This window comes from Microtus pennsylvanicus, chromosome 1 (genome assembly GCF_037038515.1).
Source record: "Microtus pennsylvanicus isolate mMicPen1 chromosome 1, mMicPen1.hap1, whole genome shotgun sequence".
Taxonomy (NCBI): Eukaryota; Metazoa; Chordata; class Mammalia; order Rodentia; family Cricetidae; genus Microtus; species Microtus pennsylvanicus.
This window is the reverse complement of record NC_134579.1, coordinates 186674769-186818947: the sequence shown is the minus strand read 5'-3', so window position 1 is coordinate 186818947 and position 144179 is coordinate 186674769.

The window sequence follows — 144179 nt, the reverse complement described above, 5'->3', positions numbered from 1 at the left end:
CCTGCTTCTTACCTTCTTCTCTCCCTTCCTTCCTATATTCTCTAGACTAGATTACCCAAACATGAGGGAAAACTTGCCTCCAATGTTGGCCTAAATATTCATATACTGCTCGTGAGGATTCAGTGTAGTTCTGACTTTGTAAAAGAAGCCTCGGGTACTCTTTAAAAACTGTTTATGCATTTGTGCTTTAATAGAGAAATAACCATTTTCAGAATTTATCCTGAAGGTATATATAAAACCTAAAAATTTATACAAGCATTATTTACTACATTATCTTTTCTAGAAGATATTGAAATGAGGTAAATGTCCCCATGTAGAAGATGGTTGAACACACTATTACATATCCACACAATAACTATGGAAAATTGTGATGCTATATAGGACAATTAGATCTCTACAAAGAGTGTGAAGTTGGAAGTGATTATGTAAGTATAATACTATTTGTAGGAGGAAAAACATTCAAATTTAAAAATGCACCAAAATAAAATAATAACACAAAACATAAGTTCATAAACTTTGGATACAAAGCTCTATGTTTTCAAATCGGATAGAGAGGAGGGAGTAAGGAACTAAGGAAGTCTTAAACCCTACTTAGTAACTAGTGGTTTGCCACAAGTGGCATAAAGGTGAGTTTTCTGATACTGTAATGCTTGTGTTGAAGCATAGAGCCATTGATTTTCTACCAGGGTTCACTTTATGGGGGTTGGGAGAGAAAAAGATGTTCTTGAGGAAGGAGAGGATCAGAATAATAAGGACATACTACCAAAATATTTCCCCACATATGTCTCGTTAATTCAAAGGAAGCAAATGATGACTTTCCAGAGATAAACTGACAGACACTCCCTTAATAAAAAGACTTCAAAGCCAACATCATCAATCCCAGCGCACACTGACATTCACATCCCTTATGATACAAAACGCTCTGGAAAGCATGCGGCATCATTTCTTTGACATGTCTGCCAAAAATGTGTAATCTGTGTCTGCTCATCAAGAGACATTGGACATCCGTGGACATGCTCAAGTTGAAGGACACTTTATAAGACTACTGCCCATATGATCCAAAAACATTATAATTGTGGAACACAGAGACTGAGAAACTACTCTGGATCAAAGGAAATGAAAGCGACATAATTAAATGCAATTTCGTTCTTATGCGATCCTGGATTGGGGGAAATTGGAGAATTTAAATGTTCGCTTGTGCTACATAACAAAATTACTGTTAAATTTCCTGTTGTTTGTAGATAAACTAACTGTACTATTATAAGATGAAGCATTGTTCTGGTTCAGAAACTCTGCATACGAAATGTCTATCTAAAAAAGGTCATCCGTAATAAAGTGGTTCTAGAACTATTAATAAAATATGTATGTCTATATTCATAGAGGTACGTACTAGCACACACATATGTAGAGAAAATGTGCTTTTTAAAAGATATAGGAGAAAAGGCTAACAGTAGTTGGATGGGTTTTTTAAGTGTAGGCCATAGGAATCTAAGTGCCACGTGGAATCATACCTGGGATCAGAACTTTTCATTTATGGTTGATTGGAACCTAGGACTAATGAGGCCATTCCAGTAGAACTCGCTACAAATCTCTCAGGTGGAGACTGCTGAGGATGGTGGCTCCCAGTGTCTCGTTAGACTATCTTGAAACAAGACTATCTGAGATTCATTCTAGGGGCATCTGCTGGCCACTGGGCACTGCTGGCTGTAGCATGTTGCTGAAGCTTTTCATAGGCACAGCTGGGCACACTCCAAGAAGCATGCTCGGGGGAAACTCTCTAGACTGCTGGAGCCTGCCAAGTTGCCACATCAGATGCAGGAAGTCATAACCTTAGTTTTTTTTTTAAAAGATTTATTTATTTATTTAGTTATTTTATTTATTACATATACAGTGTTCTGCTTGCATGTATGGTTGCAAGCCAGAAGAGGGCACCAGATCTCATTACAGATGGTTGTGAGCCACCACGTGGTTGCTGGGAATTGAACTCAGGACCTCTAGAAGAGCAGTCAGTGCTCTTAACCTCTGAGCCATCTCTCCAGCCCCAACCTTGGTTTTTTTTTTTTTTAAATCACAATGCTATGTCACCAGCTCTATTGCGATAGCTTTCTACTGTACTAGTGGGGAAAAGTAATGGGCCCAGATTCATGTTCGTGAGGCTGTCAAAGAGGACCCATTTGAAGTTAATGACAATAAATATGCTGGTATAGGTTAAACATAAAAAGCTTCAGGTGTGTGCAAACTACCATTGGGAAATAATTCTATGGAAGGAGATAATCTCAGTAGTCTCTAGTGGCTAGGTAGCTGAAATGATGAATACCATAATAGGAGAAACTGACACCATGAATCCTTAGGTCATATCCTCCCCAAAACTGATGCCTGGGAGAGAATCCATGAATGGCGTACCTTCAATCATGTGTCTACCATTGGGTTGGGATATTATGATTCGTGACTACATAATGACTCTGAAATGGTGTGGGATTCCCCTCTGTAAGCTCTGTTACGGGAGGTCCTCCCACTCCTCCAGCCTATCACCGCTGAGATACCAGCCCATTGGGGCGTGGTCTCTCTGCCTTTAAAAAAGCGGCCACTTCCCTCTCCTCTCTCTCTTCACTTCCTGCTCTGCTGGTGACTAGACTTCCTTCCTGGTTACGCAGAGGGCTGACAGTGATCTGTAAGTTTTTTCCCCTTTAAATAAATACCACCCTATTAATCATAATTCCAAACTGGTGTGGCATTGTTTATGACTTACGCCTTCAATGCTCTGAATATGTTTTATTACAATTTTGTTAATAAAGAAGCTTCTTTGTTCTATGGCAGGGCAGGATAGGGCTAGGTGGGAAAACAAAACTAAATGCAAGGAAAAAGAAGGCAGAGTCAGGTAGATGCCATGTAACTGCTGACGAGGAAGGATGCTAGAACCTTACTGGTAAGCCACAACCTTATACACAATTACTAGAAATGGGTTACTTTAAGATGTAAGAACTAGCTAGGCATACACCTGAACCATTGGACAAACAGTGTTGTAATTACTCTAGTTTCTGTGTGATAATTCATGTCTGGGCAGCTAGGAAATGAAATCGCAGTCTTTGGTTACAGTGAGAATGGGCGCAGGACTGTGTCTTTCCACCATTTCCCCTAGGCGAAGGTGCATTTATGAGACAGTGCCATAGGTCATTGGCAGAGAAAGTCAAATGGTAAGTTTTGAGGCTAGCATATGGTATATGAGTCCAATCTGGAATGCATACTTTCAAGTGGCATAAAATCTATTAATCATTTCTTAATTTAAATGGTTGAAAAATAGCCTTCAGCAAAGCCTTATTGAAACTTGGGTCTGCTTCTTAATCACTGTCCATAGTGATATGCAACCATGTTACTGTAACAGAGTTATAGCTATGATAAAACCTAAATCCTCAAAGGTTGAGGGGTTTATAATTGAGCATTTTATAGAAAACATCCATAGTCTTCTCCCCATAGTTAAGAGTCTTTCTTCTCAAAGTGTTGCGTAGACTATCAGGCCAAACTCTGGGCCACACTTCACAGCTACTAAGGATGTACTTCTACATGGTCACCAGGGGACTCAAGCTCATGTGAAGGATACGGATTCTCAGGCAGGCCGATTAACCCTTATGGACTACAGTATGTGTGAGTCACTGTGCGCTGTTGTCACAGTGTTTTGGTCCCTTCTATTGTCAAAGGTCATAGATGCACTAAAGCTCTCTTAGATTTAAAAGAAAAAAAACAAGCTTTTTTTCACAAAAAAATAGTATAAAAAAAGGAATGAATGAAGGAAAGAAAGAAGGAAGGAAGGAAGAAAGGAAGAAAGCAGGAATGACATCTATAAGCAGATCCGAGGGTACTTTTCTCCAGATTGCACAAACTTGAGTCATCCATTATCTAAGTGTAGTGTGAGAAACAATGCCTTTGATCAGGGGATGATTTTCTATTTTTCCTTCTATTTTTCTTTTATCAGATATAGACTTTTTCATACAATATATTCTGATTATGGTTTCCCATCCCCTAACTCCTCCAAAATTTTCTCCACTTCCCCTCCTACCTGGATCCACACTTTTTCTGTATTGCCTTAGAAAATCAACAGGCATCCAATTAATGAAAAATTAAATCAAATAAGATGAAACAAATTGGAATAGGACAAAACAAACAAAAGGAACAAGTCAAAGAAAAATCACAAGGTGTATATAGATATAGAGACATACATGTTTGCACATACATGTTTAAAACACAAAATTGGAGGCCATAATATATATACTCAAAGGACCCATAAGGTAAAAATTAAAAAGAAAAGAAAAGGAAAAAGCTCTGATAAAAACATTATGTGATGATCAGGTGGTGGTGGCACACGCCTTTAATCCCAGCACTCGGGAGGCAAAGGCAGGCGGATCTCTGTGAGTTCGAGGCCAGTGGTAAAAAACAATGACATCATAAAATTTGGAGGTAAATGGATGGAACTAGAAAAAAAATCATACTGAGTAAGGTAACTCACAGAACTCATTCAAGTGCTCGGCTGTGGATCTCTACATCTACTTCTATCAGATACTGGATGAAGGTTCTATGATAACAATTAGGGTAGTCACCAGTCTGATTACAGGAAAAGGCCAGTTCAGGCACCCTCTCCACTATTGCTAGGAGTCTTACCTGGGGTCATCTTTGTGGATTCCTGGAAGTTTCCCTGGCACCAGGTTTCTCTCTAGCCCTATAATGGTCCCCTTTATCAAGATATCTCTTCCATGGCTCTCCCTCTCCGTCCCTTCCCCAACTTAACCATGTTGATCCTTCATATTCCCATTCCCATTTCCTCCCCTCTATTCTTCCACACCCACAGTTTACCCAGGAGATCTCATATATTTTCCCTTCCCAGGGCAATCCATATATCTCTCTTAGGCTCCTTCTTGTTTTTTAACTTTTATGAGACTGTGGATTGCAGCCTGGATATCCTTTGCTTCACATCTAATATCCATTTATGAATAATTACATACTGTGTTAGTCTTCCTGTGTCTGAGTTACCTTACTCAGTATGATTTTCTTCTAGTTCCATCCATTTACCTCCAAATTTCATGATGTCATTGTTTTTTACCACTGAGTAATATTTCATTGTGAAAATGAACCATACCTTCTTTATCCATTCTTCAGTTGAGTGGCATCTAGGTTATTTTCAGGTTCTGTTTATTAGTACAATGCTGTTACGAACATAGTTGAGCAAGTGTCCTTGTGGCATGATTGAGCATCCTTTTGGTATATGACCAAGAGTGGTATAGCTGGGTCTTGAGGTAAATGGATTTCCAGTTTTCTGAAAGCCATACTGGTTTCCAAAGTGATTGTACAAGTTTGTACTCCAACTAGAAATGGAGGAGTGTCCCCTTACTCCACATCCTCTCCAACAAAGGCTGTCATTAGAGTTTTTTTTATCTTAGTCACTCTGACAGGTATATGATGGTATCTGAATCATTTTGATTTGCATTTCCCTGATGGCTAAGGATATTGAACAACTCTTTAAGTGTTTCTCAGCCATTTGAGATTCTCGGTTGAGAATTCTCTGTTTAAATCTGTAGCCCATTTTTATTGGGATTATTTGGTATATTGATGTCTAGCTTCTTGAGTTCTTTATATATTTTGAAGAACAGCCCTCTGTAAAATGTGGGGTTGGTAAAGATCTTTTCTCACTCTGTAGGCTATCATTTTGTCTTATTTACCATATCCTTCACCTTACAGAAGCCTTTCAGTTTCAAGAGAATTCATTTATTAATTGTCGATCTCAGTGTCTGTGCTACTGGTGCTATAATCAGGAAGTAGTCTCCTGTGCCAATGCATTTAAGGCTATTCCCCACTTTCTCTTCTATCAGGTTGAGTGTAACTGGATTTATGTTGGGGTCTTTCATCCACTTAGACTTGAGTTTTGTGCAGGGTGATAGATATGGGTCTATTTGCATTTTTTACATGTCACCATCTAGTTATGCCAGCACCATTTGTTGAAGATGCTTTCTTTTTTCCATTGTATATTTTTGGCTGTAATTTTTGTCAAAGATCAAGTATTTATAGGTGTGTGGATTTATGTCAGGGTCTTTGATTCAAGTCCATTGATCCACCTGACTGTTTTACGCCAGTACCAAACTGTTTTTATTACTATAGCTCTATAATAGAGCTTGAAGTCAGGGATTGTGATACCTCTGGAAATTCCTTTATTGTACAGGATTATTTTAGCTATCCTGGGTTTTTTGTTTTCCCATGTGACATTGAATGTTGTTCTTTTCAGGTCTGTGAAGAATTGTGTTGGTAATGTGATGAGTATTTTATTTAATTTGTAGGTTGATTTCGGTAAGACTGCCTTTTTTTTTTTTGGATTTTTCGAGACAGGGTTTCTCTGTAGCTTTTGGTTCCTGTCCTGGCACTAGCTCATGTAGACCAGGCTGGCCTCGAACTCACAGAGATCCACCTGCCTCTGCCTCCCCAGTGCTGGGATTAAAGGCATGCGCCACCACAGCCCGGCTAAGACTGCCATTTTTGCTATGTTAATCCTACCTATCCAAGTGCATGGGAGATCTTTCCATTTTCTGGTGCATTCTTCAATTTCTTTCTTCAAAAATTTAAAGTTCTTGTCATACAGATTGTTCACTTGTTCAGTTAGTGTTACCCCCACAATATTTTATATTATTTATGACTATTATAAAGGGTGTTGTTTCTCTGTTTTCTTTCTCAGCCCATTTATTATTTGTATATAGAAGGGCTACTAATTTTTTTGAGTTAATCTTATATCCTGCTACATTACTGAAGGTGTTTATCAGCTGTAGGATTTCCTGGTAGAATTTATAGGGTCACTTCTATATACTACCATATCATCTGCAAAGAGTCAAAGTATGACTTCTTCTTTTTCAGTTTGTATCCCCTTGATCTCTTTTCATTTTCTTATTGCTCTAGCTAGAACTTTGCATACATACTGAGTAGATATGGAGACAGTAGACAGCCTTGTTTTGCTCCTGATTTTGGTGGAATTGCTTGAGCTTGTCTCAATTTCATTTGATACTGGTTGTTGGCTAGCTGTTCATTATGCTTTCATTATGTTTAGGTATGTTTCTTGTATCCCTGATCTCTACAAGGCCTTTATCATGAAGAGGTGTTGGATTTTGTCAAAGGCTTATTCAACATCTAATGAAGTGATCATGTGTTTTATTTTTTCTTTCAGTTTGTTTATATGATGAACTGCATTGACAGAAGTTCATATGTTACTTTAGCAGAACAATAGATTTGGGTTTCCCCTAATTCCCAAGCCTATCTAGTCTCAGATTCTTGGTCACCCAAGCAGTGTTGGGTATGGTTCCAACTCGTGGAGTGGGCCTTAAATCCAATCAGATATTGGTTAGTTACTCCCACAAGCTTTGTGCCACTATTGCATCAGCATATATCGCAGGCAGATTACCATTGCAGATTGAAGGATTTATAGCTGGGTTGTTGTTTACCTTTCTCCTTTGGGAGCATTCAGAGTAACTTCCAGTATCAGAAACACTAGTTTTTAGGGTGTTTGTAGGCACCAGCTCAACTTTTGTGTGTTCAATAAGTTGGGTAGGTACTGTTTTCAGTAATAGTTTACTATCAGTTTGTGGAAAGCAACCAACACCTTTGCAATAGCTTGGGTTGATTGGGGGTTCCCATGTGATCCCTTTGGCCAATAAATCAATTGGATATAACCTATTTCTGGTATTGAAAGCTTTGTTTGGTGTCTAGAAATATTGCATACCCATCACCTTTATATGAAAATATTTTTGAAAGGTTCTCCTGTATTGTGTTTCCATTCTGCATATCAAATGGCCCTTAGTTTTAGATATTCCTCCCTATATTTTTTCTCACCTTCTGCTTCCATGTCCAATCTCCTTCCCATTTGATCCTCCCATTCCAGCTTTCCAACCTCCTGCCAATCCATAACTGTCTATTCTCTTTCCTTTCCTAATGAGACCAATCCTTCTCCACTAGTCTCTTACTCTCGACCTAACCTCTATGGTTATATGGATTATAATCTATTTATCAATGGCTTAACAGCTAATATCCACATATAAGCTCATACATGCCATATTTGTCTCTCTGGGTCTTGTTTACCTCACTCAGAATAATATTTTTCTGGCTCCAACCATTTACTTGTGAATTTCATGATTTTATTTTTAAAAACTGACTAATAATATTAATGTACCACATTTTCTTTATTCATTTATCCACTGGCCGATATCAATGCTCTTTTGAATTTCAGGCTAGTATGAAAGAGGCAGCAATGAAGATGGTTGAGCAAGTGTCTCTGTAGTAGAATAAAGCATTCCTTGGATATATGCCCACGAGTGGTATAGCTAGTTCTCGATGTAGATTGATTCCCAGTTTACTGAGGAATTGCCACAGCCACACCGATTTTCATAGTGGTTATACAAGTTTGCACACCCACCAGCAATGGATGAGTGTTCCCCTTGCTCCACACCCTCACCAGCATGAGCTGTCATTTGTTTTATTGATCTTGGCCATTGTAACTAGTATAAGATGAAATCTCAAAGTAGTTTTGACTTTCATCTCCCTGATGACTAAGGATATTGAACATTTATTTAAGCACATCTCAGTCATTTTTGTTTCCTCTTTTGAGAACCAAGTACTTGAATTTTCAATTGAGATGCTTGTTTTCTTGTTGTCCACTTTTCTGTTTGTTTGTTTGTTTTGTTGGTTTTTCTAGACAAGGTTTCTCTATGTAGCTTGAAACTTGCTCTTATAGAGCAGGCTGGCCTTGAACTCACAGAGAAGCCACCTATCTTTGCCTCGGAGTACTGGTATTAAAAGTGTGCACCGCCACCACCCGGCTCCATGTCCAGATTTTTTGAGTTCCTTATTTACTTTGGATATCTCCCATCTATTGGATGTGTGGTTGATAAAAATCTTTTTCCATTCCTAGCCTGCTACTTTGTCCAAATGATGGTGTCCTTTGACATATAAGAGCTTTCCAGTTTCATGTGGTCCCATTTATTAATTGTTAATCTTATTGTCTGTGCTAAAGGTGTTCTAATCAGGAAGTATTTTCCTGTGCCAATGAATTTAAAACTATTTTCCACTTTCTCTTCTATTAGATTCACTGTACTTCTTTTTGTTGAGGTCTTTGACATATTTGGAGTTGAATTTTGTGCACAGTGATAAATATGGATGTTTGCCTTCTACATGCAGAGGGTATGCTTAGTATCATTTGTTGAAGTTGTTACTGTCTTTTTATTACTTCTTTATCACAAATAAGGTGTCCATAGGTGTGTAGATTTATTTCTGGGTTTTCAGTTCTATTCTACTGACCAGTGTATCTGTTTTTTAGCCAATATCATGCTGTTTTATTACTATAACTCTGTATGGATCTGGGATGGTGACACCTCCAGCAGTTCTTTTATTATTAAGGATTGTTTGTGTTATCCTGGGTTTTTGTGTTTCCATTTAAAGCTGAAAAAATCCTTCCAATTTCTGTAATAAATTATGTTGGAATTTTTAATGAGATTGCATTGACTCTGTAGATTGTTTTTGATAAGATGGCCATTTTCACTATATTAATCCTACTGATCCATGAGCATAAGAAATCTCTCTTCTATCAGGTTCAATGTGTTCGCACTGATATTGAGGTCTTTAATCCATTTGGACTTGAGTTTTGTGCATGGTGATATATATGGGTCTATTTTCATTCTTCTACAGGCTGACATCCAGTTATGCCAGCAAGAGAAAGTGGGAAGTACCCTACAACAGATGGGCACAGGAGATCGCTTCCTATGTATAACCCCAGCAGCACAGACATTAAGGGCAACATTGAATAAATGGGACTTACTAAAACTGAGAAGCTTCTGTAAAGCAAAGGACACTGTCACTAAGACAAAAAGGCAACCTACTGACTGGGAGAAGATCTTCACTAACCCCACAACAGACAAAGGTCTGATCTCCAAAATACATAGAGAACTCAGGAAACTAGACTTTAAAATGCTAATTAACCCAATTAAAAAATGGGGCACTGAACTGAACAGAGAATTCTCAACAGAAGAATTTCAAATGGCCAAAAGACACTTAAGGTCATGCTCAACCTCCTTAGCGATCAGGGAAATGCAAATCAAAACAACTTTGAGATATCATCTTACACCTGTCAGAATGGCTAAAATAAAAAACTCCAATGATAGCCTTTGCTGGAGAGGTTGTCGAGGAAGGGGTACCCTCATCCATTGCTGGTGGATCTTGTGCAACCACTTTGGAAATCAGTGTTTCGGTTTCTCAGGAAATTCGGGATCAACCTACCCCTGGACCCAGCAATACCACTCCTGGGAATATACCCAAGAGATGCCCTATCATATGACAAGAGCATTTGTTCAACTATGTTCATAGTAGTATTATTTGTAATAGCTAGAACCTGGAAACAACCTAGATGCCCTTCAATGGAAGAATAGATGAAGAAAGTGTGGAATATCTACACATTAGAGTACTACGCTGCGGTAAAAAACAATGACTTCTTGAATTTTGCATGCAAATGGATGGAAATAAAAAACACTATCCTGAGTGAGGTAACCCAGACCCAAAAAGATGAACATGGGATGTACTCACTCATAATTGGTTTCTAGCCATAAATAAGGGTCACGGAGTCTACAATTGGTGAACCTAAAGAAGCTAAGTAAGAAGGTGAACCCAAGGAAAAACATATAGTTATCCTCTTGGCTATGGGAAGTAGACAAAATTGCCGGGGAGAAAATTGGGATCTTGGGGGTGGGGTGGGATGGGGGTAAGGGGAGATGGGGAGAGAAAAGGGAGAAGGGGAGGATGGGGGGAAACTTGGGGAAAAAGGATGATTGGGATAAAAGAAGGTTGGATAGGGGAGCACGGAACCACAATTCTTAGTTAAGGGAGCCACCTTAGGGTTGGCAAGAGACTTGAACCTAGAGTGGCTCCCAGGAGCCCAAGGCGATGTCCCCAGTTAGTTCCTTGGGCAGCTGAGGATAAGGAACCTGAAATGACCCAATCCTATAGCAATACTGACGAATATCTTGCATATCACCATAGAACCTTCATCTGGTGATGGATGGAGATAGAGACAGAGACCCACACTGAAGCACTGGACTGAGCTCCCAAGGTCCCAATGAGGAGCAGAAGGAGGGAGAACATGAGCAAAGAAGTTGGGACCACGAGGGGTGCACCCACCCACTGAGACAGTGGGGCAGATCTATTGGGAGCTCACCAAGGCCAGCTGGACTGTGACTGAAAAAGCATGGGATAAAACCGAACTCTCTGAACAATGAAGGCTGATGAGACGCCAAGGACAATGGCAAGGGGTTTTGATCCTACTTCATGTTCTGGCTTTTTGGGAGCCTAGCCAGTTTGGATGTTCACCTTCCTAGATATGGACGGAGAGGGGGAGGACCTTGGACTTTCCACAGGGCAGGGAAGCCTGACTGCTCTTTGGACTGGAGAGGGAGGGGGAGAGGAGTGGGAGGAGGGGGAGAAGGTTAGGAGGAGGGGGAGGGAAATGGGAGGCTGGGAAGAGGTGGAAACTTGTTTTTTTCCTTTTCTCAATTAAAAAATAATTAAAAAAAAGAAATCTCTCCATCTTTTGATATCCTCAATTTCTACTTCAATGGCTTAAAGTTTGTGTCATTCAAGTCTTTTTTGTGTTTTGTTAGAGTTACCCCAAGTTATTTCTTGAGGCTACTGAGAAAAGTATAGTTTTCCTGATTTTTTTCTCAGTCCGATTATTTTATGTTTGTAGGAAAGTTGCTGATTTTTTATTTGTTAATTTTGTATCCTGCCACTATTGTGAGAGTGTTTTTATCAGCTGTAAACGTTTCCTGGAAAAATCTTTAGGGTCATATTCAATCATATCATCTGTAATTAAAGATACTTTGACTCTATCCCTTCCTATTTGTATCCCCTTCATCTCCTTCAGTTTTCTTATGCTCTAGTTAAGATTTCAACTGTTAAACTAAATAGGTATGGAGAGAGTGGACAACCTTGTCTTCTCATGATTTGAGTGAAAATGATTTGAGTTTCTCTCCATTTCTGTTGATGTTGGCTGTGGAATTGCTATAAATTGCCTGATTATTTTGAGGTATATCTCTTGTATCTCTAGTCTCTCCCAGAATTTTATCAAGAAGAGTGCTGATCTTTACCGAAGACCTTTTCTGCATCTGATGAGATGATTATTTGGTCTTTCTTTCTGTTTCTATGGTAGATAACATTTATTGATTTGTATATGTTCATGCATTCCTGCCACCTCTGGGTGAAGCCTACTTGATCAAGGTGGATGATCTTTTTGATGTTTTATTGGATTTGCTGTGTAAATATTTCATTGAGAATTTTTACTTCTATGTTCATAAGGGAAATTAGTCTGTAATTTTCTTTGTTGGGTCTTTTTGTGGTTTAGTGGTCAGGGTAACTGTGGTCTTGTATGATCAATATTCCTACTGTTTCTATTTTGTGGAATAATTTGATGAGTATTGGTGCTAATTGTTTGAAAATTTGGTAAAATTCTGTGCTAAAACACCTGGCTCTGCATTTTTGGTTATTGGGAGATTTTTCATTGGAGCTTCTATTTTACTGGAGCTTTTAGGTCTGTTGAAATTGTTTATCTGATCTTGATTTGACTTGGTTAATATTGAGAAAAGTATATCTTTTTTCAGACTCTCCAATTTTGTGGAGTGCAGGCTTTTGAAACTATGTCCTTATGGTTCTCTGAATTGCCTTGATGTCTGTTTTTATATGCCTGCCCCCTTTTTTGGGTTTTTCAAAACAGGGTTTCTCTGTAGCATTGGAGCCTGTCCTGGAACTAGCTCTGGTAGACCAAGCTGGTCTTGAACTCACAGAGATATGCCTGCCTCTGCCTCCCTAGTGCTGGGATTAAAGGTGTACACTACCACTGCCTGCTTTATATGTCCCTTTTGTCTCTAATTTATTAATTTGAACCTTCTCTCTCCACCTTTTAGTTACTTTGGCTAAGGACTTGTCAATCATTTTCTCAAAGGTTCACCTCTTTGTTTCTTTGATTACTTGTATTGTTTTTAAAATTTGTTCGTTTCTATTTAATAAATTTAGTCCTGTGTAGCAGGGAGAAGTGAGCTGCGTCCCGCTGCCTGACTGGCTTACACCTGCTTGTTGTCCCGGTCACCTGTCTAGCTTATCCCCAAAATAATCATACAGAAATCTGTATTAATTAAATCACTGCCTGGCCCATTAGCTCAGACTTCTTGCTAACTTTTATAACTTATATCAACCCATTACTAGCCCAATATTATTATCTGTGTTAGCCACATGGCTCAGTACCTTTCTCAGCAGGGCAGGTCACATGCTGCTTCTTCGGTGATCTGGGCAGGACTGCAGAGGGAGCTTCCTGCTTCACACAATACTCCTGTTCTCTTTGCTCCACCTCTACTTCCTGTCTGGTTTTCCCTTCTATACTTCCTGCCTGGCAAATCAACATTTATTTAAAACATGATTGACAGAATACAGACAATTCTCCCACACCAGTCCTGAGTTTGATTATTTCTTGATAATGTATCCTCCATTTGTACACATTGGTAGAGTGGGTCAAAGAAACCTGACACTAATAAAAATCCCAGGAATCCACAAGGATGATCCCAGTTAAGATCCTAAGCAATAGAGAAGAAGGTGCTCAAACTGGCCTGTCCCTGTAGTCAGATTTGTGAATATCTGAAATATCACCATAGAACCTTCATCCAGCAACTGATGGAAACAGAGGCAGAGACCTGCATTGGAGCACTGGACTGAGCTCCCAAAGTTCAGCTGAGGAGTCAGATGAGTGAGAATATGAGCAAAGAGATCAAGACCATGATGGGTTCACCCACTGAAACCGTCTACCTGAGCTAATGGGAGCTTACCAACTCCAGCTGGATAGGGAAGAAACAAGCATAGGACCAAACTAGTCCTTCTGAGTGTGGTTGACAGTTGCATGACTGGGGCAGACTGAGGGACCACTGGCAGTGGCACCAGTATTTGTCCCTACTGCATGTACTGGCTTTTTGGGAACCTATTCTCTTTGGATGGATACTTAGCTCAGCCTAGATATAGTAGGGAGGGCCTTGGACCTACCCCAAAGCAATGACTTTACCCTCTCTGTGGAGTGAATGGGGGGTGGGGTGGGAGTATAAGTGGAGGGAATGGGAGGAGGTGAGAACTTGGATTGGTATGTATAATGAAAAATATTGTTTTTTTATAAAATAAAATATAAATACTCCTTTGAGTATAACTTCTTTTTGTTCTCATGTTTTCAGGTGTGCTATTAAATTACTAATATGGGATTGCTCTGACTTTTTTATGTAGTGCTATGAACTTGCCTCTTAGAACTGTCTTCATTGTGTCTCATAAGTTTGGGTATGCTGTCTATTCCTTTTTATTCAATTCTAATAATCTTAAATATCTTTCTTAGTTTTTGTCTTGACTTATTTTTCATTCAATAGTGAGTTGTTCAATTTCCATGAGTTTTGTTTTTGTTTTTCAAGACAGGATTTCTTCTGTAAACATCTGTAAGATGAAGTTTGCTTTTTATGTTTGTTAACTCTTGTTTTTTAATTCATTCTGTCAGCTTGTGTTTTTTTCTTTTTGGGAACTGAGACCGATGATGTTGTGAGTTATCAATGAATAGTGTTTGTTGGTTTTCATTATTTTGTTGTTGCAGTGTGGTGTTTTTTCCCTCTATTTTGATATGCTCATTCAAGATTATTCCTTTTGTTGGGGGGTGGTGTTACTAAACTCTTAAGATTGTAGTTTTTCTTCTGGAAGTTTTTATAGGACTGGATTTGAAGATAGATACAGCTTAAATTTTATTTTATCATGGAATGTTTTTCTTTCTCTGTCTATTTTGATTGACAGTTTTGCTAGGTATAGTAGTCTGGGCTGGCATCTGTTGGTATTTCAGATTTTGTAGTTCCTAAAGCTTTCATTTTCAATGTTTTTTTAGTTTAGATTTTTTTCCTTCTGATTCTATTTGTACTTTCATGTCTTAAACAGGTTTCTTTATTTTGTTTTACTCTGTTTTCTTTTCACTAATAAATTTATTTACATCACCCTTAAGGACTGCTACCATATTCATAATAGCTGTTTTGAAGCCCTTGTTTCAACTATGTCACAATCCTTAGGGCCCACTAATGAAGCCATATTGGTTTGGCTGTTATTGATTGTGTATTTACACTGGCATCTAGGTATCTGGGATTGAGCTGATTGTACTTTTAGGTGCTGATATCTGATATTTGTTAGGTGGGCATTCCATACCTTGGTTTCTGTGATCTTCTGTGATTTTTTTTTAGGAGAGTATGAAAATTGTGGGTTGCCTGGAAGGCAATGTTTCTGAGATCCAGCCAGGTGTTTCCATTGGGGGCAGGTCCCTAGTTAAATGTGTTTCTAGGCATTAGTAGTTAACACTTGGGAATGGGGATGTCCTTAGGGAGGACGGAGGCAGGAGGGAATAAAGCAGGGTGTGCCACTAGGATCTACACAGAATCCTTTGAATGGGGACAGAGAGAAAAGGGGAGGCCAGTTGCAGCTGGTAAGAATGAGACTGGGCAGTGGAAATTGGAGGAGAGGAGGGAGAGTGAAGATTGCCTAACTTATTCCATGGTCAGTGTGTCCAGAGGGAGTGCCTGTGGGAGTTGGTGGCTGGGACAAAGGGGTGAGGTCCTGGACTAGTGATGGGAGCAGAGAGGAAGGGAAGGCTGTGGTAGACAATATGCTATAGAGTTAGGGATAGGACTGAGGATTAGAGTTGAAGGAAAGGAGAAGGAGTGAAAATTGCCTACCTGGTCCTATGGTCAGTGTGACTTTCTAATTTCTATTGAGGCACACGGTAGATGAGGAAGCAGCAACCCTGTCAGAGAATAGGAGCCATCTGCAACTTTGCCCAAACACAAGGGAGTTTTGTCCCATCCAGCTGCCTCCTCTCCACTGATGCACTCATCGTTGTTCTTGGTGATCTTAGTATTCGTATGGAGACCAATCATCCATTATGCCACCATATTGGACATTTTGATAAACATCTTACTGTTAAACCATTCTTCTGTTCTTCTTTATCACACACCAACTGAAGCTGATTCAGTAGTTTTTCAAGCCCACAAGGGTCTGTTCACTAGTCTATGAGTAAGACCCAACTTGCCGTTAAGTCAGATATTCTACCTCTTTTCCTTTTATACTGCAGCTGCTTAAGTGGCTAGAAAATTAAGAACTGTATAGGATGTTTGCACATTGCATTTATGTAAAAAAAAATAAATGCTCCTGTGTGTACCTAAGAATAGCATTGACTATAATGGCTTAATATCTTACCATTCTTCCATGCTAATGCATCAGTGCACCACAATTTTACAAGTGCTGATGGAAGATACACGACTCCTGGGTCACAAACAAAGAGCATTCTCACTCAGAACTCAGTGAAGGCTATCAGAATAGTCACTGTCAGTTCTCTGCCTTCACGTCATGTACAGATGAGTCAGGAGGAATCCTTGAACAGGCCATAGGTTGTGCTCAAGATAGGAGGGACCCTGACGAGGCTTTCCATTTGTTCCGCAGAAAGATGTGGTCATCTTCTAAGGCTGTCAATCATGAAACATCCATGAAAGTTGGTTGGAAATAAAAGAATCTGTATCTCTACTTGATATATGCAAAGTCAGAGAGGAAATGTCTTCAATATTACATGGATCTAGGAACATAGTCACAAACTTTTTAAGACTCCTATATAATTTTCAATGTGTAGATGGAATACTATATCTTTTTAATTTATCATTGCTGTTTTAATAATATTGTTGTATTTTAGAATATGTTTTATGTACCCCAGGCTACCTTCATGATTGTTATGTAGGCCAGACTGGCCTTGAACTCTTGATCTTTTCTCGTGAATGCTGGATTACAGGTATCTGGCACCATGCCTGGCTCTTATGTATCATCAGCCACAAGTAAATGCTCAGAAAAGTTCTAAAAATTTAAAATAAAGAATGGAAAAAAATTCTGGGCCTCACATCCCCCTTCAGATGGCCTGCTAATCTTTCTCTCTAAACATTACCTATCTCTCTCCTTTGTCTGATGTTTACCCTTCATTTTCTCATGAAATCCCTGCTAGTCCACTCTGAAATGACTCCTGTTGAAGAAGATATCAGTGATGTTCATACTGTTTAAGTCAATAATCAGCTCTCGGATCTCGTTTTAATTGATTTCTCAGCAATATTGGAAAAGCTAATACAATTTGGAAATGTTGCTTTTACTTGGCTTTGGCACTCAAATCCTCCTGAATTTTCCCCAAATTACTGGCTGCTCCCTCTTTTATGTCTTCTTCACCCATTCTTTTTTTAATGACTTATTTATTTTTATGTTATATGTATTAATGTTTGCCTGCATGTATGTCTGTTTATGCGAGGGCATCAGATCCCTCGTAACTGGAATTATGGACAGCTGTGAGCTGTCATACAGGTGCTGGGAATTGAACCCAGTCCTCTGGAAGCCCAGTCAGTGTTCTTAACCACTGAGCTATCTCTCCAGGCCCGTTTGCCCACTCTTATATTATGTCATTCTGTTTGATAGTTTCAGGTCCTCTGTACACTCTGCTGATGTCTGGCTGTAATTCTGTAGCCTAAGCCCCTGCCATCATCAGAGAGTTTTATACAGGATTGGATATTTTCTTTTCCTTTTAGATGCCTAATTTTTAAATCTGTTAATCATCTTCCCAACATGCTTTACAAAATGATTCTTTTGGAATCTTGTCAACTTCAGTAAAACATATCATGACTCAACCTTGGAGTCATGACTCATTATTTCTCTTTCTCAAGTACCACTAACCCCATGATATTCTAATACTAGCCACTATGGGTTATTGCAACAGCCTCCAAAATTGCCAGCTACATTATTCTTTATTCATTATTCAATAATTTTAAAAATGGACAGGAGAGATGGCTCAGCAGTTGAGAGAATTTACTGATTTTGTAGATAATCTGATTAGCTTCCTGCCCTTCATCATTCCCAAAACAGCTCATAACCATGTATAACTCCAGTTCTAGAAGATCCAGTGGCTCACCTGACCTTCGTGGGCTCCTTCATGCATGTGGTGCACATACATCCACACACATACACAAAGAAATAACTAAAATTTTGAAAATATCAATGACTTTTCATCACACTAAGTGTAAAATCTAAGGCTTCCATAATAAGTAGCCCCACCAATGACCCGTGGAGCCAACCACTGTCACTTTCCCGCTCTTACTCCACCCCAGCTGCAGGAAGTTCTTCTCATTCCTCAATCCACCTATGTTCTCTGGGGGAGAATCTTTGCTTTTGAATCTCCTCCTGTGTGGAAAATGTCTTTCCTACATGTTAGTAGGATCACTTCTGTACTATTTCTATTTTCAAAGCTCTCAACTAGAGAGGGTTTCTCTAAACATTACCTAGCATGTTGCATAACCCACCTTTTCTCCCTTTCTCCATTTACCTGCTTGTTTTTCTTTTTGGAACTTGATGCTGGCAACAGGCAGCTACTGAATTTCATTAACTCTGAGATTTTATCAGCAGAAACACGTGCTGTTATACAACACAACACAACCTTCAAGAAACAAAACTCTGACAAATAAAATTGCTATCTCTCATCACTTAGTTATTATTTTATTTTCATTGAAAGTACTCTCTTAGACTTAGTCCTTGAAAAAACCCATAACTCACACATCCTTCATACACAAGAAGGAAAACAGACACAAAACAAATCCATTCAGTTATAATTAAAACATCTTCACATTTAGAGATTAATTTTGATTTGATTCTGGCTTTCAATATCACTTCATTTTCCACACACTGTTTTAATAACCAATGTTTCAGCAGTGCTTCATTCACTTGTGGGCATCTTCCTTCTCTAGAATCTATAAGGCAGAAAGTTTGGGATTCTGGTCATTTACTTGTGGGCATCTTCCTTCTCTAGAATCTATAAGGCAGAAAGTATGGATTGTGGTCATTCCTCAGAGAAAACCCTTTTCCTTTTCATATGAAATGTATGCCATCTTGCTCTGCTTCTGAGCCTGTCTAGTCTACCTAGCCATTTTCTTCTTTCAGCCAGAGAAGACTAGCATCTTTTAAAGATATTTTTAAAGTACTTAAGCTCTACTTATTGATATCAACAATATACAATAATTTGTATCTGTCCTAAATACCCATTACTCAGCTCCTATAGAAAAATGATTCCAATGATTATTACTTGAACAGATGTCATGCGACACTTTCCTTTTCCAGAGATCTGAAATTTAAAAGACAAGTAGTTCCTCTTTTTTTGGTGTCTAGTTTCTTGAGTCTTTTGTATATTTTGGAGTTGAGTCCTCTATCTGTTGTGGGCTTGGTGAAGATCTTTTTCCATTCTGCCGGCTGCCATTTTGTCTTGTTAATGATGTCCTTTGACTTACAGAAGCTTCTCAGTTTCAGGAGGTCACATTTATTAATTGTTGCTGTCAGTGTCTGTGCTATTGGGGTTATATTTAGGAAGTGCTCTCCTGTGCCAATACATTCAAGGGTACTTCCCACTTTCTTTCTTATAAGGGTCAATGTGGTTGTTTTATATTGTGGTCTTTGATCCATTTGTACTTGAGTTTTGTACATGGTGATAGATAATGAATTTATTTGTATTCTTCTATATTTCCACCTCTAGTTATGTCAGTAACATTTGTTGAAGATGCTTTCTTTTTCCATTATACAATTTTAGCTTCTTTGTCAAAAATAAGATGTTTATAGGTGTGTGGATTAATTATCAGGGTCTTTGATTTTATTCCATTGGTTCACCTGTCTGTTTTTATGCCAGTACCAAGATGTTTTCATTACTGTAGCTCTATAATAGAGCTTGAAGTCAGGGATGGTGATGCCTCCAGAAGTTCCTTTATTGTATAGGATTGTTTTGGCTATCCTAGGTTTTTTGTTTCTCTGTATGAAGTTGAGTATTGTTATTTTGAGGTATGCGAAAATTTTTACAGGGATTTTGATGGGCATTGCATTGAATCTGTAAGTTGTTTTTGGTAAGATAGCTATTTTTATTATGTTAATCATACCCATCCAAGAACATGGGCGATTTTTCCATTTTCTGATATCCTTTTTGATTTCTTTCTTCAGAGACTTAGAATTCTTGTCATACAGTTATTTCACTTGTTTGCTTAGAGTTATTCCAAGATATTTTATGTTGATATTGGCTATTGTGAAGCTTGATATTTCTCTGATTTCTTTCTCAGTCCATTTATCATCTGTATATAGAAAGGCTACTGATTTTTTTAAAAAGAGAACCTTGTATCCTGCCACATTACTGAAGATGTTTATCAGTGGTAAGAATTCCCTGGTAGATTTCTTTGGGGTCACTTATATATACTATCATATCATCTGCAAATAGCAAAATTTTGACTTCTTCCCTTTCCAACTTTTTTCCCTTCATCTTTTTTGTTGTTTTTGTTGTCGTCTTATTGCTCTAGCTATGACTTCAAGTTTTATATTTAATAGATATGGAGAGAGTGGACAGCCTTGTATTGTTCTTGATTTTAGTGGGATCACTTTGAGTTTCTCTCCATTTAGTTTGATGTTAGCTTTTGGCTTGCTGTATGTTTCCTTAATAATGTTTAGGAATATTCCTTGTATCCCTAACCTCTTCAAAACCTTTATGACAAAGAGGTGTTGGATTTTGTCAAAGGCTTTTTCAGCAGCTAATGAAATGATCATATTTTTTTTTCTTTCAGTTTGTTTATGTAGTGGATTGCATTGATGGATATTTGTGTGTTGAACCATCCCTACATCTCTGGGATGAAGTCTACTTGATCATGGTGGGTGATTTATCTGAAGTGTTCCTAGATTTGGTTTGCCAGTATTTTTTTTTAGTATTTTTGCATCAATGTTCATGAGTGAGATTGATCTGTAATTCTTTTTCTTAGTTGTGTCTTTGTGTGGTTTGGGTATCCGTGTAACTGTAGCCTCATAAAACAAGGTCAGTAATGTTTCTTCTGTTTCTATTTTTGTAACAATTTGAGGAGTATTGGTATTAGCTCTTCTTTAAAATTCTGTTAGAATTCCACGCTGAAACCATGTGGTCCTGAACTTTTTTTGTTTGGGAGACTTTTGATGACTGTTTCTCTTTCCTTAGAAGTTGTAGGTCTATTTAATTTGTTTATCTAGTCTTGATTTAATTTTACTATGTGGTACTTATTCAGGAAACTGTCCATTTCCTTTAAATTTTCCTTTTTTTTTTGTGGAGTACAGGTTTTTGAAGTAAGACCTAGTGATTCTCTGGATTTCTTCCATATCTGTTGCTAATTTCCCCTTTTCCTTTCTGATTTTGTTAATTTGAATATTTTCTCTCTGCCTTTTGCTTAGTTTGGATAAAGGTTTGTTTATCTTGTAGATTTTTCCAAAGAACCAACTCTGTCTCATTGATTCTTTGTATTGCTTTTTTTTTCTATTTTATTGATTTCAGCCCTCAGTTTGATTATTTCCAGCTCTCTACTCTTCCTAGATGTGTTTGCTTCTTTTTGTTCTAGGGCTTTCAGGTGTTCTGCTAATTTGCTAATGTGGGATTTCTCCAGCTTCTTCATGTGGCACTTAGTGCTGTGAACTTTCCTCTTAGAACTGCTTTCATAGTTTTGGGTATGCTGTGCTGTCATTTTTATTGAATTTTTGGAAGTCTTTAATTTCTTTATTTCTTCCTTGACACAGTGGTGATTCAGTTGAGCACTGTTGAATTTCCATGAGTTTGTGCATTTTCTGCAATTAGTGTTGTTGTTGGAGTCTAGCTTTATGGTGATCTGATAAGATATAGGGGTTATTCCATTTTTTTGTATCTGTTGAGGGTTCTTTTTTCCCCAAAGGGTCAATTATAGAGAACGTTCCATGGGGTGGGAAGAAGAAGGTGTATTCTATTGTTTGGAGGTGAAATTTCTATAGATGTCTGTTAAGCCCTTTTGAGTAATAGCATCTATTTGTTCCTTTACTTCTGGTATACCTGTTCAGTTATGAAAGTGGGGTGTTGAAGTCTCCCAGTATTAGTGTGTGGGGTTTGATGTGTGTTTTAAGCTTTAGTAATGTTTCTTTTACAAATGTAGGTGACCTTGTATTTGGGGCACAGATGTTCAGAATTGAAACTTCATCTTGATAGACTTTCCCCGCAATGAATATGAAATGTCCTTCATCTCTTTTGATTATTCTTAGTTTGAGGTCCATTTTGTTATATATTAGAATAACTACACCACCTTGTTTCTTAGGTCCATTTGATGGGAAAATTTCCTAACACAACTTATTTCCCACTTTGATTGAGCATCAATCCTGGTGGACTTACTCATTTCCTTATCTCTCAACCTGACCGCATACACTCAAATAATAAGTTTATAAAGGTTTTGGTGTCTTTAGTGATAACATCAAAGCATATAAAATCCTTCTAGTCATTGGCTTGTGTGGGCTTTTGCTAAGTACATTTATCACTTTATATAGGCTTGTTGTGTTCAAAAGTTCTTTTATTGTGGAACAAGCTTAAAAGTTTTTGTGTAAGTCAGAACCTAAACCAATAGAACTTTTTCTTTAAAACCACTTCCCTTGTGCATGTCAGGGACTTGGGGATGACCTTCAGAATTTATAGAATCTCTTGCCGTCCTTCAAGAATTGCTCTGTCCTGATACATGTGGCTCTGCCACCCAATCCACTCATGGTATGTTACAAAAAACACATGTTGACCACAGTATTTTCTGCCCAAATACCACATGAAAGAATTAAAATACCTGGCTAGTATGTGAAGTTGCACAAGAAGAGCAAATTTGCACAAGAAATGCAAAGGCACACTATTGTTCAGCATATTAGTTGAATCTTCCTTGTTAAGGTGTCACCCAAGAAGGTAGAACCTGGTCCCTATTCCAAACTGGGTTCCACACACATGCACAAAGCAAGATCTGGTTGGAATTAAGTTCTTGACAAGTCCTAGCTGCTCAGGTATGACATCTTCCTCCATCAGGCTATTTCAATTCTCTATATGGTGGGTGTCTCTCCAAGCCCAGAGGAATGTATTGCAGCCCCAAGTCCAAGGACTTTCTGACATTCCCTATAATTCTTAATATTAAGCTTCCCATAACTCACACTTCAGCAGAAAATAACATATATAAATTAATTTGATTTTACATATATACTGTATTAATTTCATAAATGGCTGAAGGCAGCTCCAAATTTAAGGGAGTTATTTAATGACAAACATTGAGACAGGAAGGGGGTTGCTGCTTAACCTGAAAATTCAATTTAGCAAAGTGGTTCATTTAAAACATTCCAGTTAAGCAAGACTTAATCATGTTTTTATGTTTGTATGTACTAATACAGCATTTTTTCTAATTTATATAATCAAGAGAAATTTTGATTAATTTGTTAAGCTAGAAAAAAATATTAAGTTGCCTTGTTTTTTTTATGAGATGATTAGTTTTCTCTTATACTTTTTTAAAAATTTTGGCATTCATTCACTAACCTATAGGAGTATGTATGAACAGGAAATGATATTAACATGAGCTAAATTGCAATACCGGTTTCAATCACTTTAAAAATAAAATGCTAATATCCTTCTGAATGTGGGAAGAATTCATGTTAACAAGATTTATTTGCTTGCTTATTTATTTATGGTCTCACTGGCTGGTCTGCAACTTTCTATGTAGACCAGGCTGACTTTAAACTCACAGCAGACCAGGCCAGCTTTAAATTCAGAAAGATCTGCCTGCCTCTGCTTCCCGAGTGGTAAGAAAGGCATGGGCCACCACATCCGGCCCAGGATTTTTAAAAAATATTAATGATAGATGCCTTTATTTCTGCCCTCTTATATTCGTGTATTTCTCATTATTTATTCACTTACAATTTCATACCTGTATAAAATGTCATTCGATCATATTTGTTCTGACACTGCGCAACATCTCCTCTTAGATGGCCCTCCACCCAACTCCCAACTTAATGATGCCCTTCTCTTCCTCTTCCTCCTCTGCATTTTAAAATCTACCACTGAGTCCAAAAGTAGTGATCCTCAAATGTGCATGGGTGTGAAGCCGTCTACAGGAGAGTACTCCACCTAAATGTGGCCATACTGCTGAAGAGAACTGATTCTCCCTCCCCCAGCAACCAGCAACTGTTAATAGCTCCTTAGCTTAGAGGGGAGGGCTCACCAGCTACTCCCAGTCCATGCTGAAATCTTACTGGTTTGATCTTGTGAATGTCTAGGATGTCCTGCAATGTCCAGAAGATACTATTTTGTAGTTGTCTTCCCCAACCTCTTGCTCTTACACTCTTACTGCCCTTTCTCCTGTAATTTTTTTCCATGAGCATTGATGTGTGGTTTGGCAAGGATTGAAGGGTGATCAAGATGTTCCATTTGGGGCTGAGCACTTCATAGATATTTGTTGTTATGGGAACTTGGTTGATAGCCAATTGAATGAGATAGCTTGGTATAATGGGCGGGGTCTTCTCTGGGCCCAATACTTTGCACTGCGGTTTTTGTTTGATAATCTATGGGTTCTGAAAGGAGCACTGGTCCCAGTATATGATAACTCCATTTAAACTCCTCATATAATCAGTGCTCCTGGTGTGTGTGTGTGTGTGTGTGTGTGTGTAGCATATATAATGTTATACACTTTAAGAAGTTTATAAAATAATAGGTTTCCATGACCTTTCCAAACATTCCTAGAGGAATTCCTCTCCTCCCTCCTCTGCCCTACTTTCCCATCCCCCTCTTCATTTGAACCTCAATATTCTCCTTTCACCCCTCATATTATCTGAGTTCGACTCTTCTACCTCCCTCAGGATATGACCCCTTTCTTGTTTTCCAGCTTCTACAGGTATTCCAAGCTAAACAGAGCAACCTAAAGAATCAAAGACAGGCTCTACATATGAGAAAGAACAGGCAGCATCTATCTTTCTCGGCTTGGATATCTCAGTCAGGACAATATTTTTTCCAGTTCCAACTATTTATTTGAAAATTTCATTTTTCTGTTATATATGTAAGAAATTCCATTTTGTCTATGTATGACATTTTCATTATCCTTTTGTTACTTGTTTGACACCTAGACTTACTCTGTTTCTTAGCTGTTGGAATAGAGCAACAATGAACATGGGTGTCCAAATGTTTCTATGATAAAATACAGACCCTTAGGGCAAATGCCCAGGAGTGCTGGTTCATTTGGTAGATCTGTTTCCTAGTTTTGTTTTGGTTTGTGTTTTGAGGCAACTTTAGACTGATTTCCAATGCAGCTTTGCATGTTTGCATTCCCACTATTGCATTCATTACACCAATGTGCAAGGGTTCCTTTTCTTTTACACCCATGCCAGTGTTTGACACTTGTCTCTTAGACATACCTACCTCATCCTCCTCTCCATTTATCTTTCTGGACTTTGAGGAGCTAGCAACAAACTGCTTTCTCAGTTTGGTGGGCTGGAACATGGAAATGGTTCATCCTATTAGATTCCATGGGTCATATGCAAGGACGCTGTAGAAGTTTGAATGCAATTGATCTCCATATTCTCATAGGAAGTGGCACTGTTAGGAGGTGTGACTTTGTTGGAGTGGGTATGGCCTTGTTAGAGGAAGTGTGTCATTGTGGGGGCAGGCTTTGAAGTTTTCTATGCTCAAGATCCCCTCCACACACAGTGTCTCAGTTGGCTTCCTATTGCCTGCAAGATGAAGGGACTCTCAGCTACCTTTCCAGTACCGTGTCTGCCTGCACACCACCATGCTCCCCACCCTGATGATAACGGACTAAACCTCTAAAGCTATAATCAAGCATCTCAATTAAATGTTTTGTTTATAAGAGTTGTTGTGGTCATGGTATCTCTTCATAGCAATAGTAAACCCTAACTAAGACAGCTACATTCAACCTTGCTGACTCAGTTTCAAGATAATGGATTGGAAAGGAGTTCAGCCACTGTGTAAGTGATAAAGCATACAGTAGATGTAGCCTGATAATTGCAGGCACTGTCTACATCTATCGACGGTCTGCAAACAAGTGTGTAGAGTATTTTGAAGGAATTCAGGAAATCAGCCCATGAGAGAAGGTCAGCATAGAGAGCCTGCCCACACCCAGCAGGGTTTCCTATCTCTACAGGCTAGTCGTATGTCAACTTGACATGCAAACTAGACTTATCTGAAAGGAGGGAACCTCAGTTGATAAAATGCCTCCATAAGACCCAGCTGTAAGACATCTTCTTAACTAGTGGTTGATGGGGGAATATTCAGATCATTGAGGGTAGTGCCATCCTTGGGCTGGTAGTCCTATATTCTATAAGAAAGCAGGGTCCTGGGTTCTATGAGCAAGCCGTGGGCAACACCCCTCCATGGCCTCTGTATTGACTCCTGCTATCCAGGTTCATGCACCGTTTGGGCTCCTGTCCTGACCTCCTTCTATGATGAACAGTAATCTGGCAGTGTGGGCCAAATGAACCCTTTCCTCCCAACTTGGCTTCTGGTCATGATTGGTTTTGTTGTGGCTATAATGACCCTAGATAAGACACTGATATTGCTGCTACTTCAGTAGGATCTTCTCTTGTTGGAAGGAGGCTGCTTGTTGGTTCCCAGCCACCTGGCTAGCTTAGCTGTTGTAATAGGAGCAGCGGGCTGCTTCCCGCCACCCTGCTAGCTTTACCTGAAATAATTACACGGAAACTGTATTCATTTAAACACTGCTTGGCCCATTATATCTAGCCTCTTCTCGGCTAACTCTCGCACCTGGACTAGCCCATTTCTAATAATGTGTGTAGCACCCCTAGGTGCGCTTACCGGAAAGATTCTAGCCTATGTCCATCCTGGGTTGGAGCTTCATCGATTGCATCTGCCCGGGATAGGGGAGCATGGCCTCTGAGCTCACTTCCTCTTCCTCCCAGCATTCTGTTCTGTTTATTCCTCCCACCTATGTTTTAACCTATCAGGGCCAAGCAGTTTCTTTATTACTTAACCAATGAAATCAACAGATTGATATATGACACTCCCACATCACTTAGCCCTGAAATAATCACAGTCTATAGCAGCAGGCCACTTGTTTGTCCCCAGCTGCTTAGCCCTGAAATAATCACATAGAAACTGTATTAATTAAATCACTGTTTGGCCCATTAGCTCTAGCTTCTTATTGGCTAACTCTTATATCTCAGTTTAACCTATTTTTATTTATATCATTTTTATTAATCTGTGTATCGCCATGTGGCTGTGGCTTACAGGCAAAAGTTCTGGCATCTGTCTCCAGTGGGGCTACATGGCGCCTCTCTGACTCCACCCTTCTGTTCTTCCCTGCCATAGGCTCAAAGCAGTTCTTTATTCATTAACCAATAAAAGCAACACATAGACAGAAGGACCTCCTACATTATTCTCTGTTGCTTTTTTCTCTCATTCTTAGCGTGTGGCATGGACAGCATGGAGGAAGAGAATGAGGCTGGAGATTAAAGGCCATTGGGACCCAGGATATCTGGGCTGGGGTCAGGAAATGTTCTACTTTCAAAACACGAAAATAAGTTACATTGAACTGCACATTAAGCACAAAATATTTTGTTTGTTCTTATACTAAAATGACAGAAAAAAAAACAAGAGTCATTTGAAGGTTGGGAGGGGTGGTCTTGTTTTTTTTTTTTTTTCTGTTCCTACCCTACAAAGCTCTGGTCAAACAGACTGTAGGGTTATGAATGCTTAGTGGTGTTGAGACTTAGCACTAACTATTTGGAGACCTCATGGCAAACACACGTAAGGGTGAAGATTGCAGGCCACCAAGAAAATACATTTTAATCCCACCCCTCCTTTCATTCATGCCAGGGCTCTGACATTTCCAAACAATGTCAAATAGCCTTGAATGACCATGGAACTGAATAACTCCTTTCCTTTGTTTGTTTCTTTCCCTAGGTAACTGTTTTGGACTACTTCAGCTGCTGCTTAAAAATAACCCTATCATTAGCAACATACCTTTTGCACCCAAACCCGAGGTTTAGGTAAATTGTCTCTAAATTAAAAAGAAAAGATTGTTTAGAAGAGAATTTCCATATTCTGTAAATTTCTTACATGGGATGTATATATATACTAGGCACTGTATATTATTTACCTAGATACAGAGAGTATATTTATGATAAAAGCCATTTTTTCACACATAGTTCATTGACATTAGTGGTGCTCACACTGTTAGTATAGCCTGCACTCTCATTTCTTTCCAGATGTCTTCTTCATCCCAAACTGAAGCAGCACTTGTTAAACAGGAATACCTCATTTCTCTTGTTTCTGGGCTCTGAAGCTATTGCTCACTTTCTGTCTCTAGGGCTTTCCATTCTAGGAATTACATGAGTGAAATCATGTGTTTATCCTATTTCTGTTTCAATTAGCACAGTGATTCTCAACCTTCCTAATGCTGCAACCCTTACATACAGTTTCTCATGCCAACTATAGAATTATTTTCATTGATACTTCATAACTGTATTTTCGCTACTGTTATAAATCATAATGTACATATCTGTGTTTTCCAAAGGTCTTCAGGAGTCATGACCCACAGCTCGAGAACCACTGATTTAGCATTATGTGCATTTAAGTTATAGCATGTATCAAACTTTCCTTCTTTTTTTAGAATGAACAGTGTACTTTGTTTTTGTGTTAGGCCACAGTCACATACCCATTCATTTAGGGGGAGGCACCTTGTGTTGCTTCCACATTTTGGTTACTGACAATAATTTTTGTCACCTGGCCGAAGAAGCTTCCAGCGATTACTTTTCTTGCAACAGAACCCTGATGCTTTCGTCCTTTCGTGGCCTTCCCTCTTCCTAGTCCTGACCATGTCACACCGACTCACTCTGAAGTGTCATGTCATTTAGTGTGCGTGTGCCATGGAACTCATGAGGAGTTGAGAGGACAACTCCGTAGAAGCTGTTCTTGCTCTTTACTGTTACGTGGGTGCTGGGAATATGAACTTACACGATTGCTTGCAAGAGCATTTGCTCAGGAGGCCATCTTTATTCTTTTTTGAGAACTCACCAGTGTTTTCTTACATCATCCAGACTACAGAACCAATGCATTATTCTTTACACAAACTTTTACGCCAGAGCATCTAAGGTCTTCAGATAAATTCATGCTTAAAGCTGGATAGAAAGCCTATAGTCCTGGTTGATGGTTGCACAGAGAGTTTGCCTGAACCACACAGCCCTAAGCCTCACCATTCTCTGTCTTTTATACACAAACCACTCCCTGGTGAACACATTTCAGTTAAAAAGAACAGCTAACAAAAAGCAAAACTATAAAAGCCAAAAAGCAAGGTTAGACCATTTAGGGACTTTGCTAGTATTATGGACTAAGTATTTGATGGATTGGGCTCTTGTTCCCCTTTTGGTAGGTGTTGGGGCCTATATTCTGGGTTTTACAGTCAGGATGGTGCTCCTAACGTGGCATCAGTTGTGCTAAGGGCCTGTTACATACCTTAGAGCAGGTAAGTCAGACTACATAGAACTCCAAAGTAAGCCTAGAATGTGCTGGGGTTGAACGAGCCTTGCGTTCTCTGTCTAAAGCTATGTTCTTTCTTGCCTTGCTCAGTCTGCTTCAGTACTGTTGGGGGCCACACAGTTCCTATCCCAGCATAATAGAATTTCCAGTTCCCCTGCTGAAAAGTTTTCCTATTAATGTCAAACCTTTACTCCCATACTTCTTTCAGATCCCGTGAAAGGAAACTTTCCAGGGCCACCCCAAATTAAGTAGTACCCAAGGCCACATACCCATCCCCCCTTGCTTGCTGTGTTTTCCTCCTTTGCTTATCACATTTCTAAATATCCATTCATTTGCTTGTTTGCTCCTCTCCTTTGAGTCTGTAAATGTTAACAGAGCAAGAACTTTGCTCATCAGCATTTCCCTAGTCACTAAAATAGTGGATGGCAAAGAGCAGACTCACAATAGCCTTTGAACATGTGAAGCAAAATCTTCAGAAGCAGAAGGAGACACACTCAACTCAATCTGAGGAATCCTGGGATTGTCTAATGTCTAGGATTTAAAGTCATAATGCTTTACACCATGGGATTTTTGGAGGAGGTTAATGTCTCCAAAATGACAGCCAACCAGTGCCTCTCTTTAGTCTTCATGGATCAGGAGCTGGTTGTTACTTTCTCATGAAAGAAAATTTCTGCTCTGCCTCACACCATTTTATGGTTTGTCGCTGCTCCTGCATCCCACAGCCTGACCTGAATGGATGCGGATGGAACTCAAAGCCATGATCAGGTCAACAACTTTCCCAAGGCTATGTTTACTGTTGAAAGGGCAGTTAATAGTGCAGAAATTCTACAGGGAAGCCACCTCACACCACAGAGCAAAGTGCAAGAGGTGGAATTAATAAAGCAAAAGAGAAGAGGATGGTCGGTCCAGGGAACCAGCGAGGGACAAATTCTACATGTGCAACTCCTGCTGGAATATAGACAGAGGCAAACTAGAAGAAAAATACAATAAATAACAGGAAAACAAACAAATGCCCCGAGTTGTAATAGACTTGCGTACACAGATTAACAGGGCACACCATGTTTTACGAAAGGTTATTTAGAGAAAGACACACACTGTTACTTCTGGCCATAATATAATGAAAAAGATTGGATTTTTCCTTCCTGCATCAAAAGGTAGGGAAACAAGCAGCGAGTGTGTAGCCATGGTAGCTCCAGGCAGGAGCCAAAGGGAGCAAGCTGTGACTGTCCGCAGCTACTGACTGCCCAGGGCGTTTGGGTGTCTAATTAAAGTCCACCCTTCCCTTTCCCCTCTTCTTCTCCCCCCCCTTACCTCCCATCCCTTTCTCTTTCTGTATCCCAATAGCTTCATTTAGGTGTCATCTCTTTCTGCTGAGAGTCTTGAAACTTAAACATAAAAAAAACCTGTAAGCCAGGATGAGTGGAGCATGTGAGAGTTAAAAAAAAAAAAAAACCCTGTAGGTTTCTCAAGAGAGAGAGGAGAGAGAAAAAAAACCCACAATCACACATAGGAGGAATCAATAGAATTTCTGTTGGACTCTGAAATTATAATAGATCACCACATATTTAACTATCGATTTAACTGTTAGAGGCCTATCAACTAGAGAAGAAATTCCGCATTACCAAATTTGAAAAGCTAATGAAGAAGGATTTGACATGGGCAGAACTAACGAGGGGAGAGAAGAGTTGCGGCAGAAGAACGGAATCTAGAGAAGCCACATAACACAGCGGAGAAAACAGCGTCTCCCGCTAAATTTAACATGACGTATTCCAAACTGATTTGGAAATGACACTCATCTGAAACAAAGTAGTAAAGAAATATTGAAAACGGAGTTATAAGGAAAGAAAGACCAGCAAGTGCAAACAAAATCTACTGCAGCCCTTGTCTATCAATGAGGTGAAAATACTAAAACAAAGCAAGAGGCATTCTTTAATGGCTGGTGACACAGTTCTTACAGACCCAGAAAAGTCTCCCATAACCCATAACTCATGCATCAAATTTTATGCACAAAACAACAGAGACATAAAAAATATGAAAAGATTTCAGAAGTACTGTTCAATCTTTAGAGAGATATAGTAGGAAGATTTAATATATCTTTCCATGATTTTGATAGATGAAGCAGATAAATTGTAAGTCAGGATGTAGATTATTTTAATAACATAGTCAACAAGCGGTCTGAAACAGTGTCTTGCTTCAGAGAACACAGATTGTCTGCTTAGACCTATGAAGCACTTAGAAAGATCAATCATGCTCTCAGCCACAAAGGAAAAATAAATTCTAAAAGAGGAGAGACGTCACGGACTCCATTTTCTAATAATAATTCAACATAGAGATAAAAAGGATATAATCATCAAAAAATTAACTTCTTGGAAATGAAAATGTGCTGTTTAAAAAAAAATCCTAAATCAAAGAGGAAATCAAAACCACAGGCTAAAAAAAATGATCTTGAAAGGAAAATGTGGACCATTAATATTCAAACCCAATGGAACGTATTCAAATCGGGAAAGATTTGTATGGCCCTAGAAGCTTTTATTAAAAGTAAAAAGAATGATGAAAGGTAATTTCAAAACCACCGAATCTGTGACATCAGAACAACAAAATGGATTGTGAGAGAAAGATACAGCTCCGCATGCATGGCTTCCAGTCACTGCACAAAGTGCTCATTACTTAGAATTTTGCCAATAGTTCTTGAAATAATGAAGAAACACAAAAGCTTTTTTTTTTTCTGCAAAGACCAATGGATGACTGTCAGACAACACATATTAGGTAAGAAAGAGAATATGAATTACACAAAATTAAAAGTGACAGAGAAGATATAATCAGAGACAGGAACACAACTAAAATTAAACCGATTGTGAAAGACCATTGTGTGCAATTCTGTGGTAATGAATTTGATAATCTCGAGAAACTAGATTATTTCCTGGCAAGGTCTCACACTGTGGCAGGGCTCTTTTATTTCCTCATTACTCCTTCTTTTTCATGGATGTAGGCTCTCCTCCATGTTGGATTGAGAGCACGAACCTGAGAACCCAGGCGATAGGTGCTGCTTGGTTGAGGTTGCATGTGAAAATTCTGGAAGACACACATAGCATAGACACAAGCAGGAACACCTCAGATGTGATGGGAACTCGAAGGAAACTATTACATTGAGCTTCTGAAGGTTAATGTCTCGTTACTTTTCCTGGCCAATACATCTACGGCAACTGGCCAGTAATAGACACAGACATGAAGTAAAAAAAATTCTACACACATTTGGAAGCATGTATAAATTAAAAACTTAAGGACGATTGTCAATCTTTACTATTAATGTTGAAAGAACAGATAACATTAATTTTAACTAAGTCGATTCATAGGAGAGAAAAATAGAACATCTCTAGTTAATTTTATGAAACCAATTTGGTCTTAGTGCCAACATCCAATTCAGATAGCACAATAGGAGAAAACTTGGTTGAGAGAAAATTCACTAATTCATACAGCAATAATTTTCTAAACAAATATTAACAAATGGAATATGAGTGTATCAAAAGAATGCTACACAAATAGTTTGTTCCAAAAAAGTGAATGATTCAAAACTTTCATTATAGTTATCACACAAATAATTAGAGCAGGAAAACCCATTTGTATATCGGGGATGCTAGATATTTTGATTAAGAAGCTCTTCAGGGGCCAGAGGGATGGCTCAGTGGTTAAGAGCACTTGATTGTTCTTCCAGAGGAGCTGGGTTTACATGGTGGCAGTTCACAACTGTTTGTAATTCCACTTCCAGGGAACCTCACACCAATATACATAAAATAAAGTTAAATAAATTAAAAAAAAATAGTCAGGTGGTGGTGGTGTATGCCTTTAATCCCAGTACTCAGAGTGGGAGGCAGAAGCAGAGGCAGACCGATCTTTGTGAATTCAAGGTCAGCCTGGTCTACAGAACCAGTTCCAGGCTGACTCCAAAGTTACATAGAGAGAATGGAAAAAAGAGAGCATCTTCAACAAATTGTGCTGGCAAAACTGGATGTCAATCTGTAGAAAATGAAAATAGATCCATATCTATCACCATGCACAAAACTCAAGTCCAAATGGATTAAAGACCTCAATATCAGTCCTAACACACTGAACCTGGTAGAAGAGAAAGTGAGAAGTACTCTACAGCACATGGGTACAGGAGATCACTTCCTACGTATAACCCCAGCAGCACAGACACTAAGGGCATCATTGAATAAATGGGACCTCCTGAGACTGAGAAGCTTCTGTAAAGCAAAGGACACTGTCACTAAGACAAAAAGGCAACACACTGACTGGGAGAAGATTTTCACCAACCCCGCAACTGACAAAGGTCTGATCTCCAAAATATATAAAGAAATCAAGAAACTAGACCATAAAAGGCTAATCAACCCAATTATAAAATGGGGCACTGAGCTGAACAGAGAATTCTCAACAGAAGAACTTCAAATGGCCAAAAGACACTTAAGGTCATGCTCAACTTCCTTAGCGATCAGGGAAATGCAAATCAAGACTACTTTAAGATACCATCTTACACCTGTCAGAATGGCTAAAATCAAAAACACCAAGGATAGCCTTTGCTGGAGAGGTTTTGGAGAAAGGGGTACACTCATCCATTGCTGGTGGGAATGCAAACTTGTGCAACCACTCTGGAAAGCAGTGTTTCGGTTTCTCAGGAAATTTGGGATCAACCTACCCCTGGATCCAGCAATACCACTCTTGGGAATATACCCAAGAGAGGCCCTATCATACAACAAAAGTATATGCTCAACTATGTTCATAGCAGCATTGTTTGTAATAGCCAGAACCTGGAAACAACCTAGATGCCCTTCAATGGAAGAATGGATGAAGAAAGTATGGAATATATACATATTAGAGTATTACTCAGCAGTAAAAAACAAGGACTTCTTGAATTTTGCATAAAAATGGATGGAAATAGAAAACATTATCCTGAGTGAGGTAAGCCAGACCCAAAAAGAGGAACATGGGATGTACTCACTCATATTTGGTTTCTAGCCATAAATAAAGGACATTGAGCTTATAATTCGCGATCCTAGAGAAGCTAAATAAGAAGGTAAATCCAAAGACAAACACATAGGCATCCTCCTGAATATTAACCTTCATCAGGCGATGAAAGGAGACAGAGACAGAGACCCACATTGGAGCACTGGACAGAAATCTCAAGGTCCAAATCAGGAGCAGAAGGAGACGAAGCACGAGCAAGGAACTCAGAACCGCGAGGGGTGCACCCACACACTGAGACAATGGGGATGTTCTATCGGGAACTCACCAAGGCCAGCTGGCCTGGGTCTGAAAAAGCATGGGATAAATTTGGACTAGCTGAACATAGCGGACAATTAGGAAGAATGGGAACTCAAGAACAATCGCAGTGGGTTTTTGATCCTACTGCACGTACTGGCTTTGTGGGAGCCTAGGCAGTTTGGATGCTCACCTTAAGAGACCTGGATAGAGGTGGGCAGTCCTTGGGCTTCCCACAGGTCAGGGAATCCAGATTGCTCTTTGAGCAGATGAGGGAGGGTGACTTGATCGGGGGAGGGGGAGGGAAATGGGAGGCGGTGGCGGGGAGGAGGCAGAAATCCTTAATAAATAAATAAATTAATTAAAAAAAATAAAAAAAACAAAGTTACATAGAGAAATTATCTTGAAAGACAAAACAAAACAAAAACATAAAAAAGAATCTCTTAATGTTACCTTTAAAATATGAAAAATGAAACTTACTGAAACATAAGACAATTCGTCAAAGCAAGGTTTTCATATTTAGTGATACAATACTTTGTGTCAATAAAAAAATGGGTCGGGGTGGGGGACAAGGGGGATGGCTTAGAGGATAAAGTGCTTCCCTTCAAGTGTGAGGGGCAGAATTCAGCTCTCCAGCACCAAGCCTGACATGGTGGCACACATATTAAATCCCAGCATTCAAGAAGCAGGAGCAGGCAGATCTCTATGAAGTGGAGGCCAACCTAGTCTACATAATGAGTTCAGGCCAGCTCAGGTTACCCAGTGAGACTCTGTCTCAAACGATCACAATAGAATAAAAGATTCCCTGAACTTGAGTACAGGCAATGCAGGTGTGACAGTCACCTGTCGTCCCAGCCTTGGGAAGCAGAGACAGGGAGACTTGAAGCAGGTAGGCTAGTTAAACTAGCTGGAATTGAGGGAGCTCCATTCAGCAGGAGACCACCTCCACAGATAAAGTGGAGAGCAACTGAAGAAGACACCCATTCATCTTTGAGCCTCCACATGCACAAGCACAAATGTCCATTGGCACACATGCCAAAATAAATTGGAATAATCTTAGCCAAAGAACTCCCATAAAAGTTAAAACTCGCAACTAGTGCTGCTGGAGGGATGGCTCCGTGGCTGAGAGCACTGACCGCTCTTCCAGAGGAACAGAATTTGATAGCAGCACCTACACGGTAACTCACAGCCACCTATAACTCCAGTTTCAGGAGATCTCACACCCATTTGTTGGCTTTTGTGGACACAAAACACACATATGATACACATACATACATATAAGCAAAATATTCAAATACATAAATACTTTTTAAACAAAATCTCAACTAGGGAAAGGTTTTTAATATGGTACTCTTCTAGAGAAAGACTGAGAATACGTTTATGTATCTTAAATGTATAGTTTTGATAGCATTCATGTATATGTCGTTAACATCCTTCACAAGTTACTTTTGTCAAATTTGCTCACTTTTGAGTGTTACCCTCTCTCCTCCTTGAGACCCTCTTGGTATTTCTCATATGTAATCACATCTAAATGTCTGTTGACGTGTTACCTTAATAAAAGCAAAAGTCACTGTTTTCTTTTTTTATATTTCATTTTAAAATTTTCAATATAGATGTCTTATTCAAAGGGGAGATCTTATTGTATGCATATGTATGTTTACACGTGCTTATGTGTGCATGCTAGTGTGTGTGTTTGTGCATGTATAGAGAGGCAAGAGATTAACATCTGATGTCTTCCTTTATAGCATTATCCATCCGGATACCTTATGTTCTGAGACAGATTCTCTTGTCCCTTTCTCTTCAACAAAGTCTGCGACCCAGATGCTTCTGATGAGTGCCCCATTGCCTGAATTCCATCCTTACCTTTGGCCAGCTTTTCAGCCTTCTTGGGCCCTGACAACAATGCCCCAAGTCAGCTTGAAGTAGTTGTAGAAAGGAACACATCATCCCATGTTCCATACTCCATGCCCGGAATGGGTTGAAATGCTGAGGCAACGGGGAACTCCCTGGCCCGGGAAACAAAAATGGCTACCTATAAAGCCCACCGACATATCAAAAAAAGTAGGCCCAGAGTTGTTAATTAAGGGATTTATTAACTAAAATGGTTCTACAATAAAAGGTCACCTTATGCAGAACCACAGAACCAAAGAGGACATTCAGGATTACAGCTGTACTCAAGGATCAGAGCTACAGGGCTTGGTAGGCTGGCCACTGCCCTGGGAAAATCTGTTAGCTAATGGTTCTTAGGTCCCAACAATATCTCCTTAAACCCATGGGCAAGCAGGACCCACAATTTGTACTTGTGAAGGGGGAAATGTAGGACCCAGCCATGACAAGCTCAATAGAGGCCTGAGTCTCAGTAGTTTACCCTAAGGCAATACCTGGTTTTAAGAAAGACCACAAACTGAGACTACTCAGGCACCACCCAGAAACAGACTATCCCAAGGAAATTCCTAACATTCCAACCATTGTAGATAGGATCACCTGCCAGCACACACCCATCACTTTTCACCAGGGCACCCCTAGACAAATGTCAGTCAATCAGGGATCCTGAACCTTAGAAATCCCTCAGCCCCGAGCACTTTTGCTACTATAAGAGCCCAACTTAACTGAGCTTGGAGCTCTCTGATCGGTCCAATATGTTGGACTTGCTGGAGTCCAAGCGTGCAAACTTCTGTAGAATAAGGCTCATTGCTTTTACATGCAGTTCTTGGTCTCCTAGTTTGTTTTGGGGGGATTCCGTGATCTGGGCATAACCTTTGGGGGTTTGCCAATTCAGGTAGATGCAGCGCACAACGCCTGCCTGCGCTCAAAGCGCTATCATGCAGTTTGCCAGCTTCGGGCAAGGGGCTGGAGGTTGAAACACACAAAGACACACACACAGAGACAGAGAGACAGGGACACAAACCTCTAGACACTGGTATAAAGCCCTCTATTCAATAGCACCACGGAGGCTTATATACCCAACAGTCAGGTGGGCCAACAGGTGAAAACCTTATCCTCTGATCCTCAAGGCCAAGGCAACACGTGCTCGTGAAGCAGAGCTGGTAAACAACTTTTGACACAGCTTTCAGTAACTCAAATCAGAAGGAGATCGCTAGCAGGGAAGAGCAGCTGGAGGCCAGGACTTCAAATGGTCCCAACAGTTAGACTGCCTGGCCAATGAGCTATAGGGATCTGTCTGTCTCTGCCTTCCAGTGCTGGGACTGTAGGTACGCCTTAGCTTCCAGGTTTTATCATGGGTTCTTAGTACCCAAACTCAGGTCCTCATGTTTGGACAGCAAGCACTTTACCAATTGAGCAATCTTCCTGTCCATAGTCAATATTTTTTGATGCCAATGAAACAATTAAGTCAAATGTACTTTCTTTCTCTCTTTAGAGTAAGGTTTCTTTTCTTTGTCATGGTGATGGGTATCTAACCCAGAGCATCATGTATAACAAGCAGGAGTTGTACCACTGAACTGTACCCCCGCCTGTGCTATAATTCCCTCACATGTTCACAGTCAGACGCCTGGAGGTTTATAGTGTTGAGTGGCAAGTGAACATCACCATGCATTCTCCATCATATATAAATCTCAGAGACAGTAATAGTTAATATTAGATTGATACCCTTACAATGTACGCAGAGAAATGGGGTTATGAAGTCACCTATAATCGTAAATTTATACCAGTAGGTTTCCTTCCTTCCATCATCATTTTTCTCGACATAAGTACATATATAGGCCCTTATGTCTTTTCAGGCTAGAGTTAAGTGTAAGGTTACTTAACAGCATCGCCGACGTTTTTCTGTCTTATGAAAATGCAGGACTCCAGGATCCTAAGAGACTTGCCCTGCCCCCAATGTGTTCTGAGGCTTTTAGGAGGTACAACACAGGTGTAGGGCATTTCCCATATGACAAGGCCATGTCCAGGGCAGGATTGGCAGTGCCTGGAATCTTGTGAGGTTCGAGAGCAGTCCTGATACACTTGAGCCTCTGAGGTCCTGGGCTGGGCACCGTCAGAGAGGAAATTAGTGGAAAGCTCTTGTCAAGTTGTGCCACAAAAGGGTGTGCTCCGTTATCCTAATTATTCTGCCCAAGACCCATTCTTACCTTTGAAACAGCTTCTCTTTCTCCTGAGACCCTGGAGGCTGAGCCGGGCTCATGCAGGCCCAGACATCCCTAGCTTTAGGATTACATAACCCTGTCTAGAAATGCTGTCCCATCGTAGATTTGTTTTCTATGCCCCTCAGTGCTTGTGATGGGTTATTTTTTTAAAGATGAGTCCATTCCTTCATTCTCCCAAGGAAACTGAAAGAAGCCCGGAGGCCTGCCCAGACTTGCTGGTATCTCAGAATGGGGACACATAATCTCAAACTGAGAAGGCCCGCCCTGCCCCCACCTCACATTCAGACTGCACGTTGTTTCTAGAAACCAGGTTGTGGGGGATCCATTCTTCATTTTGCTTCATAAACATGTTCTCTGTCAGGCACATTTGGCTTGCCACTAGAAACGTGCTTTTCTATTCTCATACAGAATTTTGTTTCATGAATATACCATCATATATTTAACTAGATTCTTATTGTTAGACCTAGGAATTTCCAATTTTCCTGTAAAACAGAATGGCAAGAACATCCTTTAATAATAAAAAACTCTCCTATTTCTCTCTGGTTACTGCTACAGAAGAAATACCTAGGAGCGCTATTACTTTATCTTAATTTGTATATCACATTGCCTTCTAGATAGTTTAAAATATTTCTAGCCTTCCTGCATTGTGTGAAAGTGTCTTATTCACCATGCGTCTTAGTTAGGGTTTCTGTTGCAGTGACAGGACACCATGACCGAAGGCAAGTCGGAGAAGAAAGGGTTTATTCAGCTTGTACTTGCAAGTCACCATTCATCATCGAAGGAAGTCAGGACAGGAACTCAAACAGGGCAGGAACCTGGAGATAGGAGATGATGCAGAGACCATGGATGGTTACTTACTGACTAGCTCAGCCTGCTTTCCTATAGAACCCAGGACCACCAGTCCAGGGGTGGCACTACCCATAATGCTCTGCCCCAGCCCCCCAAATCATTTAAAATGCCTTACAGCTGGAACATATGGAGGCATTTTCTCACTGGAGGTTCCTTTGTCTCTGCTGACTCTATCTTGTGTCAATTTGACACAAAACCAGCCAGTACACTATGTTGACCACACAATCCTTATAGCCTTAATATTTTTCAGTCTGTTATGAAAAAAAATTCTAACATGGTATTTTATTTAAATTTGTATTTCTTCTGGGAAAAATGAGTTTGAGTACTTTTACTGAAAACTAATAGTTATCTTTGTTTTCTGTTTTATTAAAGATAACCTATTTTTATTCTTTAAAACATTTGAGACAATTTTTAAATTAAGTCAATGACAAGGATGCACAAAATTACCTCACATGTTAGAACAAGCAGTCACAGCTGTAAGCTGTACCAAGCTCCGAAAAAGTGAGCAGCAGAGATGATGTCCCACGACCCCTCTCTAACCACACTGATTTCCTTCACCACATTCCTTCACCACACACAAGATCAGCCTTCCACACACAAAAGGTACACAAAATCCACACTCTGTGCTTTAAAACACGAATGTCCCACCGACCCCTCCCTAACCACACTGATTTCCTTTACCACACACGGACCAGCCGTCCACACACAATAGGCACACAAAATCCACACTCTGTGCTTTGAAACACTAATTCACCACTAGAAGAAGCAATATGCTGTGTGTCTTTTCCTTATGGAAAATTTCAAATATTAACCAAATATTCATGAGCAGTATTGCTTCACTTACACACTGAATCCATCCATCCTACTCCCGTATAATTGGAAAACAAATCCTCGATATGAAATCTTTCCCTCAGCAGATGTCTCAGAAGGTATCTTCAGGGGATGGGGATATAGGTCAGTGGTAGAATGCTTACCTAACATACTTGAGGGTGGGCATTTGACCCCCGGAGCTGGAAAAAGCCACTTTTAAAGGACTCATTCCAACACATCCACAAACACCATTATTTGGGTGAGACAACTTTGGTAATTGGAAAAAAATATCATATTTGGATTATCTTAAGATTTCAAGTATTAAAGTTTCCATTTGTCTCTTCTTCTTCTTCTAATTATTTATCTGAATATTCATTTATTTTGAGGCATTCTCTCCTACCTTTGTTGGTTGCAGGAATTGAACTCAGATCGCCAGATTTGCTCGGCAAGTACCTTTACCCATTAAACCATCGTGCTAGCCCTTAATTATATTATAATAATTTCTTTTCAGAATCCAGATCTCAATATGGTTTATATTTGTGGATTCTTAGAGTTATTTTAATAATAATACTTTCATCATTTTTAATTAGTTCTTAAGAATTATTTTATAGTATATACATTTCCATATTATGCTGTTAATAATATTGCATTATATTTACATTTGTTTAAGTTCTTATTCTTAGAAGTTTAAAAAGTCACTTACCACACATTCAGTGGAAAAAAATAATGGATTTCATTATGGCATCTCTGTACATATATGTATTGTGAGTTAATCATGCCTCATTACCCTGTCTTTTCCTACCTCCAAACAGTGGTCTCCCTTCCTATTAAAATATTTCTATCAAAATAGTCCACCTTCTACTTTCATGTTTTAATTTTTTAAACTGTATATCCTGCACATGAGAAAGTCATATGCTATTACCATTAGTGCCACCTTGTGACTGGAGAGTTGAGCTAGTGCTTAGGAGCACTTGGTACTCTTGCAGAGGATCTGGCTTTCACTCCCAGCATCCTCGTGGAGGCTCAAACTGTCTGTCACTCTAGTTGCTGACAGTACGATGCCCTTCTGACCTTATGCACACACACAGGCAAAACAGTCACAGAAAATTAAAACAACAACAAAAAAAACTTAGATGACTGGAAGTCCCCCCTGCTATTGATGATAATAATTAATAAAAAAGGATAATAAAAACCATCATGCTTCTCTGTGTCCTATTAACTAGATTACTCATTTATATAAAAAGATATGGCATATTTGGATCATTCTTTCTGGCTTTCTTTTCTACACTGGTCTTCAAGTTGGTGACATTGATTTATATCCCTCCAACAGTGTTTAATGATTCCTCTTTCCCCACATCCTCTCCAGAGTTTGTCATTGTTTACTTGACGATTTCATCCTCACTAGGATGAGGTGAAATATGAGTGGACATTTCATTTGCACTCTCCTGATAGTTAAGGATGGTGGACATTTTTTATATATATTTCTAGGTCATTTGTACTTCTTTTGAAAGCTGTATGGTCATTTGCTAATCAACCCAATATTCCCCACTTTGAAATGCTCCCTACAATGTTTCTTGTTCCAATATTAGGTATCATCCCTGCTCTACACCACCACTTAAATAGCTTTGCTTCTATATTTAATTCTTCCTGTATCTAGGACTTAAAATTATATGTTATGAATTAGTGTTTCAACAGAATCATTTCCAAAATAACTTATTTCCTAAGATACCCTCAACCTTTAGATATGGAAATTAAATTTTTATTTTTTTATTTTTTTACTTTTACAAAGCTAAGTGGAATCTAGAATGAAACCTCCTGCCTCTGCTGGGCGGTGGTGGCACATGCCTTTAATCCCAGCACTCGGAAGACAGCGACAGGCAGATCTCTGTGAGTTTGAGGCCAGCCTGGTCTACAAGAACCAGTTCCGGGACAGGCTCCAAAGTTTACAGAGAAACCTTGTCTCAAAAACAAAACAAAACAAACAAAACAAAACAAAATGAAAACCTTCCTTCCTCTTCATCCCAGGATGTTACTTCTGTTTATTCTCCTTTTTCTTTTTAAACCATATGGAAACAGGAGTTTAAGGTAGTCTGGCAAATATTTGGAATTATAGTGATGCATATAGACCTCTTGCTGGTAGCACACACCTACGATCCCAGCATCAAGGAGGCTAGGGAAAAAAGATGGCAAATTCAAGGATAGTCTCAGTTACATAGCAAAACATTTGTCTGGAAACAACCAAACCAAACTGTCACCACCAACAATGATAAATGCCTCTTGCCTCCAGTGGATCGCACACACTCCAGTCCCAAGGAAGACTATCTTCCAGAACAAGTGCATTGCTTTAATCCAGGAAGTTGAGGGGATGTCCTGAGCTTTTCATCAGCATCCATATCAGAGGCAGATATGAAACACAGACCCCTGTATCAATGAGTTCTGCCTCTGGGATATCAGCCAAGGTAGGCTTAAAAAAATGAGGAAGGAAATTAGCCTGCACGGTCTGTCTAGACTTTTCCTCATCGCTATTCCCTCAGCAACGCAATATAGTGCTATTCACACAGCAATTACATTGAACTCGGTACAGAACACAACTAGAAACCATCCCTTGTGGAGACCAAGAAACAACTGGACTTTTTTTTTTCTTATAAATTCTAGTTTAGGCTTCAGAAAAACAAGGTCTTTAAAAACCCTGGGTAATAACAGCTGGTCTCAATTCAGTATTTACAGGACAAATGCCAAGTGTTATTCTGCAGGAATACACCCCGACATACCAAAAACTATTAGTTACTCTGTGAGGTAACTTTTTGTCCTTAGATCTCCAATTCACAGGCAAGGAAACTGAGGCATATAAGGGAGAAAAAAGTAATTTGCATGTAGTTGACAAACAGGTTATAATCAATCAAATTTTTAGAGATCACGGAAACCTACTTACGGTAATTGTGATGAATGGCCCTAAGGCAGTGGTCACAGATGCTTATCTGGCTGGAATAGGTTTGAGAGAAATCTTCAGCTTTCTATGGTTGTCAAATGTGATATTGGTACTCAGCCAGAGGAATATATTCTGATTGAAAATAGTGCTCTGTTGCCTGACTACCTACATACTACAGTACATGCTTCTCTCTCATAGACATGAAAATAAGACTCAAAGATATTATATTATAAACTCTATACAGGAAGGAGATTGCTAAAGAAGATATTCAAAACATAGAAACCGTTTGCTATAAAAGCAGGCAAATAATAAGAGTACGGGGTGAGAATTATTGAAAAATAGAGCAGAGACAGAGCTGGTGGCACACATAGCTGACAGTTTTATTATGAGTCTAAGAGATGAAGCTTGCTATAGGCCATGAACTTTATTGGTTTACAGATTGGATTTTATTTTGATCAAAAGCAGATATTTTCTCAAGCAATCACCAGCCACAGCCTTCTTGGCTGTAAGACCAAATGGCTGGCTACTCATGTTTGGGAGGATGTCTGAGTACGTTTAGACAACTTAGTGTAATGGGAAAAGTCACAAGTCAGGGTTTTTTTTTTCTTCCTCTTTTCTTTTCTCTCTCTCTTATATCCGCAGAAGAAATAAGCTTACATAATGAGCCCGGGAGATCGATAGAAAAGCCTGCACCGCACTGCCACAGCTCATAGCCCCATCAGACAGCATCACTCTGCTGAGCTGCTAAACTCGGAACAAGCACAAAATACAGAGATTGCACCTCAAAGGGAGAGATAACAACATTAAGCGATGTAGAAGTTTCGACCATGGATGTTAGGTAGACCTCATGGAATTTGTTTGAGAAGGGACCTTCTCTTCAAACTCTTTGGATAAATCATTTGGAGGAAGCCATGGCTTTCAGTAGCTATGGAAACTGAAATCCACTTAAGAAACTGTGTTCTACTCTTCCTGGAATCGACTTAAGAAACTGTGTTCTACTCTTCCATGTCATTTAGGAGTAGCGTGTCAACACCAGAGGTGTCATGAATCCATGTACAAATTCACAGCAGTTAACAGAGAGATGAAATGCAAAGGGCAAGAAAAAAAAAACGGTGCCACCCATAGCATATTATTCTTTTAGAGAAGAATTTGGGGGATCTTGAAGAGCCTCTTAACTTCTCTGGGTCTTGGATTTTCACATACTAATCACGGCATTCTAATTAAGAGTTTAGTTCCTACCTGTCAGGAGCCATTTTCCCAAAAAGTATAGTGGGGACCATTGTCCTGGGGATGTTTGCAGAGAGCCCCACACCCCAACTGTATTGAGAACTAGATGGAACAAATTTAAAAAGCCATGTGTATAAAATGAACTGGAAGATCTTCACAGTAATTTCTAAGTATAGGTGTTTTTAGTGAGTTATGGGCTAGCTTCAACAAGTACCAGGTATGAGACAATGTGAGTCTGTCTGGTTTCTGTTATTAAATTTCCTCAGTAAACAGGTTAAATCTTAGTCAAAAAATGTTTGTTCATTTCCCCAGACATAAACATTCTAAATCAAAACTAGCAAAGCCAAATTTTAAAATATTTTTAATATTTTATTGCCAGTCAGTGGTGGCACATGCCTTTAATCCCAGCACTCAGGATGCAGAGGCAGGCGGATCTTTATGAGTTCGAGGCCATCTTCATCTACAGAGTGAGTTCCAGGACAGCCAAGGCTACGCACACACACACTACACAAAAACTTGTCTTTGAAAAATAAATAAATAAAATATTTTATTTTTAGTGATTACCGTTGAAATAACCTAAGGTGGACAGATTAAAATTTCTGAGAATCTACGATCTGAAAACATTCTAGATTCTTTATACTAGTAAGAGAAAATTGTTGCATATTTGAATAGAATTTTATCTCTATGACAATTCTAATTTTTTTTTCTGAGAACTCTCCATGGGGCTATTATTTATAGAATACAAAATGTTTCGGTAAACACTTTCGTGGAATGGCTCAACCTCATTTTAATCTATAAAGACAGGTTTAAAACAAACTTCCAAGTTGCAAATTTATGTATAGTTTATTAAAAATGCAAGGAACCTGATGTTTTTGATAAGCCCAGCCTGTTGTCAACACAAGGCATAAGCAGCACAATCAGCTGCAGGAAAAACATCATGTTTGGTAAGACACCGTGAGCAAATGGCTCAATACCAAGATGTATTTTAGGAAGTTCTTCTACGCACACCACAATTTAGCTATTAGGTTCAAGGACTTGTGCTTATTATGTTGCTGGAACAAAAGAGAAAAAAGCCCATTGTACCTTTCTCTGAGAATAAACAATTTTATTCTAGGAAGCCAGGGGCTAGCCAATTTATAGTTCTCTTTAACCCAGATGTTAAATTTTAAGACAAGCAAATAGGCCCTACACACCTACCTTCTCACATCCATTCCCACCTACCCACACGTCCAATTATAGATCAACTGCCATCTTTCCTATTGCAAAGATATTAGAATCCAGAAATGCCAATCAAGTTTATGATATAATCAGAGAGGTGGTGTGGACAGTAGTTTATCACTCTAGTGAGGGACACAGCCGCAGAAGGACGGGTGAGCTATTCAACTCAGATCCCAGAGTGCTTGTCTAGGAAGTGGTGTGTATTTTATGTTGTTGGACAGCATGACAATTTCTGCCTATGACAACCGACGTTGGACTTCTTGTCAACTTGTTTATGTTCAAGGGATGATGACTACATGAAAACCGTGTGCAAAGCAAACAGCCCGAGAGCGTTGGAGAGGGAGCTCTCCAGAGAGGTTCCAGTTCCAGTTGGATCAGTAGCTGAATAAGCAGGAAGCAATTATTTCAGAGGTGCTACTCCTGATCTCTGCCTTTTAGGTTTGTAATTCAGCAATGTATTTGTTTTCCCATTTAGGAACCGGTTAAGAAATGCTTACTGGGTTTGAGGCAACGGGGACAGGGGGCCTTGTTCTCCTGATTTACAAAATGATCATCGCGTAAACACTGAAGCTATTGAGGAAGCATGCGGACAGATGATCTCACAAATGGACGTCTAATTCAGTTCTTATTTCTCACGTCATTCAGTTGTCGGGATTATCCTCTCCGTTCCATGTAAATTGAAAGAGAGAGACGAGCTAAAAGTGGTGAGAAAAGTAAAATTTACACATTTCCCCCATCACTTCTCATTCCTTATGGGAATGACAGAAACAGTTTGCTTGTTTGTTTCTCAAGAATAAACCTGTATCAATGGGATAAAATAAAAGTTTCTAGGAAAATAAATAGAAACAGAGTTGGCCTGATGAAGAAACTTGGTCAGAGAAAACCTCGAGCTAAAACAGGGGTAAGACAAAATTGCAGTGTTGAAGGAATTTCAGTGATTATCCAGGCTCAGAGTCCACACATTCTTGAAATAGCGAGGCCCGGTTGGGCATCTTAGTTCTCCATCTCTTTCCATTTACTGTGAGTAGCAGGGATTAGCAGCCTGTCCCTGCATAGGGGTGAATAATCTGCTCCAGGTCTCCAGTTCCTCCTCTGAGAACTGGCTGCCTAGGAAAAGTTCAGTGGAGACAGAGTGGCTGTTCTACAAGTCTATCACAGACTCAGGAAGGAAAGGAGGACACAGCTCTAAAACCGTTCATGGGATCCACCACAAACGAAAGCCCTCTTGAGTTTCCCAAATAGGGGAGAGAGGTCACCAGCTTTCCTGTCATCCTGGGGAGAGAGAAGAAGGACAGTCCTAAAGCCCTACCAACCTCACAGGGAAAATGTTTGCCTCTTGGAGAAGGGTCTGGATTGGGAAAGAAAATCCAGGCAATTCAGTGGAGACCCTTTCCAGCCAGCCAATCTTTGACAAAATTACCAGCATAAGTAATGAATAATAAAGAAGTTATTTCAATACAAATAAATTTGGAAAACTAGATGAGAGGTAAAGATTTCTAATATGTGATTCTGTGTTCTTGATGAGGAAGTAAAAACTCAGAACAGGCCAAAAACCATAGAAAAGCCTGGGGTTTAGCAGATAAAAAAAATCGACTTTAGAAAGTCACCAGACCCAGCTGGTTTTACAGGAGAGTCTTCTAATCTCGCTGTGAGATTTGTTTCTTACAGAAGGCTGGGGGGAAGTGGGAAAAGCATCTAAAGAATACGGGCTGTGGAACTGAGTTGGAAGATAAGTTGTTTATCTAAAAGAAAAGGAGTGTTTTAAGTCATCAGGGAAGTTAAAGATAGCTTTAAAATCAAAGCGTAATAGAAAGTCTCAGCCGCGGAGGCAGAGAAACAGTGCCACAGAACTAGGGGAGCACAGCAGAAACTGCGCCTGGAAACACACCTTTGGGATATGGAAAAGCCAAGCTTCAGTGAGCTCCTGTCAACTCCCTTCACAGGACAACCGGCAAAAGGAGCTCCCAGCTTAAGTAGCCACAGTCACTGTGAGATCTGCTTTACAGGCTATACTTTTGAGAAATAAGTCAATGTGTTAGCAAAAATTTTTAGTCATAACTTAAAACACCCACATTCTCCCAGTCTTTTGAAAAACAGCAAGAAAGGTGCCTTCAGGTGTGGTAAAAGTAAAATTAAAATTACATTTTTGCTGTTGTTGTTTTAGTAAAAAACAAAACAAAACACAAAAACCTTCCTAAGCATTCCATGACATCTCAATACTGCAAAGGGAGTGACTAACAGCACAGGCTGCTTAAAAAATTAAAATTCAAGGGTAAGAATAGCATGAGCAAAATTAAAGCTGGAACTATTAATATTTGTAAAATATGTGACAATAGATGCCTTCTACAGATTGATTTTTTTTCCAATAGGGTAAAAACAAGAGATGGAAAAGAACATATGCGACTTGGGAATCCATAGGAGAGTCAGCATTTAGGGGAACCAGTTCTCACAGGTGAACAGGAAACACACTAAAAATCAGGAAGAAGAGGGGTTTTTGTTTTGCTTTGCTTTTGCTTTTTGTATAGCTCTTTTAATTGGCCAATATAAAAGCAGGTTTCAGATGTCCAGTTTTGTCAAAATTCTGTAAAAACAGGTATTCTTGTAAGCTATTGCTGGAATCCTGCAATTACAGCTTTTTCTGGAGGACCCTTCTGCTACCTTTTGAGAAGGAAGAAATCTTCACATAGGGACATGAACAAATATACAGACTTATATTTGTTTTAATCTTCTTTCTTTTTCTTTCTTATTTTTTTTGTTTTGTTTTTTTCAAGACAGGGTTTCTCTTCGTAGCCCTGTCTTAGAACTGAAACTCACTCTGTAGACCAGGCTGGCCTCAAATTCAGAGATTCATCTGCCTCCCAAGTGCTGTGATTAAAGCTGTCCCTGGCTTAGCCTGCTTTCTTTTTGATGGGTGAACTAGTTACTTATTTTGTTGCTATGACAACACACCTAACCAAGCTGATTTAAGGAAGAAAGGGGCTGTTCCGGCTCACAGTCCAAAGGTACAGTTGATGGTGATGGGGAAGATGTGACTGCAGGAGAGCCAGGCATCTCCGAGGGAGGGATGCTGAGACTTCAAAACAGCAGAATTCAGATAATTCTCAGAGATACAGCTCCAGGGCCATACTAAGTCCTGTGGAGTCTATAAAACCACCACAGACAGAATCCATGTCTTCTCGCAAGAGGGGTATTCTGATCTCTATCACTGACCTACAGCCACAGTCTTATCACATTATTCTTTATGTTGAAAACAAAGGGACAACCTTAACTATCCATTAATAAAGGAATGGCTAAACCAGAGTACGTCTGAAAATAGACTTCTACGCAAACTTGCTAAGTCTGTATGTAGTGACATGGAGCCATCTGCAGCATACACCTATACATTAAAAAAGCAACAGACTCTGTCTGTTGAGTCCCAGTGATCTAAAAAATTACAATTCCAACTCTAGCACGATTAATAAAAACCCAGAGACAGAAATTGGGGTTCAACCTGAAGGTCAGAAAAGCAAACAGCCAGCCGCTGCTTCTTGCCTCAGTCCAAAATGGCGATCCTGTCTCCAGGAATGTCAGGATGAGACTGAGTGTGAGAGCTGTCTCCTGTCTTCAAATTCTCTCTAGGGCTGGGATTAAAGGCATGCACTACTACCGCCTGGTTTCTGTGGCAAACTAGTGTGGTTACTGGGATTAAAGGTGTGTGTCACCACTGCCTGGTCTGTAAGGCTGATGGGTGTGGCTGTTTTACTCTCTTAACTTCAGGCAAGCTTTATTTGTTAAAATATAAATGAAATATCACTACATCCAACACACACACACACATATATATACACACATATACATACACATACACACACACAGACACACACACACAGGTGCGCACACACAGACAGACACACACACACACATACACACATACACACACACACACACACACACACACACACACACACACACACACATATATATGCACAGAAACAACTCAGAAGGGGGCACAATGGATTGTCAACTAATTTTGGAAAGCAAGTTTGATTAAGGTAGGTGATTGAAGGGTGATTTTATTTATTTTTTATTCTGTATTTGTGTTTTAAATAAGTTTAGGTCAATAAATAAAGACTCTGTTTTGATTTTGGTTATTGAACGATACACAAAACCATGATCCTAGAAGGATAATTATGACAATTCCCAAGTACTCAGTTTCCAACCCGGGACAAACAGCTGAAGTGCACATTTAACATATCAAAACAGGACCTGGCTCCCAGGTTCTCCCAGCATCCCTCAGTCCCTACCTATTAACAGGGTATAGCTTGCAAGCCCCCACCTCTACCCTTAACTCTCCAGCCCAGGGAGTGGGTTGCCTTTTACCCAGAAGCTCTTCCCTGTATAATCTAGACATTTTACTTATCCTCCCTTTATAGACCTTTGGCCTGGTTGCTGCACCAAGTTCCCCGTTTCCCCTCTTCCTTCTCCTCCACGTCTCCCGCATGGCCTAACTCAGCCTGGTCATGTCCACTCTGGACTCTCCCAGATGTCCCTGCCTCTGGCTATGCTCTCCCACAGCTCTGCAACAAGCTCCTCCACAAGACCTAGGAGCAGTCATGGCCTTTCCTTTCCTTTCTATTTCTTTTTTTTTTTATTCAAGAAGTTGTACTATCAGAATATCAACTTTTCTGTCCATTGATCTGTATTGCTGATCGTTTCTCATAGTAAGAGTACATCTGAATATTGCTTGTATACCTCTGAAAATGAAGTCATTAAAAATACATAACCCTAACCTATAAGACATACAGTGAGGTGACAAGAGCAAGACAAATAGCAGAATAATACCTCCAGAAAGATTCCCAGAGGAAAAAGGCCTGGAAACTTACAATATGGGTACCAGGAAAATGCACCAATAAAATTCTCAAAACGAAAAGGGGTGAAAATTATACTTTGCATGAACTCAGAACCTAATGTCACTTGACTAGAGTAGACAAAATTCACAAGCTTTGGCTGGTCCAGTGGGGAATCAGAACACAGATTTTTAAAAGGCAACCATACTCTGCTTGTTGCCAATGGATACCTGAGTCAAGCCGGCGAAATTAAGGAGTGAAGGTTAAAAAACAAAAACAAAAAACCAAACCTGAGAATCCATTTCCGTGTGTGCTTAGTGAGTACCTTTCTGTGAACCTGGGGCTGTGGCCTTCCATCTTCCCTTACCCTGAGAACTCTCCCAGCAGAGGAGGAAGCGGAAGCCCATTGGTAGTGAGCTGATGAGCTGAGGCTTCTGGGAAAGAAAGGGGCTTCCTGTTTTCCTAAGTGTTTCCAAGACCCCTTGCCGTAGTTATTACTCCTCAACTGTGCTTGTCCTCTTGGGATAAGACCGGCTCTAAACCAATATAATTATTAGTCCCGTGATATGGGCAACCCAGAGGAAATGTCAGCTTTTCCTTGTCTCACCATGAGGACATGTTTCAGTCAGCTGGGTTCCAGCAAACTCAGATTTTTCTGGCTTCTACGCCATGTAATGGACCATGATAGGGTAGATATAATCTATGTATGTCTGGTATATCTGACTCTGTTTCAAAGAAAAAAAAATGGAACAAAATGGGTCAGGTATAGAGCATTTTCTGTGTGTCCTTTCTTCCCTTGTATACAAAAATAATGAGCAACGTTTAAACTTTCAGGCTGTAATCTTCGCAAATTACTCTATACAAGCTCAAATATGAGGCAATTTTCTGTTCCCCTCTATGTTCCCTTTCCAAAGTGGGTTGTTTAGGGTTTTGTTCTTACAAGAACTATGAATTGCTGTTTATTGACAAAATCCTGTTTTAATGAGGACTTGTCTAAAATATTCTCAGTCATTTTCAGAAGATATTAATAATATCTTAATTATGAATATTAATATCGATAGAGTCATGGTAAGATGACATTAAGGCATTCAATATCATTTTAGCCATCATTTGAGAGTGGTTTGACAAGTGTCTATATTAGACTTAGTGTGGTGAGGATGGGCAGGGAAAGGGTAATACATGTCCTGATGACCTCACAGACCTCTCACAGTACATAAATGTAAAGGGAAGATGTGAGAAGCAAAAGGAAGGGGGGGGGTGTAAAACTATATTCTGATGCAAATATTGTATTAAAAAATTGTAAATAAACAACATGCAAAAATGTTCTCACAAGCATAATGGTTCTCATCTCAGAATTTGCTTTGGAGACAGATTCTGATTCTGTAGCCCCTACTGGCCTCGAACTTACAGAGATCCACCCGCCTCTGCTGCAATTCAGCTCATGCACCAGCACACCCACCTCATCTCAGGGATCTGATAACTCTGCTTTTGATGTATTTCAATTTTTAAAAAGAAAGAAGCCTTTGTAATCAGAAATTAGCCATGCAAGTTTAGCCTATAAATTTTTAAAATGTGATTCATTCCTAAGGGGGCTTTTGCACCCCAACAGGATTAACGGTTAAGTTTCAAACAACCACAAATAAGTTTTTATTTATGAGTTATGATTTAAATATTAAACATTATCTGCTTTATATGCTCTTAGATGTCTTGTTGCTATGACAACAGCCAGGTTAATCGTAATGTTACAGAAAAATAATCTGTGCTTAATCCACATGTAAGACTTGTTTTTTTTTTTTAAAGAATATTGACATGGAGTTTTTCAGATGATTTGGCACACTTTCTGATTCTGTAGAGCATAGAGTATTATTATGAAAATTGAGTAATTACTGGTTTTTTCTTTTCAGAAAGTTACTGCATATCAAGTAAAGGCTTAATAGTTGGTCAGCATTTTCATGTGCATTTGTATGTCTAATATAATTGCATGTTTTGAAACAAACCAAGCAGTTTATCTGTATTTAATTTAGATTCAAGCTATTAAAAATAGAAAAATATTTTCTGAATTATCTAATGCGAAGTAAAGTAATTTAAAATTTAGAGACTGAGAGCAAGGGCATTCGTTTGGTGATCGAATACTTGCCTGGCATGCATAAAGCCCAAAGCCAAAGGAAAAAAAAAATGGGGAGGAAATGGGATTGCTTAGAGGAAAACCATGTAATGCCAGAGTTAAACTGCTTTTGAAATTGGTTTAGGGGTAGATTTTATTTGTTTTCATTGTTGAGAGGAAGAAAGTTTGGGCCATGTCCTCTCTAAAGGTAAAGACAATGTAGTGGGGCATCCAGCAGGTTCTAAATGATGGTTGGATGGCGAGGCCCCGAGATGCCTATTGGTTATGGCCAGCATCTGACTCAGGATCTCGGCTCTGTCTGTGCTCGTCTTGTCTTTCTGCCTAGAACACCCATTTTTCTCTTGTTCCCTTCTCCCTGGCACCCATCTCCCCACGCTTCAGTAGGAAGCTTTCTCCTTTTCTCCTCCACAGCCTTCATCCTTTTTCTGACAGAAGTGCTGAAATCATTTAAATACAGATATGCTGAAGTCCCAAAGGATTTTGCACTGAAAATCCACTAACAGACCCTGATCCTGTTATGCCTAGAGGTGTGTAAAAGAGCGTCTCCCGTGGGTTTCGGGCTCATGACACTTTGATAAGGCTGTTTTGACAAGTCATTTTGACACCACCCTTTGGAGAAGCCACTACGATGCAGCTGTTTTGACTTCCTAGACTGAAATAGTCACTTTGGCTCAGTGTTTTTTCCAGGCAAGGACACGTTGATGAGCTGTTTGGATAAAGACTTATCCTGGAGAGCTCTTTCGCAAGGTAATGGGGAAGATAAATGAGTTTACCCCATCCTTGGGAAAACACGTACCTGTTTACCTCCACTGATAGGACAGTGGGCTGAGATGGAGATTGAGATAGAGACTTCAAGATGGAGCCAAACTGGGTTAAAGTCTCTGGCAGAAACAATTACCCCAATCTTACGCTTATCGTATTTGTTCATTTCAGAAAAGGCCACTAGTCATTTCAACTAATAGGTCTGTGCATCTCTGAGAATTAACCTCCATCTGGAAGGAGCTGAATAAAAGTCTTCTTTGCTTCCTTTAAAGTTAAAACATTGGGAAACAGAACACTGACCCCATATACATGATCCCTTGTTTTCAGTTTGAAGTACACAACGATTCCCAATTTAATTATTGACGTTTCTCTCTTACCTTTTTACTATTGTAAATTTTTTTTTTCTCAGTGATGGGTTTGGGCGACAGGACTATTATTTCTTCAGAGGTAAGGCCGATTGCATAAAATTATGAGGAAAAAATTTTTGGTTTACAAGGTAATATAAATACACAAACATACAAAATGTTCTAGATGGAGTGAGAGACAGAAATCTAGGTGTACCTGGGAGCAGAGAAAGGTTCAGGGGCACCAAATCGAAAACAAACCACTTAGTCTGCAACTGAGTCTAGGCTTTTAAAATGTCTTCTGTATCAATCTTACCTACGCCACGTGTACACATTCAGTTGCTTGAATGGTCCCCATGAAGAATGCGGATCACACATTTCTTCTCGATCCTCTTCACAAACATCTGAATGTTCCCAGCTCCTCTTCTTGATCTTGTCATGGTCGTGACTTCTGCAGTCACCATAAGATGACTCGGGGTCACTAACATCCCAAAGGAAAACAGTGTCTCCTTCGAGTTGACTAATCTAAGAGCTTCCTACCTCACTGGTCTCAAGAAACTGGATGAGGTTCCCTCTTCCTGATCCTTGGCCAGTGTTGCCTTTTTGCTGTTTTTGCTCGCTTGTTTCTCATGGAACCCAGGAAAAACAGCTTCTTCTGTTGTTTTCTACGCCTCTCATGGAGGTTTAGCTGGTAGCAGACACATACAGTGTAAGAGGCTCCAGTTGTGACATCTGGGTCTACCTAACTGAAACTAAATTATTCCAGTTTTCTGCTTGTTTTCTCATCTGCAGATTGGTAATGTGAGTCATAAGGTTAACTGTAAATGACATAGATCTGGAGGCAGTGAATAAAAAGTTGGGATGTGTTGTGGAGAATGAGCTATGAATCAAGGGCTCACAATGACCTCCCTCTGTGTCTGGATGTGGGAAGATCTTTGAGGAATGCGGTTATGTAAAAAGGCAGAATGTGTCTGGTGTGGTGGCATAGGTTTGTAACCCCAGAACTTGGGAGCCAGAGGCAAGCACATCTCTGTGAGTTTGAAGCCAGCCTCATCCTCATTGTGAGTTCTAGGCCAGCCAGGACTATGTAGTGAGACCTTGGCTCAGAAATAAACAACAACCAAAACTAACCAAGCTCATGCCTAGGGAAGTGTTGGAGCAGCCTCAGTTCTCAGCCAGTCTGTCTTTTGTGTTCTGAAGTGCAACTCTGTACTCGGAGGCTGTGTATGTAGATTTGTATAACCAGGTATCCGGCAGCATCCAGATACGCTGTTCTCTTTTGGTCAGCCAGAACTACCCAACTGTTTCTCTTCCTTTCCTTTTAATTGCTGAAGGCACGGGCTTCTCTCCCCACTCTGTGTTTCCTGACAGCGATGGGCATAGGGAAGATTTGATAGGCGGATACGTGCGCAAGTGGATGGAAGACGGAGGCGTCTGTAGTGAAGCCATGAGTATTGCTTCAAAATACTTCCACTCAGACTGCTTGGTTACTGGATTATATGTAAATGAATTTCCTTTTATAAAGAATTCACTGAATCTAGAGTAAAATTAAAATAGCTCGTACAAGAGGCTCTTCTTTGAAACAGGGAGCTGGAAGAATGCAGGGAAGATAAAATATGAAATGCATGCGTTTTCCAAAGAGATTCAAAGACAAGTGAGTAATTTGTCTTCTGTCATGTTCTGTTTCAGACTCCTGTTTAGAAGATATGATGACTTAAAGTCTTAGAATAAAACTGTATCATTAAAGCCTTATTTTCATGAAAATATTCTCTTCTAATTGTATTCTATTGGATGGTATTGAATTCACCTTATTCACCATGATACATAGAAATGTTTTTTTTTTTCCATTGTAGGCTTCTCTAAAAGGAACATGTGGGCCTTAATTCACTAGTGGAAAAGAAACTTAAAATTATGATTAATTTATCATGACTCATGATAAAAAGAGCATTAAAAAAGATGAAAATAGCACAACAGTAACCTCTGTTCTTTTAATGATTAGTGATGTGGGAGTGTCATATATCAATCTGACTAAGCAATAAAGAAACTGCTTGGCTGGCCCTCATAGGTTAAAACATAGGTGGGAGGAGTAAACAGAACAGAATGCTGGGAGGAAGAGGAAGTGATCTCAGAGAGACGCCATGCCCCACTCTCGGGCAGACACATGCGATGAAGCTCCGACCCAGGATGGACATAGGCTAGAATCTTCCCGGTAAGACCAGTGCTCACAGATTATTAGAGATGGGTTGATAGGGATATCAGAATTAGCCAGTAAGGGCTCGAGTTAAAGGGCCAAGCAGTGTTTAAATGAATACAATTTGTGTGTTGTTATTTCGGGGCATAAGCTAGCCAGGCGACTGGGGTGCTGGGGACGCAGCCCCGCCGCTCTTAATTACAACAGATCAGCACAGAATCAATTCTCAAAATACGCAAAGAACATCAAGAGACAGAGGAGGTGGCATCTCAGATGCATTTGAAGTCCAGTGGTCGGCTCCACCATATTTCTGGGAGCTCAGTAAATCATCCAGCAAACTCAGGAAAGCCCTGGATGCTATCAATCACAGAGAGAAGTCCTAGAAAAGCAGAAAGGGGCAGAACACATGGGTGCTACTCTCAAGCAAACTGCAGTCTGGTAACTTTGGCACCTTGGTGCTCGGTAAGGAGCCTAAAGGGAAACACCTGTGTGCGTGTACGTGCGGGCTCTGTTCAATCACTTGCGGGAAATTGTTGGCTGCTGATCTAGTGAGAAGGAATGTTGTGGGGAAAGGTGCAGAAATAATTTCCAGGTCCCCTCCCCCCACCCTGGGAGGCTTTATCTTGAAATCATATTTGGAAGCGACAAACTTTACCCACAGAGGCACAGCAGTGCTAAAAGTAGTGAAAATCTATACAGCAGTTAGCAAGAGTGAAGAAAACTGTTAACTGGGCTAGTCCGAAAGCTCTCAAACCTATTGTTTTTTAATCTCAATTTTAAGACGATCAAGGTCTGAAAAGGAAAATATATGTTTATATAAATATACACAGAAGAATTCAAAGTAAATAAACTTCTCTTTATTACTGATATCTAGGGGCCAGATCTTACTTTTTAACCCATTCTCCAGTTAAAGGAAAAGAGTGTTGTTTTGTTGTTGATGCTGCTGTTGTTTCTTGTTTGTTTGTTTATTTATTTATTTATTTATTTTTGGTTTTTCAAGACAGGGTTTCTCTGTAGCTTTGGAGCCTGTCCTGGAACTCCCTTTGTAGACCAGGCTGGCCTCGAACTCATAGAGATCTGCCTGCCTCTGCCTCCCGAGTGCTGGGATTAAAGGCATGCGCCACCACCGCCTGGCTTTATTTGTTTATTTGAGACTGGCTGATGACAGGGTTAGAGCAGCTGAAAACAAATGAACAGTCTAGAAATAGAGTATCAGACACATGTCAAAGAGAGGCAGAAGGCAGCCTGAAGGAGTCCTCAATGCCAGAACTGGAACAACTGAGAATCAAGATAAAGAAATGTTATGTTGGGTTTTCCAAAATGTAAAATAAGCATCCACTATCCTCCCGGTACAAATAGCTAAATGCATAAGAAAATGCAAGAGAAAGATGTGCGCCTTGCTCCTTCAGAAGCTGCTCATTTTCGATGCACAGCCTTTCCCCAGGGATGACCATCTATCTTCTTGTTCTTCAGGGTAGGTTTTTGCATTTAAATCCTCCCATTGCTTATGTGCCAGGGAGGAAAATGAATATTTCAGGTGGGGAAGCCTGGAACACGGCATCTGGCTTAGATGGCCAGGGTGATTCGCTGTGGTAAGGCTTGTTGATTTTAGAAATACCCATTGATATGTGAAAACTCTTGGTTGCTGAGATCCGCTTCCCAATGATTCTTCACCAAAACTTAATACAAGGAAAACATCAGCAAAACCAAACTGAAGTGCAGTCAGCTAAATTATCTCACCCGTTCTTTGAAGAAATGTCAAAGTCCTTAACTCCAAAGCAAGTCTGAGAAATAGTCACAGCCATGAGAGCAAGACACGGTGACTGATATGTTATCTTGAGAGGGATCGAGAAAAGAAATATTAGGAAAACCAAGGAAACTGAATAACAGGTGCACTTTAATAAATACCAAAGGATAAACATTTGCTCTTTAGTCGTGACAAATAGGTTTTAGGAATCTTAGGTGTTAATACCGTTTGGGTAGAGGATATATAAAGACTTTCTTCTATGAATTTGTTTTTGTGAATGAAAAACTACTTAAGAATTAAATTAAGAAGAAAAGATGAAATATTTAGAATCAGTAAGAGTTGACACATTTTTTTAAATTAAAGAAGTTAGATTTATTTATTTAGCATGTATGAACATCTTGCCTGTTGTTGTTACAGTCTTACTGTGTATATGTATGTGCACCATGTGCGTGCCGCAAAAGTCAGAAGAGGACATTGGGTTCCCTAAAACTGGAACAACAAATGGTTGTGAGCCACCATGTGGGTTCTTGGAACTGAACCCGGATCCTTTGCAAGGGCAGCGAGTGCTCTTAATCGCTGAGCCATCTCTCCAGTCCCATAATTGCATTCAATGCGTGATAAGGGGAACACAAATGCTGGAATAATAAAGCTGGCATTGTGATTTGATTCTATTCAGTATCTCAGAGCTGGGTTGGACTGTGAACTTTTGAGTTCTGGTTAGTTCCTGTATAATCTGAAGAATAGGCAGCGAGACTGTAACAGCAACAGTTGCTCTTGCTCTTCCTGTTTTGCTGTGAACCTTTTACCCAGGTCTTCTCTCACCTCCCACTTACCCAACCCCAACTTAAATGACTTGAGACACTTGGATATTTTCTAACCATATGGCTTATAGTTCTTCTGTATCTTTTTTGTTTAAAATAGATATTTATGAAGCAGTTGTCATTATTCTAGCTTCCCTATTTTTTCACGCGATCAACTATTACCGTATGATAACCAAACAATGTTAGATTTAAAAATTTCCCTGCCTGTGGAGTGATTACTCAAACTCTATGCAAACTTGCAATAATTAAAAGCAAAGTAGATCGGTGAAGTCTCACTTGATGTGTTAACTTAGAAATAATGTCAGCTCCTCAGATGGAAAACTCTTGAAGGCTGACGGAACAAATACAATGGAAACTGTTCATGCTACTGCCACATGGTGGCGCCATGTCAGCTGGTGAATGTTAAACTTGGGCAGACTTTGGATTAGTCTTGAATTGACTGAGAACTGTTTGATGTTCGCAGGAATGCAGGCTGTACCCTAGCCTCCATTTCACAGGAGCCATAACCAGAATCCAGACAAGTAAACTACTCCTTGAAGTCCACCCAGAGCTCTGCTACTGAACCAGGAGTTTATGGACTTCCTGTCTCTTGGTTCTGTGTCAGCATCTCTTTTTGATGCCCACCCTCCGGCCCCCTCCCCTCCCCCTTATGTAGATGTGGGTGTGTTTACTCGAATGTCTGGGTATGCCTGTGTTGTGTGTGAAGGTCAGAGGTCAACTCTGGGATTCTTCCTTTATCACACACAACTCCCCTACTCCTCCAGCTAAACATGGAGTTTGCTGATTCATCAAGACTTCCTGGCCAGCAAGACTCAGGGATTCCTTTCCCTAGATCTGGGATTGCAGGTGTGAACAAATGTGCCCAACCCTAAAAAAAAGAATGGGTGCTGGGGATCTGAGCTCCGGGTCTCTTCCTTGGCAGCACGCGCTGTACTGAGCCCCTTCCTGACATCTGTTCCTTTTTGCTTTGTTACTACCAACATCTGTGTTGTAAAGGTGACCATGTAAAAAAGCAGTGAAATTTCCGCCAGAAAGGGTTTCTTTTTCTTTTCTTTTTTCTTTCTTACTTTCTCTCTCTCCCTTCCTCTCTCCCTCCCTCTCTCTCTTTCTTCTTTCTTTTTTTCTTTCTTTCTTTCTTTCTTTCTTTCTTTCTTTTTTCCTTCCTTCCTTTTTTTTTGGCATGGATCTCATATTACTTTAAAGTTCTTAAATTTTTTATTTCCTATAGTTATCTTTGGCTCTTTCTCTTAAAGTTTCTGTGCCATGGCTAGTCCTTAATAAAATATTTCTGGTGCAACGAATATTTAAGTATCACTGAAAGAATGAGCTAGAACTATACAATTGGACTTGGAAGTACTTTTCATAGATTATTGTTAAATGAAAATAATTCTGTTAGCATTATGGCAGGTGTGTAAGTTAAATCATGACAAAGCATCCTATGTAGCATGGATATAAGTGTGCATGTCTCTATGGAATCATTTGAGGACAGTGGAAACATGCACCGTCAAGTGGAGTCTTTAACATGGGGAACTTTTACAGAGAAGAGGGGGAATCACATAAGGGGAAATATCAAAGAAAATGAGAAAAGAGCCAATGGCAACAGAACAGTTTTACATCCACATCCCTATGTGTGGTCACATATAAAATGATATTTATGTAAATATGTACAGAAATATATGCCAATCTAAGTAAGTATTGCTATAGTTACTATAAATAAGGACAGGGAAATATGAAAATCTGGAGTAGCTGTGATAAAAATAACATATAAGTTATCAAATCATTAATGCTCCCTTAAAAAAGCTAAAATCAGAAACAGGCAATTTACATAAAAGAAAAATACATGTTATTTTTTTTCCACTCCTTCTGAAACTGGAGATCAAATCCAGGGCCTTCAGCATGCTAGGCAAACCCCCTGACACCTAGCTACACACAAAGACATGCTTATTTATATTCAAAAATCAGAAATTTGATTTCAAATTTATCCTATTGTCAAACATCAGTATCCTGATGCCATGATTTGGAAAGGACGTGAACTAAGAGTTTTATGTTCCCAGATTGTTTATGAGACTGCAAAATGGGATGGTTCCTTTAGAATGCAAGCTGGTAGCAAGGTGTGAAGTCAAAGAACCCAAACTGCCTGGCCACTGAATTCACTTCCAGGTGGATAACGCACCCACTCATGCTGCTGAGTCATTAAAAGAGTGTTTGGAGTCCCATTGTCTAAAAGAGGAAATAGAGCAATCGCCTGAACAGGTGCCAGTGGTGGAATCCATACATAGTGATAAATTCATTCAAGAAATGACTAAGTGATGGAGTTACTTTGAGCTGTGTAAATAGTGTGAGCAAGTTCTCATGAAACAATGTCAAGAATAAAGAGTACATTGAAGGGAAATATATATACACACACATATATAATAGGATGCTGTGAGAAGTACTATAACAAACAAATTAAATATTTACACACAATATGCATACACATATATAATTTGAGAATACATGTATGTTTTATAAGATACAAATAAATGCCTAGAAATTATAACTAATTCATAGTAGCAAATATTTCTAAGAGGAAATAGAGAAATTTAGTTAGGTATTTCAATTATCCTTCTGTTATGGTGATGAAAAACCATGACCAAAAGCAAATCAGGGAAGAATGACTTGATTTGGCTTACAGTTATAGAGGGATTGAATACGTAATGGCAAAGAAGCCATGGTGGATGGCAGCCATGTTTGCTGGAGTAGGAAGCTTGCTGATCACATTTTTACCCAACAGGAAAGAGGAGAGAGAGGGAGAGACAGAACAGGAAGTAGGACAAGGCTATAAATTCTCGATGCCTATTCCCAGCGATGTCCTTCCTCTAGTAACTCTCCACCTTCTAAATGATTCTATAACTTCCCCAACCAGCATTACCACCTGGGGCCAAGTGTCCAGTTATATAAACCAAAGGGGGAATTCTCATCATAACCTACCACACTAGGGAAGGTATATGCTTCTTTTATCTTATTGACAAAACACTATTTGTCAAAATGATGTATAATTATTTAATAATTGGCTATTGTGTTTATTAGCACATCTATTACATATGTAATGTGTTTGCAATGATATTATGTTAATGTATCTAATATATATACATTATGATGATATATAAAATATGTCAGTATTTTGTATGTTTTGAGGGGTAGTTTTTGAGACAAGGTTTCACCATGTAACAGCTTTGGTTGTCCTGGAACAATCCTGGAACTAGCTCTGTAGACCAGACTGGGCTCTGCCTCATGAGTGTTAGTATTAAAGGTATGAGGCCACCATCGCCCAGCTTATTTTATAGTATTTCGAAAGATATTGAGTAAGAAATTGTTTGTCACCTGTCGAAATACTAAAATAAGAATTCATTAGTTTGTTCTTGCCAGTGTTCAGGGGCACAACATTTGTTTTTTTAACAGCTGTTGGGTGTGCAAATCTGTTGAACTTCTCCCTATGGGTGTAGTGATTTAGTCATGTACAGTACGTCCAAAAAGTGCCTGTACAGTCCATTAAAGTAACTCATTCATTTTGTTTTCCTTGCCTTGCTGGCACTAGAGTAGGAAAACCAGACAAGAAGACAAGAGCTCTGTTACTGAACAATACATCTCAAGCCCTTATACATGCTTTTCTTTTTCTGGTCAATTCCATCCCCAGTGCTGCACATCAAACCAAACCAAAGCTAAAGACAGAGGGAGAAGAGAGAGGAGAGGGGAGAGAGAGAAGAGAGGTGTCTGTGGTGGCGGGAGGAGTGAAGACAATAAAGAAGATAAGAAACCCATCCAAAGCCTTGGAGATGTGTGAAGTGAGGCCGACCTATGGTACTTTCCCCACAGTCAGTGTCTGAATTTGCATGATGGTTGTATGTGAGTCTGTTGTAGGCATCATGGGTGGGTGACGTAAAGGTGGCAGGTAGCATGCAGAGGTGATCTACCTGGAGGAGGAAGACTCACCAAGAAGTAAAAGATTCCCATAAACATTGGGAAGGACTTAGATTCTCACAAGTCTTGGATTTTGGCTCTGATAAGGTTTATCAGAGAGCTACAGTGGCCTTAAGAGCAACTTCCTAGCCTCATTTGCTTCTTCCCTTCCTGTATCCCTCCTCCCCTCTGTCTATACATCTTTGTCTTTCTTCTTCCTTACCATCTCTGTGTAATAGGAAAAGAGAAGTAGGGTCAAGTGAGAGGAATTATCTAACTCTCTTGGCACCAATGGTGTAAAGGTTGGGTTTAAAGTGCCAGTTGCCTGCTTCAGACCCACAGGTACTTTCTTCTGTTAAACCCTTTCCTCTGTCCATCAGCAATGGCTTGTGGGAATAGAGACTTACTCACTTTCGAAAACTGATTCTGAAGATACACTCTAGCGAGTACGAAAAGGTAGACACATGAAGGAGGAAGGTCATTGGCTAATAAAGAAACTGCCTCGGCCCATCTGATAGGGCAGAATTTAGATAGGCAGAGTTAATAGAACAGAATGTTGGGAAGAAGAAGAGAAGTGAGCTCAGATGCCAGGCCGCTGCTCTCTGGGGCAGATGCGATGAAGCTCCGACCCAGGATGGACGTAGGTTAAGATCTTCCCTGGTAAGCCACCTCGTGGGCTACACAGATGATTAGAAATGGGCTAGTCCAGGTGCTAGAGTTAGCCGAGAAGAGGCTAGATATAATGGGCCAAGCAGTGTTTAAAAGAATACAATTTGTGTGTTGTTATGTCGGGTAAAGCTAGCCGGTGGCGGGAGCTGGGTGGCGGAACACAGCCCGCAGCTCCTACAACAGACACAGAAAGGTGTTGTTACGTCTTCTGGGATAGCAAATGACCAGAACTCACCTTCAGGAGCTGCCAGTTAGATAAACTGTAGCTCAACCATGCAATGGGTACTTTGTAGGAGATGAAAAAGAGTGTGCTACTCTAAAAACTGATATGAATGTGTGCTTAGAATAAGTAAAAAAGAGAGGAAAAGGAGCAAAGATCATTGGTCTTCAGACTACTGCAGGAAGCAAAGACCAGTATTTTGAGATCTGTATTTTGTTTACAGCCATCTTAAGTTCACAAGTAAGATATTCACTTTTGCAGGGCAAGTTCCAGACCTAGGAAATTAGCTAGTAAGACCTGCAGGCACCAGGCTTTTAGAAACAATTAGCATTTTCTTTGTTAGTCAACAATCACAGACCCTCAGTATTTACTTATCAGCTAGGGATTTCTCTGGAGCTGATTTCCAGCAGACCTGACACCCTTCCCTTTTCCCCTTGTCCAGTTGCTATATAACAGCTTCTGAGGAGTAATAAACTGCATTTGATCAGAAATCCTGTCTTGCCATCATTTTCTCGTGTCTTTTGTTTCTTCCATTCCTATTCCTCCTCTAGGTTTATCAGGGATCCCCATTCATATCCTGCTGGTTACTATTTGGTAACCTGGCTTGCCTCTATAATTTAGACCTGGGGCTTAGGGGACAGAAACAAGAGAAATAGATTTTACCAATGTGTCCATTTGCCTCTTCTGGAGCATCTGTCTCATATGCACATCACCACCAAACAAAACCCAAAACAGCCAAACAAATAAATGAAAGAATAATAAAAAGATTAAAAGTGAGCCAGGTGTGATAGTTCACACCTGTAATCCCAGCACCTGGGAAGTGAAGCAGGAGGATCAGGAGTTCAAGGTCATCCTCAGTCATCTATAGGGAGTTTGTGTCTGGATTAAGTTGCATAAGAAAGCGTTTTTGGCTTTGGGGGAGCCTAGGCAGTTTGGATGCTCACCTTACTAGACCTGGATAGAGGTGGGCGGTCCTTGGGCTTCCCACAGGTCAGGGAACCCTGATTGCTCTTCGAGCAGATGAGGGAGGGGGACTTGATCGGGGGAGGGGGAAGGAAATGGGAGGCGGTGGCGGGGAGGAGGCAGAAATCCTTAATAAATAAATAAATTAAAAAAAAATAAAACCTCAAAGTAAAGCCAAGCAGTGGTGGCACACATCTTTAATTCCAGCATCTGAGAGGCAGAGGCAGATGGATCTCTGTGAGTTCAAGGTCAACCAGGTCTACAAAGCAAATTCCAGGATACCCAGGGCTGTTATACAGAGAAATCCTGCCTCAAAAAAGGGGCAAAAAACAAACAAACAAAAAAAACAACAACAAAAAACAACAACAGCAACAAGTACCCGAAGTGAAAACATAAACAAAAATATTGAAAATTATAATAATAGGAGGGACAACTTCCATACATTTCATTTCTGTGACAATGTTGCTACTTGATGTGGGTTTTCTTGTTGGTTTGCTTGTTTTGTTTTTCAAGATTACTTGATGTCTTTTGTTGTGTTTCATGAAGTCACACTGCTGCTTTCTCTGAAGACTCAAGGTTTCAAATAATTTCAGGACAGTTTAGTGGCCAAAGGAGAAAAGTGGTGACTGAAGGCAGGCACTAGACTCTGGAGAAGGACCTCCTTACCAAGAGAGCACTCTTCCGGTTCCTTCTCAGAGGTGAATTAAGGCTCCTGACCACACTGATTAGCCATTATCCACGATTTCCCTAAAAAGAATTAAAACCAACAGATTAATAGACTCAGCTGAATAACATCATTATTTTTTTTAAAGAAAATAAACCAATTAGTCAGTATTTCAGTATTTTTGGATTCCTGCTTGGACTTTTTACTAACTTTTGCCTTATATGTGCTGGAGTCACATGAACCCGTGCACAGAATCTTAGCATTGTCAAAGGTTTCTTGTGAATTCCTCCGATGCCTTTAGCTCTAATACCAGTTATCCTAACTCGCTGTCACTTGTTCTGCATGGTGCAGTTTTCTCCAGTTCTTTCAACTTTTCTGTTTTGTTATAGAAAAATGCATGGTACACAGTGGCAATTGACATTTCATAATCCACTCTGATAGTCTGATCCTTTAAACTTTTAGCCCGTTTATGCTTAATGTTATTGTTTGCATTTGGCTTTATTGATATTATTTTGCTGCATGGTTCTGATTTACCCACTTGCTTTATGATTTGATTTTTCTCTGTCTCATTTCTTATATCCCTGGAATTAACTCTGACCTGGTCATAGTCTCACATTTCATACATATTGTAGAATTTACTTAAATTACAGCAGTTCTTAAAGAACATGGTATATATGTACAAAAAAATATTGTTTTGTAATTTCTTCCTTTCTTTTCATAATCTACCCTTAATTCTGCTTTAATGTCCCTTCTTCTCTTTAATTTTTGATTTTAAAGACAAAGTCACAGTGTACCCAGGTTGGCCTACAACTCACAAGAAGGCCCTTTTCTTGGCATCTAAGTGCTGGTCTTGCAAGGTAATGGTGCCATGCTTAATCTTTTTTTCTTTCAAGCACCTTTCTTAAAAGATGTTTCCTTTTCCTTCAATGTATCCATGCTTCATGTGAGAGTAACATGAACTATGTCCTACAATACTGGATGTCAGTGAGACTACTCAGGCTTTTCCCTGATAATTAAAAGTCCTCAACAGATGGAAGACTGTTCAAGTATTCAGATAGTATTATAACACTGCACTCATTAAAGTTGTTTGCTGGTACTATTTCATCATTGTTTTTCAAACAATCTACTTCACACTGTGTCATTTGGGGGAAGCTTTTATTGTTCCTCGGGGTGATTGATCTATTTCACCAAAATTGTTAATTTTTTTGACAAGGATTGTTTATATTATCCCCTAACCTAAATGTTTGTAGACTCTGCATTTGGGCATTTCCAATACTCACCTCTCTCGTCATTGAACAGTTTGGCTAAGGTTGTATGATTTTATTTGTTTCTTTCTTTTAAGAATCAAAATGTACACTTATTAATTTTCTCACTATTAGTTTTTTGTATATATATATATATATATATTTTTTAATAGTTTTTCTGTGGAGTCCTGGCTGTCCTGGAACTCACTCTGTAGACCACGCTGGACTCCAACTCAGAGATCTGCCCGCCTTTGCCTCCCAAGTGCTGGGATTAAAGGTGTGCTCCACCACAGCTGTCTCACTGTTAGTTTCTATTTTCTTGATTTGGGCTGTGGTGGTTAGGATGCATATGTGTGTGTATGTGTGTATATGTGTGTGTGTGTGTGTGTGTGTATGTGCTCTTGCTTGTCAGCATGATACAGGTGGGACTAAACCAGGAAGAAGGAACCTCAATTGGAGAAATGCTTGTATTAAGTTGTCATGTAGCCAAGTCTGTGGGGATATTTTTTTGATTAACAGTTGATGTGGGAAGGCCCAGCCCACTACGGGTGGTATGAGCTCTGGGCAAGTGGTCCAGAAAAGAGAAAACAAACTAAGCAAGCCATGGAGAGCAAGCCAGTAAGTAGTGATCCTCCATGGTCTGTGTCTTGGTTCCTGCCTTCAGGTTCTTGTCTTTAGCTTCTGCCTCCACTTTCCATTATAATGAACTGACATCTGTAAGATAAAATAAATCCTTCCCCATTAGAACTTGCTTTCAGTCATGGTGGCTATCATAAGTATAGGAACCAATCCAGAACAGAAGTTCCTTTTTTTCTTGTAGGAAAGTGCTTTATATGTATGCATACACACAAATCTATGCATATAAAGTTTTAAAGCATACATAAGTGAAGTAAAGTATGCTTGTTGGTACCCATGAAGTGGCATCAAGGTATTTAGTAAATGTTATTCATGGTATTTGGTAAATATTCAATGACTTAGTGCAACACAGGCTGAGAGAGACTGACTAAGGCTATATATAAAAAATGTCTTTACTTTAATATGTTTCTTTTAACCAGACAGTGTTGGTGCAGGCCTTTAATCCCAGCACTCACAGCCAGATTTCTGTGAATTCGGGGCCAGCTCAGTCTACAGAGCAAGTTCTAGGAGAGCCAGAGCTACACAGAGGAACACTGTCTTGAAAAACAAAACAAAAAGAAAAACAAAAAGAGAAAGAAAAAAGAAAAGAAAAAAAGGGAAAACTCAAAACAACAACAAAAAGCACTTTTTTTGTTAGCTTGTTTGTTAGTTTGTTTGTTTTTGTACTTGGGTATAAAATTGAGCTACTGCATTTCCCAGTGCCTCTTACTATAGGGGCAGCGACAAGTTAATCTCTACCAGAAGGATGTGTGTGGGATGTATGTGTGCTGTCTGCAGGCTGTCAGTCATTACTGCCTTTGCTCACCTCCAGGCTGGAGGCTGACAGTGCAAAGGAGACTTGGGGATGATGGAGCTGCAGCTGTACGGAGCCCAGATCCCTGACAAACTGCAAGAGCAATGGCTGACTCTGCCCTATCCCACCTCATAGCCTGTGCACAGCTCTGATGGGAATGTGAACTAAACCTTTATTGTCTATGAAGCTATGATACAAATGTAAGCCACATCTTTATTGTGTATTAAACTATACTGCGAAAAGGAACTAAACCTTTATTGTGCACTAAACTGTGATGTGAATATGAAATAAACCTTTACTGTGTTATGCCTATGAGGTTTTTCAGGTTGTTTGCTTTACAGCAGCTAATTCAACTGGCCTCCAGTAGGCTGAGGGGAGCCTAACACAGCAGCCAGCTCGTGGGATGAGCAAGTCCGAGACTCAGAAAGAGACCCCGAGAAGAGATAAGGACAGGTGAGACAGATTCTGAATTTGCAACCAGCAAGACTTGTGTGTGCTTAGACAGGGCAAGTAAGGCCTGGAGAGAGGTCTGATAAGCAAGGTTATTGGAGGAGTGGGTAGAGAAGAGCATGTTGAAGAATGTTGAAAAGTGGAGGTGATGCTTGTATCTTGTAGGAAGAATAATGCTAACACCGTGTGGGCAGAAGCACTCCACTGCAGGGCATCACTGGACTGTTGAGAGCACCACCCATTGCCCTGCTCTGTTCCTTCTTGTGGGAATTTGGGTGACTAAAACTGCCTACCTGGGGGTTTGATTGGCTAGTTGGAAGTTTCCCTCTGGGGACAGCCATTGGGAAGAACAAATACCTATTTTTTTAATTAACATAGTCAACCTCTTGTCTTTTAACATTTTCCCAATAAATTTTAGTGTATTTTCTACCTCTGGCACGTTGAGGTTGTCGTAGGAACACATGCATGTGTGTGAGAATAAGAGACCATGAAGCAATACGTCTCCTGTTTTCCCTAACTCTGTTACACTTGTCACCTCCAGCCCTTCTCTAGAACTCAAGGAACTGCGTCAATCCTTTGTCCTTGTCCTTTGTCTTTGTCCAGCATCAGAAAAAAGAAGTCTGCAATTCACTTATCTGAAGATATAAATGATTATATATGACTTTTGCAAATGTCTAAAGGTGACTTTTCTTAAGAAAATTGTCAAATTAATAAGAATTATAATTCTATGATTCAAAGGATAAAGATTTTAAGTGCACCAAGATATAGAACAGGAAATAGGAATGCTGGTGTAGGAGGTTCTTCTGTCTATGTGTTGCTTTCATTGATTGAATAAAGAAACTGCCTTGGCCTTTTGATAGGGCCCCACATAGATGGGTGGAGTAGACAGAACAGAATGCTGGGAAGAAGGGCAGAGTGGCAGATGCCATGAATCTCCTGCCTGAGATGGATGTAGGTTAGAATCTTTCCCGGTAAACCACGACCTCATGGTCTTACACAGATTAACAGAATTGGGTTAAATCAAGATGTGAGAGTTAGCCAATAAGAGGCTAGAGCTTATGGGCCAAGCAGTAATTTAATTAATACCATTTCTGTGTGATTTTTTCAGGTGTAAGCTAGCAGGACAGCTCAGACAAACAAGGGGCCCTGCGCTCCCCTCAACAGAATGCCAAATAAAAATCCAAGGATTGGTTACTTGAGAACAATAACTTAGAAGTGCCGCCAGCTGATCTAACCAAGGTAAAAAGAGAAGCCTGCCAATTGGGAATGAAAACAAGAAAGTAACCTAAATATATGGTGAATGAGAGATTATTTTAGTTAACTCTAAAACAAATAATTTGAAAACCATTGTGATACATGCATGATTTTACAGGAAACTATAATTACCAAACTACCACAGACAAAGTAGAAAAATGTAAATAAAAACAGTACATATTCCATGGGCATGGTGGCTCTGGCCTATATAATTATTATATACTATATATTATACTACATCAGAATAAATTCCAAATGGATCAAATATTCAAAATTAAAATAAAACTATGATATAATTAGAAGAAAATAAAAGACTTCTTTGCTAGATGAGGAAGCTTTGCCAAGTTTAAATATATTTAAAATCTGCACTTAGGAACATAATGCAGGAAGATTCTAAGTTAGCCTGACTTACTTAGTGAGTTCCAGGGTAACAGGATCCACACAGTGAGACCCTATTTCTAAGAAAAATAGCAACAATAAATAGTGAAAAGTCAACCCAAAAAAAGCTCTTTTATCACTCTCTTCCCTAAAAATATAGAAAAGCTAGGTATTTTACAAGTATGCATTCTGAAATATTAATGAATAGGGAAATCCAATGCCAATTAAACTATCCAAGAACATAAATAAAGGTCATTTCAAAAATCTTTTCAAAATACACTATTGATACAGTCATTGTAAAAACCTGACAGTTACCATAAAACCAGAAATCAAATAAACTTTATTACCATAATTGGTCTGTAAAAGTCTAAAAGCTAGCAAGTAAGATCGATCTTATTTTAAATAATAATTGATTTAGATTAAGATGGGATCATAATAGAAGCACAAAAATGTTTCATTTAAAATACCAACAATATATTTGATTATATTAGCAAGTAAAAGAATAAAAAACAGCATACTTCACAGATTCTGAAAAGATAGTTGACAAAATATTAAATTTTTACTTGTGATAAAAGTTGCTAATAAAATCTGATATGCATTTTAAAATATACTTGACCTGAAACAATTCAGTATGTTACTGTTTATCTTGAGTGTGCCTAAATTAACTACCGATGTTTTTCACTATCTCAATAGGAAAACAATTGGCTTTGTGTATATGCATGCTTGTGCGCGTGTAGGCGTGTTACATCAATGTGCTTACATGCATGTGTGTGGAGGCCAGAGGCTGGCATAAAATGTCTTTTTCACTTGTTCTTTAGTGTCTATATTGAGGTAGACTCTGTCATTTGGCCCCAGAACATTTAGCTATTCTAGCTACCCTATCCAGCTTGCCCCAGGAATCCCCTGTTGCTATTCCCAAGTACTGGATGACAGGTGGGCCACCATGCCCACATGGAATTTATGTGTCCTCATGATCCACAGCAACCTGTTTACCCCAGAACAATCTCTCTAGCCTGAATTGATCTTTTGAGCTGCACAGCCATCTCATGAAAAGATAAACGTACAAGAGGAGGGAGGGAAACTCTGTGAAAACTGTTGAGTCATAAAGGAAAACTACAGATTATGGGATCTAAAGCTATATTGAGCCAGCACACATGCACCTGGACAAAGAAAGTAGTAGACCGAGTTATAAATCAAACCTCCAAATATAATTAACAAATGATACAGGTGAAATTTTACATCATTGGAGAAAAACATTATGATCCATAAATAATAATGCAATAGTGGAGTCTCTGTAAAACTCGAGTTGAATTTCTACTCAGCCTACATCAGAATAAATTCCAAATGGATCAAATATTTAAAGTTAAAATAAAACTATGACATAATTAGAAGAAAATAAGAGACTTTTTTTGCTAACATAGACGAGGAAGCTTTGCCAAATTTAAATATATTTAAAATCTGCATGTGAAAAGTTTTTTGGCTAAAGTCAATATATATATGGAGAAAATTTTTATTATGAATATTGATAGCTTTGTATATAAAAAGTTACTATGAATAATTTTAAAAGACCACTAACGCCCTGAGGAAAGTTTACAAAATAATTCTGCAAAGAGAATGCAAACACAAATGTTAAATATTGAAAATACGCTCAATGTCTCTCTAAGAAAGCTGACAGTTAGAGTGGAAATTAGTTATATTCCATCATGTTTCATTCTGATTCTAACAAAGATCAACAGATCTGATAACACTTTGCTTAGGCAAGGTTGTGAAGAAACTGGTGTCCTTAAGTAGATACTCCCTGGAGGTTAACTGGCATCCATTAAAGTTGTTGAAAATGCACATGCTCTTTGGAAAAAATCTTCTTACTTTCTCATCATTAGATTTAAAAACTATATTTGCACATATGGGCAAAGAAAAGCACCGTGATGTCGCTGTTGCATTCTTCCTCCTGTAGAGAAGGAATGAGAGAAAGGTGTACCAAAGGAGTCCTGCTAAACAGGGGCTAGTCAGAACAACAGATGCTTGGATGGAATGAGACAAGCCTGTGTTCTGTTGTGAAGGTGTCTCCAAAATACATACCTTCTACCTGTGCACAAAATTTTCTGTGCATGTGCTGAAATTTGCATATACTTGCATATTAATAGTTGATCTCTGGAAGTCTACAGAAGACACTGGTTACCAGCCAAAGTCTTTGGGTAGTTAAGAGTTGAGATTCAAAGGGTGATCACTGTCAGTGATTCATTACTATTTGTCTCTCTAATTTTGTACTAAGTATATGAATTACACACTCAAAGCTTAAACAAATAGCTAGTTTTACCATGGGAGCTTTTAATCACAGGATGGAAGTGTTTATCTGTTCTCCTTACAATCCCACTTGATATTTACCTTCCTACTATCCTCAGGAGTAAAACCAGGGAAAGGACTAGTACTGCTAGTGTAACTCCAGATGGGGCACAAACACCCAAGAGGTGTGGATGCTCCTGGAGTCGACCTTTGCCTTGGCTGTCACAGTTATCACTCCTATCGTTTGGTAAAGCCTGTAGCAGACTATTTAGTGTATAAAGATTGGTTCTGAATTTTCTTCGGTCTAAAACTACCCAACTCTAGGCCATCATATTTTGTTTTTGTGTGGAGACACAGTCTCAACACATAGCCCAGGTTGGCCTGGAACTCACCATCTTCCTGCCGACCTTACCTGGTACTGGGATTGCAGCTATGTGCCGCCATGCCCCACTTTGGCTACTGGTTTTGTAAGCACAGCTTGAGTGTTCTTCAGACCGCAGTGAAATACATCAGCAGTTTCTTCAGAAGGAAAGGAAGATGGTGAGGAGTTAAGGATCATGTCAGATACGTGATAAAGAACTAATTTACTCCACACAGCACAGAGGCTATAATTAGGAGCAGAAAGTATAGTTACAGGAAGGGAAACCTGACTTATTTAAAAGAAGATATTGCCAGTGATGAGAATAATTGAAAATACCTATCCCTTTTCTTGGGGGTTGAATATCCATTCCTTGAGCTAGAGCTGTTTGTATGGAGAACAGACTTGTTATGCATACTCTGAGCATATTCAGCTTACAGCAAAACTTAATCTTTGAAAAATGCCTAAAAAGCAAGATCCATGCAACAGCCATTTACAGTCTCTTTGGGAGACTAAGAGAAGAGGAACATGTTCAAAGTAGTAAACCAAACAAATATTAATAAAAGTGACTTCCTGCCCAAATTTCTCACTTTATTAGCAAATATTTGAGGTCAAGATGTCCAGAATCCAACAGCTTCTCCATGAAAGTTTATTTTTTATAATTTTAATTGATTTCTTTGACCAAAGAGATGAGATGCCTGGATAGTGCTGTTTGCCATTTTTTTTTAAAAATAATATTTCTTTATTTATTTATCTGTATTCTGACCAAACTTATAAGTTAATGGGCATAGAAACAAAGGCTAAGTTTCCTGAAACTTCATGGCAAGGTATTTCATTCATTCACATTTGGAATTAATTTATTAATAGCTACTGCATTACTACATTCAAAGCAGAATGTTCCACGATCAACATCTATTATTTAGTCTTGCCTCAGGAACATACTCTCTCTCCTTTTACAAGAAAATTCAGACAGAATATCATCATGTTAGTCTCTAAAGATTGGTAACTTAGCTCACCATTCCCCCTACAAAACTGACTCCTGATGTACTTTCTGCTAATATTGACACTTCGGTCTTCCTGATTTCTGGATTCAAATTCTGCACTCCATGTAGGTAGTTGTCAGGTTCACAATGAGCTACTATTGGTAAGATGCCCTTTATCCCAAACCCAGCACGACCTCTATGGAGAAGCCAAGTTCCAATTCTTGTGACTGGTACTGGTCCCATTTCTACCCTTGCATTGCCACCAGCTGTTTCAATACACCATCTTCTCTATGAAAACCATTCCACCCACTGCCTACCCTGGGATCTGGGGAGGAAATGCCGCTAGGGCTAATCAGTTGTTGCTGCCAGAAATTTCTGAGAAGTTGGAGCTAAGGCCTCTCTTGGTAAGAGCTAGAGCTGTAAGCAAAGCCATGTTTACCTAGTACATTGCAAAGTACTGGGTAAGGACTAGAACACAGTGAAGAGGGTTGGAGAAGGAAGTGGACCTGCAAGAAGACACAGCAATAAAGGGGAGTTCTGCTCAGAAACATGGGTATGAGGCAGCTGGGGTTTCCCAAATCCAGCTGGTAGGAAAGTGGTCTGACTTACAGTTTTCTTTCAAGCATCTTGGAAAAGGTGATCTTTTTTTTTTTACTTTTTTCTTTTTTTTTCTTTTTTTTTTAAAGCTCTGTGAGCATCATTGTATGCTAATTTCACAACACTTGGTAGGGAAGGGTGTATTATTCTTTTTTTTTAATTTGTTTATTTATTAAAGATATCTGTCTCTTCCCTGCCACCGCCTCCCATTTCTCTCCCCCTCCCCCAATTAAATCCCCCCCCCAGCCCGAAAAGCAATCAGGGTTCCCTGTCTTGTGGGAAGTCCAAGGAACCCCCACCTCCATCCAGGTCTAGTAAGTTGAGCATCCAAACTGCCTAGGCTCCCACAAAGCCAGTGCGTGCAGTAGGATCAGAAACCCATTGCCATTGTTCTTGAGTTCTCAGTAGTCCTCATTGTCCGCTATGTTCAGAGAGTCCGGTTTTATCCCATGCTTTTTCAGACCCAGGCCAGCTGGTCTTGGTGAGTTCCCAGTAGAACATCCCCATTGTCTCAGTGTGTGGGTGCACCCCTCACGGTTCTGAGTTCCTTGCTCGTGCTCTCTCTCCTTCTGCTCCTGATTTGGACCTTGAGATTTCAGTCCTGTGCTCCAATGTGGGTCTCTGTCTCTGTCTCCTTTCATCTCTTGCTGAAGGTTAATATTCAGGAGGATGCCTATATGTTTGTCTTTGGGTTCTCCTTATTTAGCTTCTCTAGGATCACTAATTATAGGCTCAATGTCCTTGGTTTATGGCTAGAAACCAAATATGAGTGAGTACATCCCATGTTCCTCTTTTTGGGTCTGGCTTACCTCACTCAGGATAGTGTTTTCTATTTCCATCCATTTGTATGCAAAATTCAAGAAGTCCTTGTTTTTTATTGCTGAGTAGTACTCTAATATGTATATATTCCATACTTTCTTCATCCATTCTTCCATTGAAGGGCATCTAGGTTGTTTCCAGGTTCTGGCTATCACAAACAGTGCTGCTATGAACATCGTAGAGCATATAGGAAAAGGTGATCTTAATTTATCCCCAATCTTTTGTTCTAACGTGACAGACTGGGTTTCTGTTTCTTCTAATTTTGAAGCCTAGTTAGCATCTTTCCATGACCATCTTCAGCGCTGCCTTTCTGGAACCAGCAGCACATGAGTCAAAGCTATCATGGTGTACAACCTCTTTATTGAAACTTCTAATAACCTCAAGTGCATTTTAGGACAGACCAAAAATTCCCATGCATTAAACTTTCTGCTTCCTACTGCCAGGAAACTCTTTAAAAACCAATTTCAACTCTTTCTCCGAAACCTTTCATAAATCTCTATTTTCTAGCTAATGACCACAAAACACTGTCATTAGAAACACAATGTCCTCTACTCCTTCTAAATACAGAGGGAACTGTGTGTTCCTTCTCCTGGAGGGGACGAGTCTACATGGACATGGTCACTTCTCCAAGTACACTATAGTGGATCTGCCCTACTCTGTACAATATACATGCTCCTTGCTTCCCATGGCCAAACAAATAAACAAGCGAAACAAAAAAGCCCACCTTGCTCTGTTCTTTATTTTTCAGGAGCACACTGCTTTATTCCATTCATCTCAAACGACATGCAGATATTTTGTATCTCACTACATCTAAAAGAAATAGCCAAAATCTTTACTATTTGGAAGGAACATAATGAAAATGTATACTGCCTACATGGAACTTGGATATTATCTCTGTCTTTTCAAAAGGGACTTGTAAAATCCACCATAAAAATCACTTTGAGTTTGAGTTTTTTTTTGCTTTATGTAATGAGCTCTGATTTTGCTATCTGCCAGCTCCCGTCCTATCTTCTTCTAGTTTGTATTTACTTTATTTTTCATTACCTTCTTCATATATATATATATATATGTATATATATATGTATTTACACACACACACACATATATATACACTAGCTTTATTTCTTTCTATATAGCAATTCCATTGGAGAAAGGCCTTGTATCCCATTCTTAATGCTGGCCCCTGAGGCACCTAAGAATCCTCCATGAAGTTCAACAGATAACTCGGGATATCATTTGTTTAATTTGCATTGATCAAATGTGACAGGAGTCTATTTAACGACAAGTTTAACAGCTTCAAACATATTCCCTAATAGTGAAAGCACACCAACTAGTGTTAGATATGGCATGATGCTTTCGAAGAACAGCCAGGACTTCAAATAGTATTGAAAACAAACAATGAACAACAACAACAAAAAACTTCTTACCTGATCAGTGATGTGTTAATTATATTTCTCAAAGTAAAGCTGTCAGAAATGAGATTCTCAAGAATATGATCTACCCAACGGAGGGTAGTGAGCTCTTTGACCATCGAGACACCTGCAGATATCATTCAAGAAGAAGGTTTATTATATGGCAGCGATCCACAAAGTGCTGCCTCAAGACCTGTGCCGAATACAGAATGCTGAAGGCATCTGCTACATTCTGAAGACATGTGGGATTTGATCTGGCAAACAGAATACAGGTACCTGAAAATACTGCAATATAACATAGTTGGACGCTTGTTCTCCTTATCTCGCGCTGCATAATAAGCCAGCTGTCGCAGAATTGAGCTAAAGATGGCCTTTACATATTGACCCTTCTGTTGTTTATTTCTTCACGGTAGCTTGACTGTTAGCTCAAAAACTGTCAACACTAAACTCAAATTTTTACACATCTAATTATTTTATGGGGGGCAGTATTCTACTTTATTTAACTTGTTAATGAAGATGCTTTTAGGTTATAAAATCATAGGTTTCATTAGGACATTTCTGCGCATGCATGTATAATCATCATTCCTTGTACACTTCATCCCCCACACGCTGTTCCCTTGTACCTCACTCCCCATGTAGTAGCTCTCCTCTCCTTTCATTGCACATTTAATTGCAAAAATATATAGCCCAAATAAGCACGTTTTTATTCCGAGACTGACTACTTTGCATACATCAAAAAGTACTTCCAGTATATGGGAGGCATGTATAAGACAAAACCTGGGGTTCTAAGTATCACCACACTGATACTGTCTCTCTCAGGTCACTTCACACACCACTGCTGGGCCCTATCACTAACATGGTAGCCTGCTGACCCTGCCCCTCTGACTTTCTGGGGCCCCTACCCCTTTTCCTGATGGGGTCTCACTGTCATCTCTGGAAAATCTGAGGACATTGAATCCAGATACTACCTTTCCTGCAGCCAGCGGGCAGCATACTTCTGCTCTCAGGGTCTGTCTCCTAGTAGATAAGCTCTGAATCCTTGGACTAGTTGGCAACCCTCAAAATAGCTTAAAATAATACAAACAGCATCTGGGCCAATTTCGATTAAGGCAGAGTGTGGTAGGAATGACTTGTCTGTGTTATCTGGGCACTGAAGTCCCACTGAAAGCTGGCTTCCTCGTTTTCATATTTAGTACTCAAATGCTTTCCTCACCCAACCCCCTAACCACATGGCATCTCTTCCTTCAGGGCCTTGGTATCAACATCTTTAGTACTAGAAACCACAGGATTGTCAGATTTGGAACACACTGGTACATTGTCGGAACATGGTCCAAGAACGGAGTCGTGTGAGGAGATTTCTGAGTGCCTGTGAGAAAACTCAAAGAAACCAAGTCTTGTGACCTCAGTTTCTCAAAAAAAAAAAAAACTGTGAAATTGTCCTTAGATTGTGCTTTCATGCCCCTCTCAGGTGGAGCGGATAAGAGCGAGTTTACTTCCAGTTATTCACTGCAACTGGATATTACTTATTTATATGCCTTTATGGAAAAACATTTTTTTTTTACCATGTGTGGCGTGCCCTTGTGATTGTACTTTGTTTATGCGACTCCTTTTAACCCTCAGAGTATAAATTGGCTGAATCTCTGAATAAAGTTGGCTACTGAATGAGGTTTTAGTCCTCCCCATTGGTTGGTTCCGCCCTTCCAGGCCCCACCCTCTCTAGAGCAGCAACAGAACATCAACGGAAGACTCTCAGGAGCGAGCTATGTACTTTTAAAATCAAGCTTTGCAGGGCTCAGAAGAACACGTGCGCAGCATTCTATTTACCTCTCTTCAAGGTGGGAGAGATCTAGACTCCACCTCTCAAGGGAAGTAGAGAAGAACTGTAGCTATCTGATTATAATGATGACTTTGTTGTGACGGTTGGTTTTAATTGTCCCTCAACTAACTGGATCTAGTGTCTGGGGAGGAGTCAGAGCGGTCTGTGGAGAGAAGGGGGGGCAGGGGAGGAAGAAGGGGGTAGTCTTGATTGCACTAACTGATGCGGGAAGACCTAGCCCACTGTGGGTAGCGCCATTCCCGAGGTTGGGCCGGACTGAGTGAAGAGTGAGCTGAGTAAAAGCACGTGTACATTTCTTTCTCTCTGCTCTGGACCGCGGGTGTTTCATGTGTCCCCGCTGTTCCTTTTTCTACTTCCCTGCAACAGTGACCTATGAACTGGAACCGTGAGCTAAAGAAAAACCGTTCTACCTTAAGCTACTTTTGTCAGGGTTCTTTTGTTTTGTTTTGCTTTGCACAAAACCAGAAATGAAACTTGCACATCTGAGAATGTAATGATAATATATTGAGGTAGAGGGGTAATATCAACAAGGATTGTTTACACTGTAACACAGGGCTGAGAAAATGGCAGTCTGTGTGCCACATACAGTCCACTACCTGGATTTATAAAGTTTTATTGGAACATAGTCAAATCTATCAGTTTGTATTGTCTCTGAGTGATTGGTCACTACTGACATCGTGTAAGTTACAAAATTTGAACTATTGCTACGGCGCGTTTTCTTTCAAAGACTAAGTTTCTTAATCTAGGTTAGCCGGTTCAGTGACTATGTTCCAGGAACTGGCTGACCACAAAGTAGATTATAATCTTGAGAACAATCTTGAGAAACGGGGAGTTACCCCCTTGTGATTATCACTGGTATTTTTGGAATCTTCCAGTGACGCCTTCCCTACCCCCTTTGGGTTGTGGTTTCTTCCCTTAAATACCCCTTCTCCCAGCTATTTGGGGTTGAACTCCTCTACCCCTGCGTGGGATATGAGTCTCGCTCTAGCGAGCTGGTTCCTGTCAATAAACCTCATGTGATTACAGCAAGGACGGTCTCTCGTGAGTTCTGGGAGACTTGAGTGAGCGTCTCCCAACTCCGGGGGTCTTTCAGTATGCTTGTAACATGCACCCTGCCCTACCAGGCAGCTCTCCAAAGCCTACTGAGCACCCTGCCAGCACCGATAGGTGTTGCTTCCAGCAGTGCAGTCTGCTCATCCTGGACTGTTGGGCTTGTGGGCTATGGCGTGTTTGCTGAATCTGTCCTTGGCTTCATAGCGTTGTCCAACAATGATTACCAAAAATAACAAAGAAAATGTTAAAATGCTGAGAAACTCAGAGCATGAGAGCAAGAAGATGTAAAGTGTTTCAAAAGATAAATGCAATGTGAAAAACACCCTTGCTATTTGTGGGAATGGGGGAAATCTCCAGACGAGATTCCTCAAGCTCAGAGTCCAGTGCGCAGCCTGGATTCTGCCAACAACCGGCAAAATGGTCAACGACACCACACAAAGCTCTCAGGGTAAAGGGGCAACTCGGGGTATATCATCCCTTAGCCTAATGTGTACTCGGACACACGGTTATTAGGGGCCGAGGAGCTGAAGGCCAGCTGTCCTGGCATGCCTGTCTTAAACGTTTCGGGGAAAGATCCCCAATGAGAACTGTACAGAATCACAGGGAACAGGGAGAGGAGGGCAGACAACCAACGACCTATAGTGTTCACAGAGGTCAGCAAACAGGAAACACTTTCTCCCAAGGGTAGACAAGACTGGTTCTTCTGGAAAAAAAGTTTTGTGAATATATTGTATATAATGTATGCATGATATAAACCATATATGTATGTTATAGATCATACATAATGTGTGTATTATATATACACATGTATACACTATATATGCTTGAGAGCATGCACAGGTTTAAGCTGGAAAAAATATCCACTTTATTTTCATTTTTTTCACATACAGAACATCCACTTCAAAGCTATAAAAGAACCTATAAACTTTGATTTTGTGAAAATCCTTTTACGAAGGAAAGTTTTTAGAAAAAAAAAAGACAGCCAAAACAATATAGGTTATTGCTGTGGTCCTTATTTGCTGCCCAGAATCTGATTGTAAGCCCCTTTTGCTGAACACACCACACACTTTGAACCCAGGATTTGGAGGAACTGAGCTTGAACAAACCTGATTCTTAAATATATATCTTCCAAATTTTAGGCCTTAAAGGAAACAATCACCCAGACTACATGTCCACACATTCAGTCTGATGGTTTCCACCTGAAACACCAGTGCCGTGGAAAACCTTGAGGAAACTTCCGGTCATCTTGATGCTCTTGATGACCAACTTGGCCACTACAAAGAAACCTATTGACAGCTTTCACTTGTTTTTACAAATCAAATCCTGTCATCCGAATACAAAACAGAACGATATTGAAATCTGAAGACTTCCACTATCCGTTATACTTCATTTGTGTGTGTCGAAATAGCCTCGTGGTTTTCATTGTTTGGCTCCATCAGAAGATGTAAAAAAATATAGATAGAGGAAACAGTAAAGGCATTTGCTGCCAAGGCTAACATCCTGAGTCGGAGCCCTGTAGCCCACATGGCGGAAGGGGAGAAAGAGCCCCACATGTTATATTCTGACCTGCACACATGCCCCATCACACACACACACACACACACACACACACACACACACACACACACACACAGTAAATTAATTAATTAAAATGTAATAAAAATAAAAAAATAAATACTTCATTGATTTAATACACAGGGATTCCACAAAAGTTTTCCATTGGGGGCAACATTCCACTGTTAAAACTTGAAAATCACGAGAATAAATACAAGATGATCCTGATGGTTTCTCAGCAGAGAAGTCACATAGTGAAAGCGGCGTTTGAGGAACCGATGAATCTCAAATGGATCTCACAGAGACGAGTAGAGAAGATACCGAAACAGCGCCCTGTGAAAATAACCATTATAATACAGTCGAAAATGGAGCTAGGACGGACGGCGTCTGTTGGAATCATGAGAGGCACGTAACAAGCAGTTGGAAAAGGAGCGTTTACACACCAAGGAGACAGTCCTGAAAGACTTTCCGCCTTCAAGTTCTGTCATTTCCCCTATATTGGCTCAAATAGAAAATGTAAAATAGGAAAGAGTGCTTCTACAAGATACGTTCAGACATATTGCTGCTGTAGGAAGAGCCACCTGACAGGTTAAAATAACTTCTGTTTGAGCCACATCCATGAGGAGTGGCAGTTCCTTCAGCTGAACCTTTGACAGTGACAGTCTCATCTCTGCACTGGTTCCCCACAAAACACTTTCCTTGAACTTACAAAATTGTTTGTCAAAGCTACTTAATGTTCACTGTTGAGAAATTATCATATATATATATATATATCCCAAAATAAAATTTCTGAGTGTGGAAGGTCACATATTTAATTGGGTAGTCTTTCCAATATTATTCTCTATACATTTCTTAATTTTAATTTATTTTATGTATGTGGGGTTTTGTATGTCTGTATATTACACATATGCCTGGGACCCATCTAGGCCAAAAGAGGAGGCTGAATCGTCTGGAATTGGAATTACAGATGATTGTGAGATGCCATGTGGGTGCTGGGGATAGAACCTGGGTTCTCTGGAAGAACAATCAGTATTTTTTAACTGATGAGCCATCTCTCCCACCCCCCACAGATTGTTGCCAAAACAATAAGACTTCAGCTAAAGAAGATTTATAGTATATATTGAACTCAGCATTTCAGAAATGTGTTCCACATATGTTTTAGTTAAATATTTAGCAACCAAAGAATAATTACTTAATAGATACCAATGCCAGAAATCTAACATAATTTTAAGTAGACTATCCTAGAATATAAGTTTAATTAAAAATTCTGTCCTATTAAATAATAATATAAGTTTTATTCATTTCCAGTGGTAGTGTTTTTCATAAAGGTGTTTTGAAAGAGCCAAGGAGATGGCTCAATGGGCAAAGTGTCCATGGCACAGCATCAGGGTCAGAACCCATGTAAAAGCTGGACGTGGTGGTATTTGCCGGTAAGCCAAATGGGGGACAGCCAGGAGGATCCAGGGGGTTTACTGCTCAGCAGGCATAGCCGAAGTGGCAAGCTTCAGGTTTGTGAAGAGCACCTATCTCAAGAAAAGAAGCGATGCATACAAATTATGAAGCCATGCTATGACCCCCATATGCCTAGTCTCAGGCAATTGCACCCTCCCACACACGCAATGCACAAATGACTTTTGCGTATTTAGTGTGTATATACAGATGCCTGTGGTGAATGCTAACATAGCCATGTGTGTGTGTGTGTGTGTGTGTGTGTGTGTGTGTGTGTGTAAGCCAGGACTAGATGCTGAAAATCTCTGTTACTGTCCATGTTGGTTTTTGAGCAGTGTCTCTTAGGAGCTCATTGGTTGAGTTAAACTGGCTATGAGCTCTCAGGATACCCTGGTCTTCATCGTTCCACTGCTGAGGTTACGGGTCCAAGCTATCACACGCTGATTCCAGCTCAGGTCCTTGGGCTGGTGTAGGAACCATTTTACTGACTGAGCCATTTCCTCAGTACTTTTAATTAAAATATGTATAAATATTTGCTACCAAAACGTCTCAGTGGGTAGAGGTGCTTGTTGTCAAGCCTCAGATCCTAGGCTGGAGCCCTGAGATCGGCACGGTAAAAAGAGAGAACTTGCTTCCCCCCCCCCCCCCCCGTTGTCCTCTGACCTCCACACCTGGACACTTACACTAAAATATCAATAAACGTAGGTAAGTGTCAATTTCTTTTTTACATGCATATTGGCTTGCCCCATTTTAAAGAGAGTTAGCATCACATGTGTGGGTTTGAACAGCTCAGTGTACTCGGACAGAAGTAGACTCTAGAACATAAACACTTCATTCCTTCTCATATTCCTAGCCTGACATTTGTAGTCTAAGACGTTGCCAGGCATGGCTTTTACTGCTTAGATGACTGGTACAGTCTAAACTCCTTCTTCTATCGCATTGGCTTCTCTTCTTACCCATCATCTTGATGCTCTCACCTTGTGGGGATACTAAGCCCTGTGTAGCTCAGTGTCAAGATCCTGGCTCATTGGCAGAGCAGCAAGGTTTAACTCCTGACTGATGGTTTCTACCCTCAAGGGCAAGGACTGTTGCCTGGTGTCTCCGCATAAATCCCAGAAGCTCTCATTAACACAGTTGCTCTTCTAGTAGCTATGTTGAGACATGGGATCTGAGGACACCGCAGCAAAGACACCATACTTCACTTTAAAAAATTTAAAGACTTAATCCAGAATATTCTCTTATGTTATTCAGGCAGCCTATGAACTCTGCTAATTAAAATAGTATTTATTTACCATCACCTTTTTTCTTTCTTTCCTTCCTTCCTTCTTTTTTCATTTCTTTTTTCTTTCATTATTTGAGTCACAGAAATAAAAACATTCAACAAAATTCTGCCTCAGAGGCCAGAAGGAACACCTTCAATGCCAGTTGCAGACACAGTGATACAACCTCCACAAAGGGCATTTTGACATTATTTTTAATAATAACAAATGTATTTGCTCTCTGACCCAGCAATCTCACTTCAGGGAATGCATCATGCTGACACATCTGCACACAACAGAGTCATTTGTGCCCAAGGTTATTCAAAATTGCACTGTTCATGAGAGCAAAAGACCAGAGACGTGGCTAATTAAATTATGGTACATGCACACAATGGAATATTAGGTAGCTGTAAAAAGCAGTACAAAACAAAAAAACCCCTTCAAGAACAATGACAGAGCATGATGAATTCTGGTAGGGAAGCATCTCCAGGAAATACTGCTAAGGGTAAAACTAAAGGGCTCAGAGAACATCTGGTGCTCACCAACATTTCGTCTAAGAGATGGACTGGGTAGGGAGAACGTCAGATCCAGGGGTTTCCCATGTGGGGAGTAGGGAATGAGATAAACAGTGACTGGAAGGAAATGAGGTTTTTTAAAAAAAATCATTTGAATCTATTGCCTATAAGAATAACTAGATAAGGGACTGGAGTGAGGTGGCTCAGAGGTTAAAAGCACGCGCTGCTCCTCAGGAGGAAGCAAATTCTGTTCCCATCCCCACATCAGTGACTCATGACCACCTGTAACTCCAGCTCAAGGGAACCTGAGAAGCTCTTCTGGCATCCACAGGAATGAGTGTGTGTGTGTGTGTGTGTGTGTGTGTGTGTGTTTGCGTGCGTGCATGTGTGTGCAATGCTTTAATAGTTTTTAATGGGGGATTGAGGTGTCCTTTTTTATTATTTGTTTTTTCGAGACAGGGTTTCTCTATGTAACAGTCTTGACTGTCCTGGAACTCGTTTTGTAGACCAAGTTGGCTTCAATGTCATTAAAATCTGCCTGCCACTGCCTCCCAAGTGTTGGGATTAAAAGTGTGTGCCACCACCCCCAACTTGAAGTGTCTTCTCAACCAGGCCCCCTTTTGCATGAAAACATTGAAGTATTATTTCATTTGCTGGTGATCTCACTCAGTTATCACTGTAGAACTGGCTCTCCATGGCATTAGAACATCCCCAGATTCCCTCAATGGTGGGGGAGAATTGTCTGTAATCTGTCAATCATGTTTCAAATAAACACTGATTGGCCAGGCTCCAAGTATAGGCGGGAAAACCAGACAGGAAATAGAAATGATGTAATGAGAACAGGAGAATTCGGGGAAGGAGGAAGTTGATTCCTCTCACTCCTGCCCAGGCCACTGAAGCAGCAGGATGTGATCTGCCCCACTGAAAAAAGGTACTGAGCCACATGGCTAACATAGATCAGAAAAAAAATGGGTTAATCAAGATGTGAGAGTTAGCCAGTGAGAGGCTAGAACTAATGGGCCAATCAGCTTATAATTTATGGAGACCCATGTGTGATTTTCTTTGGGGCTATACAGCTAAGGTACCAGACAAAACAAAAACTCCAACAACAAGCAGGCCCCCGCTCATTTTACAGAATGGCACCCACAAGGATAACTGCATCCACATAAAGCCTGAGAAAGCTTGGTAAAGACTAGAGCAAACCATTTCGGTTTTCAGCCATAGCAGAAAAAAAAAAAAAGCTGAGCTGTTTTAAAATGCAGGCTTTCTGGGCTGTCCTGCCAGGGAAAACTCTGACTCTTTCAAGCGGGCGATCTGGTTGCAGCTTGCTTCCTGGCAAGAAAACACCATAGGAGCTTTTGACTGTTGTTTATGGACACACTATTGCAGCTTGCTTCTTGGCAAGGACCTTAAAATACCATAGAGTTTTAAACTTCTCCATATTCCTTAGCAAATTAAAGACCCATGTGGTCAGAAAAAGAGAGGTATACAGTAAAGAGAGATTCAAAGAGTAAGAAAACTTCTAAATGGTTTACAGTGTGTTAAAAATATACACAAGCTAAAGATTAAAGTTCTCAAAAAGAAAAAAAGAAAGAGAGTAGTTGGTTGTGGTGGTACACACCTTTAATCCCAACACTGGGGAGGCAGAGACAGACAGATCTCTGTGAGTTCAAGGATAGCCTGGTTTACAGAAGGAATTCCAGTACAAAGATATACAGAGAACCTGTCTCAAAAAGCCAAAAGTTAGAAGTAAAAGTAAAAGAAATAGAGGTTAAAATAAAGCTGCATAGAGATGGAAAATATACGGAGACTCTTGATACTGTATGCTATTATGCTCTCTTTGAATTGTTTGAATGCTGAGGAAGGAGCAACAGCTGCTAAAAGATATTTGCTTATAAATGCTGCAGAATTAATCCAAGATAGGTATTTTGAAAATATCTTGGCTTCAGAATTGAAGTCAAAAGGTATGTTACTTTGGAGAAGAGATTTTGCTTTTGTTTCCACAGAAGATGAGAGGCTGTGGATTTATTCAGAGTTAAGAAAAATCCAGTTTGATCAAGGAAGACCACCTGAAAAGTCTCCGGCAGGAATAGATGGCCCATATGTCTGAGTTCTTCATTCAGAACAGGTTCAAGACTGCTGCCTGAGATGATCAAGACTCACAGGATACTTCAGTCAGGACTTGATCATAACTCTAAATTTTCTTTAGGTCCCCATAAGATTATCAGTGCCCCCAACCAGCTGGAAGTAGCCTGGAATACTACGCCCACATTTCCCCAAATGTGGATATTTTCCTTTTTTTTTTTTTTAAAGAGGGGAAAGTGTTGCGGGAGAATTGTCTGTTACACCTCAACACTGACTTTCCTCGTATCCCATCTCTGCCTTTTCTAAAATGTGTGATGGATTATCGGGACCTCCCTATGCCAAGTCCCTCCAGGCTGTGTCCGAAAGGGAGATGGTGAGGCTATTAACAGTCCTAGACAGATAATCATTACTTTAATAAGTAGCACAAACCACAGCAGAAAATAGCATGATTAAGCTGACACCGAGAGAACTGTCAAACAATTTTAAAATGTTCAAGGTTCTTTACACAGCAAAGCAGTAATTTGATTAGAATAGAAGGGCCAGATTGGATAAGAAGACACAGTTCATTAGTGTGACAGCGGAGTTTTCAAATATGCACTTTATATGTGACTTTAGAGACATACTTTGATCCTCAAAATATGAGTCATCCTGCTTCAGATAAGATTTTTTTTTCTTTTTGTAATAAGGTTTGAAGCAGAATACTTTGGGGGGAGCACTTTTGTATTAGTTTTATATGAGCAAGATTACTCTTTATTACTATAGACATTATTATTATTTTATTTAGTTGTTTTTATTTTTGAGACAGGGTATCACGTTGCTCAGGTTGGCTTTGAAGTTACTCCCGGAAGATGGATGATCCTGAGCTCCTGATCCTACTGTTTCCACCTGCTAAGTGCTGGGATTACAAGCAGGTCCCACCATACCTGGCCATATTATTATTTAAAAACTGTTTAGTAACTGTTGGTTTTTATAAAGGTTAATCTATCATTTCTGTGCCTCAGTTTCTTTGATGTTCTAAGGAGTGATACTGAGACCCTGATTTTCGTGGGATGCTGCAAACACTAAGTAGGGTACATTCCCTCCAGTGTGCTTAAGAGTGTGCCTGACACAGTAGGTGTGCAGCCAGTGGCAGCTTCCATTTTGGTTTCATTGCTTATCAGTAATCCTACATGATGCAATGTATTGGTTTTACTAGATATATAATGCATGTCATAAACTATAACAGCAGGCGAGTGACTAACATATGCTAATTGTAAAACTGCAATATGAAAGTCAGCAAACACCATGAACAAACATCTCTGGCAAAATAACAAGAGACCCTCAAACACATTTACAGTGCATTGGCACAGTTGAATTATTATCAATTATTTATTTTCCTTTTTTCTATTGCTTTTTAGAGATTGTAAGTTTATAATAACAATAAAGATGAACATAATAAAGTTGGTGGGGACATACATGAGAAAATAAATTGTCAAACATGATAGGCCATCTTGATTTAAGCTGTGGTTGAGTATCCACCCAATCCTACTCCATCTACAATATGCAAATCTTTTGAAGGCACAACGGTCAGTGAGATTCGACTCTTGGGGGTCTGGTACGTAACATACTGTTTTTGTAGACAGACTGAAATTCATCACAGTATGGAAGAGGCAAAAGGTAAGACTGTATTTTCCACATGGGTCAGAAAGCTCAGTTTGCAATGATTGCAAGGCCTTCTGCTAAATTACCTTCCCAGCATCCCTTGGACACATACTGAGCAAGGAGACAATGAGAAATCACTGGGAGAGGCTCACTTGTGCTGCTTTGACTTCTTGCTCCACTCCCCATCTGGGCTGGAAAGTTAGAAATGTTGCTTCGTTCTAGCAGTTATATGATAGCTGTGCATGTGAAAGTCCCAAGTGAGGCATGGCAGGACAGAAATGTTCGAATTTGGGTCCCCACTAGGCTTGTCAAATATACTGCACATTCCCGATCCTGTCTGCTCCTTTGACACACAACATCGCAACCCAGGAACCATTGTGTGGGAGACAGTATAGAAGTGTACCCTGTGAGAATTTTCTACAAGTTTACAAGCAAAATAGAACTTAACGGAGAGGATGCACTTCCCCTAAAGGTAACTGGAGGAAAGGACACCTCCTTCAAATTTGGCGTGGAAGAGTTTAGAACAGGTACTTGGAGTCCATTTCCTCACCGTGTGTCTGCTCAGCCCCGAGGGTCTGCTGCGCCTGTGACTTTGGTTTTTTCTTTCTTTCTTTCTTTCTCTCTCTCTCTCTCTCTCTCTCTCTCTCTCTCTCTCTCTCTCTTTCTTTCTTTCTTTCTTTCTTTCAGTGTGAAAAAGGTGTACATTGTAAACATCCGCACATGGCATATGCTCTTTAATTCCGGAGTCAGTGTCTAAATTAAGCCCTTGAGTTCGACGTGTGAACATCAATCAGAAATGATTTAGGTTGCTCCGAGGGGAGGATGTTGCTCAGTAGCCTAACACAGGAAGTGGCAAGCCATCAGTGTTTCCTGCCAGGAAGTGGGGACACTTTCAAAGAATATTTTACCTGGAAGCCGTCTTCTTAACCCCCAATTTCAGTCTGGCCCTAGAAAACTCCTCCTCCCATCATTACAGTAGAGGAGATACAGTATGAAGAAAAATGGCACAAGAGAGAAGCCGTTCCTGCTTACAGTAGCTGTGATTAGCTCTTCCAGGTGTGGACCTTCTCATTCAGCAGTCGATGTTGAAGTACTCTTGGCTGCCAACAGATTCACAGCAGGAGAGAGTCAGCACCTAGCCAGTTACACATCACTCGAATCATCTCATGATTTCAGGTTCTCATTTTTGGATTAATGAATGTATGGAACAGCTTTAGACTAAGAGATTAAGAAGCATCTGAGTCAAAAGCAGGACTATGAGTGAAGCAAGTGAAGAGTGGGAGACCTTGAAACTCTCAATCCTAAATGGGCTGCCTCTTATCAAATCCCTCCCTTCAAGGCTTAGGGAACTCTGAGAAAGCTGGGGCAGAAAGATTGGAAGAGCCTGCATGGATGGATGATGTCAAGGAGACAAGGCCTCCTGTAGACAACAGGACTGACAGACTTGAACTCATAAAGACAGCGGGAGTATGCCTGAGGACTAAGGGGTAAAACCCTGATGGGGTCCCCCCAGCTCTGCGAGACCCGTCTGTAACCCAGAGTCTATCTCCAATTGACAACTACCCACCAAGGAAAAGTTAGCTTTCTCCAGCCATTCTCAGTGGGTATAAAAACAACACTTAAGGACAGGCCCCATGCCAACATAAAACGAACTCAGTGGTATTTTTTGAGGGCTTTTGTCTTTAAATGCTTTGTCAGAACAATTTCTTTTGCAGATTTTTTTTCAATTTAATTTAAATTTTTTTTTCTTATAAAATGGTTTCTGCTTTTGTTTTTATGGGTTTTTTTGTTTGTGCAAATGTGTGGGTCTAAGTGTCTGTAAATTTTCTTGTGTGTGTGTGTGTGTTTATTTAGATGACTGTTTATTTTCTAATGAATAAAAAGGTGTGGAGTTTGGTTGGCAGGGAAGTTTGGAGGAATTAGGAGGAATTGGGAGAAGGGAAACCATAATCATAATATGTTGTGTGAAAGAAAATCTTTCTTCAATAAAAAATATTAGATAATCACCCATGGCCTATAGAAGCTATCCCTGTAGCAAAGTAGGGCAGAGAAAAGAGGAGGATGTGGTGCAGTATGGCACAGGGAGATGGGAGGATGCTGAAGGGCTCTGTGACACAGTGAGATGGGAGGATGCTGAAGGGCTGTGTGACACAGGGAGATGGGAGGATGCTGAAGGATTGAAGCATCTATAGGAGAATAATGTGGGAAGCCTAGTGACCTCTTCTGTCCATGTTTCCCACAGGCGGGGATTGTCTGAGATTGCCCAAGTCACTGTTGCCCAGTAAGAGAGAAAAGAATCCAAGTAACAACCATAGTCCTTTGCATTAAGATGAACTCACATCCATTGATAGCTAAGAGGAGAGGCATTGCCTGATTTGGTGGTGGCAGAATTTCACATCTCTCATCAGCCAGGATCCTAGCAGGTAGCTATGTCACCATCAAACTGTGTAATTTGGAGAGAATTTAATTAAGAGACTATGTCAAAAATGTGCACAAGTTTTAAGAAAAATAACAAGTGGTGGAGCAATGCCCAGAAGCAAGCATCTTTCAACACTTCCCTGCCTGAATAGATGAGGGTTAAGAGCACAGTCTGAGTGTATGAATGAAATTCCCAATAGAAGTTATAAAAATTGAGAGGAAAGACATTTTTGAGACAATTTAGCAGTGAGAGGGAGGTAAACACCTTGACCTCCCCTTTGCCCCTTTTGGTTTCATGCTAGTATTTCAGTTTAACTGACTCCTGTTGAAAGCCCCTGGCTAGGGGACTCCACTGGGCAAGTTTACATAGTTCAGCTTTCCGTGTCACAAAATACTGAGGGAATCTTAAAGGGTAAGCAGAAGGCATCCAGAATATTCTAAATGGTTCTGAAGAAGAGACACAAATATGGTGCTGGGGAGATGACGCGACTGGTGAGAACACTGGTTGCTTTTTCAGAGGACCAGAGTTCCATTGCCATCTCCCATGTGGTAGCTCACAACCATCTGTAATTGCTGTGGAACAATGGTCTTCTATTCTGTAAAGATTTGTCACCTGTATTGCTTTAATAAAACACTGATTGGCCAGTAGCCAGGCAGGACATATAGGTAGGATGACCAGGCAGGAAGTAGAGGTGGGCAATGAGAACAGGAGAATTCTGGGAAGAGAAAAGGGTCAGTCCACAGTTGTAACCAGACACAGAAGAAGCAAGATGAGAATGCCTCGCTGATTAAAGGTTCAAAGCCATGTGGCTAACACAGACAAGAATTATGGGTTAATGTAGACTGTTAAGAGTTAATAAGAAACCTGACCTAATAGGCCAACCAGTTTATAATTAATGTAAACCTCTGTGTATTTCTTTTGGACAAATGGCTGTAGGCCCAGGAAGAACAGAAACTTCTGTCAACATGTAACCCCAGCCCTGGCATATCTGATTTCTGCAGGCCCTGCATGTGCATGGCTCACAGACAGACATGCAGGCAAAACACTCATACACATAAGTAAATAGAGACATAGATAACAGGTCAGACAAAAGTTAGAAATGTAAGAGAGATGTTTGAGCTCCAGGCCCTGGCAACATGAGGAACTTCCACCCAGGAAATGGAAGGACTGATGGTAGAAAGAACATTATTATAGCTCTGTTGGGGTTGCATTGTAGATGAGTGGAAAAGGTGGGAGGATCTTTTCAAGGCAATTCAGTTCCTGACAAAAATATGACTCTAAAATGAACAGAAAATAAAGGAGTCAACACTCTAGCCTTGTAGTAGGGACACAACACTTTGGAGACAGAGACAGGCAAATCTCTGTGAGTTAAAGGATAACCTGGTCTACAAAATGATGCCCAATGTGGACAACTAAATTCACTTAAAACCTGAGGGAGTTTGGGAAGTAATTCTAGACACAAAAGAACAGAGTTAAGCACGGCTTCTTAATAGCAGCATTTTCTCAGATGAGCTCTGTTTGCTAGAGGCAAGGATGTTTCATTTAAAGTTCCTGACTCAGCTTTAGCTGCAAAAACCTTGCAGCTCTTTTAAGAGGTTCTGCCACCAAACACTTAAATGGTGTTTATGAATAGCTGACACCATGCTTCTTGGTGGTGACAGGGACCTTGAAATGTCATAGAGTTGTAGCAATAGACTTGGCTCTGGCCAGTACCTCTGCCTTGAGGCTAGACTCCCAGAAAGCTAAGAAATGTGCTGGATCCAGCTGTTAAAGACACATCTTTAATACTAGCCACATTCATGTGGTCAGAAAAAGAGAGATATACAGTATAGATAGATTCAGACAAAAAAAAAAACCTAAATAGTTAAGAGTGTGTTTAAAAATATATGTAGGCTTGGGGGAGAAAAAAAAAAGATAAAGTCCTTAAAATAAAAAAAGAAAGAAAAAGAGTAGTTGGGTGTGGTGGCATACACCTTCAATCCCAACCTTGGGAGGCAGAGGCAGGCAGATCTCTGTGAGTTCAAGGACAGCCAAAGATACACAGGGAACCTGTCTCAAAAAACCAAAAGTTAAAAAGAAAAAGAAAAAAGTAGGGTCTAAAAATAAAGCCACATAAAGGTAGAAAATACACAAGAGTCTGGATACTGTATGTTATTTTGTTGTCTGTGAATAGTTTGAACGCTGAGGAAGGAACAACAGCTGCTAAAAATGTTTGATTATAAATGCTGCTGGATTAATCCAACATATACATTTTGAAAACGCCTTGTCTTCAAAATTTAAGTCAAAAGATATACTACCTTGGAGAAGAGGTTTTGCTTTTGTTTCCACAGGAAATGAGAGGCTGTGAATTCATTTTGGATTTAGAAAAATCAGGTTTGATCAAAGAAGAACCCCTGAGAAATCTCAGATAGGAGTGGATTGCTCAGATGTCTGAGTTCTACATACAGAACAGTTTCAAGACTGCTGGCTAAGATACTCAAGCATCACAGAATACTCCAATCAGGACTTGATCATAATTCTAAATTTTCTTTAGGTCCCCATAAGATTATCAGCACCCCCAATCAGCAGAAAGTAGCCTGAAAAACTATGCCTGCATTTCCAAAAAGTGGATTATGAATGTTTTTCTCTGTTTAGAATGTTGGTTACAAGTTGTTATGGATAATGGTCTGAAAAAAATCTAAATAAAGGAGATTAAATACAGAGTTCTTATTTTGAAAAAAAATGGGGTGGGGAAGTGCTGTGGGACAATGACCTGGTGCCCTGTAAAGATTGTTATTTGTATTTTAATAAAATGCTGATTGGCCACTAGACAGGCAGGAAGTATAGGTGAGGTGACCAGGCAGGAAGTAGAGGCAGAATGACGAGAACAGGAGAACTCTGGGAAGAGGAAAGACACAGTCTACAGCTGTCACCCAGATGCAGAGGAAGCAAGATGAGAATGCTTCACTGAGAAAGGTATCAAGACACATGGCTAACACAGACAAGAATTATGGGCTAATTTAATTTGTAAGAATGATTAATAAGAAGCCTGAGCTAATAGGCCAGTCAGTTTATAATTAATGTAGACCTTTGTGTGTTTCTTTGGAACTGAACAACTGTGGGACTGGGCAAGACAGAAATCTCTGTCAACATAGTCTCTCCAATTCTTGAGGTTCTTCCCAATGTTCCATATTGATTCAACCCTACCAGAAATGAGCCAGAAAGGATTCCATAGGTGAAGTCATAGTGATAGCCTCCTAAGATGTGGAATAATGCCAGGAAGGGTAAACAATGTATCTAAGAGACAATAACTCAGAGAGCAATCTAACAATAGAAATTATTCCATCTTGTTTTAACTTCCTATTGCTGTAAAAAATACCTGAAGTTCAGTATTTTACAAAGAAAGAGGTTTATATAGCTTCCCCTTTGTGAGCCAAAAAATTCAACTTTTGTGTTGCTGACAAGAGCAGAGGAAGAGATCACATGGACAGACAAGTGAGAGAGTAACTTGGGTTTGTTCTTGCAGAACTTTCTTTTTTGAGGTCCCACTGGAGTCTCAAGAAAACTACATAAATCACTTCCAAGTGCAATGCCCTAAATGAGCTAGTTATTTCCCACAAAGTCCCAGATGTCAAGAGAGTTCACACCACCCCCAGCACTGTTACACCGAGGACCAAGCTTCCAATGCATAAGCTCCAGTGGGGCACCTTCACTTCGGATCTTAGCATTATCTCCTTATGTCTTGGGGAATTGTGTACTCATCTGTATTCAGCAAATATTCACCAGGTTCCTAGTTTGTATCAATCACTCTCCTGAGCAATACAGAGAACATGAAAAAGCAAGAAAGTTTATTATGCAGTAAGAGAGTGATAACATTTTGAACCATACATGCAAAAATAATTTTAGATGGTGCCCACTGCTATGAAATCAATATTGTACAATAAAAAGTGGGAAGTAGTGGAGGGCTCAGTTCTAAGGAAGGGTAGAGATGGACTTGCAAGAAATTAGAGGCATAGAACATTCTAGTTAGAACAAAGAGCAAGTGCTAATACTGAGTGGGTGGCTTCAGAGAAAAAGACACAGACTAGAGCAGTGAGTGGAGGATAGGATGGACCAGGAAGGACACTAAGGAATGCATGGAGGCTGTGTGAGCGAATACTAAGGGAGGTTGTTTGGAGAATCACTTCAGTAGAAGGTCATGCTCTTTGTGTGAGCCGAAACAACACTCTACTTGGTGAAGGATGCCCTGTGGGTGAGGAAAGGGCAGGAAATTCAGAAGAGGTACAAAAACAGGAAGTCAGGAGCAAGTCAGCAGGCAGTTGTCCACAGCCCCTAAGGAACTCCATGGCAAGTGGTTTGGTAGAGTGTGAATTTATTAGAGAGACAGAGAAGCAACTTCTTACATCCTGGTATTGCATAAGGAAGGGAAAACAGCTCATGGGTCTTTTTAATGAGGCCATGGCTATTCCTGAAGCTCCACCCCACCCATGACTTAATGTCATCCCATAGGGCTGGATACTAGACTGTCTATTGTGGAGACACAAAACATTATTTTATTGTTGAATTATGGGAACCCTCTTAATGTATAACAGTTCTCTTTTTTATAGAAAAAATTCTGTCTAAATGTACAGTATAAATATTTCATTTTGAATCCCTTCATTTTTTGCTCTTTTCATGTACATTTATTTGAATTATTTGTTACACACACCATGGGTTGATTGAATTCTTTAATCTTTGTCTTTTAACTGATTCATTTAGTGCATTTACATTTGATATAATGTGATCCTAGTAGCAAGTATAAAGTTGCCATCTTTATTGTACTTTCCATTGCCCTCATGCAGTTCTAGTCTTTACTTTTGCAGGCAGGCACTGTTTTCTTTGGGGTTGATTATCGAGTGTGTGTCTGTTTTGTGTCTAAATAGCCATCCATTATTTTAAACTCCTGTTTTGGGTTTATTTACTTCTTGTTTTCTTTTACTCTGGAAATTTTAAATTGTATTTGTAAAATCAACAAAACATAAATGTAGTGACTACTTTTGAGAAAATTTGGCTTGGTATACTCCCTCTTGACTTGGATATTTTAGATGTTATTCAAATATACCGTTGTTTGTTTGTTTGCTTGCTTGTTGGTTTAGTTTGTTTCTAAGACAGCTTGTTTTTCTCTGTGTAACCCCAGCTGTCCTGGAACTCACACTGTAGACCAGGCTGGCTTTGAACTCATAAAGATCAACCTGCCTTTGCTTCCTGGGTGCTGTGATTAAAGAGCATCTACCACTAGCTAGAAAGGCATATGACAAAGATTTTTTCTTTGATGCATCCAAGTAGATGGAACCTGTCACTTTATTTCAGGCTTCCGTATTTCAGTAATTGGGAAAATAAATCTGTCATTTAGGTTTTTATTAATTTTACTTATGTGTATTGGAATCTAGTCTGCATGTATATCTGGGCACCATGTTTGTGTCTGGTGCCCACATAGCCAGAAGAGGGTATCAGATCCCATGGGACTGTAGTTTCTGATGGTTGTGAGCCACCATGTGGGTGCTGGGAATCGAAATCCCTCCTCTGAAAGAACAGCCAGTGCTCTTTCCTACTGAACCATCACTCCAGCCCCAATTTCTATCATTTAAACCATTCAGTTAATGGTACTTGCTTGATGTGGGAGTGTCATATATCAATCTGTTGATTTCATTGGTTAATCAATCAAGAATGCTTGGCCTGATAGGTTAGAACATAGGTGCGTGGAGTAAACAGAACAGAATGCTGGGAGGAAGAGGAAGTGAGGCAGATGCCATGCCTCTCCTCTCCAGGGCAGACACGATGAAGAAAGCCACCAGGTCAGACATATTGAATCTTTCCTGCTAAGATTGATGCTACACAGATTACTAAATATGGGATAGGCAAGATGTGAGAATTAGCCATTAAGAGTCTAGAACTAATGGGCCAAGCAGTGTTTAAAAGAATACAGTTTCCGTGTAATTATGTCTGGGCATAAGCTAGCCAGGCGGCCGGGAGCCGGGTGGCAGGAATGCAGCCCGCAACTTCTACACTTGCTACAGCATCCCTAGGAAATTGATAGGAGTTTTGGAACAAGGCTCTGAAGTCCATTGATAGCAGATACTTTAAAATATTCTAAAACAGTGTAAACATATTTAAAGCAGTAAAATGGCTTCTTACTGGGTAACGAAAACCAGAGGAATTTTAATGTACTTGATTTTTAAAAATGTAGGCTGCTTGAAGAGACAGTTGGTAGAAATAAGAGTGTTAATGATGATTCTGGAAGATATTAGAAGGAAAAGGAGGGTATGTTACTGGAAGATGACAGACAGGCCCTCCTCACTATGACACATAGGAAACCTGGCTGAGGTACTGTCTGATTGGGATGGAAGCAGAACTTGTAAGTGGTATATTGGGGTATTTACCTGAGATTTTTCAAGCAATGTATGGGAGATGCAGTGAAGGGAAAGGTAGCACTTGAGGAAAGAAGGGTTATGCCAAAAGGATCTAGAACATTTTAATTCTGTGCTCTAACTAATTGAACTAACCATCCCCTTACAAAGCAATATGCTGTGATTTGAGTTTCTTAGCCTGTTCATACTGGGAAACAAAACAAAAACTAAAGACCTAAGTTATGTATTGGATAGAACACTAAGGATGTAGCTATCAACCATTTGCTTGGAAGATTAAGAGTATACTGACATCCAGTTGAAATAATGTCTCAGCAGTAACTGTAAGTAGATCCAGAATATTTCTAAATGATCAGTGGAAAATATAAAGTCTAATATTAATATGAGCTTCATTGACACGTGCTGGACACCCACAAGGTTCTTGAAGATGTCATAGCTTAGACTGAGAGGGAAAGAAATGGGAAAAAATGAAACATATAACACTCCTGGGTGTCAGGAAAAAAGAAAGAAACTGAGACAAGAGTGTGTGTGTGTCAGAAAGAGAGAGAGAGAGAGAGAGAGAGAGAGAGAGAGAGAGAGAGAGAGAGAGAGAGAGAGAGAGAGAGAGAGAGAGAGAGAGAGACCCACACAGGCTCTCAGATCAGGGCATTGGGTATAGAAATAGAACAGGGAAGTTGGACCAAGCCCTGTAGCAGCCCAAGAGCAAGCTGGGTCATATAGGACTCTCTTAGGCCTTGACTAGTAAATTTTGCTGGGCACTTGTTTGTTATCAATGCCTCTTTTAACCGTTTTTTCCCCTCCCTTTTGGTTATGATTCTGTACCTGAGAGACCTTAGCAGGCCAAGCCACACAAAGGGTGAGAGACAGACACACCATGCAGACAGAACTTATGTGGGAAGTTTTATTAAGAGAAGGGGAATGGAGCTACAGAGAAACCCCGTCTCAAAAAACAAAAAACAAAGAGAGGGAGGATGGAAAGTGGGAGCAGGGAGCAGGGAGATAAGCAGTGGAAGAGAAGAGGAGAGGAGAGGAGAGGAGAGGAGAGGAGAGGAGAGGAGAGGAGAGGAGAGGAGAGGAGAGGAGAGGAGAGGAGAGAGAGAACATGCAGGGGAAAATAGGCAGAGAGAGATAGAGAGCTAAAGAGGGAGACAAGCAAAGAACTGCTGGTCTCTTCAGAGGGGTTCTGGGAAAAAAAGCAGGAGTGGGTGGAGCTTGTCTCTTAAAGGGACCTTTTGCATCTGCTGATTCTGTCAGGTCCCCAAGGGGCGGGGCCAGATGTGTCTGGATGCTAACACGTTTTGGGAGAAAAAAAAAGGTTTCTTTGGGCACTGAGGTTTATCTGGGCTGAGGGTTCCAGGAAGATAAGAGACTGTCATGTCTGAGAAGCTGCAGAGGTTGGAGCAGCGAACCGAGAGTGACCAACTTGAGCAAGAAACAAGAAACAGAGTGAACTTGAAATGTCAGGAGTCTTTAAACTCTCAATGCCCACCTCCAGTGACATACTTGCTCAAGCAAGTCCACACCTCCTAAATCGCCCAGACAACACCATCAACTGGAAATCAAGGACTTAAATGCCTGAGACTGTGTGGCATCTTTCCACCCAAACTACCACATGGCTCTGGGAAGAGAATGCATTATCGTGCATCTTTCTGATTGCTTTAATATTTATCTTTCTTTTTGGTGTTCTTCTGCTGCACCGTGGCATGTCTAAGACAAATCTTTATTCCTTGAAACACCACTCTCACTGAACCAAAAGCTCATTTTGCCAGTTCTATTATACTTCTTGGAAGTTAGTTGCTTCTTGTATTACTCCTAGTCCCTCTTTTTCTATTTGATTTTTGGTCTGGAAGTTACTCGTTTACTTTTGGCCTCTAAATGCTTAAAGATTTTTAAAAATTATTTTTCTAGAAGCTCTAATTGTTTTGTTTTGTTTTGTTGTTGGGGGAACTCCTGTGATTTGCCTGACTTGAATTTAATAGAAAGAGAAGTCTCTGCTAAAGTGATCTTTTAATAACTAAATCAGGTCATGTCTGCAGTTTGCTTAATACTCGTTGATGACTACTTACTGTGCTTAACATCCAGTCCCCCAAACTCCACCTGGCCCTGATGATTGTGCCTAGATTAAACCGTTCGGATGCTTCCCGGAACAGTCTCTTGCCCTCTCTGCCCCAGGCCACACGTCTTCAAAGTCTGTGCTCTTCCAGGTTGTTTCTACTGTGTTCTATTCTGCTCTGTTATTATGTTCCCAATTGAATAGTAACCGTGTTTCCTGTTTTAATATACAAGATGCAAAGTCTTCATTAAAGGACAAAGACTTTAGAATGACTTGGAGAGCTACTATTTCAGGGCAAAAGTGTTTTGTCTATATCTCCTGTCACATGCAATAGATATTATTGCATCTACCTCTTTGTACATATTTGTTTTCTCTCTCTCTCTGTCTCTCCCTCTGTCTCTGTCTCTCTGTCTCTGTCTCTCTCTCTCTGTCTCTCTCTCTCTCTGTCTCTCTCTCTCTCTCTGTCTCTCTCTCTCAGACAGGATTTCTCTGTGTAGCCCTGGCTGTCCTGGAACTCATTCTGTAGATCAGGCTGGCCTCAAACTCAGAGATTCACCTGCCTCTACCCAAGTGCTGGGATTCAAGGCATGTGCCACCACCACCACCTGGTGAGGTTCCCTCTTTATTAAGTATTGTGTTGGAATAAGAGAATTCAAAGTTCAAAGTGAGCATGGGAGCTGGGGAGATGTCTTGGTGGGTAGAGAGTACAAGGCCTGAAATTCAGATTTCCAAAAGTCATGTAAATGCCAGGTAGAGAAGGCAGAGATGGGTGATCCCAAAAGCAAGCTGGCGAGCAAGACGAGCCATATCAGAGAGCTCAGAGCTTGACTGAGAGACCCTGTCTCACTGAATGGAGCAGAAGATCAATCAAGAATGATTCCTGTCATCAATCTCTGGCCTCCACATGCACTTGTACCTACACCGCTCGTGCCTGCGCATACACAAACACGCCTACACATACATACCACACCAATACACTCAATCAGAAACAGTAAAATAACATCCGCTCATGCCTGCGCATACACAAACATGCCTACACATACATACCACACCAATACACTCAAACAGAAACAGTAAAATAACATCCGTTCGTGCCTGCACATACACAAACATGCCTACACATACATACCACACCAATACACTCAAACAGAAACAGAAAAATAACATCCGCTCATGCCTGCACATACAGAAACATGTATACACATACATACCACACCAATACACTCAAACAGAAACAGTAAAATAACATCCGTTCGTGCCTGCACATACACAAACATGCCTACACATACATACCACACCAATACACTCAAACAGAAACAGAAAAATAACATCCGCTCGTGCCTGCGCATACACAAACACGCCTACACATACATACCACACCAATACACTCAATCAGAAACAGTAAAATAACATCCGCTCGTGCCTGCGCATACACAAACACGCCTACACATACATACCACACCAATACACTCAAACAGAAACAGAAAAATAACATCCGCTCATGCCTGCACATACAGAAACATGCCTACACATATATACCACACCAATACACTCAAACAGAAACAGAAAAATAACATCCGCTCGTGCCTGCACATACAGAAACATGCCTACACATATATACCACACCAATACACTCAAACAGAAACAGAAAGATAACCACCTCACGCACTCACAGTCGGATGAATTTAAATGATAAGATATTAATTTTTATTTTTTGTTAGAATAAAGGCCTGCGGGGGTGAGGATGGGAAAGCTCTGAAAGAAAGTAGTCAAACGTGGTAGTGCAGAGAAAGCTTTTCCATATCTTTCTGCCAGGTGCATTGCGGTCCAATAGCCCTAGCATATGGAGCAGAGTTAGCTTTGTTTAAACTGGGCAGCTGGGAAGGTAATGTTAGCAACAAAGATGTTTTTTGTCCTTTGGCAAGAGCATAAGCATTTCTATTAATTTAGCCAAGAGCTTTCTTTGTACTCACGATAGCTAACGAACACTTGTCCACATGTCTCAAAAGCACAGCTTGTAAAAATAATGACAGTGTTTTGACTGGGAAGGGAACTGTGATAAACTTATAAAGCAAAACCCCCTTTGCTTGTCCTGAAAGAGAATGGGGCTGTCGACAACAGAGGGGGCACTTTTCCCTTCCTCGGGAGCAGCTGTGAGGTTTCTAAGGCCAACACAAGACTGTATTTAAGAAAACCGTCAGATATTTACAGAACAAGTTCATAGTACTAAGTGCCTGCATAAAAAAAGGAGAAGAAATCTCATATTACTAACTTAACAGCATGTCTGAAAGTTCTAGAACAGTGATTCTCAACCTTCTTAATGCTGCAGCCCTTTAATACAGTATATGGTACTTATCTAAAAAAATGTCCATTTCTTTTGCATTTTCCAGTTTTGTGGCATACAGGCTTTTGTAGTAAGATCTAATGATTCACTGAATTTTCTCTGTGTCTGTGGTTATGTCCCCCTTTTCATTTCTGATCTTATTTATTTGCATGTTCTCTCTCTGTCATTTAATTAGTTTGGATAGGGGTTTGTCGATCTTGTTGATTTTCTCCAAGAACCAACTTTTTGTTTCATTGATTTTTTTGGACTGTTTTCTGTGTTTCTATTTTGTTGATTTCTGCCCTCAGTTTGATTATTTCCAGTCTTCTCCTCCTCCTGGGCATTTCTGCTTCTTTTTTTTGTAGAGCTTTCAGGTGTGCTGTTAAGACCCCAATGTATGCTTTCTCTGTTTTCTGTAAGTGGGCACTTGGTGCTATGAACTTTCCTCTTAGCACTGCTTTCATCGTGTCCCATAGGTTTGAGTATGTTGTCTCTTTATTTTCATTAAATTCAAGGAAGACTTTAATTTCTTTCTTAATTTCTTCCTTGACCCAGGTGTGGTTCAGTAGTTGACTGTTCAGTTTCCATGAGTTTGTCGGCTTTCTGGCGGTAGCATTGTTGTTGCCTTCTAACTTTAGTCCGTGGTGATTTGATAAGATACAGGTGGATACTGATATTTTTTTGTATCTGTGGAGGTTTCTTTTGTTTCTGAGTATGTGGTCAATTTTCTAGAAGGTTCCATGAGCTGCAGAGAAGAAGGTATATTCTTTCCTATTTGGGTGGAATGTTCTATAGATGTCTGTTAAGTCCATTTGCTTCATTACCTCCAACAATTCTCTTACTTCTCTATTAGGTTTCTGTCTGATTGACCTGTCTATTTGTAAGAGAGGTGTGTTGAAGTCTCCTACTACTAGTGTGTATGGTTTGATGTCTGCCTTGAGTTTTAGTAATATTTCTTTTACATAGTGGGTGCTTTTATATTAGGGGCGTAGATATTCAGGATTGATACTTCATCCTGATGAATTGTTCCTGTTATGAGTATAAAGTGTCCATCTCGATCTCTTCTGATTGATTTTAGTTTGAAGTCAGTTTTGTTAGAAATTAGTATGGCCACAACTGCTTTTTTCTTAGGACCATTTGCTTGAAAAACCTTTTCCCAACCCTTTACTCTGAGTAGATGCCTGTCTTTGTGATTGGGATGTTTTTCTTGCAAACAGCAGAATGTTGGATCCTGTTTTCGTATCCAATCTCTTAGCCTGTGCCTTTTTATAGGTGAATTGAGACCATTAATATTAAGTGATATTAATGACCAGTGGTTGTTTACTCTGGTTATTCTTATTGTTTTTGATAGTAGAGTTTGTGTGTCTCCCTTCTTTGAGTTGCATAAAATTATTTTCACTGCTACTTCATAACTGTAATTTTACTACTGTTATGAATTATAATGTAAATATTTTTGAGATATCAGGTTGTCAAAGAGGGTGCGACCCACAGCTCTGAGGCAAAAGAAGAAATCACAAGCCAAAACGAATAGACAGGAAGGAATAATCACACTCAAGGCTGAGTGAAGCCAATAAAATGGAAACAAAGCAAAACAAATAAACAAACAAAACAAAACCAATTAAAATCAATGAAACCAAGAGTCGATTCTTTGCGAAAATCCAAAAACGTTGACAAACTGTTATCTACATTAACTAAAACATAGTTAATCCAATCCAAATTAATAAAATTAGAAATGAAAAGGGGACATAATAATAGATGCAGAGAAAAGTCAGAGAATCATAAAGACTTTAAAAACCCATACTCCACCAAATTGGAAAACCTAAAGGAGATGGATAATTTCCTCCGTATATACCACAAACTGGCAGTAAGGCCTCATTGCTTTACAAGACAACACCTACACATCTAACTGAATATGGAGATGTCGAGCTGCTGCCTACCTAGAGCCTTCACCCCTTTGTGTATCATCTTTGGTCTAGGATGGCACTCTGCACACTACTAAAGAGAAATACAAACACCAATCGATCTACAATGGTGTCCTGCCTGCAAGATATGCTAAGGCAATGGTGGCACAAAACTTGTAGGAGTAACCAACAAATAACTGGTTTGACTTAAGAGCATACTTCATGAGATGGAACCCATATCTAACAGTGCTTGGGTGACCAAGATCCCAAGACTAGATAGCCCAGGGACCTAGGGTAAAACCAAATACTACTGTGTTGTCGGAAGGCTGCTTATTCATTCCCGGCTGTCCAGGTCTGAAATACCCACATAGAAACTGTATTAATTAAATCACTGCTTGGCCTATTAGCTCTAGTTTCTTTTTGGCTAGCTCTTATATCTTAAATTAACCCATTCTATTAATCTGTGCATTGCCACGTGGTTGTGGCTTACTGGCAAGGTACTTGTGCATCTGTCTCCTCTGGTGGCTTCACAGCGTCTCACTCTGCCTTCTTTCTTCCAGTATTCAGTTTAGTTTTTTTTGCCTACCTCTATTCTGCCCTATTACAGGCCAAAGAAGCTTCTTTATTCATTAACCAATAAAAGCAACACATATGCAGAAAGACTTCCTACATCATTACTGTTTTATTAAAAAAAAAGCAATAAAATGACTCCTAATGACATCCTGCTATACTCATATGTTGTGGCATTTCCATTGTATTTTAATAAATAAAGCTTGCCTAGGGATTGGGAAAACAAAACAGCCAGTCACTGGCCCTTCCCTCTACCTCAGTCTGAAAATGGTGATCCTGCCTTCAAGAATCTCAGAAAGAGACTGGGTCTGAGAGCAGTCTCCTCCCATTTTATAATCCTTTCTAGGACTGGGATTAAAGGTATGCACTACCTGCTTTTTATGGCACACTAATGTGCCTACTGGGATTAAAGCTGCTTGGTCTGTAAGGCTAGCCAGTGTGGAAGTTTTACTTTCCTGATCCTCAGGCAAGTTTTATTTATTAAAATGCAAATGAAATGCCTCTACACTCATAGATCAATGCCTTGCTCAGGCATCATCAGAAAAGTTCCCTCCTGCAGCTTGTGGGAACAAATGAGACATCCACAGTTAGATAACATGCAGAAAATGAGAGACCTTAGAACACTCATCCCTAGATGGGATATTTCCGTCAAACCCCTCACTTCAGAGTTAGGGGAATGCTGCAGAATAGAAGGAGGAAGATCTAAGAGGCAGAGGGAATGGAGGCCATCAAGGAAACAGTTCCCATAAGTCAACGGGATCGATGCACATATGAATCCACAGAGATTGAGGCAGCATGCACAGGGCTGGCAGGGATCTGCACCAGATCGGGTCCTAGAGCTGAAAGGAGAGGTGGACACGCACCCTCACCTCTAACCCAGAACTATCATCTCCAGTTGATAACCATTTGTAAATGAAAACTCAGTGTTCTCCAAGGAAGTCTCACTGGGGAAACAAACCACATGAAGGAGAGGCTGCATGCCCAGTAGAGGAAGTAGATGTTCAACAGAAAATGAACTCAACTGCATCTCCAGAGGCTCCTTGCCTCAGAATGTCATGTCAGCACTTTTTTGTTTATTCTAATTCTGTCATATGTATGCGTGTATGTATGTATGCATGCATGTACATAGGTATATGTATTTTACTCCCCCCTCTTTTTTCCCCTGCAGGTCCTTTGCATATCTATTATGGCTTCCAGTTCAGTGTTTTTTGTTTTTTGGGTTTTTTTTTTTTCAACAGGGTTTCTCTGTGTGATAGCCCTAGCTGTTACAGGAACTAGCTCTTATAGACCAGGCTGACCTTGAACTCACAGAGATCAGCCTTCCTTTGCCTCCCAAGTGCTGGGATTAAAGGCATGCACCATTACCCCACTACTCCAGTTCAATATTTTTGTGGGATTCCTGAGTGTGCGAATATGTGAGTCTCTGTATCTATATCTGTTTCTTGTTGTCTTCTCTTGGTCTCTTTTCCTTCAGTTTTCTTGTTTTGTCTTATTCTCCTGTGTTAGTTTTTCTTCTATAATACTATATTTATTATATTATTATCCCTTAGAAGCCTGTTTGATTTCTAATGAGAGTCAGAAAGGGGGTGGGTCTGGATGGGAGGGGAGGTGGAGATTAACCTAGAGGTGGGGGAGATAGCATAATCAGAATATATTATATGAGAAATAAATCTGTTTTTAATAAAAGAAAAAAGTAAACAAGTGTATTCTTGGGAAAGGAAAACAATACCAGTTTTGAGTTTTCACTTCCACACCTGTCCACGCTGAAAACCGCCGTCTTCTGTTCTTCTCCATTTCTACTCCTCTTTCTGTAGCATCTCTCTCACGCTTTAGAAATGGAGATGCACTCTTCTCCAGTCGGATTCACTGCACATATTCTCCTCTTTATAAAAATAGACAAATTTTCTCAGCCACCAAAACACTGGGGTGGGGGTGGGGGGTACACGCGCAAATACAGTATCTGTGACATCATCAAGGAAGTGGCTAGCTCAAGAGGTCAGCTGACAAACTCCTCCTTGTCTCAAGTTTTCCATTTTCAATACATTTGACTGTATTTAAAAGCATGTTCGACACCCCTAACTGTCAGAGAAATGTGAATTCAAACTACTGTAAAGCCAGACATGATGGAGACACCTTTAATCCCAGTCAGTACTTAGGAGGCAGAGACAGGCAGATCTCTGTGTCAACCTGACCTACATGTGATTTCTACACAGCTGAGAACTTGTAAACAACAACAACAACAACAACAAAACATAAAAATACTCTGAAATTTCTTCTCGCCCCAGTCAAAATGGTTAACAAGAAAGCAAATAACAGCAAATGATGGTGAGGCTGTAAGGAATGAGAAGCTCTTCTCCACTGCCATATGACCCGGCTGGATCGCTCCTTGGTATACACCAAAAGGAGTCCATGTTCTATTACAAGAGAGTTGCACACCCATGCTCATGGTCCTTTTCCCAGTAGAAAAGAAATGTAATCAGCCTAGATGTTCATTAACAGATAAGTGGATAGTAAAACTGTGATTTGCCTATTTACGCAGTGGAATTTCATTCATCCATAAAGAAATCGCGTGAGAGCAAATGAAACTGGAAGACATATCAAGCACATTCTCATATGCTAATCCTAGTCACATATGTCAGGTTAGGTGGCAGCAAATGGCAAGAAAGCAGACAGGTAGGTAAAGGGCAGGAAACTAGAAAACGGGGGGTCAATGGAGAAAAACGGAGGCTTTTAAGGAAGGAAAGCAGGAAAACATTAGAAGATATGGAACATTAAAGAGGAAGGGAGAACCATGGAATGAAAGGATACATCAGGGAAACGGGATATGGGGGATGGACAAGGACATGTGGGAAGGAGCCTGGGAGGGGACAACTAGAATGAAGTGCTATGAAAATGACATAAAGAAATCTTACTTTGTAAGCTAATTTAAAATAAATAAACAAACAAATAAGGATCTAACTACGTGTAGCGGCACATACCTGTAATCTTGGTACTCAGGATGCTGGGGTATGGGTCTGAGGCCAGCCTGAACCATACAGTATTTCTCTCTATTCAACAAAAAGCCTAAGAGTTATTATTATTAAAAGATGTAGTTTATTTATTTTTGATGATTTGATCATGTTCACCCCTCTACTCTCTGCTTCAATTCTTCTTAGGTCCCCCTTCCACATATATTTCATGTCCCTTTTGCCCTTTTCCCTTATTATCTGAAAGATTTCTTAACCAATAGATTATTTAAAACTAGTTTGGATGGTATATCATTGTATTATTTTTTATAAATTTTAGGAGTTTGAAGACTTAAATAAGAGGTCTCCAGTATTTCTATCCATGTGAGCTTTGTTTCTTAGCACTTACATAGCATTTGAATTCCAGCAATAAATACTACTCATACATAGATGCAAACCCATTTTTTCCTTAAAAGATGCATTTCCAAGAAAAGCTTTATATTTAATATTTTATGTTGTGATAGTTACCAAAGCTTCTGTAAATGTGGATAGGATCAGTTGTATACTAGTACTAATTTTAATAAGAGTACAAATGGAGGGTTTTAAACATTTAGGAGTTTATGTTCACAAAATTAGGTAATTTCAAGTCATATGGAAAAAGTATTATCAGCTAATAAAAGATTAGTGTTAAATGGAACATAAATACATGTTATCATGAAGTAGATAAGAAATATGTATTGGAGAAAAACAAAAGGTTTGAAATCTCTCACAACTAAATAAACTCTTTTATATGAATTTATACTTGCATATATGTATAAACACTTGCATATATGTATAAACACACATAGTATATTTGTATTAATAGACACATTTGATGAAGTTTTAGTTTAAAATGTCAATGTTCTCAGTGTACCTACATTGTAGAGTCTACTTTTTTGGTGATTTATTTATTTAATTTTATGTGTATGAGGGTTTTCTTGCATGTATGTATGTTTATCATGTGCACACAGCTCCTGCGGAGGTCATGTATGTATATGTACCATGTATAAATAATCCCTATGGAGATCATGTATGTATGTGTACTATGTGCATGCAGTGCCTGTGGAGGTCACATATGTTATGAACCATGTGTACACATTGCCTATGGAGACCATTTATGCATGTGTACTATGTGTCGAGGTTAGAAGAGTTCCGGAAAAAGTTCCAGATGGTTGGTAACTAAACCTAGGACATCGACAGAAACAACAGGGTTCTTCATCACTGAGCCATCTTTCTAACCCTCAGTGTGCTTAAAAAAAAAAAAACCTTACAACCAATAATGGGAAAACAAACAAACTGAGCAAAATCCTTGAGGTACTTTGTTGGGGGAGGGTTTATCCTAACCCTGAGAAAGCTGAGCCTTGTAGGTACCAATTCTAAATGACTAGTATGTCTCATATATATATCATATTCATTTTCATCCTGTATATCAGCTCCCTAAGAAGCAAAGTTTCAGAAATTGTGGAACTAATATTTGCTTGAAGTACCTATGTTTGAGAAAATGGAGAAAGGTAATGTGTTCTTTAAATCTATTCCATCTATTCTAGGCTTACAATGTTTACGAGTACAAATTTTTGGTAAAGCATATGTGATCTTATATAAGCAGATATTAGAAAAACAAAACAAAATGGTAGCTAGGGAGAGGGCTCAGCAGCGGTAAAGTGCTTGCAATGCAAGCGTAAAGACCTGAGTGCTCTCTCTCTCTCTCTCTCTCTCTCTCTCTCTCTCTCTCTCTCTCTCTCTCTCTCTCTCTCAAACACACACACACACACACACACACACACACATACCTATAACCCAAGTTTTGGTTGGAGGTGGTGCCAATCAATCAGCTATGGATACATGAGTGCTTCCAGAAGCACTTAAGATTGTGTTTCTATCATCAAAAACATGTAATACAATAGAGCAATTGTATTTACAGAGTTCAGAGTTGGGGGAATCTAAAACCACAAGGTTTGAAGAGCAAACCGCAATATTTATTTAATGTAAAAACATGTTACCCTATAGCAATACTAGAAAATATATATAATGAATTACCATCTCTGTATTTGCTTCCAAGCTTCCATTAGCCAGCTGCTGCAGCACAGTACAGGCAGCAGAACAAATCCAATCTGTAACTCAGATGACCTGCTTATCCAATGGCAACCTTTAATAGAAGAGTGACTTTACACAGTGAAGAAGACCAGTCAGTCTGACTTGGCATTGACTTATGTCCCTGCCACTTACTATCTTACTTGTCAAGACCTGTTTTCACTATGGTGTCATCTGTACTTTGCTTGTGGTTGGCCTATGAAGACCGTGTTAGCAATATGAAGGAGAATCAGTTTACTGCAGCTCATAGAATAGATGATACTGTCCACCATGATGAGGAAGACAACTGCTGGGTAATTCAGTCCATAGCGGCAGGCACCTGCATCATGAGTCAGTCACATCTTTGTGGATCAGCAAGCAAAGAGCTTGGACTGGAAGTAGGGCCAGTCACACACACACACACACACACACACACACACACACACACACACACACACACTATATCTATCTATCTATCTACCTATCTATCTATATCTATCTATCTATCTATCTATCTATCTATCTATATATATATATATATATATCAAGGGCTGCTCCTTGAAGCCTAACTACAAGCTACACCCCCTGCCTCAAAGGTTCCAGTGTCTACAAGGACAACACAGCTAGCTGGAGATCAGGTATTCAAACACATGTGCCTGTACAACCCTTTTCAACCTTAGCTTTTCAACCCTAACTTAAACAAACTTAGAAATGCCACAGTATTTAGAAACTGCTGTACTGCCAATTGAATGGTCTTAGCAGAGCATAAAACAGTTTAGGTGTTCTTAAAGCTGTGTGATGAGCCCTTCACCAGCTCAGACGACTTGGAATTGAAGATGCTTACTAACTGTACACAGTAGACCCGGTTGCAGTACTGTATCCTAACCTGATAACTGAGATGCAAAAGTGTTAAACCTAGAATTTATGACTTTAAAAAGCAAGGCAGAGAAACGAGTGAGAGCAAAGTATAATAATGCATATATATGAAAGTACCATAATGAAACACATTACTTAGCATGCTAATCTAAAAATTAATTTAAAACACTATTTAAATTGAACTAAAGCCCTTCAAGAATAAATTATTAAATTTGGTCTTTGATTAAAAATTAAATTCTAAACATATAGCATCATTTGTTTCCTTTTGGATAAAAGTCAAAATTGGATATACTACAATTGCTGCTTTAAGACCTTTTTTGCCATTTCATCCGCATAGCCCACATTTGTTCCTCATTTATGGGTTGTTGTCAGCCTAGGATATTAGGAAGATTAACCAGGGAGAAGGAAGCTTGTTTGTCCCCCTATAAACTACATGGGGTTTAAAGTAGGAACGTGGTGTTTATGTTGGGAAAATGCTTTGCACTCATTACTTTGATTAGTTTGTAATTATGAAATGATGAAAAGTTAAAGCAAAATAGTTCTATTCTATCCTTATTGTCCTTGTTTTATATGTATGTTTTCATGGAGTAATGTCTACAGCTTTGATATATTGAGTGTTTTATTTATTTCAATGATATGAATTAAGTTGACCTTTTGCTTACTGATCCAATAAGTTGTAATTCATTTTTTTTGAGGCGGGGGGTGGGGGAGGCGCTAAAGGGCAGGGTTCTCTACGTAACTTTTGTTGTCCTGGAACTCACTACGGAAACCAGACTAGCCTTGAACTCATAGAGGTCCTTCTGCCTCTCCCTCCTGCCCAAGTGAGTTAAAGGTGTGCACCACCACAACTTATTCATGCCAGGTGGTGGTGGTCCACGCTTTTAATTCTAGCGCTCAGGGACTCAGAGGTAGACAGATCTCTCTGAGTTCCAGTCCTTCCTGGTCTACAGAGGGAGTTTCAGAACACCCAGAGATACACAGAGAAACACCATCTTGAAAACAAACAAACAAACTTATTCACTGAGCCTGGTGGCCGTGGCACACACCTTTAATCCCTGCACTAGGAAGGCAGAGGCAAACAGATCTCTGAGTTCAAAGTTAGCCTGGTCTACAGAGGTCCAGGAAAACCAGAGTTACACAGAGAAACCATGCCTTTAAAATTACCAAAACAAAACAAAAAATAGCTATGAAAAAAAAATTGTTCACTAAATCTGTCTTTTGGAAAGTATTAATTCATGAGAGACTAAGGAAGGGACATCTAGGAAGCAGTTCTTGACCACCCCATTTAAGAAACACTGTGTTAGGATACTTTCTAGCTGGTTCTACAAGACAGGAATGTCTATTTTTAAAGATATCCTATAATTAAATGAAAATATGAATAAAGCACTCACAGAGTCCAGCAGACATTCAATAAATCCATCTCTTTACTACAGTCTCAGTTAGACTTTTAACTTATTACAGTGACAATGCTGTAGAGTGCTGTCTCAGACTGGCACTGAAGCCTCAGTCTCAAGGGACCTGCCTCCCCCCATCTCTCAAATACCTGGAACTTCCAGATGCTTGATATTGTACCTAGTTACATTTAGATTATTTTAATAAATGGATCTAATTTTTATAAGACTGTATTTTATTCCATATTCTTTCTTATTAACTTTCAACCTTCAATTCCTATAAAATGGATATATTTTTAGCTTCATTAGATGATGAAGAAATGGCAAAAAAGACACTGTAAAAGAGAAAATTCAGTACATCTTTTTATTAACAGATCGAGAAACTGAGTCTTTTTTTTTAACATTTTTTTATTGATAAAAGAAGAATAAAGAAAAAAAAACAAATTTCCACCTCCTCCCAGCCTCCCCTTTCCCTCCCCCTCCTCCCACTCTTCTCCCTCTCCTCCCACTCTTCTCCCCCTCCTCCCACCCCTCTCCCCCTCCCCCCACTCCTCTTCCCCTCTCTCTCCAGTCCAAAGAGCAGTCAGGGTTCCCTGCCCTGTGGAAAGTCCAAGGTCCTCCCCACTCCGTCCATATCTAGGAAGGTGAACATCCAGACTGGCTAGGCTCCCACCAAGCCAGCAGATTGCGTAGGATCAAAACTGCGTGCCATTGTCCTTGGCGTCTCATCAGCCCTCATTGTTCGTCATGATCAGAGAGTTCAGTTTTATCCCATGCTTTTTTTGGTAATAGTCCAGCTGGCCTTGGTGAGCTCCCAGTAGATCAGCTCCACTGTCTCAGTGGGTGGGTGCACCCCTCGTGGTCCCGACTTCTTTGCTCATGTTCTCCCTCCTTCTGCTCCTCATTGGGACCTTGGGAGCTCTTCCAGTGCTCCAGTGTGGGTCTCTGTCTCCATCTCCATCCCTCGCCAGATGAAAGTTCTAAGATGATATGCAAGATATTCGTCAGTATTGCGCTAGGATGGGGTCATTTCAGGTTCCCTATCCTCAGCTGCCCAAGGAACTAACTGGGGACCTCAGCTTGGGCTCCTGGGAGCCCCTCTAGGGTCAATTCTCCTGCCCACACTAAAGTGGGTCCCTTAACTAAGGATTGTGGTTCCGTGCTCCCCTATCCAACCTTCCTTTATCCCGATCCTCCTATTTCCCCAAGTCCCCCCTCCTTCCCTTCTACCTTTTTTCTCCCCATCTCCCCTTACCCCCTTCCCACCCCACCCCCAAGATCCCACTTTTCTCCCCGGCAATTTTGTCTACTTCCCTTATCCAAGAGGATAACGATATGTCTTTCCTTGTGTTCACCTTCTTACTCAGCTTCTTTAGGTTCGCCAATTGTAGATTCTGTGACCCCTATTTATGGCTAGAAACCAATTATGAGTGAGTACATCCCATGTTCTTCTTTTTGGGTCTGGGATACCTCACTCAGGATAGTGTTTTCTATTTCCATCCATTTGCATGCAAAATTCGAGAAGTCATTGTTTTTTACCGCAGCGTAGTACTCTAGTGTGTATATATTCCATACTTTCTTCATCCATTCTTCCATTGAAGGGCATCTAGGTTGTTTCCAGGTTCTGGCTATTACAAATAATACTGCTATGAACATAGTTGAACAAATGCTTTTGACATGTGATAGAGCATCTCTTGGGTAAATTCCCAAGAGTGGTATTGCTGGGTCCAGGGGTAGGTTGATCCCGAATTTCCTGAGAAACCGAAACACTGACTTCCACAGTGGTTGCACAAGATTGCATTCCCACCAGCAATGGATGAGTGTACCCCTTCCTCCACAGCCTCTCCAGCAAAGGCTATCCTTGTTGTTTTTGACTTTAGCCATTCTGACAGGTGTAAGATGGTATCTCAAAGTTGTTTTGATTTGCATTTCCCTGATTGCTAAGGAAATTGAGCACGACCTTAAGTATCTTTTGGCCATTTGAAGTTCTTCTGTTGAGAATTCTCTGTTCAGTTCAGTGCCCCATTTTTTAATTGGGTTAATTAGCATTTTAAAGTCTAGTTTCTTGAGTTCTCTATATATTTTGGAGATCAGACCTTTGTCTGTTGCGGGGTTGGTGAAGATCTTCTCCCAGTCAGTAGGTTCCCTTTGTGTCTTAGTGACAGTGTCCTTTGCTTTACAGAAGCTTCTCAGTTTTAGTAGGTGCCATTTATTCAATGTTGCCCTTAATGCCTGTGCTTCTGGGGTTATACCTAAGAAGCGATCACCTGTGCCCATCTGTTGTAGGGTATTTCCCACTTTCTCTTCTATCAGGTTCAGTGTTTTCGGGCTGATAATGAGGTCTTTAATCCATTTGGACTTGAGTTTTGTGCACGGTGGCATTGGGAGCTGGGTCCCAGTCCTCGGGGCGGCCGGGCGGGCTGCACTTCCTTTGTTTCGGTGGCCTGCCTGCACCAAGGAGAAACTGAGTCTTATTTGGAGAAGTCAGATCTTACTTGATGCAGTTTCAGCAAACAACAAGGGCCCTTGGGAGTTCCCTAACTTATACCAGCAAATCTTCCTTCCTTGCATTCTATTTTGTTGACTGTGCGTCACTGTTCACATCTTGTCTTATTTCAGACCCTAGGCTGAAGGATGGGTGAGCTCTTATTGCTCAAAGAGGGGAAGGACATGGGAGGCTATGAACACTCCTAGCAATTCCTGGAGTGGACTAGTGGTTATTCTGTATATCATATACACTCATGTGCCACTTGGCAGGCACACAAGTGACCAACACCAAGATTAAAAAAAAATGAGGATGAAGACCGTCTTTCAAGATGATAAAATTTCTATTTTGGCAAAGCAATGCAACAGACCACATTTTTACAGAAAAAAGATTGTGCTCCTATCCAAGCCTGAAAGTCTAGTACCAGATTCTACTAACAAGGACATTGCATTCTCCACTCCCTAGAGTGTTGAATCAGACAGAGTGGGGAATAGTCCCAGCAGGATTTCCATCTCCTTCCTTCAATATGGTCTAACATCTATGACCATATAGACTGTGTGGAGCCAGTCTAGCAGCCCAGAGCTTACAGTTCAGATTCATCCTTTGTCGGGGACCAGCCTCAACAAAAATGCCTCTTGCCAGGGTAGAGGCGTGGGGATTTAGAAATATAGTAAAGACTATGAAGACACAAATGAAAATAATAAAATGGAGAAACAGAATAGTATCGGGACCTAGTTCCATTGAGTACTGAAATCCACCTGCATTTAATTTCCAATTGCTTAAAATACCCTGACCCCAAAAGGTAGGAGTTAGACAAAAACTGCATTAAATGTGAGCAAGGAAATAAACAGACCAGTTGAAGGTCACAGGCTACACCTTAGTTAAAGGTCCTATGGCTAGAACAAATCAATTCACACCCTAGACCAAAACATTCTATAGGCCAATCACTCCCTGGGTGGAATCCCAAGTTATCTCCATAAAGAAAACTGGAACTTAGTTGGTTCAATAGACCTTTGTTTGAGGTACTTCTCTATTCCTGACTTACGAGGTCTGGCTATTAGCCTCACCTGTTGACAACAACCTTGAGAGAGCAGAACTCTCTGACTTTCTTCTAGGTGGGACCTTTGTTCGCGGTAGAAACCCAATAACCTTGAAAGACTAGAGGTAAGTTCCAGCTCACATTTTCGGGCCTTCACAGTCCATGCCCAGTGTTTCATGATCGGTGTACTTACAGCACATATGAGTTGAATGATAAGTATCCATAGCACAGGTATTCATTCTGATACATGGCTGTCAGGCCACATACCAGCTATCCTCATTTTTGTAAAGAAAAAGATTTATGTAAGACAAAAGAAAGCTTGACTCTTTAGAGTCTACTTGTCGCTGTTTACACTGCTACACTTATGTGGCAATGTTATTAATAGTAGGTTGAACACTATTAACTAACCAGGGTTAACCAGATATTTGTACTGTATAGGTTAATATGTGCACAATGTATTTACCATGTTCTCTGTCATATAGGTCTATGTGTAGAATGTTTGCCATCTAGTGGCAGTTGTTTTCAGCTCAATTATTAATATTCATGAGCAATTTTAATTAGCTTGGCAATGTGCATTTTTTTTAAAAAAGAAAAGACTCCAAAGTCATAAAATGTTTAAAAGTGTTGACAATGACATTATTCTGCTCTAGCAAACTTTTAAAAAACTTGCAAATTTGATTTATATTTAATACTTGACAATGACAAATGAGGGAGTGTATTCTGAAGTCATTTGCCGATGCAGGGAGAGTGCCGAGAATGATAAAATGAACATTACAGTTTTTAGCAAATAATACGAAAATGTTCCTTGAAAGTGGGAGCGTGTTTCACACTCGTATTGCTGAGCAGAATACAGATACATAGATTCTAAGCACATTGCTTTATTCCATCACATTGGTCTATACATCACAGTGGTTCTCAACCTGTGGGTCATGACCCTCAAAGCGTCAAACACTCCTTTTATGGGGTCATCCGATATCCTGCTTATTCAATATTTACACTATGATTCATAACAGTGACAAAATTACAATTATGAAGAAGCAATGAAAATAATTTTATGGTTTGGGGTCACCACAACATGATGAACTGTAGTAAAAGTGTTACAGCATCAGGAAGGTTGAGAACCACTGGTCTATGTGATTCTAAAGAGTTATTCAGTTTTTCCTAGAGGTCATGTTTTATTTCTTAATATTTTATTTTAAAATTACTACAGAGTAAAATTCTCATAAGATTTTGAACAGAAAGATTGGAATAGTTCTCACAAATACAAGAACATTTTATTTGTATAAAAATTTATAAAATTTTCCAAAATTTTGTATTTCATGTATTATAATAGCTGGGAGCAACTGAGAAACAATTTGGAAATTAATGTAAAAGGGAGCAGGTATGGCAGGGAGACGGCTGGTCAAAGATGAGGACCAAAGTTCAGATCCTCAAACCCGCGCTGACTACTATAATCTCTCAGGGGGCAGAAATAGAAGATGTCCTGGCAAGCTATACTAGTAGAATCATCAGTTTTAGGTTTAGGTTAATATTTGTACAGAATTGTAGAAATATTAAAGTAATTTAATATTTTACATATTAATTAAAATATGTAAAGTAGACAGTAATCGAAGAAGATTGTCAACATTAATCTCTGGCTTTCAAACACACATACTTGCACACAGAGGCACATATTGCAAACCTTCACCTACACATATATGAACATTCTGCACACATAAACATGCAAAAAAACCCAACCAGGAACAAGTGAAGAATGAAATTATGAGTAAGCTGATAAGAAAAAGGCTTAGATGATAATGGGCCTCATGCAGAGATCAATGATGATAATATGCCTTAAACACAATTAAGTGATGAAGAAAATGAAACCTGCTTCTGATCAAGAGTCCAAGTAATAATGATGGTTGTTTCATATTTAAAAACCAAATTCAAAAATATTCCTTAAAAACATAATTTTCTCTCTTAAGTAAAGGAGAATTCTTTCTGCCAAATAGAGGATATAATTATTTTAGCTGGATGCCTTTTTGTCTTGGGATAAATTGTAAACAGCCTGAAGTTATTTATAACCAAGTTCACTGGGCATTGAATTTTTGACTATGAAGCTATTAAATACATTAAATTATATTTTGATCTTAAAGATGACAGTCTGGTTAAAAAATAATGTTTGATAGGAAGAATATTAAAGAACAGAGATTTAAAATTGACATCCAAAGAGAGAGAATTGGCTGTCTTCCCTTTGGTAATCATATATCAGCTTTGAAGAGTTCTTTTTTCTACAAAAACCAAAACCTGTACTGAGTATTAAAAGGACATAGTTACCATGTTACCGCCCCATTTTATTCAGAAAGACTTCGGTATATGTCTCCAAAACACTGTACATGAAAAAATAAACCAGGGATAAGTGTGGTGCTCAGAGTAGAGTGTGTTCCTAGAACATCAATGAGGCCCGGGGTCCATTTTCCAGGAACAAGCACATCCATCCATCCACTCACCCATCTGTCCGTCCATCCATCCATCCATCCATCCATCCATCCATCCATCCATCCATCCATGTATACATGTATAAACCTATTTGTCTTCACTTAATAGTGTTTCTTAGATATGTGGTTAAGTTGGTTTGCTTCTATAAAAAGAAAACTGTTAATATCCTAGGGAAAAAAAGCCACCCATGGTCGCTGTGGAAAAGCTGGGTTAGGCAGACTACTTACCCCCACAACTATCTTGACTTTTATCTCATTCATCAGTCCGTGATGGCTACAAATTGTACCAATTTCTTTAAAAGTTGAAATAAGTACTGAATGATCCAAGTAGTATGTTGAGATTTTCATAAGAAACAAGATCCATAGACTATTCATGAAGAGACACATAGAGACTTACCATGAGGGAGTAGATCATGGGATTATAGAGATTGTGAAGTCTCAGAGTCTGCCATTTACATACTGAAGGTCCAGAAAGACCACCGGTGTAGCTGCATTTAAACCTGAAGACCTGACTGTCAAACCAGAGTTGCTAACGTTGTATGCCCCATCCAAGTCCAGCAAGGCAGGTGAGCACTAATCTAGGTCCTGGTCCACACCTGAGAGCCAGTGATACCAGTGGCCTCAGATAGAAGAGAGAAGTCTTTTCTGTATAATGTATTACATGTTGACCCTTCCCATCACTTCTGCACATTCAGATTGGATGACTTCCTTTCCACAGTGGTGAAAAAGATCACACAGCTATTCGAGACATAAGCACAGAACAGTCTTAAGGGTACTAGACATGAAAGAAGTAAACCAGGGTTGGGGGTGTTGTTTAGTAGTACGGTATTTGCCTAGCATCTGTGATGTCCTGGTTCAGACTCTAGCAATAAACAAATACATACATCTTTACATGCATGCGTACATGCATAAACCTAGTTGTCTTCACTTTAAAGAGTGTCCCAGACATTAAAATAACAAGGTCTTCTAGAAAACACTCTCACAAACATCTTTTTTTTTGTTTTGTTTTTTTGAGACAGGGTTTCTCTGTGGTTTTGGAGCCTGTCCTGGAACTAGCTCTTGTAGACCAGGCTGGTCTCGAACTCACAGAGATCCGCCTGCCTCTGCCTCCCGAGTGCTGGGATTAAAGGCGTGCGCCACCACCGCCCGGCTTCTCACAAACATCTTATCAGCTCTGCGGGCATGCTTTGCCCCATTAAGCTAACTAAGGAAACATGTAGTCATCAAAATATTTTAGTCCATATTTTTACACGCATATGCATGTATGGTGCTTGTATGTTCACATGCATGTAGTTAAGAAGTTGATTTCAGTGTCTTCCTCAATCACTCTCTACCTTATGTATTGAGACATGTTCTTTTACTTGAACCCAGAGTTCCCAATATAGGCTAGTATAGGTGGTCAGCTTGCTCCAGGGATCCAGGGTTTCTGCCTCTGAGGACAGGGATGACAGGCAGGCTGCCACATTTACATGGCTTGTATGTGGGTGATGGGGATTTGCACTCTGGATTTCATGCTTGTGTGACTTTCTTCTCCCTTTCACTAGTATACCTTACCACCTGCCTTGTCAGTATGCTTATGTTATCCTCTTTTTGACCAGGCACACAATATTCCAGAAAGTGAGTGTACAGGAGACCTGGGGTCGAGTTTAAGAGAGCAGGGCAAATTTAGACCACACAGTTATTTGAGCTGAAGACTAAGCCAAGGTGGCTTCTGACAACTTGGCATGTCACTACGGGACATTTGACTCTAGATAATGTGAGTTAGTCAAGGATCTGTTGTAAAGATGAACAACATGAGAGTTGAGTAAGGAGGCAACATGGGAAGCCATGGATATGAAGGGATAGATCTCAAGGGATAGTGAATGGGATGTTTATAGACACAAAACAACATTCAGTGAAATATATATATAATTTTTCTTCACACACATACAAATTTTATTGAATAGCAATTAACTCTATTTTACCTACAGGTAAACTAAGGACTGTAAAGCCAACAAATGAGATGGCAAGGGCAGAAAGCAGCAGGTGATCTGTTCTGCCTGAACATCTAGTGTTCGCGCACCACTCACAGTTCAAGGTCTAGGCACACCCTAGACTAGAGAAGCCAAGGTAATTCTTATTCCTGGTGTGGTGACTCAAGACTCAGGACCCATTTCTGATAGTGGTTGATGGGAATGTCTATGACAAGGTGAGGAAATGCCTCTATAGCTGGCTCTTTTCTGAACACACAATTTATTTTCTAGTCCCCTTGCCTCTAAAGCCAGCAGAAAAATGTCCTGAAACCATATGAGTTAGAATCCTCTAATCTCATGTTTTTTCTGGTGTCCTTGATATATTTCTTGGCCATCTTGAGCCCTGCCTAAAAATGCCATCACCTGAAACTCAACCTTTGAAAAAATATTACGTTTTCTTTATTTCCCATCATACCAGAGTTCTCACATCTTTGCCTCTTCACCTGCACAGGCTCATTACATTAGCCTGAGTTCACAGAGAGTGGAAATAGTTCTTGTCCATATCATGCCCTATATTGCTTTGCCTGGCACAGCCACCAGCAAACCAAGAGCTTAGAGAGATTTCTTGAATGAATGGTAAGACATTGTGTCAAAGTCAAGGAGAAAGGAAGTCAAGCTTGTGGGACTCACTTCTGTGGTTCTATGGAAATAACATCAGTAGGAAGGGCAAAGTAATGTAAATGGGTACAATACTAAGGTAATTTACCAGGAAAGTAGCTGGCATGTGTCTTACCTGACAAAAGGAAAGAAAAGGAATTGTACTCATCTTCTTTCCTAATGTTTTACTCAGTCTTTGCTACCAGTAGGTTAGCTATGAAAAGTCCAACTAAATACCTTGCATATATACTTATGTATACATTTATGCATAAGTATCTGTGGACATGTAGGTTCTTACTACATTTGCAATACTCATGTAATATAAACATATAAATATATACTTCATATTATTCTAAGAAGCTTAATCATTAATGGCAAGATCTCAGCTATTGGTAATATATATACTTATCAACATTAGCATGTTATGGTTTTATTTTATGAAACAGCTCATTATAAGTTAGCTCCTTTTATACTGAGGGAAGATTTTCAGAACAAAAATCCTTCACAATAGAGATAGTGAGTCACTTCCATTTTGGTGACTCATATCATGTTGGTTTCATAACCTTTAAGTAATAATTGACAATAATAATGCTTAATTTGTCTGTGCCTCTACCGAGCTGTGAAGATCATGTGGCCGTGCACAGCAGCAGTTAGCTGTTGCATCTTAATTGCAGCTGTACTACTTCTGACGTGTGCACTTTGATAAGATTTAAACTGGAGTCTATCCACACAGGGAGGACTTTCTTAGATCGCTATGTTTTAGATTAAAAGAGGTAAACAGAAAATGCAGCTTGTTGTGTTCCAACAACATCAATACCATAAAAATGCCCAGCAAAAGACACAATTGACATTAATATTCAATTAAGTACAAATGGAAAATTGTGTTCTGGAGTCTGACCATTTGTAATATTGTTCAGCACAATGAGTTAGTTGCTCATATAAATTAGTTGAGGGAAGACTTGAGTTAGTGCTTGACTGTGATCTTATATACATGGACTCTGACTGATGGAGGAAGGTCATTGGTTAAATAAAAAGAAACTGCTTGGTCCTCATTGGTTAGAATATAGGTGGGAGGAGTAAACAGAACAGAATGCTGGGAGGAAGAAGAAGTGAGCTCAGACTCCACAGCTCTTCTCTCAGGAGCAGACGCCTCAGAGAGAGACACCATGCCTCGCTCCCGGGCAGACACATGCAATGAAGCAAGCCGCCAGGTTTGACATGCTGAATCTTTCCTGGTAAGACCGGTGCTCACAGATTATTAGAAATGGGTTGATCGGGATGTGAGAATTAGCCTGTAAGGGCTAGAGTTAAAGGGCCAAGCAGGGATTAAAAGAATACAGTGTCCTTGTAATCATTTCGGGGCACAAGCTAGCTGAGCAGGCGACTGGGGTGTTGGGGACGCAGCCCCGCCGCCGCCCATATTACTACATCTGACATCCCATCCATCTCGATGAGGAAGGGGAGGGAAAAGTGAGAGCATCAGGAAGGATACAGGATTGTGTCTTCAGATTGATAGCTTCTCATGTTATCTTTCTGGAACTGATCCTATTGTGTGGTGATGATATAGGAAAGTTAAATGCGTTCACCCAAGGTAGCGGCAACACTAGAAACCATGAGTGGAAAAAAAAATCAGGAAGATAATATTTTATATTCAAGAAGATTCTGCTATGACTCTTTTGACCTTCAGTGGTTCATGCGCCATAGAAATTTGCAGAAATAAAGGGAAACCAGCTTGAAAGCTTATTATGCTATCTTCCAAATATTTCAATTCAGGCAGCATTTTCTGAGTCAAGTCTGCAGGAACTGTCTAATGTTCCTCCCACCCCACTCAGGGATCCCCTCAGTCTAGTCTTCCTGCTGACTGGTGAAAATCCACCATTAGACATGAAATCTTTTAATGCATGGTTCACTCCTTGCTAAAATGTGGAGTGTTTTCTTTTCCATAAACTCTCAGTATCAACCCCTATATCAGTGATTGCATTACAATGAAGAAGCTTGCCAGATCCTGGGATGCATTTTTATGGTAAAGAGGCAGGAATGTCACCCCAAAAAGTGAAACATGAAAGTCAAGGCTGTGGGAGTAATAAAGAGTATGAGGAAAAGACCGTGTTTCTAGTTGCTCAAGTACTTGAAGGTTGTGGGTGTTGAACATAGAAGGATTTACCACTGCATGTTTGATGGGTAGAACAGACACAGTTAGGCAACCCCCCTTCACTCACAATAGTCTGCTTAGCTCAAACTAGTGTGTTGATATAACTATCTCTGTCTCCCTGTAGCTGAATTTTCACATATAGTTGGTGGGAAGAGATGGCAGCTCATCGTATGTGGTCTATCAGAATGATGCCTACTTCCTAATCAAATCCTGTGTCGAGAAGAGCATGGAGGGCCCTAAAGATGACTGTAGAGGAAGCCATCTTTGTATTATGTATGTAGACAAAACGCCAGGAGGATACCAAAATATCATTAGCAGGTGTCTCTCACTATGAGGCTGTGAGGGTTTTGTTTTAGTTTCTTTCTTTAACTGATTTCATTAAAATTTTATTAATGAATGTATTTTTTCTCACCTGCATAAAATATTAAATTTAATATTATTAATTCCCAGTAGATGTTGTTTATTAACCTCAAACAACTTTGATTCCTCCCATGTTCCTTAGATCTGTCAATCAAATCTGTCTAGCTACCTAGTCATTTATCCATGACCTTTCACACAAAGTTGGATACATGTAAGGGTTTCAAGTAAGATAAAGAAAATAGAGAAAATCTGGAATTATAATAGTGAAAAGGAAACTAGGAAAAGAAAAAAAGGGGACATGTGTATGTTATAAGGAGGCCACTAGTTTGTCCCTAGCTGCTTGGAAGCTCAGACCTGAAATAATCATACAGAAACTGTGCAGTGGTAGCTCCTTCAGCCAATAGCCTTTAAGATACCAATCCACCTGGGTGTGGTCTCTTATACTATAAATGCAGCTGTAAAGTGTGCACTCACTCTCTTGCTTCTGGCTCTCACTTCCGGCTCCAAGACACTGTCCCTATTCCCTGTTTGGGCAGAGGACTGTGATCTAGGACACTAATCTGTAAGTATTTCCTAAATAAATAACCCTTTATTATATGTAATTCTGAACTAGTGTGGGATTATTTTGTAACTTCTATCATCAACTGGCACCCAAATGTGGGGACAAGTCCATACATTTTGGGATCAGTCTGCCAGCCATGTGGCTCATTGGGAACTAACTCTCCTGCCCACGGCTCTATTTGGCCCTCAGACACACCAGGCTGCTGCACAGCACTCCCTGGCTCATGACTCACATGCTGCCTCTATGTGTTACATACCAGTCCATATACTGCTGCCTACGATACCTGCGGTGTACACCTTCGGCAACTCAAACTGACAGAAAACTTTGGGTTTTCTTTTTTATTTTTTTCTGGGCCCCAACTCTCAGAATTGTTGATCACCTTAATAACTGCTCTTAATTTGTTAAACAAAGCATATTTTTCGGTACCAATTAAGCAACATGTGCTGTTCGCTGCTGCTAGCGTCTCTTGGCCATGTGGCTGCAACTGTGACACCTGATGCAAGATAATGATTATTACACCTACTCCAATTCATTGTAATTACTTTATGATAGGTAAGTTCTGAGAAACTACAAAAAATTACTGATAACATCCAAGAGTTTAATAATTATTTTGCTTATACTATGGAAGGAATTGTGCACAACTTACACTATTTTCCTTCCTTTTATTTGATTCTAGGAATTAGATATGTTTTCAATATTATCTCATTAAAAATGGTTCAATATACCAAGAGGAATAACATCAACTTGACAAAATTATCTGAAAGAATTTGTGCAATTGACTCTAACTATTGAAATCTGTTGAAAAGTTGTATTTCCAACTATGAGACATTATCTTTACTGGACAAGTTTCATACCGTAGAACAGTACACTGGACAGGAGATTCAGACTTAGAAAAGGTAGTAGTAAAGAGATTTGAAAAGATTGAAGAATTTATTGAAATTGATGAACAGGGACAAAAGGTACAAGGATAGGATTTAGCCTCATCAGCACAGGATGACTTACACAGAGTTTCAACTACAAATCTGGTAATTTCCTTGGAAAGACCACCTGGCACAAAGTACCCTAAGGTACTTTGAAGGCTATGCATGGGAACCAATATGTATCAGCAATCTAAAAGAAATAAAGCAAACAATAGTTTCTTATGGGCTACATTCACTTTTTGTCAGGGAAATGGTGAAAAACATGGGATTAAGCACCTAAGACTACATCCATAATCTTTAATTAATTTCCGCAGTCTTAGAAAAATGAACCTCAGTTGCTTTGAAAGTGCTATTGTAGAGAAGAGGCAAAAATTTTAGAGCAACAGGGGAAAGCAAAGGGATTTGAGACTTCCCAAGATCATTTTTTTTTCAAGATAGGGTTTCTCTGTAGCTGTGGAGCCTGTCCTGGAACTAGCTCTTGTAGACCAGGCTGGCCTCGAACTCACAGAGATCTGCCTGCCTCTGCCTCCCTAGTGCTAGGATTAAAGGCATGTGCCACCACTGCCCGGCCCAAGATCAAATTCTTTGTGAGAGCCATTATTCTGATCCTCAGGAACAGGTACATTATAATGAACACACCTTGTCCCTATGCACCACAGCAGCTTTAAATGCTTGGGACAAGATTTAGGAATTAGGAAAGAGGGTTGAGTTATATATTTGAGTTAAACAGGGCTAGAGAGAACCCTTTACTGACTTCTTACAAAGATTAACTAAGACTGTACAATTAAGAATGACAGACCCCGAAGCTAGACGTATACTACTTGGATCCTTGGCTTTTGAAAATGCCAACTTAGAATGTAAGAAGATCTTTGGGCCTTTAAAGATTAATGATCAGCACCCATAAATGAATGGATCTTGCATATACTGAATGTTGAAACATTTGACTATAGTATTAAAGCTTGGGTAGGAGAAGTAATTTCCAATGGTATGAGAAGACAGCAAAATGCTAAATGTTTTAATTGTTAAAGAATAGGATATCTAAAAAGGGACTGTTGACAAGGAATTCTTAGCAATAATGTCTCCTCTAGGAATAACAAGAATAGGAGGACTCAGCCTTCTTGCATATGTAGGAGGTGTAGGGAAGGCTGATATTGGACTAATGAATGTAGGTCGACAAGGGACAGACAAAGCAACCCAATACCACTGGGAAACTCCTTGGGGGGCCTCTTGAAAGCCCCAATGTCAAACAAGGCCCAGTCATTCCCAGTCACAATGGAGAACTTGCCTCACCAGGAAAATTAAACAATCCAGTACCTACTGTAAAAAAGCATACTGTTCTGGATGATGGGATAGACCTGGAGAGTGAGTCAAAAACTCCAGTAGGAAATAGTAAATGTATATTTTGGCAGACTTCTATAAATGATCAAAGGCTGATGGAGGAAGGTCATTGGTTAAATTAAAAGAAACTGCTTGGCTCTCATTGGTTAGGAGATAGGTGGGAGGAGTAAACAGAACAAAACGCTGGGAGGAAGAGGAAGTGAGGTCAGACTCCGCAGCTCTCCTCTCCGGAGCAGAGGCTTCAGAGAGACGCCATGCCCCAGCTCGAACCCAGGATGGACTTAGGCTAGAATCTTCCTGGTAAGACTGGTGCTCACAGATTATTAGAGATGGGTTGATCGGGATGTGAGAATTAGCCTAGAAGAGGCCAGATAGGAAGGGGCCAAAGCAGTGTTTAAATGAATACAGTGTCTGTGTAATTATTTCGGGTAAAGCTAGCCGGGCAGGCGGCTTGGGGTGTTGGGGACGCAGCCCCGCCGCCGCTCCATATTACAACAAAAGGCCAAAGCTAAGGGTGCATATAAATGACATTGTAATTGAGGGATTACTAGACACAGGTGCAGCTGTGACTATCATTACTCCAGAACTTTGGCATCCAGATTGGCCTCTGGACAGATATTCAATTCCTAGGAAATGGATTCCTATCTCAAGTAAAACAAAGCATGAGGTGGATTGAATTAATGGGGCCAGAAGTACAGAAATGAAGGCTGAGGCCATATGTAGCTAATCTTGGGATGAATTTTTGGGTTCATGACCTATTGCAGCAATGGAATACCCAGGAAAACATTCCTGCAGTCTCCAAACTCATGTTTCTGGGAAAGATATTATAAAATATTATAAACAAGGATCACCAGCCATTTAGGCTGTACAAAAACACAAAGCAACTAGCAATCCTTCAGAGGTACTAACAGCCTTGCCTTTAAAAGGATTAACTGAGAAACTCATATGGGTTACACAATGGCCTTTAACAGAAGACAAACTTCAGGCTTTAGAACAGCTGTTACAGGAACAACTAGATGCTCACCATATTGAAGAATCAACCAGCCCCTGGAATTCTCCTGAAATTGTTGTTAAAAAAAAATCTGGAAAATGGAGAATGGTGACAGATCTAAAAGCTATCAATAAGGTTATCCAACCTTTGGGCTCTCTACAGTCTAGAATTCCTCTGTCTTCTCTACTATTAAAAGGATAGCCTTTTTATAGTTATTTATTTAAAGGATTATTTCTTCACTATACTTTCACAAGAACAGGATTGAGAAAAATTTGCTTTCACAGTGCCTACTTATAATAATTCTTAGCCTACTAAAAGATACCAGTGGACCCTCTTCTTACAGAGAATGCTCAGTAGTCTCACCCCGTGCTAATACTTTGTAAATCAGCCATTGGAAATAATACACAAGCAATTTCCTAAGTCTATAATTTAGCATTACATGGATGACATTTTGTTATCTGACTCAAATGCGGATACTTTAGAAAGAATGTTTGAAGAAGTAAAAATAAGTTTTGTTTAAATGGGGGTTACAAAGTGCTCCTGAAAAAATACAAAGATTCTGTCAATTACCTAGGTTACAGAATAGGTTTACAGAAAACTAGAACACAAAAGGCACAAATTAGGAGAGACTGATTGCAGACTCTTAATGACTTTCAAAGATTGTTAGGAGATATTTCCAGTCTATGACTGTTGGGATAACACCTGACCTAATAGTTAATGTAAACAAAACCTTAGATGGTGACAAAGACCATCTTAAAAAGTCCCAGAGAATTAACAGCTGAAACAGAAAAGAAATTTATGGTCATTGAAGAGAAATTACTGGAGGCATACATAGATAGAGTGAATCCAAATCTTAATTGTATTTTAGCCGTGTTGCTTCCCAGAATTTCCCTTACATTAATTTTAATGCAGAGAGAAGATATTGTTTTATAGTGCATCTTTTTACCACATAAACCAAGTAAAAAATTAAAAACTTATGTGGAAAAAGTCTTTAAATTAATTATAAAAGGTAAAAAATTCTCTAAATTAATTATAAAAGGTAAATTGAGACTTCATCAACTAGCAGGTATAGACCCAGCAGAGCTTATAGTTCCTTTTACTGCTGATGAAATTAAAAAGTTATGGGAGGACAATAAACCTTGGCAAAGAGTTTATGCTATTTTTTTGGAGAAATTAATAGCAATTATCCCCAAAGTGATAGAATTAACCTTATAAAGAGAATTACTTGGATTCTTCCCTGAACTGTATGTAATGTACCAATAACTGGAGCTCATACATTTTTATACAGATGGAAATAAATAAGGAAAGGCAGGTTACAAATCAGAAGAATTAAGTAAGGTGGAACAAAGCTCTTATAATCCTGTTCAATAGGCAGAATTATATGCTGTCCTTATTGTACTAAGGGATTTTTTAAAGGCTCTCTCAATATAGTTACTGATTTGCAATATGCAGAAAGAATTGTCTTGCATGTTGAAACCATTGAATTTGTACCAGATGATACAGAATTGACTTCATTATTCATACAGGTTCAAGATATAACCAGGAAAATGCTTTGTTCCGAATACATAATATACATCCAATCCCATACATGTCTGCCAGGTCTTCTAGCACAAAGTAATGCAGAAATTGATTGATTATTGATTGGAAGTGTGCTAAAGGCCTCAGAATTTCATAAGAAACATCATGTCAATAGCAAATATTTAAAGAAAGAGTTTTCTATTACATGGCAACAAGCTAAGAAGATTAAAAAGAGATGTCCTACTTGCTCTTTCTATAACCAAACATCATTACCAACAGGGAACAACCCAAAGGGTACTCAAAAGAATAAGACCTGGCAGATAGATATGTTCCACTTTGCTGAATTTGGAAAATTAAAATATGTACACCACACCATTGACAGTTATTCAGGTTTTCAATGTGCAACTGCCTTGAGCTCAGAAAAGGCTGATTCAGTAATCACACACTTATTAGAAGTTATGGCCATCATGGGTATTCCTGCACGAATAAATACAGACAATGGTCCAGCATATGTCTCTAAGATTACAAAACAGTTATTTGCTTATTATAATATAAAGCATATTACAGGTATACCAAACAATCCTACATGTCAGACAGTTATAGAAAGATCAAATTGAACTGTTATGCCCAAATTCATAAAGTCCCTACAAAAACCAATAAGGAGACCTAGTCCCACATGTAAAAGCAAAGAGCCTTTATTTTATGCAAGTTTTCACACTTAGTCTCTCCACATGTCCAACATATTTGAATAAATGGAGAGCTCTGGGTTCAGTTAGAATAGGGTTTTATAGTAGTAAAGGTGGGGTGAGGGGTTTCTGAAGTTCAGGACTCCTGATTGGCTGATATTTGTCTAGGGGTGTTCTGGTGAGTGTGTTCTGGCAGGTGGTCCTATCTACAGTGGTTGGAATGCTAGGCATTTCCTTTGGATGATCTGTTTTGGGGTAATGCTCAGATAATCTCAGTTTGTATTTCTTCCTGCAGCCAGGTATTACTTCAGGGTAAACTACTGAGACTCAGGCCTTTATTAAATTTATTGATGGCTGAGTGCTACTTCGTTAGGTGATAATGGTTGGAAGAACTTCCTTTGGGTAATTTGTTCATATTTAGTTTATCATGGCTGGCTCCCCCAGAACTATAAAGGATATATTAACAAACAGAAAGGGATGGAAAATACCCCAAGAAATAGATTGCATAATACTTTTTTACCCTGAATTTTCTTTCTTTTTGTAATATTTATTTATTTATTATGTTTACAATATTCTGTCTACATGTATGCCTGAATGCCAGAAGAGGGCACCAGACCTCATTATAGATGGTTGTGAGCCATCATGTGGTTGCTGGGAATAGAACTCAGGACATTTGGAAGAGCAGGCAATGCTCTTAACCTCTGAGCCATCTCTCCAGCCCATCTTGAATTTTCTTAATGCTAATGAGGAAGGAACAACAGTAACAGAGAGACATTGGATAATAGAAAAAACTTCTGAATTAAAAGAGCCAGAATATTTCAAGGATGTGCTGACCACACTATGGGAGTCAGAAGATGTGCTACATTGGGAAGGGGTTTCTTTCTTGTTTCCACAGAAGAAGAAAAGCTATGGATACCATCAAAATTGATAAAGACTCAGTTTGAAAAAGAGAAACCTTTTAAGAAAGAGAAATGATGGCTCATCCACAGAGGTGACAATCATACAGGTGGTCAGAAAATCTCATAAGGGTTGGGGCAGGTTTCTGTTCTTGTCTTTGCAGGAAAATATTTATCTTCAAAGAGTGGAGAGATTTTGGACATCTAGATTCCTAAAGATGAAAAGATAGCTATCCAGAAAGAATCAACAAGCAAAGAGCAATCTGCCTTATGATGCTGTATTATCTGCATGGTAAAATTATTTGGACACATATACATCTCTACTTAAAAATAAAGAGTTGGCTTTGGAGTTGTACAATGTATATCCTTCTCTAAATCAAAGCAGGTTGTTAAGAGAAAAATTCAAAATTTCTGTCTCATGCCAGGATCCTTCTGGTATGGGGCAGAAAGTAGATAGATTTTAAGGAAATATTTTTACTTTTCTCCATGCTCATTTTGTTTATATCATATCTTTTATTGAATATATGTTTATATGAATAATGCTTAAGTTTTCCACAATGAACGGTAGATTTTCTTGCAGTAATCTTTGAAGTTTCCAGGAAGAAGGTGGGGCCCCACAAAAGTGACTCCACCTGCTTGATATGACATCATGATGCTGATAACACTACTATGAGACCACTTTTTGGGTATCAGCTGTGGAAATGGTGCACCTTCTTACAACATACTGTCCAGAACTTCAAATAAGAACTTCAAAACAAACAAACAAACAAACAAACAAAAAGACACTATTGACTACTCAGAGACCATTTGTAATTATACAAAACAGTAATCTTGAAACTTAACCATTATTTTAATTTTACAGGGTCCCATAGAAAAATCTTTGCCCCTATGACAGTAGGAATTCTAGAAAGCTATGTCCCCTCTCTCAACAAAGTTTTTCCTCACAGTTAGAGACGCCATTTAGGGGTTGATTATTACTTGCATAGGGTTGGGTGTTGGGGTAGAAATTATGTAGGCCTAGAGATCTAAAATAAGGGAAGATTGAATGGAATAATAAGTAACTTAGTGTGAACTTATTCACACTAATACTAGTACCAATAATAATAGTGAGTAATAGAATGAATACTTGTGAGCTATTATTTATGGATAGTTCACACTGGTATATTTTCTTGTATAATGATACAAGTTCAAATTATATTTGTTATTTCTGTTCACAATTTTTTTACATCTATGCAAAGTTATTTTGTCATATTGTATGCATGCATGTTTCTACCTCTGCTTAAGATGTTTTTATATAGATACAATTTTAGAATATATTTATCATATTGCATTAAATATTTCTACCTCTGATTAAGATATTTATACATTGTTTACATTTTGATGTCATTTTACTACACATTTGTTTAAAGACTGTTTAATATTCTGATATGAAGTCTTAATCTTTAAGTTGTATAGGTATTAAGTATTATAAGTCAATAGTTTTTCATGTTTGTTATACTTTTAGTCAGGCTAATTAGGTTCTTTAGATACGTAGAGATTGTATTCTGCACAGATAGGTAACCTTCAACCACTTTAAAAGATCTATAGAACATGGCATTTAAATAACTTAGGATTCTGTTGATGTGAGATACGATTGCTCCTGGCAGCATTAATCTATTCCTGAGAAAATGTTGAACACCAAAGGCACTCCACTTGGAGTTTGTCTTCTTCTTGTCACAACTGGCCTTTGGGCAACAAATTGCCCATGCCTTGACCACTCACAAAGTGCATCATGTCCATACTGGACAAACAGGATACAAGAAAAAAAAGCTGTCAGATCTTGCCAAGACATGGCAAGATGGTTTTGAAAACTTTCCTGCCTCTGAAAATGGTCTGTCAGTTACTCTAGGCCTTAGCCAAAGTTGGTTGCTTTAACATTGCAAATGAGACTTTTAGTGATTTCTCAGGCAGCAGGTGTCTCTGTCATCTACTACACATTTGGGAAGCTGCTTGATTACACTTCCTGCCTACTCAAGTAATATTATCTCCCTCCTCAGGCCTTCAATGGGCTTGAAGATTAGATAGTCATAGTTACTGTCCTCTTATGACTTAGCCAAGCCATTTCCAATACAAGACTTAGACTCTTTAGGATAGAATGTTTATTAAAACATTTAGCATACATTCCTTGCTTAATATTGTTTATGCTTGCTGGTTGTAATTCTAATCTTATACTTGATATCTGTTCATAGTGTATATAGTTTTATATTGGATTTGGAACTTTCTTCTTTAAACAAAAGGGGGAGGTGATGTGGAAGCTCCTTCAGCCAATAGCCTTTAAGATACCAGCCAATTTGTGTGTGGTATTTTATACTATAAATGCAGCTATGAAGCATGCATTTGCTCTCTTGCTTCGAGCTCTCACTTCCAGCTGCTAGACTCTGTTCCTTGTTTTTGCAGAGCATTGTGATGCATAACAGTGATCTGTATGTCTCCCCTAAATAAATATGCCTGTATTATATGTAATTTTGAACTAGTTTGGGATTATTTTGTAACTTCTACGATCAAAACTGTATTAATTAAATCATTGCTTGGCCCATTAGCTCTAGCTTCTTATTTGCTAACTCTTATATTTTAATTTAACCCATGTCTACTAACCTGTGTATTGCCATGTTGCTATGGCTTATTGGCAAAGATTTGGCATGTCTCTCTCTGGCAGTGGCTCCATGGCTTCTCCCTGAATCCACCTCTCTTTCTCCCAGCATTTAGTTCTAGCTCTATTCTGCTCTGCGTAGGACCCAGACAATTTCTTTATCAAACAATGGTATTCACAGCATACAGAGGGGGAATCTCACATCACTTCCCCTTTTCAGTTTAAATAAAAAAGGTTTTGACTTTAACATAGTAAAATTACATATAAAAAACAGGTATCAAGAAAAAATTACAGCTACAATATTTATGTCTACTTTATCTTTCATCATAACTAAGGAAAACTCTAAATATGACTATAAATTCTTCAACTCCATCAAAGACTCCAGACAGATATAATATTACCTAAGTAAACAGGAAGTGCATTGTAAGAGACTTCCAAAACTGTAGAACTGACAGAGACATCTTGCTACCTGGACAGTCACCCAAAGTTCTTGTGTACCATTGGGGCATCCATCTTTGAACAGACTTTTCCACAAAGCAAGAAATTTCAAAGACAGTTCTACCTGTATTGGCAAGTTGTCAGTCACATTTTTTTCTGTGCCCTGCATAATGTCTAGCAAACTCTTTCATGAGGCAGAAATCCCAAAGGATCGTCTCATCTTTAAGCAAGTTCAGCAGTCATTTCTTTTTGGTTCCTGCATGACAAGTTAAGCAGTCCAAGGAAAAGCAGTGTCTTGCCCAAATGACCAGCAAACTCCACAAGGAGCCTCTTTGATGCCTATCTTCCTCTTAAAGTAATTGGTGCTGCTAGGAGCAGATGTATCTTAATGTCATGAAAAGTCCTAACTTATTAAAACATCTTAAATGCCATATTTTGAAGGTTTCTGAAAGATTTGAAGAATACCTATCTATCTGAAATAAATCTCTATATATCTAGAAAACCTAATTAACATAAGTACAAGCTGGACTGTTAAAGATGACTATCTATTAACCTGTATTTCTTAATTATACATTACATTTTTAAATGGACTACACAATCACAAAACCTTAATCAAGAGCAGCAAAATACATATAACAAGATTGACCTTAAATTTGCATCAATAGACCAAGATCCTTACCAAAGCAAATTTCTATAGCATATCCCCTTTAAATGTAAATAAACATTTATAAACAATCATTTAGTGAATTGGGCATAGTTCTCTTGAACTTCTTCCTATTTTTTTGGGCAAATTAATATTTTAGGGGTGCTCATGGCAACCTTTCAGGGGATATTGGTTCATCAAACCACATTAGTCTGGAAGGATTCCACAGGTTCTCATCCTCTGTGGAAACAAAAGATGAACCTCTTTTCCAAAGCAACATATTCTTAGACTCAAGTTTTGAAGACAAGATACCTTTAAAGTATGTATGTTGGTTACTTAGCTCCTTTACAGCCAAAAATTCAAAGAAAACACAATAATATACATAATCCAGGCTCTTTGTGTATATTTCATCTTTATGTGGCTTGTTTTTATTCTATTACTTTTTAATATTTATTTTATTATCTTTACTCCTTTAATCTATGACTATCTGTACTCTTTTATATTGCATTTACTGTTTCTTTACTCTTTTTCTTCTCTTTCCCAAGACTAAATATATGTATCTAAAACTGTGGCCTGTTTAGAGGCCTTTTCTATCTGGATTTGCCTTTATTGCATATCTGTAATTCTTTTCTGACCAGAAAGGCCTCTTAAAATGCTAAGCACTTCTTAAAATATTAAGTGGTGTCATTGCTAGGGTAATAAGGCCATACCTGCTTGCTCTGTCCAGTCCATCATAGCAGAGCAGAGGTCTATTTAGCATGAACTACGTGCACAGCCCCATTTTCAAGCCCACAGTGGGTCTATGTAGCCATTAAGCAAGTTGTAGCAGTCTGCTCACAGACCCCAATCAAATGCCCTATAGCCAGACTTTCTGCCTGAAAGAGTCAGAGTCATTTGTGCTGGGAAACCAGGAAGCTGCCATTTTTTTTAAGGAAGTGGTGCAGTTTTTACTGCATCTTGCTACACCTTGCTTGCTGCAAGCCCATCTAGAAAAAAATTGTGGTTACCAAGAAACTGTGAAAAACTCTCTTCTTTCGTTTCTAGGATTTCTTTTTAAGCTTTCTCAGGCTTTATATGGACTTAGTCAACCGTTCTGGAGCACCACTTTGTTGTAAGGAGGCTGCTAGTTGTTCCTAGCTGCTTAGCAGGCAGCTCAGACCCAAAATAATTACACAGCAAATGTTTTAATTAAATCACTGCTTGGCCCATTAGTGCTAGCTTCTTATTTTCTAACTCTTATATTTTAATTTAACCCATTTCTGTTAATCTGTGTATCGCCATGTGACTATGGCTTACCAGCAAAGAATCGGCATGACTGTCTCTGGTGGTGGTTTTATGGCTTCTCCCTGCCTTCACCTCTTATTTTCCCAACATTCCATTTAGTTTTCTCTACCTACCTCTATTCTGCTCTGTGCAGGACCAAGACAGTTTCTTTATTAACCAATGGTAGTCACAGAATACAGAGGGTAATCCCACATCAATGTGTACACATGTGAATACATTCTAAGAGCCAGAATTTATTACATTTTGAGAACAACTTAATTTCTTAGCTTCTAGGTATACAGAGAAAAGGGGATTGGGTGGGACTGAGAATGTCTCCTAGGGTAAAAAAAACACCAACAAAATTTCTTTGGGCCAAGAGCTTGTTTCTGTTTAAGAAGCAGAAGGAACCACAAATATTATTTCAGAAATGGGGATTCACAGAAGGAACATTGCCAAATTCTTTTTTATGAGGCCACAATTACCCTAATACCCAAACCACAGAAAAACACTACTTATAAGAGAATTACAGACCAATCTCACTCATGAACATTGATGCAAAAATACTAAATAAAATACTGGCAAATCAAATCTAAGAACACATCAGAACCATCATCCACCATGATCAAGTTGGTTCCATCCCACAGATGCAGGGGTGGTTCAACATATGAAAATATGTCAACATAATTCACTATATAAACACGCTGAAAAATAGAAACCACATGATCATCTCATTAGATGCCGAAAAAGCTTTTGACAAAATACAACATCACTTCATGATAAAGGTCTTAGAGAAAGTAGGGATACAAGGAACATATCTAAACACAATTAAGACAATATACAGCAAGCTAACAGCCAACATCAAACTAAATAGAGAGAAACTCTTAGCAATTCCACTGAAATCAGGAACAAGACAAGGTTGTCCACTCTCTCCATATCTATTCAATATAGTTCTTGAGGTCGTAGCTAGAGCAATAAGACACCAAAAGGAGATCAAGGAGATACTAATTGGAAAAGAACAAGTCAAACTCCCAAAAATTCTACCAAGGAACTTCTACAACTCATAAACACTTTGAGTAATGTAGGAGGAGACAAGATTAACTAAAAAAAAAAAAAAAACAAAAAAAAAAACAAAACCGTAGCCCTCCTGTACAGAGATGATGAAAGGGCTGAGGAAGAAACCAGAGAATCAACACCTTTCACAATAGCCACAAATAGCATAAAATATCTCAGAGTAACTCTAACCAAACAAGTGGAATAAACCTGTATGACAAGAACTTTAAATCCTTGAAGAAAGAAATTGAAGAAGACACCAGAAAGTTGAAAGATCTCCCATGCTCTTGGGTAGGCAGAATTAACATAGTAAAAATGGCAATCTTGTCAAAAAACAATCTACAGATTCAATGCAGTGCCCACCAAAATCTTAGCAAAATTCTTCAAAGATCTTGAAAGAACAGTACTCAACTTCATATGGAAAAGCAAAAAACCCAGGATAGCCAAAACAATCCTGTACAGTAAAAGAACTTCTGGAAGCATCACAATCCCTGACTTCAAATTCTACTACAGAGCTACAGTACTGAAAACGGCCTGGTATTGGCATAAGAATAGACAGGAAGACCAATGGAACCAAATAGAAGACCCGGGTATCAATCCACACATCTTCAAACACCTGATTTTTGACAGAGAAGCAAAAAATATGAAATGGAAAAAAGAAAGCATATTTAGCAAGTTGTGCTCGCATAATTGGATATCAACATGTAGAAGAATAAAAATAGGCCCATATCTATCACCATGTGCAGACCTCAAGTCCAAATGGCTCAAAGACTTCAACATAAATCTGAACCTTATAGAAGAGAAAATAGGAAATATACTTGAATGCATTGGCACAGGAGACCACTTCCTAAATATAACCCCAGCAGCAAAGACATTGAGAGAAACAATTAATAAATGGGACCTCCTGAAACCGAAAAGCTTCTGTAAAGCAAAGGACACAGTCAGCAAGAAAAAATGAAAGCCTACAGAATGGGAAAAGATACTAACCTCACATCAGACAGAGGTTTTATCTCCAAAATATACAAAAAAACTCAAGAAATTGAACACCAAAAGATCACATAATCCAAAAAAAAAAAAAAAAAAAAAAAAGAGTACAGACCTAAACAGAGAACTCTCAACAGAGGAATCTAAAATGGCTGAAAGGCACTTAAGGAAATGCTCAGCATCCTTAGCCATCAGAGAAATGCAAATCAAAACAACACCGACTTTCCATCTTACACCTGTAAGAATGGCCAAGATCAAAAATACTGGTGACAATTGAAGAAATAAAAACTTACAATGGAGAGGTTGTGGGGAAAAGGGAACACTTCTGCACTGGTGGTGTGAATGCAAGCTACAACCCCTCTGGATGTCAGTGTGGTGGTTTCTCAGAAAAGTAGGAAACAACCTTCCTCAAGACTCAGTAATACCACTTTTAGGTATATATCCAAAGGATGCTCAATCGTGCCACAAGGACATGTGCTTAACTATGTTCACAGCAGCTTGGTATGTCATAGCCAGAACCTGGAAGCAATCTAAATGCCCCTTGACTAATGAACGGATAAGGAAAATGTGGTACATTTACACAATGGAGTACTACACAGCAGAAAAATAAGACATCTTGAATTTTGCAGGAAAATGGATGGATCTAGAAATCATTATTTTGAGTGAGGTAAACCAGACACAGAAAGATAATTATCACATACACTCACTCATAGGTGGTTTTTAAACATAAAGCAAAGAAATCCATCTTACAAACCACAATCCCAGAGAAATTAGATAACAATGAGGACACTAAGAGAGACTTACATAGATTTAATCTACATGGGAAGCAGAAAGTAGCAAAAGACAAGATCTCTTGAGTAAATTGGGAACATGGGGACCTTGGGGGAGGGTTGAAGAAGGGAGGGAGAGGCAGGGAGGGAAGCAAAGAAAAATGTAGAGCTCAATAATTATCAATAAAAAAGAAAAGTAATTAAAAAAAGAAATGGGGGTTCATATGGACATTCCCTGGATTTCTGTCAGAGAAAAGCTAGGTAAGAGTAAAATTCAGTTAAAATTTTGTGGACCGATAAAATGCCATGGCTCAGGTACATTGCTTTTGGATGGTTGACCACGAATAGAATTCATATAAACAGTGAAGTGTAGATGATGTCCATTCTCAAGAGAAATCTCACTTTCTACTTACAATTCTTTAACAATGATGCCTGCATCTTTCTCTTCGTATTGAGTTGTCTTAAACCATACTTTGTATGTAAGGATGGATTGTCTTGAGACGGAGAACATATTTTCTATTTTAACTTTGGTATACCCACACATAAAACACTGGGAAATTTGTATCTCATTTGATCCAGTACCACATACATATTCCCTTTTTATCTGTAGGTGTCAATATATGAATTCAAATGCAATTTATTTTTAAATTTACTTTTGGACAAATCAGTATAGTCGTTCAAATTATCTAAGGCATTATGAGAACACATTAAAGTTAAGATTCCATGAGCACATGGCATTCAAAAAGTGCTTTACTGTCAAAAACTGGGGTTGAAATAATTCATTCACTTCCATGTTCCAATCACTTTGCATATTTAGAAAGCACTTCTAACTGATGAGATGCTATCTCATCGGAATGTTTGATGTCAAAATGTAGTTATTGCCCTGATTTCCTTTATGCCATCCCTTTTAAAATTAGAACTTAAAATCTTATTTATTCAGATATGATTTTGAAAGGGGGATTGCAAATACACAAAATAACTTCTTCTTTTGCTTTAGGATTGGGTAATATAATAATTGTAAAATACAATCACTTCAGTAAGTCATCTCAAAAATAACCATTACAGGAGGATCAGTGAGGTTGTTCAGTAGGGGAGGCATTTGCCCATAGGCCTAATGACATGTCTTGGATCACTTGGACCTTACAGCGGGGCTGAATAGAACCAACTTGTGAAGGCAGTTGACCTCTGCTTTCACAACTCTGAACTCCATGTGCACACTATGCCAATTACATACCTGTACTCTCACACATAGCAACAAATTAACTAAACAAGAATCATAGTAGTCTAAGGGGAAAATCTCTTCCTCTGCTGTGAGACCTAAAAGAATTTTTTGCAAAGTGTAGTTTTGTTTCTTTAACTCATTGATATAACCCCAGGAAAACTGAAAACTGCAAGGCCTTAAAATATTATAATTTTATTATGTCATAATTATGAAACTATAAAATTTACAATAAAATAAAATTTAAAACTTACAGAATTATAATTATAAAATATTGTAATTATATCATAATTTGGCTTATCTACAAATTTCTCCCTGTCTCTCTTTGTGTAGTGTATGTTGCATGTAAATCAATGTTCGGTATGTACGTATGCATGTTCATGTATCAGCCAGAAGATAACATCTTCTGACATCTTCCACTGCCCCTCGGGACATGGTCTCACACTGAACCAGAAGCTCAGTGTTTCTGTTAAACTGTCTGGTCTGTATGTGTCTAGGACCTGACCGCCACCACTGCCAATGATGTCTTTCAGCTGCTGTGGGGGCAACATTTTTTTCTGATTAATGTCCAGGAGTTTGTTTGTTTATTTATTTATTGTTATCAACCATAGTTTCATTTCTCTCCTTTTCTCCCTTCCCCCATCCACTTCTCAAGGGGGATATGGCCCCCCTTGGGGGAGTCAAGAAAGTCTGACATATCAAGTTGAGGTGGAACCAAACCCCTACTCCCCATATCTAGGCTGAGCAAGGTATCTCTTCGTAAAAAATAGTCTCCAAAAAGCCAGTTCATGCACTAGGGATAAGTCCTGGTCCCATTGCCAGGAGCCTCCACTAACAGATCAAGCCATATAACTGTCACCCACGTTCAGAGAGCCTAGTTTTGGTCCCATACAGGTTCCCCAGCTCTCAGTCCAGAATCTGTGAGCTCTCACTAGCTTGGGTCATCTGTCTCTGTGGTTTTCCCCATCATGATCTTGACCCTCTCTGCAGTCCCTTGCACATATGTCCCTCCTCATGAGGCCAGCTTTTCCTGGTGGCTGCTCGGGTTTCAATCTCAACTACTTTTGCTTGCAAAGCACGTGCTCTTACCCACTGCACCACAACCCCAACCCTCCAGACAGATCTTTCTACGTCTTTATAATTGTTCCTCCTTTTGCCTCCATTTTCCCCCCACTCTTTTTACTGTTGGGAGAAGGTCCACTTATTAGTTCCCAGCCGCCTGGTTAGCTTAGACCCAAAATAACCCACAGATACTGTAGTATTTAAATCACTGCTTGGCCCATTAGCTCTAACTTCTTATTGGCTAACTCCTACATTTTAATTTAACCCATCTCCATTAATCTGTTTATCACCATGAACGAAGTTGTGGTCCATCCGAAAAGTTTCAGTATGTCTATTTCCCCAGGGGCTCCATGGCTTTCTCTCTGCTCCTCCCTTCTTTTACCCAGCATTCAGTTCCATCTTCCCTGCCTATCTAAGTTCTGCCCTATCAACAGGCCAAGGCAGTTTCTTTATTCACTAACCAATAAAAGCAACACATAGACAAAAGGACCTCTTACACCATTCTACTGTTCTACTATGGAATCACTACAACTTGTGCAAAGCCATGTCTGCATTTTTGCTGACAGCTTATTTTAATTTGACCTCTTTCACGTAGGAATGGAAGTAGTTTCAGATGAGGCACTATATTTCGAATACTGATATAAGTTCTTTTGCAATATAAAAATTCTTTTTATATTAAAGCCTTGTTTGTTGGTTCTGTTGCCCTTTGGGGGCAGCAGAAGGTGACTCACACTGTGCTGAGGATTTCTCACTCCCTGATAACTAGCCAGTCTTGGAGGTGTACCAGAATGGAGCTGCACAGTGCCAAGTTTTGGGACTGTACTGATTGTACAGTCTAGAGTTTTATTTAATAAATAGAGATTATTAAAAATAATCTTTTAAAAGTAGGCACGTACTTTAGGCTTTCATGAAACTTGAAGTATATTTCAAAAGGTAATTGAATATGCTCATATTATTATATGCAGTTCAATAATTTTTGAAAAGAGATTTGAAGCAACAAAATAAAGACAATATGAAGGATTTTTATTTTGTGTTTTGTACTATTGGTGATTGAATCTGGGTAGGCAATTACCCTATTACTAAAATTCTATGTATTTATGTATGTATGTATGTATGCATGTATGTTTGTATGTATCTATGTATCTATCTACTTTTGGAGGCAAGGTCTGGCCTTGAACTCAAGAGCCATTTGCCTCAGTCTCCCAAGTATTAAAAGTGTGCTACCACACCCAGCTCCTTTTGGTATGGGTTGGGGAAGGCAATTTGAGACGATGTAGTTATGGCTGCTGGCCATAACTAAGAAAATCCTCCTACATTTGCTTCCAGAGTTCTGGGAATATGGCATATGCCCCTATAGCAGACTCTTTTTGTTTTTTCAGTTAAATTACTTAGATAGGCCTTGGACTTGTGATTCCCTGCCTGGGTTTTCTAAATAACTAAGATCATAGGCTTGTACCCCAACTCTGGCTGAATGCTTTCCTATGTGTAAAAAAAAATGCAAAATATGGTGGATTTAACCATAACACGTAAAAACAAATCCTTGCTGTTAGTCAAGATGGTGAACTAGATTAGCAGCTTCTCAAGAATGTGCAACACATGGATCCAGCAGTTCCCAGACCAGTGAAGTAAAGATACTGTATTCATGTCATAAATTTCCATTCCACCATGAGAAATATGAACTATGAATGACTCCTACTGAGTATTTATCATATGTCAAGTTAGGATCATATTATTAAGTTCTCATGGGTGAACTTTATTATTGTTCATGTTCTACAGATGAAAATCTGACTCACAGGAGGTTCAACAAAATTCCAAACTGTGTGGTTAGTAAGGGCTATGCAGTCAGAAATTTGACCCCACTGTCAGGGGGTCTTAACTTCCCTATATGCTCAGAGGGCTCATATTCATTTTTCACCAGTGTCATGTGATTATTATTAATATGTTACTACAGCTAGGCATGGTAGTACATGCCTGTAATCTCAACAATTGAGATATTGAGGCAGAAAGACAATGAATATATAAACACATATATGTGCAAGCCCAAGTCATGCCAGACAAATGCAAGACTTAAGTATATAGATAAAAATATAGGGCTGAAGGGAAAGCTCACCCATTAAAGGCCAGGGCTCAAAAACAAAAGGGCAAAGCATAAATATGTATATCTGTATAGTAAGTTTATGTGGTAACATCACAAATGGCAAGTGCAGAGCAGAAGGGCTAGCAGAGTCAGCCTAAGTCACTGGGTTAGTAGCAAAGCCAAGAATCCTCATATGCACACACACCACACACATGTATATACATATGCATACATACACAATACACATATATCATATACACGTATATCACATACATATATCTTTGCACATACATATGCATACACACCACATAAACAAACATATATATGTGTATATATACATATGGCAACATAGATACACACACGTATATATATATATACACATATGCATATATACATACATACACACACACATACACACACACATATATAAATGGCGTTACCTTGTAACAGGGAACAATGCTTCCCTCAGATACCATAGGGTACCAAGAAAAATTCCAGCACCAGACATGGATTGCCTCTTTTTGAACTGTTGGTAAGTGGGGGCCCTTAGACACCACCTAAATATTGTATAGTCTATTGTCATTTTCTCAGTCACCCACACCCCCGTACTTTATGATAAGACCCCATTGCTGAAGACATCTCATTATTGCTTCCTAGATCATGGAGAAATTAAGCTTGGTCTAATCTGGAAACTTCATCCTACTGGTTAGCTTTCATAGCATTGGAAGGTTTGCTGCCATGGTTGGTACTGGGAAGAAAAATTATCAACAGTCTCACCAACCTATGAAACCCACAGGCTACAACAAAGACTGGCCTGGCAAGATATATCCACTGGCACAATAGTGGATCAAATGTTGTGGGAAAAGCCAACCACTTTATGTTTGGATTTCAGACCTAATCTACAAGATGAAACTCATGCCTGGTAGTGTAAACTGGACAAAAATCCATGGCTGGCTAGGGGAGAACCTAATACCATTAGTTTGTTAAACTGGAATAGCAATGAACTTCCCCTAAATTTCCATCTTTATTGACATTGATTAGTACATCTCTTGAGCCTCCTCAGAGAAGTTTCTTTTCTCAATGGTGAGTGATTAATATAGAGACATACAACTAGTCAACATGTAAAAAGTAAGAGAGTGTGAAGTGCTTAGCTCTAAATGGGAAACCATATTGCATCCCCAAAGGGATCACTGTGGTAGAGGGGGGTGGGCAGAAGGATTTTAAGAGTTTGATGTAGTAGGCTGTGGCAGTAACTCAATATTTGTGGAACATGACAATACCTACGCATACATGAACTCACAGCAACTGGGCTTAAACATATAACACCTATAGGGCAGCAAGCCAGTCAAAATCCCAGTGTGGATTGGGGAGGGGCTTATGCACTCCATTGACAGCTGAGAAATTGTTCACATCTGATGAGTAGGTTTTCTTCAGGCTTGTGGCCCCTGAGAGGCTACCCAAGCACAAACAAGCAGCGCTGAGCTGTGTAAAATTTGGAAAAAATAGTGGTGGTGGAGCTAGGGGGAGAATTGGAAGGGAATGAAAGCAGGGTGTGTTTTGTAAAGACAAATGAAACGTGTCTATGAAATTCTAAAAGAAAAAAAAAAGACAAGAAAGGCAGAGAGTAAACTTCCAAACTCAGATAATCAGTGAGACAATGACTACAGAATAACCAATGGCCAAAATGTACTTGGGTGTCTCCCCCACTTCCATGGAGTTTTCTACCAGCTGGGGTATTATCAGAAACTTCAGGAAATTAACACTTTAATTTTAAAATTAACTGAATTTTTAAGGCGTTTGTTTCCCCCGTAGTTCTGAATTTATAGTCATAGAGAGAGTAGAGCTTTGACTCATTTGTGAATAAGATTATTAAAATCATGTCCTGTTTGGATCAGAGATTAAGAAGGTAGATTTGTTTTTGAGCCAGTCATCTGAAATAATTTCTTTATATTTTAAATTAACCTAGAAATTAGAGTTGCTTTTATTAGGGAGAAAACATGGCTTGGTAATTATCTGAATAGTCACTAGCCTGTAGTTGCTTATGTAATCTTCAAAGAGTCAATAAATATCTTCCAGTCTCAGGATAAAAATTAGCAAGCTTGGTTTTATCCTGATTTCTAATGCTTTGTACTTCCCCCCAGATTAATGTGTTCCACTTACAAGTGTGTAAGAAACAAAGAAGAAAAAGGAGACATGGCCATACACCAGCTCAGCCTGGCTTCTCCTTTTGACCTAAATTCTAAGTTCAGAGATGGAAGCACTACGCTCTACTGAGGGATAATTGTAGGAGCTGGGTCCAGAGTCTTGACCCTCACATTGTCTACGCAGCTGGTTCTCAAGCCGTAGAACCTTTCGAGAGGAACATTGCTCAATATTCAACAAACATTGCCTTGTGGGTTCACTTTTAGTAATTTACCTCATTTGAACATTTATTTGTAAACATAAAAGAATTCATTGCACAAATTATTTAAAATAAAACAGCAACAGCTGCATATAAACACGTATGTGGTAAAGTTCCAGACATAAGGGATTTATTAAGCGAAAGTAAACTTCCACACTAGGCTGTATTCTGTTCTGTAGCAATTCTAAACACTGAAGAGTGATACAGACACATGGTCACAGGGAAAAATTCTACAATGTCATTGGTATTGTTTTCAAGTTTTGTCACATTTATTATAAAATAAGATAATTATCATATGTGTGTGCATTTGTGTGCCTCTGTGTACAGAACATAGCATGAAGTAGGAATCATGCTTGTCTTTCTACCATGTGGGTCCTGAGGACTGAACTCAGACCTTCAGGTGCTTTTAACAACTAAGTTTTCTCATTAGTTGTAATCTGCATTTAAAAAAATTAACTAAAATCAATATAACTATTGATATCCAGCAATGTAAAACAGTGTCCCTGCAGAGTAAAGATTTTACTCTCTGTGTGGATTTCCACGTTCTCTGATGCTCCTAAGCGGACAATGACACATTTCCTCTTACCAGGAAGATGGTAGGTACTGACTCAGGGTATCAAGTGTGTTTTCTGAGCCATCTGTCTCCTCCTTGGCCTCATGTAGCAGTTTCTTTTTTTTTTTTAATTTATTTATTTATTAAAGATTTCTGTCTCTTCCCCGCCACCGCCTCCCATTTCCCTCCCCCTCCCCCAATTAAGTCTCCCCCCAGCCCGAAAAGCAATCAGGGTTCCCTGTCCTGTGGGAAGTCCAGGGAACCCCCACCTCCATCCAGGTCTAGTAAGTTGAGCATCCAACCTGCCTAGGCTCCCACAAAGCCATTGCGTGCAGTAGGATCAGAAACCCATTGCCATTGTTCTTGAGTTCTCAGTAGTCC